Below are 142,053 nucleotides of genomic sequence, written 5' to 3'. Positions count from 1 at the left end.
TGAAGTCTAATTTATTATTTTTTTCTTTTATGGCTTGTAGTTTTTGTGTTCTACCTAAAAAATATATTCTTGCCTAATTTTCTATTATGTAATTTTTTCAACTATGTTATGGTTTTCATATATAATATTTCCAGTTTTTTAATAATTATATGTTATTATTTTTAATCTTTCTAAGTGTATCTATCATCCTTATTTATACTCTCGGTCTGCCTCTTATAATATTTCTGCTTCAAATGGTATGGGTTGCCTAGTTTGTTGATGTTCTTTTCAGGTAGTTTTGTTCCTCAGATGTCTAGTTAGTTTTGCCTGGTGAGCTTATGTTCACCCAGGATTACCCACTACTCTGTCTTGGAATGTGTATGGGTCAGAGCTTAAAGCTAGAGTCAGTCTGAGTGAGTCAGTCCTAGTGAGTCCACTGAGAGGGGGGAGGCAGAGCTCTAGGCTGGAGAGTCCCAGGCCCCCAAATCCACAGTATAACACTCCTGTTAGCTCCAAGTGTCTCCTTTGGTCAGGATTTTTGGGGATTGGCCTTTAGTCTCCTAGGGAGAAGCAGGGCCAGGAGGAAATAGCTCTCTGGATTATCATCTACCAGCCCTTGGGGATGGGTGAGTGATGCCTGAGGCTAGTCAAGCCTCACCTGCTTTCCCCCAAGCTGGGCTTATGCCCTGATGTTACCCCATGGACACCTGTACTGGGGTCTGAGTTATTCCTACCCCTAGTGAAGCAGTAGAAAGCATTTGTTTCAGTTTATGTGCACGGAGAGGGAGGAGAGATTTTAATCACTCTTCTCTAAAGTTCACCATTTTTCACTTGCAAAAACAGACATTTCATATGGTGAAATTGATACACATGGATATAGTTGTTTCTGTTTATGGCAGTGGTAATAAAAATGGAATTCTATTCTACACATTACTCTGTATCTAGCTTTTTTGGCTTAACAATACATCATGGATAACCATCATGATTTATGTCATCTTTTGTTTTTTTATAGCTCCTTATAAGCCTAAATAAAATAGTATTCACCAGTGCTGATAAAAACAGATTTTTGTGTTTTTTTTGTGAGGAAGATCAGCCCTGAGCTAACATCCATGCTAATCCTCCTCTTTTTGCTGAGGAAGACCGGCTCTGAGCTAACATCCATTGCCAATCCTCCTCCATTTTTTTCCCCAAAGCCCCAGTAGATAGTTGTATGTCGTAGGTGGACATCCTTCTAGTTGCTGTATGTGGGACATGGCCTCAGCATGGCCGGAGAAGCAGTGCATTGGTGCGCGCCCAGGATCTGAACCCCGGCCGCCAGTAGCGGAGCGCGTGCACTCAACCACTAAGGCAGAGGGCCGGCCCTTAAAACAGTTTTATAGTGAACTGTGGAGGGACAGGAGACAGGGCTGTGCACAAAAATAAATCTGATGGTGGGATTAGGGCTGAGGAGAGCAGAGGAAAGGAGATTGACATTTCCCAGGGAAACTGACAGGTTAGCCAGTGTCCCAGGTCACATGCATCTTCTTGGAACCTGGCATTTCCTCTGACACCTAAAGGACTTACTATAAAGCACTTACTGCTCACACTATGGCTGCCTGGCTCGCTTTTTTTTGGTATATGGGTGCTTAATCTGGGTTATACCTATCAGCTCTTTGAAGGCTTCATAATTCTGCTCGGCTTCCCCATCCTGCCACTCACCCACACCTTTTCCCTCCTGTGCCTGGCACATAGGCAGCAGCACTTACTGGAGCAAATTGGAAATCCAGCTCTCCTCCCAAAGAGAGCTAGAGCTATGTGGTCAGTCTCTGGCCTCAGATTCTAGTTTGTCTGGATTTCTGAGTCTGCTTGTGAGGTCAGGGAATGCTGCTGGGTAAGGATGGAGTGGACTATCCTGAGATTGAAGCTTGGATCTGAACTATTGGACAGTGTCTGTTTTGCACAAAAGAGAATTGAATTGTAGCTCAGCTGGGAGGTTATTGTGATACCCTGGTGCCCTGCGCCTCCAGGGCACTGGAACCCTGTGGGAGCACATAGCTGGCATTTTTTGCTTGAGATTAGGAAGCCTTTTGCTTCCTCTGTAGAGAGGTTTGAATTCAATGGACTCTTGTGGTATGATGGAGACTTTTTTTTGGTAAAAATAAAACAGAGATTTGGCTCCAGTTGTTACGAGGTAGTGGGCTGACTAGCTTTCTCTCCGGCGTTTGTTGGAAAGCCGGGTTATGAGCATGTGGTCACATTTTTGTCCGACATCATCAAGAGCATAGAGAAGCTGTGATTCCAGCCTCAGAGGAGGGAGCTTTTATCTCGATGTCTCTCCAAAGACCGTCTTTATGCAAGAAATGTCAGAGCCCCATTTCATAGTAAGTTTCTTTTGATGTTTTATTTGGTTGATAAATTCCCTATCATCACTCAAGGGTTGACATCATCTCCAGATAGTAGCGTCCCCAACAGCCTTCCCAGGCCTGGGGGTCACTGATCGGTGGTGGAATGACCAGGCTGAGAGGCAGGTCCCTGTGTTGTATTTCTTCCTGGGCTTCAGTCTGGCTCTCTGAAACGGGCTGATCATCTCCCTGCCCTCTTCCTCATGTTGCAAACGATGCTGGGAGAGATTGAGGGTACAAGTTTGAAAGAGAATTTAAGCCGCTCTTTTATACTCTGCCACATTTTGTTTTCTCTGAGTTGGGTCTTTTGTTAGCATATTCTTTGGGGTAGAACTTGTCTAGGGTTGACTTTGGTTTCTCAATTTGAAGAAGAAATTGGGTAGTGCCCTGTTGCAGGTAGACTGAGGAGGGTCTACTAGGATTGTATATGCAGAATGGTTAAGTGAATGTGTGAATGAACATACAATTGGTTGGATGTGATGAGGAACCTCAGAATGACACAAGAAACATATTCTGAGGACTATTTCTTCCCGAAACTAAGTAGATCTGGGGCTGTGAAGTAGTTAATACCAATGAATAGTTTAAAAATATGGCCACGAAATTTCTTCCTCACCAGCCAAGTCATGAATGCAGGACTTAAACCACATGGGAGAGGTGTCAGTGAGCTAGGGAACATCAGAGGTTTAGGCCAGAGTTAGCAATCAAATTCTTGTGACTTTTACTTAACATTCTCCAGAATGTAGGACAATCTGCAGGCCCAGCTGAAGGGCACATGTACTTGAAGTTTCTGTCACGTTCACTCTTGCTTTAATAAGAGCATTTATCAGTCCAGGGTGTTATACGTTGGTTGATCCATGATTTTGTCTTCACTAAGAACAGTGAATAAGCAAGATTGTCACCCTTGGGAGGTCATAGTGAAGGAGGAGAGCGTTTCTCTGCAAGAATCCAGAGAACTAAGGCCAACGGAAGGAGGTCAGAGGGAGGCAGATTTCATCATAGACATAACCAGCCAACAGTGGAAAAGGCTGCTTTGAAGGGTGAGGTACCCTTGTCTTAGAGGAGATTAGGAATGGGATATGATGTGCTAGGTTCTTTCCAGTTCTCAAATAAAATGCTTTTAGCTTCTGGAGTCTCATCCCCTGGGTAACTAATCTATGAATTGCTGAGACCCTTGTATTTTATCCCCCACCCCCCAGCCCCTTCAAACTACTTGTCCCATTTCCCTCTACAGCTGCAGACCCCTATTAGGACATCTTTCAGCATATCATCTATGAATTCCTCTTCCACGTGGAGAACATGAGAGAGCGGCAGAGAACCAGGATCTATTATACTTTTAAGGAGTGAATCCAGTTGACTGTAGGCTTCTAGAACATGGCTTTCAACTTTAGCAGGTCACAGAATCGCCGGGAGGGCTTGTTAAACACAGATTGTTGGCTCCGTCCCCAAAGTTTTCAATTCCATCCGTCTGAGGCAAGGTCTGAGAATGTGCGTTTCTAACAAGTTCCCAGGTAATGCTGCTACCACTGGCCAAGGCACTACACTTTGAGAACCACTGCCCTCGAGGACAGAGGTCCAAGCCAGCCCATTGTCAGCAAGGCCCAAATCTGGAGGGGGCCAGAGGAGAGGGCCTGATAAATATTGGGACATGTCATCCCCCTGCCGCTTTCTCCTCTCTTATGAAGGCTCACTTGGCCCTGCCTCAGGACCATCCGAAGAAAACTCTGACTCCGACCAATGTGTCCGAGATCCAAAGTCACTTCCTGTAGGAAGCCTTGCATGAACCCCCAGGACTAAATGTCATGGCTCCTTTACTTCTTCATGGTAGTTACCACACAATTCACAGTTTGTACTTGTTAATTTGTGTGATTTCTTAATTCATCTCTCTCTCCCCCAGAGACTGTAAGCTCCACGAGGGCAGGATTTAAGGACAGTGGAAAAGAGGTGAGGTAGTGGGTAGGGGAAGGGTGATGTGTCACCCCCAGGATTGTGGGAGAGAGTAGAAGAATAGGGGCTTTTGTCCCCAAAGAAACGCCTCATGAAGGGAGGAGGGAGAGTATAGAGAGGTTGAGAGTGCAGGAGCTAGAGCCAGCCTGAGTTCAAATCTCAGCTTGGCTACTCACCAGCTGTATGACCTTGGGAAGTTACTTGACCTCTTTGAGCCTCAGTTTCCTCATCTATAGGGAGGGACGAGGGAGGAGGTGGCCTGAGACATTCACAGGACTTTCGGCTTAGGTTTACCCCAGCTCCATCTGGCACCAACCAGTGGTTTGCTTTCTCTATTTTTTCCACCAACTTGGGCATTTCATTTCTCCACAGATTTTAAAACCTGAGTTGGTGTTACTAGCTCTGAGCTACTCGCTAGCTCTAAGCCTCAGCTACTGCACCCATAAAAGAAAGAGCTAAAGCCCCATGGCGGGAGAGACCTGGTTCAAAACCGGGCTCTGCCACTGCTGTGTTCCCATGAGCACGTAACTTAGCTTCCCTAAGGTTCGGCCTCCCTGGGCATAAGGAAGTGGTTTCTACTTCCTGAAGTTGTTGGGAAGCTTCCTGAGTCAATGCGCATGAAGTCCTTAGCACGGTGCCTGGCACACCTGAGGGCTCAATGCACATGAGCTGCCATTGTCATCACTGTCTTCACCATCCTCTCCACTGTTGTCACCATTCCTGTCCCTCGTACCCAAGGTTTCTGTGAGGTCCCAGTGGGACAAAGAACTTCGTAACCATAAAGCACTGTCTGAATGTCAAGGGTGCCAAGTGCCCCAACCCCTGCCCATGAGGCCGCAGTAACATCCTCTTCGTTGGACACAAGGCCGGTGCCCTTCCTTCCACAGGATGCTGGTGCAGGTTCTACCTCTTCCAGTCCTTTGGTGACTCTTGATATTATGACAAATGCATCTTTTGTCCCTTTCTGTTCTCAGGACTCCAACTAACAAACCAAAGAACTGTTACCCAGACCATTGTTTCCGAGGAAGAAAAGAGCCAAACACCCACCCACACCTGCTTTGTGCCAAGAATCTACAGTTGGGTTGCAATCTACAGTTATGTTGTCCTTTTGGAAAAATGAGAGTGAGACCAAGTGAAGAGCCGGCAGAGGTGTTTCAAGTTATCCCAAGGCAAGTGAGTGGGTGGCCTCATGGTGGTCTCACTCCTCCCTGAGCAGGCCCTCCCTGGCCTTTTGCATGAGGTAGCTTCCTGTCCTTCTCTGTAAAATAAGATGAATAAAGAGATACCCAAGTCTCATGATCTCGAAGGGTAGATCCTGGAGTTTAAACCCAACTACTTTACTGATGAGGCCCAGAGAGAGACAAACACTTTCCCAAGGTTACACAGTGATTTGTAACTGGACCAAAACTCACTCCAGTTAGGTCTTTTTGTTTGAAGTTACTGGGCTAATGTCATTTACAGTGTGATTTTTTTTTAAAAAAAGGCACATGCTGTGTTCATCATAGCTTGATAAATTGTAAAAGGCCTCTCTCCCCTGAGTACTCGTTTGCCCTTCTTACTAACCTCAGTGTCTGAATTGATGCTCTGCTGTTGAGGGAGAGAGAGTGTAGTAGAAAGGTTGAGAGTGCAGGAGCTGGAGCCAGCCTGAGTTCAAATCTCAGCTTGGCTACTCACCAGCTGTATGACCTTGGGAAGTTACTTGACCTCTTTGAGCCTCAGTTTCCTCATCTATAAAATGGGATAATATTACTTATGAGTGGTGAATTAATGCCTTGAGTTATTTGTAGCAGTGAATGACAAATATGCTCTCAATAAATACTAGCTATAATTACCTCCAAGTGAGTCGCATAAGTGGAAAAAGGGAAAAATGGGAAGTCAATTGATTAGGGGGTGCATGCTGTCTGAAAAAGAGGCTAAAATGATACAAACAAAGCATAGCTGCAAATGAACAGGGAATCCAGCCATTAGCAGATGCAAATGAATTGTGGATATTTCTGTTATTAAAATGCTGGGAAATCAGGATCCCTAAATTCAGGTAAATGACACAAAAAATGAAGCATCTCTTTTGAAATTGTGTTCTGATGGTGCCTGTGCCAGCTTTCTTGGGACCAGCAACACTTGGTTTACACAGATGCTTTAGATTCTGAGGCGGGAGATCTGGAGAGATCTGTGTGAGTCCCAGAGAGAGAACCGATGGGCTCCCAGGGTAATTGAGTGGTAGAGGAATGCCAGCTTCCAGCATGAAGTAGGTGTGCATGCAGAACGGAACCACTAGATACATCCCAGCCCTCGTGGCAGGCCAGTAGAAATGCCACCAATTTCTACATGAACTCTCAGCCAAGCAGTCTCTTGACAAAAAGCAACGCTGCTTTGAATGACCTTCAAGCTGAGTGCCCTGGGCCAGTCCTGAGGGTTTCTTTCTCCCTTCCGCTCCCATCTCCTGGGCAACAGCAGATAGTGAGCCACGGAAGAAGGAGATGATAGCATAATCTTCTCTGTCATACGACAGACCTGGGGACTTGAAGCAATAAATACCAAAGGGAAACTTATAGCATTTGTTCCCTGTAAGGTTGCTTTAGTGATCCAGAGCAGTGTTGGAACTAGACTTGGGAAGCTGCCCGGGTATCAGAAAGGAAGGCAGGAGTGCATGTGGAATTTGTTAATGAACTGCCTTGAATGCTAGTGGGCAGCTGGGCTTCTGCAGGCTCTCCTTGCAGAGAGCCTGGAACCGGGAGGCATACAGTTCACCCCACTCCAGCATTCAGTAGGCTGAGGCGTGAGGAGGGGTGATGACATGACACAGACTCTGGGGGAGAGGCGGCAGGTGGGGTGGGAAGAAGGTGGGCTCTGGAGTCCGTAAGATCTGAGCCCATGCTTGTCTTTCCATGTCTTGCTGTGTGACCTTGGGCAAGTTACATCACCTCTCTGAATGTCAGCATCCTCATCTATAAACTAGGATTGTATTATCTACCTTGTAATGGTGTGACCAGGATCAAATAATAAAATGCAATTCGGGCTGGGGTCAGCTGGGTGGTTGTAAAGGAAGAAACATTCCACCTGTGTTTCTCCTTCTCACTACTCACACTGAGCCCTCTGGTCACCAAATGTGTGGGTTTCTTTCCCACACCAAGCAATTCTGTGACACCAGCGGAGTATCCTATAATTTAACTCAATTCTAATACTATCTGGAGACAGTGTCAGACTCCACAGGTTAAGGGCTCAGTCCTACAAGACTGCCTCCTCCCTACAGATGCCAATCACAAGTCCAGGTTGTCACTTGTGCTTCTGACTGACCAGCTATAGATCAGAGGTTCCTATCACTCCCTCCTCACATTCGATTAATTTGCTAGAGCAGCTCATAGAACTCAGGAAAACAGTTTACTTACTAGAGTACCAGTTTATTATAAAAGGATAGACTCAGAAACAGCCAGGTGGAAGACACACATAGGGCAAGGTATGTGGGAAGGGGTACGGAGCTTCCATATCCTCTCTGGGTGCACCACTGTCCTAGTATCTCCATGTGTTCACTAACTTGGAAGCTCTCTGAACCCCATCCTTTGGGGGTTTTATGGAGGCTTCATTAGATAGGCATGATTGATTAAATCATTGGACATAGATGACTGATTCAATCTCCAGCCTCTTTCCCTTCCCTGGAGGTGGCAAGGGGTGCTGCAAAGTTCCAACCCTCTAATCACATGCTGGGTTCCCCTGGCAACCAGCCCCTCCTTCATTAACATAAACTCAGGTATGGATGAAAGGAGCTTGTCATGAATAACAAGACGCCCCTTTCACCGTATCACTCTGGAGCTATTTTAGTAACTGGAGCTATTTGAGGACAAAATAATAATATATTATTATTTTATTATATATATTATTATAACAAAAGAGTCTCCCATTGCTCTTAGCACTTAGGAAAGTACAGGAGTTTTAGGAGCTGTGTGCCAGGAACAGGAACAAAGGCCAAATATATATTTCTTATTATAAATCACAATATCACAGAGGTTCTGCCCGTCTGAGCCAGGTGTGGCTAGTCTCCGTTGGGCTCACTCCTGCATCTCAGTTGGCTCCGTGGTTGGTTGGGGGCTGGCTGGCCTAAGATGCTCTGCTGGGATGGCTCGTTTCTGTCCCATTGTGACGTCTCATCGTCCAGCAGGCTAGCTGGGGCTTCTTCCCATGGCAGCAGTGACAAGGGTCCCAAGAGCAGCAAGAGAGAGTAAGCCCCCATGCATAAGCACTTTTCTAGTTTTTTCATTTGCTGTTGTCCAATTGGCCAAAGCAAGTCATTGTCCAGGCCCAGGTCTTTGTGGATGGTAACTACCCAAGGGTATGGATACAGAGATGCAGGTCCATGATTGCAACAATCTACACGTGTACAGTGAGCACGTTACGGGGAGAAGGTGAGTGCCAGGGCTCCACCCTTTCTCCAACCTGGGCTTCTGTGCCATGAACCAAAGTCTGGTGTTCTTATTTTGAAAAGCCTTCTTAGATTCCCAAGTATATATAGTTCCCCACCCTTCTCCCATCACAATGCACTATAATTGCTCTTTAATTGTCATAAGCTCTGCAAGGGCAGGGACCGTGTCCATTTTTTCCACTGTGGTGCTCCTGACATCTGGTACTGAGACTGGCATGCAGTTGGTGCCAAATAAATACTTATTGAATGGACATTTGTATAACTTCTCTTTTGAGAATTACAGAGAGGTGTTTTCTCATGTTTCATAACGGGGCTATATCTGGCAGCCTGATACCCCCACCTGGGCTTCTCAGGGTTAGAATAATCTATTGCCCACTGTCAGTTAGTAAGTGTACATAAAACAAAACAAAACAGCTACGATAATAATAATAGTAATTGCCATTTATTTAGAACTTATAGTTGTCGCTTATTAAGTACTTACTGTATGTCAGGCTCTCTGCATTACTTAATCAGCAACACCCGTCAGGAGTGTTCTCTAAACCTTCTACTAAATTCTACTAAACCTTCAGATTCAATGACCGCCACGGGCCACCCTTGGCCCCAGTCTGCCTGCAAGGCTATGAGACAGGAAACACAGTTTGCCGGCAGGGCCATGCCAAGAGCTCCTTTTCTGAGAGAGTCCTTGCAGTAGTCCACACATGGAGCAGCTCAGATGGGAGGAGACAAGATCTCATTGGGCAGGTGCAGGATTTCCCCCTGGCTTAAAAGTCTCCTGCCCCACAAGAGCCAAATTCTCTTGTAACAACTCCACAGGGACATCTTCCAGAGTCCCTGCCTGGGACAAGACAAGAGTCATCTCACTCAGGGAAGCCCAAAGCTATGGCATCTCATCTAGTGTTTAGACTTCCTCCAACCCAGAAGCAATCTACTAACCAGGGGTCATTTTTATCATCGGAAATGTTGCTCAGTAATATATTTGACCTACTACCCTTATCGGGTAACCAGGGGGAAGAGAACTAGAGAGTTAACATAAGGCCAAATTCTAATGCAGAAAGGGAAAAGGTTATTAATTCTCCCCTATTATATCCCCCATTTTACAGACAAAGACACAGGCTCAGAGCAGTTCAGTAAGCGGCAGAGCAAGGATTAGAACCCAGGTCCCAGGCTGCATTGCTGTTTTCACTGTTAGCTAATCTAGCATAATTAGGAGAACATCTTTTTATAAAAACAGTCAAATCATAAATTACAAAGCAAAATGTGTATTATGTTTAGGTCATGTTCTGCTTTGGACTGTGCCAGCTATTGGAATTTCATTAGCACAGGCTGATGGAGCCTGTCACCTCTTGTCAGTGTCTGTAGAGCAAGCTAACAGAGGAGCCGGCAACAAAGCGAGACGGCTTTACACTCTCAGCCAGGGTTCCCCAACGTTTTTGGTCTTGTACTCCATCAGTAAGATAGTTTTGTAGACACATTTCCCCGTACATGTATTTTAATTATTTTGAGATTTTATACATTTATGATTCTACATATGTGAAATGTCCAAAATAGGCAAATCTATAGAGAAAGAAAGTAGATTAGTGGTTGCCGGGGGCTGCGAGGAGGGGCCAGTGGGGAGTGACTGCTGATAGGTATAGGGTTTCTTTTGGGGGTGCTGAAAATGTTCTGGAATTAGATAGTGGTGATGCTTGCACAACCTTATGAATATACTACAAACCACTGAATTATATACAAACTTCAAAGGGTGAATCTTTTGGTATATGAATTATATCTCAATTTAAAAAAATTAAATACATTTAGTAACATACTAAAATAATGTGTACATTATAACAAATTGCTTTAAAAAGTTATAGGGTGAGTGGTGGCCGGCCTGGTGGCGTAGCGGTTAAGTTTGAGTGCTCTGCTTTGGCAGCCCGGGGTTCGCAGGTTCAGATCCCGGGCGTGGACCCGTGCACTGCTTGTCAAGCCATGCTGTGGCAGCATCCCATATAAAGTAAAGGAGGATGGGCACGGATGTTAGCCCAGGGCCGATCTTTCTCAGCAAAAAAAAAAAAGTTATAGGGTGAGATTTAAAAAGTCATAAATAAAAGTTCTGATATTGTCTTCTCTCACCCCAATAAATTGTCTTGTGCTCTCCCAGTGGACCCACTGCTTTAAGCCACCTCTAAATAGGCTGCGCCTTCAATTATTTGCCATTTATGGCCCTTAGTAAAAGCCCTTTTTGCTTTCACAACTGTTTTGAATTTGAAAATTACTAGTTAATCAACAATAATAATGGTTAACTAACATGCGTTGAGTACCTACCAGGTGCCAAGCACTATTCTAAGTGCTCTGTTCGTAAATACCCCTCTCATTCCTATGTGATTCTGTTATCACTGTTACTCTCCCCGTTTTACAGTTGAGGAAACTGAGGTTCAGGTAAGTTAAGTAACTTTTCCAGAGTCAAAGCTATCACATAGGGCTTCAAACCAACAGCCTGACCTCGAGGCTGCGTTCATTACCTACTGTGTGCTCAGCACTGGGGACACACTGAGTCCCTGCACCCTGGAGCTTATCCTCTAGTGGCAGGGGGCAGTTATCAAGTAACTATAGGACCAGTACTGATATTTGTAAGTTCTCTGAAGAATATATAAAAGCCAAGTTCTGTGTCTCCTCTCTTCCAGAAACTCTTGAGATGAAAGGATTAAGTATGAGCTTTAAATCAAATCTTGTTCATGTAAACAAATAACAAAAAACTCCCACAAATTTTGTTTATGCCTTTGAGCTGTGCCAGAGATTTAGGGATGACAGGTATCCTGCCAAGACCAACTCTGGCAGAATTCACCAACCCTGAGCTATTGGGATTCAGTGGCTAGACGCCCAGCACTACGCCAGTGTTAGAAGGCTAGACTCTTGGCTTACCCTCTTAGAACTGAAAAGGCCTTAAAGAATAAGGAGGCTTCTGGATTTGCTGCAGCACACTAATTGTTAGGCAAATCACATAACATCTGTAAGCTGTTCAGGACATGGTAGAGACTTAATAAAATTGCTATGAATTTTAACCTAGGATATTGAATAGGGATTCTTGAGTTAGCCTTTCTATATATCAATTATACAGTATAACCAATTAAAATTGATGAGGTCTGTATTTATTGACGTGAAAAATTTTTTATAATATGTTATTCTATGGAAAAAAGTAGATTTAAAAAGAGTATTATAGCATGGTTCCATTTGGGTGTTGTTTTTGGTATGTAGTTACCTGGAGAAAAATCTAAGAAAAGATATATACCAAAATGTTAATAGAAGTTATTTCTGTAGGAGTAAAGGTGATTTTCATGTTTAAACTACTTGCCTGTATTTTCTGACTTTTTTTGTGATGAGTGTGCATTGCTTCTATAATTAGAAAAGTAATTTTTACCCAGAGATACTCCCTACCCTGTTTAAATTAGAGAGGGGAAGAGAATGACACCATGATGATCACACTTCTGAAACTTTGGCCTTTGGAAGCTGTCTTGGCCAATTTCCATTTCTATTTGATTTCCTCCCCAAAGCATGACCCTTTTGCAGACCTCATCTTAAGCAGAGGAGGCTGTAGTTGGTGAGAGGCACCACCTGCAGAAAAGGCTCCAGGGAATTCCTTCCAGAATAATGTCCTGCCAGAAAACTTAGGATATTTTATTTGGGATTATGGATCCTTCTGGAAACAGGGGCCTGCACTCTGCCCACGGTCCTCAGTTTCGGGGATTTGGCCTCCCAAGTGGTGAGGACAGGAATGAGGCTGACGAACCCCTGACGCTACCTCCTTTGGGCTCTGCTTTTCTCCAGGTGTCCCAGCCCCTGCTGCTGAAAGGAAAAGAGAAGAAAGGCCCCGGGCTCAGCAGGTGTCCTCCCCACCATGGGGCAGACCTGCCAGCGAGGATGGGTAAGATCTCCCCTAGCTTTCTCTGACTTCATGTGGTCACATGCACCCTGGCCCGCTCAGCCCAATCTCTCTGCAGGGTGTTATGTTGGGGTCTGTTCTATGGGATGACAACCCCAGCCAAGAGCACAGCAGGGACGTGTTGTGGGAAAAGGCAGGGGCCCCTCAGATCTCTCCTCTAATTCTCTGTGCAGGGTAATTCTCAGCTGGGCCAGGTAGGTCTTGACCCAGGGGAGCCCAGAAGATAGTTCATGCAACCCCTCTGGTTAATCCTTTCTTAGATGGTTATGCTGCGAAGTCACTAATGTGTGCTGCAAACAGGAGTGTGGCCTTTTCTCTCTAAGAGAAGCCTTCCTTGGCCAGATTTTACCTTGCCACATAAAAGCAGAAGACAATTCTTATCTCTTAGAGAGAACTTTGCTTCTCCCCTGGATGTTGAAACAAACCTTGGAAAATGTTTATGGCGCAAATTACATTCTCCCGAGTAGCTGGCTCATTTTAAATTAACCTGTGCTGCAGATGACCGGAGCAAAGACTACAGTTGTTCCCTTTTTACAGTTTGAGAAATTGAGGCACAGTGAGGTTTAAACCCAATGGCAAACACAAGGCTAGGATTTATGGATTGCCCTGGGGGCCAGGACTCTCAGAGCTGCACCTCAGTCACTACCATGGCCCAGCCTGTTTGCTTTGTGAAGACTTTCCCCTGGTCAGCCCTTGGGTGACAAATTAGTTCCTAGATAGCATCTGAAACTGGAGAGGGATTGCAAGCTCAAGAAACTGCTTTTCTGTCCAGGTGAGGGGCCTGGGTATGCCCAGCAGGTGGGCAACTTTCCCTCAGTCCCGTAGGACTGGTTTAAAAGTGAGTGCCCTTTTCATTATTTCTGAGAAGGGCTTTGTAAAGTCCAGCCCAGACACATCCTTCATATCTCGCAGGGCTTTGAGAGAATTGCATTCGATCCCGTTTCTAACGCCCAAGTGGGAGCTCAGTCTCATTTGCGGAACCCGAGGCGCCTGTTTGGGTTAAAGTGGAGAATGGAGGCCACTAATTACACAAACCCAAAGACTCCCCTTGGCCCCTGGACCTCTGACGCTTCTTCTTTCTCTTCTCCGTTGCTCAACCAGGGCGAAAAAAGTTTTACCTGCTCTGGGAAATGAAGAGCACCTCCAAACTGGGAGGTTGGTTTGAGATGTCATTACACCTCTCTTGGTCCCCACTGCTTCCTCCCTGTGCCGCTGCCCAGCTTTGCTAGCCCCAGGCAGAATGCCACTGAGAGTTTAAAGCAAGCCTGGCCAGCCTTGGAGAGGTGGCACAAAGCAGCCAGTGTCACAGGCGCCACGTGGCAGTCAGCAGGCTTGGGCACTGGCATTGGGAGATCAATGGCAAACTCTGGGTCAAGGGCTGGTACTTGGGGGTCCAGAGAGAGGAACATAGGCCCTCAGATAAAAGATGGAAACCCAGAAGTTGAAATTGGTTTGACTGCTCAAGTTGCCCTGGGTAACCAGCAGTTCTTGCTCTGTGTCTCCATAAATCCGTGATCTTTACTGTGGATACTGCCATTTAATGAGCAATTTCTCTGCATCAGCCGCTCCACTTTACACGTTCTCCTTTAATTTTCACAAAGGCCCAGCAAATTTGGTATCATTCCCATTTTACAGATGGGGAAACTGAGAGTTAGGAAAGTTAAATTACTTGCCCAAGGTTGCACAGCTGGCCAGTGGCAGATCCAGGACATAAACTCAGGTTTCCCTGACTCTAAACCTGTGCTCTTGCTAGCTCCACGTCAAACTCAAGGCTGAAGGTGAGGCGACTCCAACCACAACTTCCTAAGGACAGTTATATCTTGAGTTGTTCCAAGCTTAGAAATGTTGTGCTCTGGATGTTGAATTCCCACTCTCAATCTAAGGAAGAGCCGAAAATTGTATGGTTCCTTCAGTTTCTTTCTCCTTGGCTCCCTGACTATTGCAAGCCCCAGATGGTAGTTTTCACTGTTGCCTTACTCTTAATTCTCACGAAGGCCTGTAAGTATCTGCAAGCCTTCGTCAGAGCCCTTTCAGCGCGAAGTTTGCTCTCATGGGCGTAGCGGTGTAAGGCCTGTGCTCCCTGGGCCTTGGGCATGTGGAAAGCTTGCCTAGATTGTCCTGGTCACTTGCGCTGTCTATGAGATGCCTTTTCTTGCTTCCCTAGGACCATGATTTCTATGGAGCTTCTTTGATTGGGGGGCCTACTCAGAAGAGGGCACGGCTTTTCAGTTCATGAAAAGCAAACATTTATTGAGCACCTACTCTATGCGAGGCAGGACAAGACGTGCTGAAAAGATGGTCCCTGCCCTTCAGGGAGGATACATGGATTACCCCTGAGTCTTACAGCAGCTGGCTGCACGTCTGTGGGCTGCTATGCAACCTTCTAGAAACCTCAGTGTCTTTCCTTATACAGTGGGATTGCCTTTTGTGCTCTGTCACTCTGGGTTCCATCCCTTCTCACCCACTAAGAGTGGTGGTTGCAAGTCCCAAAAGCAGCAAGAGAGGGCAAGCCCCCAGCACAGCGTTTTTCCAGCCTCTGCTTACATCACATTGCTCTTGTCCTACTGGCCAAAGCAAGTCACACAGCCAATCCCAGAGTCACTGCGGGAGGAGACTATGTGAGAGCACGGGCACAGGGAGGATAACTGCTGTGGCTATTTTTTGCAAACAATTTACTACACCCTCCTTATCCCTTCAGCTGCCGTCATGAAGAAATCCATATGAGCCTTTCTCTTTTTTTTTTTTAATATATTTTTTATTTATTATTATTATTATTATTTTTTGTGAGGAAGATCAGCCCTGAGCTAACATCCATGCTAATCCTCCTCTTTTTTTGCTGAGGAAGACGGGCTCTGTGCTAACATCTATTGCCAATCCTCCTCCTTTTTTTTCCCCCCAAAGCCCCAGTAGATAGTTGTATGTCATAGTTGCACATCCTTCTAGTTGCTGTATGTGGGACGCAGCCTCAGCATGGCCAGAGAAGCGGTGCATCGGTGCGCGCCCGGGATCCGAACCCGGGCCGCCAGTAGCGAGTGCGTGCACTTAACCGCTAAACCGCGGGGCCGGCCCTGAGCCTTTCTCTTGATTGTCAGCAGCTTCCAAAATCTTTGAGGCATGGGAAGTTAAAAAAGGGTTATGAAAGGGCAGGATGCTAACCCACCAAGGATGCTAACTCATCAAGCTGGTCACTGCTTGGTGGCTTGTTCCCTCCTTGCTCATTTGGGAAGCACTGCATCCTGAAATCTTGGGGTCACATGGGCCAATACTTAAGCAGGGATAGACCTTTATGTTCTCGTAGCTCCCCTCCCCTCTCTAGTAGCTCAGCCAGTGCTGTGCTTTTGCTTTCATTATTGATTGACACATCTGTCTTCTCTAGTGGATTGTGGGTTCCCTGAGGGAGGACCCACTGTTGTTTTTCATCTTTGAATCTTCACCTCCTAGCACAGTGCCTAGCACATTTGTAAGCACCTAATAAACGTTGATGTGAATAAATTTGTGAATCGGACATTTCTGAGCTCTGCCGCATTTCATCCAGAGATGAAATCATGTTAGAATTTGCCTGGCTGTTTCAAGGTTACTTATAGTTACTTTTGCTTTCTGAGCATGATTAGTTCTAAGCATCAATATGTCCTGAATGCAAGTTGGTAAGATGCCTTTGTAACACGGCAAGATGCCTTTGTAACACCTTATCTTGTCCTATCTTTCTTTAAGGATACAGCGTCTAAAAAGACATTCCAGCCCCCACTTACTCAACATGAGGTAAGAAACCTAAATGTTCTTTCCATTTCCTTCTGTAACATTTTCTGTAAAAGAGAGAATTGTGTGGCAATTCCTTTTGGGAGTGCTGATCATGGTTTTAGTGAGCCAAAGAGCCCTGCAGTGGATTCTCAAGGTAAGAACTCTAACCTGTTCCTACTGCGCCCAGCACACCCCCACAGGGCAGGTGTTTTCTGAGACAGTCTTTGTTACTAGGCTCACTTCGTAGCCCTTTCTTGGAAGCAAAATGCTAAGTGTCGGAGCTAACATCTTGTATTTAGCCCTCCTGCCTTGGAGCTGCGTGGCATACTGACTGTGGGAGAGACTCTGGGAGAGGGAATGGAAAGGTCTCTCCTTCTCTTGCCTTTTCCAATGTGGAGAATCAGGCATGCCAGGAACTTGGCACCCATCTCTTCTGCACTTGAACATGGACAAGTTTCAGATCTTTCGTATTGACATATCCCATATGGTTCCAAATCAGAGAATTTTCTGTGCTGTTTGTGATGGCCCCCTAACCTCGCTCCCATTCCCCAAGCTGCCACCTTACCGTGCCTTTGAAATTGCTATAGTGTGGATCTGAGGTGGATTGCTTCATGCGAAGGTGGTGAGGTGAAGTCTTTAACAGCCAACTTGCTGGGAGAAAAGTACAATAACTCTTGATTTCCCCTGCATCTGGGTCCATTATCTGGTCCCAGGTGAGGCCCAAGGCTGGGTCTGGATTCATAGCCACCACTGCCCTGCTCCCCATTCCACTGATTGAAAAGCTATATTCTCGTTCTTTTGAAAATAAATAAGAGTCTCCAGCCTCTGAGGACTTATGGCTGAGAAGTGAAGCTCAATATGCAAAAAAGAAAAAAGCTACAGCATAGGGTGACGTGTGCTTTAAAAGCCAGATGAGGGAGGAGTCAACCCCGTCGTGGAGAGAGAATGGAGGTTGGATACAGGAGGCAAGATTTGCAGAGGGTCTTGAAGCAGAAGAAGGAATTTGCAAGGCCAGGAAGGACATTCCACGCAGAGAGAGCAGCAAGTACCAAAGCAGAGCCTGTGACGGGTGGGAAGCCTGGAGAGGCTGACTGGTGTGATGTAGTGGGGAAGGCAGGAGGGGAGGCCGATGGAGTTGGGTGGGGCTGGCATTGGATGTCTGGTTAAGGAACTCTATTGATGGGGCCCCAAAGATCTTTAGGCTGAGGAGTCACGTGATTAAGTTGTGTTCTGTCTGGCAGCAGCAAGGAGCATGAGCCTTGGGCATCCAGGGAACCAGACAGGGGGCAGTGGGGACAAGTGTAGAGAAATCTCCAAAGGGGTTGTGTGTACAAAATGATCCACCACACAGTGGGAAGAAAGTATTACAAGTTGCATTGTTACCAATTTTTTAAGCACCAGTCAACACTGGTAGCCTTGCTTGGTCAGCCTTCAAGACGGTTCCTTGTGTCATCCCGTACCCAGGGTCTCTCAAAATGAGAAGGGCTGTTGGTGGCCCCTTCCTTTGTTTCCCGGGACCATTTTCAGCATATTATGAGGCATTATCATATTATAACTGCCTGGTTGAAGTAGTTTTATGCATCATGTTATTTGTCTTTAAACTGACCCTCACAAAATAAGCAAGTGGCTTAGAAAGATTTCTGCATAGGAACTGTGGATTAAAGCTAATGAACAGGGCCGGCCCTGTGGCTTAGCAGCTGGGCGTGTGCGCTCCACTACTGGCAGCCTGGGTTCAGATCCCGGGTGTGCACCGACGCACCGCTTCTCCGGCCATGCTGAGGCCCCGTCCCACATACAGCAACTAGAAGGATGCGCAACTATGACATACAACTATCTACTGGGGCTTTGGGGGGGAAAAAAAAGGAGGAGGATTGGCAATAGATGTCAGCTCAGAGCCAGTCTTCCTCAGCAAAAAGAGGAGGATTAGCACGGATGTTAGCTCAGGGCTGATCTTCCTCACACACACACACAAAAAAGCTAATGAACAATGAGAAAAGAAGAGTGCTGACAATTTTCCTATCCTTGCTATAAGCTACTCATCAGCCACATCTTGGGATTAAAAGAAAAAAATAAATATCTGATCAGATATAGTAAGTAATCAGCCAAAAAAATTAAAAACAAGCAAGGCTATTTGAATTTTGGTTTTATTTTGTATATTGCTAATGACGAGCTAATCTCTATGTATACAGAGGGCCTTGAGATAATTAGCTAATGATATATTAGCCCACCACATTTTAAAATAGTTTATCCTTTTTATCTCTTTATTTTTTTTACTAAAGTATAGTTTACTGGCAGTCAAATGTATAAATCCTAAGTGTTAGCTCAATAAGTTTGAACACATGTATAAACCTATGTAACCATCACCCAATTCAAGATATAGAACATTTCCATCATTCCCAAAAAACTCCTCATGCCCCTTTCCAATCGCTACTTCCCCATACCCTGTCCTGAGGTTATTATTGTTCTGACTTCTAGCACCATAGCTTAGTTTTCCTGTTTTTGAACCTCATGTAAATTAATCATACACATGTGCTCTTTTGTACCTGGCTTTAATGTTTTTATATTGCTGCATGTATCAAGAGGTCATTCCTATATGATTTTATATATAGAAAATCCTAAGGTATCCACAAACACAAACCCTCAAAAATTGTTAGAACTAATAAACACATTCAGCAAGGTTCCAGTATACAAATCAATATACAAAAATCAATCATACTTCTATATATTTCAATGAACAATCCAAAAATGAAGGTAAGAAGACAATTTCATTTACAATACCACCAGAAAGAACAAACTAATTAGGAATAAGCTTAAAAGAAGTGCAAAACATACTCTGAAAACTACAAAACGTTGTTGAAAGAAATTAAAGAAGATCTAATAAATGGAAAGACATCCTATGTTCATGGATTGGAAGACTTAATATTGTTAAGACAGCAATACCCCCCAAAGTGATCTACAGATTCAACACAATCCCTACCAAAATCCTAGCTGGCTTCTTTGCAGAAATTGACAAGCTAATCCTAAGATTCTTATGGAAATGGAAGGGACTCAGAATAGCCAAAACATCCTGAATAAGGAGAAGAAAGTTGAAGAACTCACATTTTCTGTTTTCAAAACTTAAAAAGCTACAGTAATCAAGACAGTGTGGTACTGGCATAAGGATAGACATATAGATCAATGGAATAGAACTGAGAGTCTAGAAATAAACCCTTACATTTACAGTCATTTGATTTTTGACTAGGATACGAAAACAATTCAATGGGGTAAGAATAGTCTCTTCAACAAGTGGCGCTGGACAATTGGATATCCACATGCAAAAGAATGAAATTGAACCATTACCTCATACCATACACAAAAATTCAAAATGGATCAAAGATCTAAATGCAATAGCTAAACTTATAAAACTCTTAGAGATAAACATAGGTATGAATCTTTGTGACCTTGGATTTGGCAATGGTTTCTTAATATGACACCTGTTATGGGCTGAATTGTGTCCCCCCCCCCCAAATTCATATATTGAAGTCTAAACCCCCAGTACCTCAGAATGTAATCATATTTGGAGATAAGATCTTTAAAGAGGTAATTAAGTTAAAATGAGGTCTTTAGGGTGGGCCCTAATCCAGTCTGACTGGTGTCTTTCTAAGAACAGGAAATTTGGACATACTAAGACAAATCAGGGATGTATGCACACAGAGAGAAGACCATATGAGGAAGGCAGCCATCTGCAGGCCAAGAAGAGAGGCCTCAGAAGAAACCACACCTGCTGACACTTTGATCTTGGACTTCTAGCCTCCAGAATTGTGAGAAAATAAGTTTCTGTTGTTTAAGCCATCCAGTCTGTGGTATTTTGTTATGGTAGCCCTAGTAAACTAATACAACACCAAAAGAACCCAAAAAGTAGAAACGACCAAATGTCCATCAACTGATGAATGGATAAACAAATTGTGGTATAGCCAAACAATGGAATATTATTCATAAACAAAAAAGAGTTGAAGTTCAGATATGTACTACAACATGGATGAATTTTAAAAACATTATGCTAACTGAAAGAAGCCAGTCACCAAAGATCATATAGTGTATGATTCCATTTATATGAAATATCCAGGATAGGCACATCTGTAGATACAGAAAGTAGATTAGTGGTTGCCTAGGGCTGGGGAGCATAGGGGTTTGGGAGGTGACAGCTAATGGGTATAAGGTTTATTTTTGGGATGATGAAAATGTTCTAAAATTGATGGTGGTGATGATCTCACAACTCTGTGATTGTATTAGAAATCACTTCAAATGGGTGAATTATATGGTATATGAATTATATCTCAATAAAACTGTTACCAAAAAAAAAAGCATTCCTTTTTTATAGCTGAGAAGTATGAAGTGTGTATGGATATACTACGATTTGTTTATCCACTCATCTGCTCATGGACATTCGGGTTGTTTCTAGGTTTGGCTATTTCTAATAAAGCACTGTGAACATTTGTGTATGAATCTTTGTATGGACATATGCTTTAATTTCTCTTGGTAAATACCCCGTAATGCAATTTCTGGGTCATGGGTAGGTGTTTATTGAACTTTATTAGAAAAAGCCAGATAGTTCCAGAGTAGTTGTATCATTTTACACTCCCATTCTTCTCATCTGTTTTCGTGTCTGTGTCTTAGGTATGTTTTATAACATACATAATATAAATTTGTACAGATAGTTGTAAATAAATATACATATTATTGTGATACATGATCAAAACATTTTTACTACAGAGATTTCTGAACAAACACGTTCCAGAGCCTGGGGCTAGGAGAGAATTGATATTGCTAAGGACTTTGTACAGTCATGCATCACTTAACAACAGGGATACGGTCTGAGAAATGCGTCGTTAGGTGATTTCGTCATTGTGCAAACATCACAGAGTGTACTTACACAAACCTAGATGTTACAGTCTACCACACACCTAGGCTATGTGGTACTAATCTTATGGGACCACCGTTGTATAGGTGGTCCATTGTTGACCGAAACGTCATTATGAGGCACATGACTGTGTTAGTTTCCTAGGGCTGCAATAACAAATTACCACAAACTTGGTGGTTTAAAATAACAGAATTTGGGCCGGCCCCGTGGCTTAGCGGTTGAGGGCGCGCGCTCCGCTACTGGTGGCCCGGGTTCAGATCCCGGGCGCGCACTGACGCACTGCTTCTCCGGCCATGCTGAGGCAGCATCCCACATACAGCAACTAGAAGGATGTGCAACTATGACACACAACTATCTACTGGGGCTTTGGGGGTAAAAAATAAAAGGAGGAGGATTGGCAATAGATGTTAGCTCAGTGCCGGTCTTCCTCAGCAAAAATAGGAGGATTAGCACAGATGCTAGCTCAGGGCTGATCTTCCTCACACACACAAAAAAAAACAAACAGAATTTTATTATCTCACAGTTCTGTAGGCTGGAAGTCCGAAACCAAGGTGTCAGCAGGGCCATGCTCCCTCCACAGACTCTAGGGAAGAATCCTTGCTTGCCTCTTCCACCTCTGGTGGCTCCAGACGTTCCTTGGTTTGTGGCTGCAGAACCCTTTCTAATCTCTGCCTCCATCTTCACGAGGCATTCTCCCTTTTCTCCCTGTCGTCTCTTCTGCCTCTTATCAGGACAGTCATTGGATTTAGGGCCCACCGGTAATTCAGGATGATCTTGTCTCAAGATCCTTAACTTAATTACATATACAAAGACCTTTTTCTAAACAAGGTCACATTCACAGGTTGTGGGGGTTAGGACATATCTTTTTGGGGGGTACCATTCAACCCACTACAGGCCTGTTCTAGCAGAATGAATGGGGAGGGAGGAGAGGATGGATTTAAGAGAGCTTTAGGTTTGATTTGTTTGTTCTTTTTGTTGTTGTTGTTGCTGAGGAAGATTCGCCCTGAGCTAACATCTGCTGCCAATCCTCCTCTTTTTTTGCTTGAGGAAGATTAGCCCTGAGCTAACATCTGTACTAATATTCCTCTACTTTGTATGTGGGTCACCACCACAGTATGGCTGGTGAGTGTAGGATCTTTACCTGTGAACCTGGGGCGCTGAAGCGGAGCGCGCAGAACTTTAACCACTTGGTCACGGGGCCAGCCCCTGTTTTGTTTGTTCTTGAGACACATTTATAGGTAGACTTGATAGGATTTGGTGACAGATTAGATGTGGGCATTTGGGAGGGGAAAGAGCTCAATCAAGGATGATACCCAGGTTTCCAGCCTCGGCGACAGGGAGATGGTTCTGCTTAGAAGACTCTTCCAAGCCCCTGGCATGGCACACACCCTCATTTTATTTTGGTTTCTGCTCAAATGTCCCATCCTCAGAGAGGCCTTCCCTATCCATACTAACTAAAATGATACTCCTATCCTCTACTTGATCAACCTGGGTTTTAGTTAGGTTCAGATTTGGCTGGTTGTAACGGAAAACCCACAAATAGCAGTTGGGTTAACACATTGGAATTTTATTTTTCTCTCAAGTTCTAGAAATCTGGAGGTAGTCAGTGAGGGGCTGATATGAGGCACCTTGGTGACAGGGACACAAGCTCCTTCTATTTTATTCTGTTGCTTTGTTTTGTGTGGCTGCCATTCCCAAGGTTATCTCTTAATCCCAGATGGCTGCTGGATCTCCAGCCAGTCTGTCTGTATTTCAGCCATCAGGAAGGAGGAAGGAGGGCCAACAAAGAGGAGGGAAAGCCGCACGATGGCTGTGTCTTAAGGAAGGCTCCTGGAGGCTACCATGAGACACTCTCACTCTCTTCTCTTTAGCCAGAACTTGGTCACCTGGCCACATCTAGTTGCAGGGGAGGCTGGATATGTAGTCTTTATTCTTGGGTGTGGGGGGGAGGCGGTGTCTGAATTCAGCTAAAACTTGGAGCATTCGTTAGTTAAGACAAAGGGAAAATGGAAATCTTAGGATGCAGCTGAGTTGGCTACACTCTGCTTTATTTCTCCTCCTAGCACCTGACCTAATGTATGGTTAATTTGTGATTTGTTTACTGTCTGTCTCTGCCCACCACAACGTGGGCAGGGACTCTGTCTTGCTCAGCAGCACATTTCTAGTAACTAGGACGTGCAGGACAGATCAGGTCCTTCACATATATTTGTTGAGTGAATGAATGACGAAGCAGGGAATCGAGAAGAAAGAGTAAGTTTAAGAAGAAAATGACCATGATGGGAGACATACAGTCACGCGTTGCATAACGTCGGGGATACGTTGAGAAATGCGTCCTTAGTCAATTTCACCATTGTGCAAACATCATAGAGTGTACTTATGTAAACCTAGAGGGTAGAGCCTACCATGTACCTAGGCTATATGGTACTAATCTTATGGGACCGCTGTCCTATATGTGGTCCATTGTTGACTGAAACGTCGTTATGCAGCACATGACTGTACTGAGTCTCAGGTGCCTTTGAGATATCTAGGAGTTGATGTTTACAGGCAGTTGGAAAGGTGGGTCTTCAGCTCAGGAGAGAGATGAAGGCCTTGACTGGTGATTCTTTGGGTAGGGCACCCTGGGTTGGACCCACAGAAGACAGTGAGACAGGAAGGCACACTCAGCCAGTTCAGCAGAATCGACCAAGCCAGATCCTCACCCCCACCCCAGTGGGAGGGGCAACTGCTGCCATACCTCCTGTACAGCCCCCTCTGGTCATGGGGATCTGCCTCACTGCACCAGTTGGCTTGATAACGCCCTTTATAAGAGGGCTCTGCAGAGCTAGGGTTCATGTGCCATGCTTTACAAATCTAACCAGGTACAACTCAGTACCCTGGGGGAGATGCTCCATAACGCAGGTCCTTGGACCCGTCTGTGACTCAGGCATCATTGGGCCTGGGTGGAATAAGAGAAATGAAGAGAATATGGTAAAATGAATATTTCACCTTGTTAGGGCAACAGGATGGTCTGCTGCCTAGCTGTTCCTCTCAGTAGCTGTGTGACCTTGGAGAAGTCACTTAACCTCCCTGTGACTCAGTATTCTTATCCACAAATGGGGATATAACTAGTATCTACCTCACTGGGTTGTTCTGAGGGTCAAACAAGTTAATATAAATAAGAATTTAGAAGAATACTTGGTATGTAGTAAGTTCTACCTAAGCACCGGCTATTGTTATTATAAAGCCAAATGTTTTAGTTTAAAATTCAGTTTAAAAAGCAGTCCTTATTTTTACTTCTCTGGGTTACAACATCTTTTCCTTCAGGAGCTTACAGTGGTAGGAGATGGAAATTATAACTTCAAACAATATCCTTTCTTAGCAAAATAAAAAGTCAGTACCTAGTTTTTGTTGGTGTGTTCAATTTGGTGGGCTGTGAAATCTCACAGCCTAGGAACCCTGCCTAAGTGGTGACACGAACTCTCTTACACGAGCATTTCTCTCTCTATTTTGGTGCTAATTTCAGGGGCAGGATCGAGGACGTTTTGTTGGCCCTGTGATGGCGGTTGTATGTGGGCGCTGGGGAGAACTATCCCAGGAAACTCAGGGTAACCAGCAGGGTGATTTGAGATTGCTATGTTCCAACAAGATACCGGCTTCTTTTGGAGAGAGCAGGCCTGAGATAAGGAGCAGAGCTAAAGCCAGGCAGGCCTCAGCAGTCTGGTTAACCCTTCTTCCTCCAGGCCATTATTCTTTAGGCACAGGAAGCTTGTCAGGTCCAGAGGCGATGGAATGAGGATGGGATGTCCAGGAAGTGACCACTGCTGGACTGGGCTTCCCTTAGCTCCCCTGAGGGACCATCAGCCCGAGGGGAATAGAAGCCTTCTTAGGACAGAAGCTGGGAAAGGTGCCTCTGGGCGTCAGGCCCTTTCTGCTTTAGGTAAACAGATCAGGGCTGAGCAAGGGGCAGGCGGTCAGGGGCCTTAATGACACCTGCGAGGATTGGGAGACTTAGGTGAAGCAAGAGAGGGGCCTAGGGTGCAAGATCCAGGTGCCAGATTTAAATCTTGCTCACCTAGGTGCCTCTCTTGCCTCAGCTTAATCCCTGCCCTAATACCTGAGGCCTCCTGCCTGTAAATACCAACTATCAGTTGAAAATTTAAATGCCTACAGGGGCCAGTCAGCAGTGTGTATCAGTGAAGGGTGGGCTGGGTGGGTTGTGGGGCAAGCTGCAGCACCCCTGCCCTGTCTGAAGAGGGCAGTGGGTGCTCAAGTCTAGTGATTGTGGCCACTCATAACATGGGCCCTGTGTGGCTAGACCTTAGGTGCCAGAAACCTGGATTTTAAAGTGAAATCTCCTAATTTTCAAGTGTCGGCTCATGTTTTTAAAACGGTAGGTGGGCCAAGTAAGATATGTTGTAGGCCATGTCTTAGCCTAGTGGTTACCAATTTACAACCTCTGTTATGACATCGTTGGAGGGCAGAACTTTGGGCAAATTAAAGAGGAAAGAAGACAGGCTGAGAATGTGATTTTACAACCCCAGCCACTCCAGGGGCTGGACACCTGTGCCTCTTCACCAGCCCTCTTACGAAGAAAGCAGAACTGTCTGCAGAATTGATGAGAAAGTCACAATGAACTTTCATCCCAGTGTGCTCTGCATCTGCAGAGCCACTAAGATCCTGGAGGAACCACCTTCCGCATCCTTCAAGAGAGACTGCTAAAATATTACAGGTCAATTCATTTCAGAAATTTCCTCCAGATGTTGTTGTGGAAAGCTAGGGTCTAAATCAGTCGTTCTCATTCCTGGTAGCACCTGAGACTCACCTGGGGAACTTTTATTTTATTTATTTATTTTTGTGAGGAAGATCAGCCCTGAGCTAACATCCAATGCCAATCCTCCTCTTTTTGCTGAGGAAGATTGGCCCTGGGCTCACATCTGTGCCCATCTTCCTCTATTTTATATGCGACGCCCCCACAGCATGGCTTGACAAGCAGTGCATTGGTGCGCGCCCGGGATCCGAACCTGTGAACCCCGCGCTGCTACAGGGGAGCGCGTGCACTTAACCACTACGCCACTGGGCGAGCCCCCTGGGGAACTTTTAAAAGGTGATGTTTGGACTGCGCCCCAGACCAATTCAGCCATCATCTCTGGGGCTGGGGACTGGGCATCAGCATTTGTAAAAGCTCTCCAGGTGATTTTTTTATGCAGCCAGGTTGAAAACCACAGATCTAACTAATACAAATGCTGGGTCAGGCTCCCTTCGTGGTGCTTCTTTTCAGAATATGCGGTGCATGACAGGCCCCCCACTGTGTCAGGATTCCACGAAGCTGCTGTGGTTTGGGCACTAGCCTTAATTCTTTTTTCATTTTCTCTTTATCTTTGAGACCTTATACGAGCTCTATAACCTCGACAATCCTCATTGACTGATTAAGTGAGGATAATGATATTTGCCCTTCTAACCTCACTAGCCTGTTATCAGGAGAAATGAGGCAATAAATGAGCAACTGCTCTGTAAACTGTCAACATTGTGCAAACATTGCTGTCACAAGCACGCTCACAGGCGCTGAGGTACAGCTTTGATCCGCTGGAAAGAATTTCTGGAGGAACATTCCTAGTGCCAGGGGTCAGGTGTGAATTCTTACATTCTGACTTAGCCGCAGCTTGCATTCCCTTAGTTCTCTTACTGGCAGGTCTGTTTTGTGAGGTGGGAGTCCAGCACTATCTGATCTCCCCATCTCAAGTTGAACAAGAGGAAGCACAGTAAATGAACAGAGAAACCCAGGGGACTTCAGGGAGAGGGGAGGCCTATCCGGAGGGTGAGAGAATTATGGAACTAGAGTTCCTGTGGTCGAGGTCTTTGCCGCTCTTCCTGAGGGCCAGGGAGTAATCAGCAGGGGGCTTAGCTGGGGTCTAAGAGCTATGTGACAGCAAAAAGAGGCAGCATAACAAAGAAATGCAGAGGCCCGCCCCGTGGCGTAGTGGTTAAGTTCATGCACTCCACTTTGGCAGCCTGGGGTTAGCAAGTTCGAATCCCAGGCATGGACCCACGCACCGCTCATCACGCCATGCTGTGGCAGCATCCCACATACTGGGATGGGCACGGATGTTAGCTCAGAGCTAATCTTCCTCAGCAAAAAGAGGAGGATTGGCAACAGATGTCAGCTGAGGGCCAATCTTCCTCACCAAAATAAATAAATAAATAAATAAAATAAAAAATAGAGAAATGCATGAGGTGATAACTGGCATGATAGAGGCAGGACACAGCCCCAGCTCTGAGCCTAGCAGAGGGCACAGCAGTGTACTATGGGCTCTGGCCTCAGGAAGCTGTCTGATTGGGGCAGATAAGGCCGGCTCCCTCAGAAGATAGTCAACAATTTCAGGCCGACTGTTATGACTCAGTGTTACTTATCTGAGACCCAGGCTGCAGTGAGGTGGTGGGGAAGGATGGACAGAGCAATGGCTGGGCATTAGAACTGGGTCTGAGTCCCAGCTCCAAACTCTACCACAACCTGACACTGGGCAAGATGGCCCATCAGCTACATCTCAGGTTCCTCATCTGTAAAGAAGAGTCTTGGTCTGGATCTAGATGGACTCTGAGCACTGTCTGAGTTTGTCCTGTGGAGGTGCTGAGGTCTGGGAGACTGGGGTGAGTAGTCATGGTCAGGGAAGGCTTTATGGGAGGGTGGGCCAGCTGGGCCTTAGGCGAGAGGGACACTTGGTCAGGCGGAGGTGAATGGAGAAGGCAGGGCAAGCAAGGAAATATGAACAGGGGCTCAAATGGAATGGACTTGGTGGGGGTGAGGACAGTGGCAAGCGGCCTTGCTGTGGCCAAGGGTGGAGGAAGAGATGAATGGGGAAGAGTGGAGTCAGATTACAGAAGGCCTCAGACACCAGGCAGAGATGTTTAAATTGCCTCTATCAGGAAGGAAGGGGCTGTGTCAAGGGATTTGGGGCAGAGTTATGATTGATTAGGCTTCTTTTTAGCAGGAATAATGTGGCCTGGACCTCAGAATGACTTGGATGGTAGGAAGCCAGGAACGAGGGAGGGCAGCTAGAAGACTCTTGTAACATTTCTGGCCTGGGGTGATGAGGCCTGGGGCTTGGCAGGAGGCAGTGGGTCCAGCCTAGAGCTATTTTTCAGGAAATATTGACAGGCCTTGGGGCCTGGCTGCATTCAAGGGGTGGGGAGGAGTGAGTCTCTTTGAGAAGTAGCATTGGCAGCTTTCCTGCCAGCAAACAGAACATCTCAGGGTGGCCTGGACTGGGAGGGTCAACTTCATCCTGGCTCCAGCTAAGAGATCTTAGCTCATTCTGGGCTCATTCTACTTGCGAGTGCCAGGCCCTGCGTTAGGTGTGGGAGACAGAGCAATTAGCAAAGCACAGTTCTTGACCCTCAAGCAGCTTCCAGCCACGTGAGTTTGGCAGAATCACATTTGCAGGACTCAATTGGCACTTGAGAACTACCAAATTGTTCTCATTCACCCATTCTTGCTTTATGGCCATGTAGGAAGTAAAGTGTTTGATGGATGCCAGAAAGCCTGCGTTCCTGGTTTATAATGATACTATCCAGGGGGCAGGTCCAGGTTTTCTGGGGCTTGAACCTTAATTAATTTGGGGGACCCTCTTTGGAAAATAATTCAAAATTACAAATATAAAATTGCTAGGCCCTGTCAGGGCCTCGAATTGGGGGAATGCAAGTGAGAAGCCCCAAAGCTTAAACCTCATCAGTTTCCCAATCTTATAATACCTAGCATTTATTATTTATTCTAAGAAGGTATTTTATTCTTAGTAATCCACGACCACCAACAAGGGGTGGGCATTAGTATCTGTCTTATGGATGAGGAAGCAGGCTGAGAGAGGTGAGTCAAGATGCCACCGCCATTATGCGGGGTGGTTTGGGGGGCAGCTGTGCTTTGGGCTGAGTCATCTGGCCTCAAGGGCCACCTCTGAGGTCCTCTTCAGTAGGTGATGGCAGCAGTCAGGCCCCTGAGGTCCCTGAAGAGGGCTGCCCTGGACCTAAGCCATCTCCCCCTGATTCCACTGTACCTTTCCTAGGCCTGCCCAGGGGCCCCCAGGATCCAGGACTGGGGGTGGGGTGGGGTAGGGGAGGGGTTGGACTCTGGCCAGCTCAGCGCACCACGTGGTGCAGGCTTGGTCCCAGGATGGTGGCTTATTTAGGCAGAAGGGCTACATACAACTGGGAGGACAGCAAACCCCAGGGGTGAGCACCGGCTTTGAAAACACGAAGACCCAAGGTCTAACCTACGACTGGATCTACGACTTCCTGGTTGTACAGTCAGGCAAGATACCTGGCCTCACTGAGTCTCAACTTCCTTACCTGTTGAATCCGGATACTAACCACTTCTTTGTATTCTGAGCTCATTACACGTCATCTTGTAAGGCAGTAAAGCTCCTGGTGGTGTCCAGCACACAGAAGCAATTTCTAAGAACCCAACGTTTGCTATCAGTCCTAGTAGCAGCAGTAACACCTCTGATTCCGCACCGCCCCTTCCCGGTTTTAAAGCTGAACGGTTTTCTAGGGATTCCTTCCAGCCTGGCTAACTTCCTCTGCGGAAGTGAAAAAAGTGGCACCTAGGAGGGGCGCCTAAACTGTCCCCCAGACCCCAGCGAGCCAGGGTGCCCAAGAGCAAGAGGCCCGGGGGATGGGGACAGGCTGGGGCCTGCGGCCCAAGTCGCGGCCAGCGGCGTGCGCCCTCCGGGAGAGCCGCAAGAACCGGTGACTCAGGGGCGGGCGCTGTGGGGTGTCGCTCTTGGTTTAGCAATACAACTCCACAGCCGGAGCTTAGGCCGGTCGGGCCAGAGGGGCCGCAGCACGGGTGGGACGGCGTGGAGTTGGGGGATGCAGCGCCGGTGAAAACCCAGGTGGGGCTCCGCGCTCGGCCCCCTAGGCCCGCGAGAGCTAGCTGGCGCGGGGACCGGGGTGTGAGGACGGCGAGGCCTCCGGGCTCCGGTTTCCGCCGGCACAGGCCCAGCTCGCTTTCCACGCCCGCTTCTGCCAGCCCCCTCCCAGCGTCGCCCCCTCCGCGGAACTCCCGGGGGCGAGCCCTCCTTTCCGAGGAAGGGGACCGCCCGGCCGCGGGCTGCCCCGACCGGCACTAAGCCCTCTCGGGCCGCTCGTCCCGGCCGAGTCGGGCGGTGCCTCCTCCCGCGCCCCGCCTGCGCCCCGCCCGGGCTCGGCGCCGCCACGCGTGACGGTGCGCGTCCGAAAGAGCTTCCCGCCTCCGCGCCGGCTCCCTACGTGGGGGACGTGCAGGGTGATGCCGGACAGAGGGGGATTTCGCAGCGTAGCCCACCCCCTTTCCGGCGCAGGAGGGAGAGGCCGCCGCGCCGCGCTGCAGAGGCGCGCGGCAGCCAATGGGCGCCGAGGAGGTGGGCCGGAGGGCGGCTGTCACCCTCCCGGGGACGGGAGCGCGGAGACAGGGAGCGCGCGAGCCGCCGCCGCGCCCCGGCCTTGGGGGAGGAGCCGAGGGGGAGGAGGAGGAGGAGGAGGAGCGGCCGAGCAGCCGCCGGAGGACCACTGCTCGCCTAAGCTGCGGGAAACCGACGCCGGCCCCACGCCTGCCGCCCGGCGTCCCCGACCGCCAGCATGATCGCCGCGCAGCTCCTGGCCTACTACTTCACCGAGCTGAAGGATGATCAAATCAAAAAGGTGAGCCCCCGCCCGCGCCGCCGCCCGGCGCTCGGGCCGCAGCGTTGCATTTCGGCATCCGCTCGCCGCCGCTGCCTCCATCCTCCCGCGCCCAGCTTCCCCTAGGCCAGCACTGGCTGGACTGCAGGGCGGTGGGGAATGCCTTCGCCTTTTGATTCTCCCCAGGATTGTGTGTGTGTGTATGTGAAGACCCCCGAGACGGGGCTGCTTGCTGCAGTGTCCTTGAAACGGGCCAGGGATGTCAGATGGGCCCCCGGGCCATGCGGGGAGGTGGCCATGTGGAGACTGGTGGGCCGGTCCGCAGGCCCTGTTTGGGAGGGTCCGAGCGCGGTGGGCGGAGAAGTGATCGCAGAGATGCTGGGGAGGTGAGCGCGCAGCAGGCTGGGGTGCTGGCGGGAGGCCAGGCATCCCATATTTGGGGTTCCCGGCGGAGCGCGTCGAGTACCCGGGAGAAGCTGTTACCCCGGATCTCCCAGCTATTTCGGCTGCTCCTTAATCTGGGGTCGGGGTGACCCGCCCGGCTTCCCGGAACGAGGAGGGGCGCGGAGGCCACCGGAAACTTTGCGCGGAGGCCTCAGGTCTGGAGCGGCATGCCTGAATGGAATTTTTTATTCCTTTACGTGACTACTCTCTTGAGCTGTAATTTCCAGGCAGACCAGGAAGCTCAAGTAAGAGACTGGTCTTTTGAGTCGGGCGGTGGCCTTGAGATGTATGCTTATGACATGTGTGTACTTGCACATGGACACATCTCCCTGAGGTGTTGCTGCCTTTGACGTCTCCCCAGCATAAAATACTGCCCGCTGGCAGGTCTTAAAGGTATATCTCTCCCTTACGCCAGCTTTGCCACCATGTTTTTAAGAAGCAGCCTAGAATGTAGGGAAATACGCCCATTTTATCAGAGCCAGGCCTGGCACAGGCCCCTGACCCATCCACACCCGGCATGGGTGACATTGTTGCTGGGGTAAGCTGGGATGGACTAGCAAAGTCAACCTGACTTTGGAGTTCAAACGAGGGAGTGCTACCTACAGGTGAGAAGCAGGAGCGGCAGGCCTGGATTTTCTGCCTGGCAAGCCACAGGATGTTCAGTTTTCATCACATCCACCTAAGACAGCCTCCTCCTCCGGCACAATAGGAAACTGGCCTGCTGAGGGCAGTGACCTTATCAAGGTCACCCAGTGAGTTAGAGGCAGAGGCAGGGCAGACCGGGTCTCCGCCTCCCTCTACTGGGAACTTGACCCGGGGCTCCTCCTGGAAGTCAGCTGAGGAGGAGGTGCTGAGACAAAGGCCCTGGGGATGCTGCTTGGATCCGGGATCCTGCACTGAGTGGGGACCAGAGTAGGGTAGTTAGGAGACAGGCCTGAGAAACTGCCACAGTCCCTCACGGCTATAAGTGACAGTGACTCGGGCATAGTCAAACTGTGGGACTCATGCTCACTCCCATGGAGCACCCTGGAGCTTCCTTCTGGCCACTGAGCTCAGGGAGCTGTCATGCCAACACATGCATTTCCTGAGTTTTCTTCAGTGGTGTTGTGTGTCACTAATGTTCTTCCCATTTCACAGTGGGGAATTTGAGGCATGGATGAGTTCATTGCCTTCTCCCTGCACGTGGTGCCCTCTGTAGCTCAAGACAGCAGACCGCTGTCATCTTACAAGGATGACTTTGTAAGCCTCTAGCATCCACACCCACCACCACCTGTGTGGCCTCCAGGGGCTGAGTTGGGTTGAGGTTTAGACTGCAGTTGGTGGGTAGACACTGTTTATCAGACACGCGGTGTCTGGTGTGGCCCCAGAGCCCTCCACTCCCTGTGGTGGCCTGACTCACCTTCTATCCACCGGGCTCCTGTAGGCATCTGAGTGTGTGACTTCTGAATCAATTGATCCTCATATCCCTCCTCCTCTGAGACTGGAGTTCTGACATTCCCTCGCTGCTCTCCTCTGGCCTCAGAAACTTGCTGGAAGAGGGTCTTAAGGCCAAAGCTTCTGCCAGATAATGTTTCTGGTCAAGGAGATTCTTAAAAACAAGATGGCCTTGCACCTCACTGAGGACTTCTTATGCTGCTTTCTATGGGGGGAGTGTGCGAATTCCTGCCAGGGGATCACCTTGGCCTGCGTGATGGGCTGTGTGGCACTGCCAGCCGTGGGTGTGGTCCCCAGGAAGCTTCCTGGGCCTCCTAAGGACATAGCACGCACTTGTTCTGGTCGCCTAGTCAGCTTTCCCAGCCCCCACCTGAGCAGATGTTGGGGGACTGCATCTGCTCTCCTGGGACTCAGGACTTTAAATTAGAGACCAGCCCTTCCTCCCCACCACTGACCATGAGAAAGGCAGGGTGGGTGTGCAGGACTCCAAGCTTTGTTCTTCCTGCAAGAGCTGGGCCCTACCTGCTACCTGCCAGGGACCCCACCTGCTGGGCCCTACCTGCTACCTGCTGGGGACCCCTCTGTTTAGTGAGGACAGTCCCCTCTAAACCTGCCGGTGTGGACAGCCATGATGATTCAGCCCTTTAGCCCTAGGCGCCTCTGGGGCTCCGGAAACAGCCCTGACATCCCTTACTAACTCTCATCCATCTTCTTGCCCTCTGGCCTGAGGGTTAGAGGAGGGAAGATGAGGATGGTGCTAGGGAAGGTTTTCCAGGGTTGTGCTCAAAAATGATCATAAAAAGGGTATCATTTCTCTCCCCATGGTCTATGAGACATGTTGGTAATTCAACCTCATAAATATATCCTGGGTTGAAACAGGGCAAGTGTCTGCCTTCCTGGCGTGGAGCCCCATTTTCCAGACTGCGTCTGCATAATATTGGTTAATGAGGTGTTGTGAAAGGGTGTCCTGGTGTTAGACTAAAGTAAGCGCAAAACATGTGTTTTCCTTTCACTCTTCTAGTGCTTTTAGGAGGAAGAGGAGGCACGTGTGTGCTTGTAAAAGATTCCATTCATCAGAATCCCAGACATCTGCTAATTTTGCAACTAGAGGCTTGGTCTTTTGACCTCCAACTAACTTTTAACGTATCTCTCATCTCACCAGCTTCTTCCACTCAGTTTAGACATTAAGAGCCTGGAGGAGGGTGAAGGATTGCATAGTGCTCTGTTTGTTTAGGAAAGGAAGATGAGTCCAGCAAAGTCAGAACTTAGTCTCTAAAGAAGGACTATGCTTCCTTTCTCCAGGGTTGTCAGGATGATGAGCAAACACCAGTGGATTTTCTCTGGGTGGGATCCCCATGACCCTAAGTAATTCCCATTAGCAGGTGAACAAACAGGTGTGGTTTGTCCAACAGCCCAAACCCAGGAGTCCTCAAGTCCTGCCCAGGAAGGCAGGGGAAAGTATGCTTAGCAGTTCAAGGGTTACCCAAAGTCTATTTTCTTGGAGCCCATGCATCCCAGCTGCAAAAGCAAACATTTAAAAAATGCCCTTTCCTTATTGCTCAGGAGTGAGAGAGATGAGCATTAGAAAATTATGAAAAATGTCTCATTGATCTGGTGTTATACAGATATCCAGTGAGAACCTCACTGCTTGGTGAATCATTTCATAATCCCTGTCCCCTCTACCTTGGATGTTCCTAGGAGTTCCCCCCCAAGTGAAGCCCCAACACTTGATTTGGTTTGATAATTTGGGACTGTCGTGAGGGAATAAACTGGGGTGGTGGGTGGGTATGAGGGACTTTCACATCTGGCCGAGCCACGTGGTCCTCCCACGCTCCTGCTGTTTTCTGGAGCAGCATGGGCAGCTCTCTCCTAAGAAGACTGATTAGGCGTGACTGGTACTGTCTCCGTGTGTGTCTGCAGTCAGGGATTCCTGCCTGATAGAATTAGCCACTGGAGTCAGCTCTGAGCCTGCCTGAGGAGGCCCTGGAGGAGATACTGGATAAAGAGAGGCAGCCAGGGGCCGGCCCAGTGGCGCAAGCAGTTAAGTGCACACGCTCTGCTGCGGCGGCCCGAGGTTTGCCGGTTTGGATCCCCGGCGCGCACCGACACACCGCTTGGCAAGCCAGGCTGTGGCGGCGTCCCATATAAACCGGAGGAAGATGGGCACGGATGTTAGCCCAGGGCCAATCTTCCTCAGCAAAAAAAGGGGAGGATTGGCAGATGTTAGCAGAGGGCTGATCTTCCCCTCAAAAAAAAAAGAGAGAGAGGCAGCTGAACACCTCCGTGTCCAGGAAGCAGTCGTGGCTAGACTGCTGGCACCTGCTTATTGATTTGAGGCCCTTTAGAATCAAATCCGATCAGGGAACTCAATCATTTCTTCAGAAAATGTTTGAGTCCTTTATAATGTGCAGGGTACTGTGCTAGCCTGGGGTGACAACTATAAACTTGGTGGAAGTGGTCCCTGTTCTCATGGAGCATAAATAATTATTTGCTGTGTTATAAGTGCAAAGCATAGAATGCTATGAGAGCGCATAGGGGCCAGTGGTCAGATCTTGAGTGGGAAATCACTAGTTTAGGAATTACTTAAAGCCAGGCTCTAGATGTACAAATGGGACTATCATACTTAGAAGCTTTGGTATACAGTACAATACTACTCAGCTATAAAAAAAGATGAAATCTTGTCGTGTTCGACAACATGGATGGACCTTGAGGGTATTTTGCTAAGAGAAATAAGTCAGTCGGACCCATCTGATTTTACTCATAAGGAGAAGATAAAAACAACAACAACAAACAAACACATAGATACAGAGATTAGATTGGTGGTTATCAGACAGGGGGAAGGGGGTTGGGAGGAGGGTGAAAGGGGTGATAGGGCACATCTGTACGGTGATGGATGGTAATTAGTCTCTGGGTGGTAGACATGATGTAGTCTACACAGAAATCGAAATATAAGGATGTACACCTTAAATTTATATAATGTTATAAACCAATGTTACCTCAATAAGAAAAAAGTTAAGAAAAAGAAACTTTGTGAGAGAGAGTCAAATGGATAGTTAGCAAAATGTAGTTTTGCTTTCTTTCTTTTTGATGGTTATCTCTGAGCATCCTGAAACACTTGATGGATGTCATATCAGATATCAGTTATGAGTGTGTGTGTCTATACATATGTCTATCTAACAATACACACAGATATACGTACATGCATGTGTGTGTGCACATGCTTTCCTTTGATCTTTCACAAACCACAGTGAGGTTGTCAGGACAGGAAGTATTATCCCTGTGCATTCCAGGGCAGCTCCCTCCCTTCTCAGCTCCTCCGGGGCATCCTGCTGCCTGCCCACCACTGCTGCCTGCTTCTAGCTGCAGATAGAAGGCAGAGATTGTATTCCCCATTTAGAAATAGGGACTGAGGCCCAGAGAGGATAAGTGACTTTCTCAAGGTCTTAAGAAAATCTGGAATGGAATCCAGAGGGCTAGTCTTACTCCCTCTGTTTCTTTCTTCTAGGAGAAAAACCTGTCTTTGTTAATTTTAATGATTTACCTTGGAATCTGTATTTTAATTCTCTCCTGCACAAATCAATACATATGAGTTAATTTTTTATTATGAAATATTTGAGGTGCATAAAAAATATTGAGGTTAACATAACAAACACCTGCGTTTCCACTACTCACCTTGAGAAGTTAACAGACACAATTACAAATACATTACAGACACATCTGAAACCCCTTCTATGCCTGTCTTCAGTCCCATTCGTTTCTCCTTCCAGAGGTGATCTCTGTCCTGAATTTGGTGTATTTCATTTCTGTGCATGTTTTTATACTTTTATTACATATCATGTATCTATAACCAGTATATAGTGTTACTTTATATGATTTTATAGTGTTACTTTATATGGTTTTAACCGTTCTTGTAAATGGTGCTGTACTGTATGTATCCTTCTGCAACTTGCTTTTGTTTAGTTCAACATTCTATATTTGGGATTTTTTCCATGTTGATCTGTATACCTCTACTTCATCAATTTAAACTGCTATATGCTGGGGCCTGCCCGGTGCTTAGTGGTTAAGTTCCCATGCTTCGGCAGCCTGGGGTTCGTGGGTTTGGATCCCTGGTGTGGATCCCTTTATACGTGGCAGGCGTCCCACGTATAAAGTAGAGGAAGGTGGGCACGGATATTAGCCCGGGGCCAATCTTCCTCAGCAAAAAGAGGAGGATTGGCAGCAGATGTTAGCTCAGGGCTAATCTTCCTCACTGAAAAATATAATTAAAAAAAAATAAACTGCTATGTGCTGTTACATTATGGGAATACACCACAATTAATTTATCTATTCTTTTGACAGGCATCTGAGTTTCTAATTTTTCAAGTTACAAACAGTGCCTCACTGATCCTTCTCGTGCACATCTCCTTCAGTACACATGCAAGTTGCCCTAGGCTCTAGACTGTGTATCTAGGGCGGGAATTGCTAGGTGGAGGAGTTGTGTGTATCTTCTCATTTTCAAGATTTTGCCAAATTGCCATCCTCTGTGGTTGTGCCAGTTTACATTCCTGTTAGAAGTTTGGAGAGGTTCCTATTGTTCTGCACCAACCATTGATATAGTCAAAGCTTTAAACATTTTTAATAGATAATTTTTAAAGAGTCTGTTTCTTCTCAGTCACTTCCATTCACATTACAGCATTCGAGCTTAGTTTAAAATTAGCCGTTTCCTAGTTTACCTTATCAAGCAGAGCCCTCGTTGCAAAGTATTACTGAGTGAAGTTGACAGCTCTCGTTGTGAGCAGTGCCAGCCCCGTTGACTGCTGCTGCTGAAACGTTTGCACAGTAACAAGGCGGGGAGTAGATGCAGAGAAAGCCTTATGAAGACTGTCTCTGGCCCCTTGTGCTCTAGCGTGAATCCGTAAAACTTTTCTAGGAATTAAAACACTCATGTGTGCTTTTGCCCACACACCCTCTCTCTTCCTGGGTGGATCCAGCCCGGGCAGGGCTGGCTTATCAGTCCCCTCACCGTGCCCAGCTCTGTTAGAGAAAGTTCAAGCCAGCAGCCTCTCTCAGACTATCTTCCGTAAAAGGAGAGTGTGGCTGTGCCCCCTATAGCAGGGAAAACTGAAATGTGAAGTCTGCAGCCCAGCCCTTTGCAAACGGAAGCCAAGCGAGTGGTCAGTGTGCGAGGCAGAAAAATGTCAGATCTGGTTCATCTGATTCCATGTTTGATCACAGGCTCGCGGACGCTGAGAGCTTGAGGCTACCTTGAGGGAAGGGCACGCTGAATGCCTCTGAGGGGCCTGTTTAATTCCTAACATAGGTCTTATTTTAATTGAAGCCAGCAAGTAATGCCTGTCCCACTGACTGCCAGGTACTGTGCTGAAGTCATTACAGCCCATAACGCGCCTGTGAGGTGGGCACTGTTGTGATCTCCACTGATGGATGAGGACCCTGAGGCTCAGTTAACAGAACGGCCAGCATTCAGACCCTCCAAGTCCGATGGTAGAGCCTCTGCTTTCTTTTTTTTAATTGAGGCATTTCTTTTTTTTTAATGAGATATAATTCATACACCATGACACTCACCATTTTAAAGTGTACAAGTCAGTGGTTTCTAGTACATTCACAAGATTGTGCAACCATCGCCACCATCTAATTCCAGAACATTTTCATCACCCCAAAAGAAACTCCATACCTGTTAAGCAGTCACTCCCCATTCATCCCTCCACCCAGCCCCTGGCATCTACTAATCTGCTTTCTTTTTTTTATGGATTTGCCTCTTCTGGACATTTCATATAAATGGAATTATGCAGTATGGGGGCCTTTGTGTGTGGTTTCCTTCACTTAGCATAGTGTTGTTTTTTTTTTTAATAATTTTTATTTATTTTCCCCCCAAAGCCCCAGTAGATAGTTGTATGTCATAGCTTCACATCCTTCTAGTTGCTGTATGTGGGACGCGGCCTCAGCATGGCTGGAGAAGCGGTGCGTTGGTGCGCGCCTGGGATCTGAACCCCGGGCCGCCAGCAGCGGAGCGCGCGCACCCAATCACTAAGCCACGGGCCCGGCCCTAGCATAGTGTTTTCAAGGTTCCTCCATGCTGTAGCATGTATCAGTGCTTCATTCCTTTTTATTGGTCAATAATATTCAGTTGTATCTGTATACTGCATTATGTTTATGCATTTGTCAGTTGATGGATGTTTGGATTATTTCCACTTTGCGGGTGTTATGAGTAATGCTGCTCTGAACATTTGTGTACACGTTTTTCCTGTGTTGACATATGCTTTCGTGTCTCTTGGGTATGTGTGTGGGAGTGGAATTGCTGGGAGAGTCCCTGTTTTTATCCCCCTTGAGTAAGGCATTGTCTCCATTTAGAAATGAGGAAACTGAGGCTCCAAGTGGTGAAGTGACTTGCCGACGGCCACACAACTCATACGTGGTAGATAGGGACAGGAACACTGCCAGGTCCCCTGACTCAGGAACCCATGTTCTTTCTACCACACCACACCCAACTCTCTCATTTTATCGTTGAGGGAAACATCCAAGGAGGAAAAGAGCTGGGGGAGGGGCAGCGCTGGTGCAGGGCCCTCCAGGTTCCCGACTCCTGTCTCTCTTTCTTCCCCATCCTCCCCAGCACCGGCCCACTGGCTAGTGCCTGCCCATTCCCATTTCCTCACCCCTCCACCCCGCCAGCTGCTCAGTGTTGACCAACACCCTCCACTTGGGAAGGAAATTGGCCTAATAAAGTCATTTACAATGGAATGTTAGAGATTTTTCCCTGTTTTTCAAATTTCTTCCTGTACCCTTTCCATTTGTCCCCCCCATCCTTGTTTGCATTTAAAAGAGGACCCCCAGGGAGGGCAATGCTTAATCTTCAAGAAGACCCCCTAATGCTCCCTCTAATACCCACTCCTAGAGATTGTCCTGGCATTCTCTCCCAGCCTCTGCCTGGCCTTACTGTGAGCCGCTGATTTCCTTGATTGATTGACACATGGGGTTTGCCTTCAGCCATGTTATTCAATCTGTCCTCATTTCTCTGGTGACTCCTCCTGCCTTCCAGGACCCTCTCTGGGTGGTTGGGGTGAGTGGAGTATGAGACCCACGCCACCGTTGTAATAAAGACACCACCTCACCTTTGCAAAGTTTTGTTCCGTTGACAAAATACTTTCATATGCTTTTGTTAAGTCCTTCCAGCAAGCTTGGATGTGGATATTTCTTCCTGCATCTTACATATGGGGCAGGTGAGCTTCAGGAAGTGGAATTGAGTGGACCGGGATAGGGTCACAGGTCTGTCTGACACTAGTGAGCAGCTCTTGCTGTGCATGCAGAACCAGGAGTGTGGTCCAGGGCTTCAGACTTCCAAAGCAGCCATCACCCAAGGCTCCCATAATGGGGATGTGACTGGAGTACTGGAGCTGTGCTGTCCAACACAGTAGCCACCAGCCACATGTGGCTGCTGAGCACTTGAAATGTGGCGAGTCTGATTTGAGAGGTGCTGTTAAGTATAAATACACACAGGATTTTGAAGACTGTATGACAATGAGATATATAAGATAGCTCATTAATAATTTTTAAAATATTGATTACATGTGGGAATAATATTTTGGATATATTGGATTAAATAAAATGTTATTAAAATTAGTTTCACTTGTTTTTTTAAAATGTGGCTACTAGAAAATTTAAAATTGCATATGTGAGGCCGCGTCCCACTTACAGCGACTGGAAGGATGTGCAGCTATGGCATACAACTATCTACTGGGGCTTTGGGGGAAAAAATAAATAAAATTATAAAAAAATAAAAATAAAATTGCATATGTGGCTTGCATTATATTCCAATTGGACAGTGCTCTGCTAGACAGTGAATTTTATGGCTCAGAAGTTTGGACAGAGGCATTCTGCATTTAAAGCAGCGGGTTCCTCTGGGTCCTTGAGCCTCAGTTTCCTCATCTGTAAGACCAGGAGGCTGGTAATCCATTATTTCTAAAGGATCCCTCCAGCTTGAGCAGTGTTGTTAGATGGCCATGAAGCTCACTGGGTCTCAGTTTCCTTATCTGTGAGATGGTATAAATGATTCCTGCCTTACTGTCTGTCCACTTATCCAATTAGAGAATGGATGTGGAAACACTTGGAAAGTATACAGAGCTGTACAAATGCCAGGTGTTATCATTGTTCACCCAGAACACACCTGTAGGCACCTTGAGAGGCACGGTGGGGAGTGCAGCTTTCTGGATAGCGGAGGGTAGGTGGCCAGAGCTCTGAGCTGGGACCGGGATCCTGGGTGCCATTCTGCCTTTGCCACTGTAAGTTTCTGAAAAGCCTGTGTTCTGAGCAATCCACAGAGCAGGAGGGCTCCCATGCCCGCCACACGTGAAGGCGAGAGGGCCGTGTTCATTGTAGCACAGAGGTGAAGTGACTTGCGCAGGGTTATAGAGCGAGTCTGTGTAGCTGAAGGAGGCCTGAGCTCTCTTGATTTCTAGCCAGGTGTGCTCCCCCTACCGCAGTGTTTGCACCCGTGGCGTGAGGGTCTGGTTGTCTCACGGTGAAAGCAAAACTGCCCCTCGGATCCTCTCTTCCCTCTCGTCTGGAGGTACGAGGGACATTGGGGCCTGTGAGTCTGGAGGCTGGCCTTGGCCCAACCCATTGACCACAGACCACGAGGCCCAGAACGAAGCCTGTTGTTCTTGCCCGGCCACATTCCAGGGCCGTGCTGTTCCCCTTGAGGGACCGGGTGCCTCCTTTATTTTTAGCTAGTTCAGTGTGACGGCTTTGTCCTCGTCCTGGGCAAGGGCTTGGTCTCTCTCACCAGCCAGGAGGCCCCTGTTAGTGGGTGCCGAGGTCACCAGGAGGACTTTGAGTGTGACCTCAAGGCCTTACATGGTCCTCCGAGCAAGAGGAGTCTGGGGATAAGGGAAGGAGCACTGAGCGTGGAGTCATAGCTGGTGCTGCCCTGGTTTCTGGGTGCTTGGGGCCTTTCGCTCGACTGCGCGGGTTCAGGTTCCTCCTGTGTAAAATGGGTCCATAACACACATCCTGCAAGTGTGCAGATTGGACTAGGCAGGTGGAAGTGCCCAGCATGCCGCATCTGCGCTTTCTGTTATATCTTGGTTCCCAGAATCGCAATTTCCTCATCAAAAATGGGGATCCCGTTTTCCCCCTGATTTGTTGTGAGTAAACAGAAGTGTTGTATGAGCAATCCCTGGTGCTTAATAGGTGCTTAGTCCACGCTCATTGAAACAGAATTAGCAGTTCAAAGGCACATATCAAATGATAGGTAAGGCACCAAGAGCCATGTCTGACCTTGAAAAAGAGACTGGGGCAGGGAACCTCCCGTGCAGTGATGTAGTGCGCCGAAGGGGTCCTCTCTGCTCTGGTGATGTTCGCACACACATCTTCCGCTCAGGAACCTCTCAGGTGGAAGTTGTTTTCCCAAACACATTTCCTCTGGTGACATTTAGGTATTTGGCAGTCTCTGGGAGACTTGGATAGTGGAGTGAGAATCCTGATTATCTGCAGGGCTCTTGTGTCCCTCTGGGCGTCAGCCGCGAGATGCAGATATTGTAGGAACAAGGTGGGTAGAGATCCCCTGGAACACTCTGTACTCAGGAGAGGCCGTTGGCCCACACAGGTTGCCCTGAGGCTGAAGTGAGGGGCTGGTGCTGGAGAAGGGCTGGGCTGTTCAGGGAAGAGGAGTCTCCAGCTTTATCTAAGCCAGCAAACCCTTCTGAGACTCCTGGGCTGGGCTAGGCATCACCAGAGGCCTTCCCGCCCAGCAGGCAGCCACCCAGCCCAGACACAAAGGGGTAGAAGGCATGGGCCCTGCACCCCTGGCACTCATTGTCTAGCTGGAGGCGCAGGCCATGCACGTGTTGCTGTAGTGCCCAGGAAAGACTCTCACACTGCGCTGGGTCCGCCGGGGCAGATTAATTCCTACACGGTGACACCAAGGGCCAGGAGGATGCTGAGGAGAGCAGCAGCTGGTGTTGGGTGGGGCAGATCATGGCATGCCCTTCGGAGGAGGTGAGTTTGGAGATGGGCTTTGGGAGAAAGAAGGCGCGGGGCATGAAGGGGCCAAACAAGCAGAGTGGACAGCGGATCTGAGAGGAAGAACCGCTGTCAGGGCCCCGGGCTGCCTGAGGACGGCAGGAGGGTCCTGGGAGTGGATGGTTTCTGTGGGGAGCCCACAGGGTCCACACTTTCTCCCCTTGTGGCCAACTCCCTCCCTGTGACCAGCTGCTGAGAGCAGGACAGAAACATAGGTTCCTTGGCTGCCACCCGCAGCAGTGCGGTGGGGCTGGGCAGCCCGAGGAGCCAGGGGCAGACAGGAAGAGGGGTCGGGAGTCTGCTGCGGGGCAGGAGGAGTGGTTGGGCTGGCTCACATCTCAGCGGCGAGTCTCATTGGGCCGGGACCTTGGGGCTTGCTATGGCTTTTGAACTTCCTTCCCGGGATTGTGTGAAAGGGGAAATTAGCAGATCAGATAACTTGTAGCCAGTAGAGGGTAAACGAGGCAAATCACACTAGAGTGGCATGCTTTCTGCAAGGCAAGGGAGTGTGCTGCTTCTGGAGTGGATGGAGCTGCGGCATTAATGCCACCCGTATTCCCACAGCTCCCTGCTCCAGGAAGCCCCCAGCCTGGGCTCTCCCTGGGCTGAGCAAGAGAGGTACAGAGGAATGAGCACAGGAACAGGGATCGGGGAGCTTGGTGTCCACCCCGGTTCTCTCGCTGACCAGGAGCCTCTCTGGGCTCTGATTTTTCCTTGGGGCATTGGAAGGGTTGATACCTGCCCTAGTTCTCTGGACACGATTGTGTAGGCACCAACACGTGAAAGTGCCGTGCAGGGTAGAGTGGGCTTTATAGATCAAAGTCATGTGAACACACCCATGTTGTGGATGGAAAGACTCAGGTGCCTACGGGATGGCAAAGCCAGGGTCAAACGCTGGTGTCTACATTGCCCTGTCTGTGCCCCGTCGTTGAACCAGGCAGGGTCCTGAGGACCCTAGTATGGCTGCTAGCGTGAGTCTTAGAGGCAGTTCCCAGAGGAAATAGGAAGGTGGAGTAAGGTTTGCAAGGAGAAAGTGTTTTTGATATGATTCCATGTTTGTAAAACAAAATTAAAAAAACCAGGCTCTGTGTGTATGAGCGTTTTCTTAGGTGGGAAAAGTGTCCTGGGACACAAGCTCTGTCAGCGGGGCCGTCTCTGGGAAGACGGGGGGAGAGCTTGTACTGTTGACTTTTTTGCATTTGGTGGTGTTTGAATATTTTTTAATAATAAGTGTATATTACTTATTGTTATTATAACTTGCTGTTAGTTTTTTAAAAAACTGGTAAAACAGTGCAAATATTTCGGAGGAATTTTGCCAGAATCTTTCGTTTGCTGTGGTTTCAGGCATATTGCCACCTTCCTTTAGTTTTCTCTTCTACGAAATGGGTCGATGTTTGGTAATTAATGCATTTTTTTAGGTATTCAGGTAAAAGGAGTTAGGGACACATGCTTATGAGTTAGGCAAGGGAGAAAGGGAGATGGCCTCGCTTTTGGTCATTTAGATGGGAGGGTGGGAAATGATACTCGATGCTTACTTTGTTCTTGATGCATTATTAAAATTCTCCCAATAGCTCTCTGAGGTGAAAGTATTATTATCCTTATCTTAAAAGTGAAGAAAGCAAGACTCAGAGAGGTTAAGTAACTTGTCCAAAGTCACACAGCTAATAAATGCAGATCTTGGATTTGAACCCAGCTCTCTTCAACCACAGCCCCGTGTTCTTCCCACCATGTGAGAAAGAATGGAAATGCATAAGGAGAAGCTGAAAATGAGGGATTAGAAGGCCTGGAATCTAGACCCAGCTGCCACTTATAAACCCTGTGACTTTATGTGAGTCATGGGTTTCAATTTCCTATACTTTCCCGCCTACCTTGCTGGGTCGTTCGTGGGAGAAAGGGAACTAACATATTGAGCACCCTGGCACTTGGCATTCATGAGCTCGTTTGATGTCTTTCTATGACATCCAAATGGAATAATGTATGTGAAAGTCCTGTGTATAAATGGCAAAGCCCTCTGCAAATGTGAGCTATTATTAAAATAATATAAATCACCCAGATCTGTTCTGTCCTGAGTCAGTGTAAGAAAGAGAAGTGAATCCGATGTTGCAATCTCTACCCGGCCCTTAAGCAAGAGTCCTTCTTAACCCTTCACTGCCAGCACCCCCATGTCCTTTGCAAGCAAAGTGCCTGGCTTGGAAAGTTCATTTTAAAGGTCTGTGCTGAACACCTTCAGTCCCACCTGTTGGCTCTGCCTCATTCTTGATCCTCATGGGAGAGTGGACTAGACAGGGGGTAAAAATTTTCCATGGCCGTACCCCCTTCCACAGGGGGTCAAAATGCCCTGGTCACCAGTGGTTACAGTGCCTCCTGCCACGACTGGCCTGTTCACTTGGGCTTGTCCAGTCTTGAATTGTTTTTTGTGTGTGTTCTGCTGGGAGCAGGAGGTGGGGCTGGGGTCGGGCACAGAAATGTCTGCGTTCAGCCCAGTGTGGGGCCACTGGGTTCTTTGATTAGCTGGACGGCTTTGGGCCAGGGGGGTTTGGTGAGGCTGTGTTCTCTCTTCTTTTTTAAAAATTATTTTATTGTGGTTGTATTGGTTTATAACATTGTGTAATTTCAGGTGTACATTATTATATATCAGTTTCTGTGTAGACTGCATCATGCTTACCACCAGGAGTCTAGTTTTTATCTGTTGTGTTCTCTCTTCTGACATCTCCTTCTGCCTCTGCTGCCTTCCAGCTCCTGGAGCTGCTGAGAGCTTCCAGGCCCTCTTGGTCTGCCAGAAGGATAATCCGGGACAAGTGTTTGCACAGTATTAGGGCACCAGTGCCCACCCTGTGCAGTGGATCTGGCTCCCACCCTCATGAGAAGGGCTGTTCCCTTCAGGCGATGGTGAAAGATGCCTGGGAGTCTGGATGGGGTTCCTCATCAGCCTCAGCCAAGCAGGACCCAGCTTAGTGTTTGGTGTCTGGGATCCTGGCACCTCCCCATTTCCTTCCCAGCCTGACCAGAGTCCTGCATGCTCATGCCAGACACCATATGCGAGAGTGAGCACTCGGGGGCCTAGGGGTTCCTCTCACAGACTCCTGGGAGCCCCCGTCCTATGACAGACATCCTGTGACAGATGTTCTGGAGGCTGAGGCTCGCAGCTTGAAGCCTCCAGAAGAGGTGCTGTGCTGTGCCCTCCCCGTCACCAAAATTAGGGCTGGGGGTTGAAGGGACAGGAGGGATTCTTTGCACCCCAACGCTTGTCCAGAGCAGTGAAGCAGCAGTGTTTTGGAGGCAGCCTCCCAAGAGTAGGATTGTGGAAGTGTGAGTGTGTGAGAGAGGGAGGGAGGAGAGGAGAAGATCTGGAGATGTGGTGGCGGGGGACAGAAATAGGAAAGTCGAAAGGACCACAGGTGTCGGCCAAACCCCCAAAGACCAGAAGTTGCCTTTTCCAGGACTGCATCCCCCTGCCATCTCTCCCCTCCTGGGCTTCCGGCCCCACTTTCTGTAAGAAATAGCAGCTCTCTTACTGAGTTTCTTGCAGAGTGCAGCCACCCCAAGATCTGGGGCAGGAGTGGTTTTCCTGACACCTTTCCTTCCTCCCTCCCTCCACCACTACCCATTCTCAGCCTCTCTCCCGGGTAGCTGGGGCAGTCCAGCCAGCTGCCAGACAGGGCTGGTCTAAGCGAGGGGAAAGAGGCCCCTGGGTCAGTGAGGTGCTGGCGCTCTGGGCCCCTGGGAGCGTTCTGCAAGTGTCTCTTGAGGTGAGCTCTGCTCCACTGCTTCCTGGGCTGCATAAAGGGCCACAGTCCATACGGTGCGGGTCTGCTGAGCCGTGTACCAGGTGCCTGCCTGGCTGGGCAGCGTGGCAGGTACCTTGTCAGCCCAGCCCCAGCCCCAGGATCTACACTGGTTCCAAGGCCCCTCCTGAGCACCTGAGGACCAGTGGAAAGGGCTCCCCTCAGCTTGTTCTCTTTCACATGAGATCTAGGAGGCCTCAAGTTTGGTTCCAGCTCTGCGCAAGTGGTACCTTCCTTTTGGCCCCAGTTTCCACATCTCTTCTGAGTGGGATTGTACCACGTGATGGTTCATGAACCTGAACCAGAGGAGAAACGCCCTCCCGCCATGGATGCTTAGGGGCCAGGTGGTCTTCTATGTCCCCAGCCTGCCTTCTCGTTTGAGCTTCTAGGCTATATTTGGGTTTGGCTTGGCTGCCCTAAATGTTGGGATTCTTGGATCAGTGTCCCTGTGCTGAGCTGCACCTTGAGTTTGGAGGCAGGATGGCTGTGGAGCTACGGAGAGCCCTGCCTTTTCTAGAAGCTTCTCCCTGTCCAGCTGGAAAACCTCAGCAGCTTTACTTGGAGAGTAAAGAGTAGGGGACCAGCCTTCACCCAGGGATGGGGACGATTGTAGGGAGAACATTTGACTTGCAGGTATGAGACCTGACTCCCCCGGTTGTGTGCTTTGAACTGATCACTTAGCTTCTTGGAGCCTCAGTTTCTGCATCTGTGAAATGGAGATTAAGAATATCTCCCTGACGGGGTCATTTTGAAGGTTAGATGACGTACTGCATGTGACAGCACTTGATATACTGTAAACCACGATATCATCATAAAATGTTATTCCAGCTTCCAGGATTAATTGAATTCCTCTTTTGTGCCAGGCAACCAGTGAGTTCAGAGGTCTGTTTGACATCTTTCCTTTCGCTGGGGAACTCACGCGTTATCAGAGGAGACGGACATGTCAATAGACTGATAATCATGGTGTAGGATGAGGAGTGTAGCAGCCGAAGCACGTCCAACATGCTAGAGTAGCAGTGTGACCATTACTGCACGCTCTTGCCCCTGCTCACCCATTCTCTACCTGGCACACAGCTTCGTCTTTCTGAAACACAAGTCTCAGTGTTGAGTACTCATTGGAGTCATGCCAAGACTTGCTGTGCTTTGGGGTCAAGTCTAAATTTGTTTACGTGGTTTGTAAGGCCCTGCACGATTTAGCTCCTGACCGTCTTTCCAGATGCCTTACTTCTTACACTGGCTGCTCCATCCGTATTGAACTTATTTCTGTTCGTGGCACAAACCACCCTCCTTGTCTTTGGCCTCCGCACATGCTCTTGCTTGTGCCTGGATGCATGCTGATGCTACCCCTCCAGGACGCCTTCTCTGGCCTGCACTCGGTAGACCCCCGTGTGCTCCCATGGCCACTCACGCACACATGTATCATGACTGCCTCTCCCCCACCAGACTGTGGGCACCATGGCCGCAAGGACTGCTGATCTGGTGCTGCCAGCCTTGGGGGTAGAACAGAGCGTGTCTCCTCCTGGGGCCATGCTTCTGGCAATTTCTATTTCAGTTCTCAGTGGTTTCTGATTGCCTTTCTTTGCATTGCTTTATCACGAAGGGGAGAGGAAAAGGTGGTTGTGGTTGGTAAAAGGGGGGGGGCAGGATTGTCTGGCCACAGAGGACACTGGGGGACTCCTGCCAGTGCCCAGATTGTCCATGAGGCAGGAGACAGGCAGGGCCTGGGGGAAACGAGGCATGGAGAGCAGAGTGAAAAGGCTGCCCAGGACCAAAATATGCAGAAATGACCAGGGACTGGGGACTTCGTGTCCTTAAGTCAGGACATTTCCAACCACCCTGAAAAGTGAGCACGAGATGCCATTCTCAGAAGCAAATCAGTGTCAAGGTCTTTTCAGCCTCATTGGCTTGTACATCTGTCTCTCCATCCACTGGGAGCCTTCTGTGTGCAGGGCTGCACGTGAGGCACTGGGAGGTCGGGGTGAATGGAGCAGACACTGCTGGGGTGACAGGTGCAGAAAGCTGTGATCCGGGCTAGGCCATGCCAAGAGATCGGTGCTGAGAGAGGGGTTATCTCCAGCTTGAGGGACTTGGACATCTGCAGGAGGAGGTGGCATTTGACCTGAACCTTGAAGGGTAGGTGAGGTTTGGATAGCTGGGAGGAGAAGGAAGAGCATTTCAGTAAGAAAGCCCTGGCACCTACCAGCAATCTAGAGGTGGTTTGGCCAGAGTTCAGAGAGCATGGAGCCACACCTGCAGAGCCTTGGTGCCTTGGACATGGGGAGGCATTGCAAGGCTTTGAGCAGGGGAGTGAATTGACCACGGTCACTGTTTAAGAAGGCGAATGTGGCAGTGGTGTAGAGGATGGGTTGGAAGGGAGAGAAATTGAAGATGAAAAACCATTGCAGTGAATGAATCAGCAATCAGGAATCCAGGCACATGGTTTTCAGGACTTTCTAAGCCGAGGAGTGGCAATAAGAAAGAATGATGAGACAGAGACTTCCAGTGAACTCCATGAGGACAAGCACCGTGAGGACAGATGTCTAGCCTACAGCCAGGCACATAGTAGGTGCCCAGTAAATACTTTTTGAGAGAATAAATGGGAAGATACTATAAAGGAAGAACAACCGATGACAACCCAGGGGGCCTGAGGTTAGGAGCCTGGGATCCTTGAGAATGGGGAACCCAGGAAGAGGAGCAGGTTGGGTCAGTCCTGTTGAGGCGAGGAGCAGTCTGACTTGGAAGTGTGGGCACGTCGGCCCTGGCACATAGGCATGGGAGCCTGGGCTGTCCCATACTTTCTGGAGTAGTGTGGTTAAAGTCTCTGTGCCTGCTGCCCCATGTTCTAAAGGGTTCCAGCCCTTTGGCCACCATTTCCACCTACCTAGAAGTCATGCCCAAGGAAACCCACCAGTATCACTGTCTCACATTAGTAATAATAGCTGATGTTTATTGAGCACTTTCTGTGTTCTAAGTACTTCTCCGTCTCATTTGATTTTCCAACATTTTGTGAGTTAGGTCCTATTTATCATCTCAGTTTTTCAGTTGAGGAAACTGAAATTCACCCAGCTATTAAGGGATGGGGCTAGGATTTGAACCCCAGGTGACTGGCTCTGGAGCCCTCATTCTTAACTTTTGTGGCACTGCCATCTATGTGAGGATGAGCCAGCCACCTCTCACAGAGGGATGGAATCCTGTGGAGGTTTATAGGTGCCTCTGGCATGTACTTGGGGATCGAAGGGCAGCTTCCATGTAATATTTGAGGGTTGGAAGGGACCTTGGAGATGTCTGATTCATTTTACAGGGGAGGAAATGGGGCTCAGAGCATTTGCAAGCCTGCTCTGAGTGACATGGTTGATGGCACTTGAAGGACCTCCCATTGTGTGATGTGCCAACATGGGTATTCCAGTGCCCGTGGGAGCTGGATTGTCTTAGGCAGGCGGGCATCTCAGCCTGCCCTGTCCTGCCTCAGCCAGACTTGAGCTGAAATGACCTTCCTCAGTCTTGGTCTCACTTTCTTTCCTACTCATCTTTCTCCCAGATTGACAAATATCTCTATACCATGCGGCTCTCTGATGAAACTCTGATGGATATCATGACTCGTTTCAAGAAGGAGATGAAGAATGGCCTCTCTCGGGATTTTAATCCAACAGCCACAGTCAAGATGTTGCCAACATTTGTAAGGTCCATTCCTGATGGTTCAGGTGAGTCTCTCACTTAGAGATTGGGCTCTGAGGGCTGAATGTTCTGTGAAGGCATCCTTCCAACTTTCATTCATTTGTTCATTCCTTCATTCTCTCACTTGTCCACTCATTCATTCATTTACCATTCTATCCATCTGTACTCCCATCTATCCATTCATCTATCCATTCATCATCCATCCATCCATTCATCATCTATCCATCCATCATCCATCCATCCATTCGTCATCTATCCATCCATCATCCATCCATCCACTCATCATCTATCCATCCATCATCCATCCATCCATTCGTCATCTATCCATCCATCGTCCATCCATCCATTGAACATAAGTCTACTGAGAATCTACCATGTGTCAGGCACCGGGGATACCATGGTTGGACAAGACTGACCTGCCCTCATTGGCCTGACTGTCTAGTGGCTTGTGATAAGAAAGTGTAGTATTTATGGATCTTACAGATGCTGTATGAGTTACTCTTATGTCTCCAGAATATGAAAGGCTCCAGCACAAATGAAGAGGTCATTTTAGGAGAATCTCTCCATCAGGGCACCAAGGCCTCCCTTCAGTACCCCAGATAAGTAGCCTAGTGGCCAAGTGGGTCTTGGACTTGGAGGGGAGATTCAAGTCCCCACTTGAACAAAGTTCATAGATGCTAATAGGTAGCCTCTAAAGCAGAGAAATGCCAAAGGTAGGTAGAATTGAAAAAACAAAATTATCCTGTTGGTCTGCATCCCTAATGGGGAGTTGGGGGCTCCTTGAGTATTGTCAGTACCTCTTCCCCAGGGGAGTGGCCTCAGTCCCTGTACTTGGCAGAGTGGAGGCTGGGAGGGCACAGCCTGGCCTGCTCACTGGAGGCTGTTCTGTCCGGCTGACCCACAGTTAGTAGTTTGCGGGGGTGGGTGCTGCCTGCCCCAGCTTGGCACTCACAGGAATCCCACTCTGAACTGTGTTCTGTGCTCCAGGCCGAGGTTCACCTGCTGCATGTGGGAGAGGGAGAGAGATTATGAGGAGCTCGGGTTTCTCTTGGGGTGTGAGTATGCGCCCTGAGAGTGTGGCCCTTACACACTCCCGCTGTTTCTTCCCTGCTCTGGAGGCTCCTTGAAAGCTGTGATTTGGGGCATCTGGCATGCAGCCTGCAAAATGGACGTCAGGAAAACTGCAGCCGTTGCGGCTGATGCTCACGAAAGATGGGCGAGTGCATGGCTTGTTGGAGCTGACAGGCCGCGGTGGGCAAGTCCTCTGTGCCTGCAGCGGCCTCCAGAAGTCCTGCGTGAGATTCGGGCCCTGACGGAGGGCATGTGCTCTGTGTGCTCTGTGGCCGTGCATGGGGTTTACTTCATGCACACACATTGGCTCTTAGATCTCTGATGTCTCTTGACTATTTAAAATCTACTCCACCTCCATAGTTTTGTTTTCCTTGAGGTCTTGGTGCCCAGCACTTTAGGTTTTAAATATCCACTGAAGACATTCTGGCCATTAGGGTGACCAGACTGCGGTGTGCCCTGGGTTATGTCCTGCTGTCTTTGTAGTTCACTCCTGCGTTTTCCCAGGCCTGGTTGGCACCCGCATCCAGGAGCATTTGAGCTTTTCCGGGATTAGCGGAGTTCTGTAGGAGAGGTGTGGCTGTGCCTGCTGCCAGCTGAGAGATGAGGACCGGGAGGGCCCCTGCTCCGGCTTTGCTTGGGAGAGCTCAGAAGGATGCCTCATGCCTGCAGGGCACCTGATCCTGTGTGACTGGCCCAGGGCTGACACATCTGAGGAGGAGATGCCTTCCCTTTCCTCCTGAACCCTGCCCTCAAGCCAGTTCCCCTTCCCGGACCGGATGTGAGCAGGGGGTGCTCTCCCTCACTCTTTTACTAACCGTTTACAGGATTGAGGGTCTCAAAGTGTCATCCACGTACGTTAGTAATCTAGCCATGTGCCCCCATCAGCTACTCTTCAAAACAAGGCCCAGAACTCAGACTCATTCGGGAAAAACAACATTCTGCATCTCCCTCTTAGAGATTCATAACAGACACCAAGATGCTAAAGGCCCTGAGCAGTCCTGCAGGAAAGAAACCTCTTTAACTGGCTGCCTGCCTTTTCCCCAAACCTGTTGGATCCTTTCCCCCCAAGGTCTGCTACCATATTTTATCTATTTTCAGACACTTTGTTGTTTGAATATCTCTGAAATCAGCAATGCATTGTACAATAATTGCGTCTTAAAATTATTACTGGCAACATTTTTTCTTTCTTCATGTTACATAAAATAGTGATGTGTCTCAGTCAGTGGCGTCTTAAGTGTGATGGCATATGTGGTAATACGCCCATGTTGGGAAACACTGTCCTAGGGTTTGTGGAACCGGAGCCAGCAGCCTGGGCCCCGGGCTTCTTTTGAGCCTCTTTTCTGTATTGCAGACGGGGCCAAAGGTTTAGGGCCTCTCGGGAGCACAGAGTAGTGTTGAGAACAGAAGGAGGAGGAGGAGGTGAAATCAAAGCCCTGAACCACAAGGACCCACCCTCCTGTGCGCAGGGCCTGGGTCTGCCCGCCTGCACTCAGTGCCCTTCCCCTACCTACCCCAGCCCTCCTCATGCCGCCATGACTATTTCTTCACTCTGTATTACTTTCCAAGGCTGCCGTAACAAGTACCATAAACTAGGTGGCTTTAAACAGCAAGAATGTACTATCTCACAGTTCTGGAAAATACAAGTCCAAAATCAAGGTGTCAGCAGGGCTGTGCTCCCTCTGAGACTCTGGGTAGACTCCTTCCTTGCCCCTTGTAGCTTCTGGTGGTGGCTGTCAATCCTTGGTTTCGGGGCTTGCAGCTGCACCTCTCCAGTCTCCGCCTCTTCGCGTCACATGGCATTCTCCCTGTGTGTCTCTGTCTTCACGTGGCGTTTTCCTCTTAAGGATACCAGTCAGATTAGGATCCACACTAATGACCTCATCTTAACTTGATTACATCTGCAAAGACCGGATTTCCAAATAAGGTCACAGTTACAGGTACTGAGGGTTAGGACTTTCATATATCTTTCTGGGGGACACAGTGCAACCCATAACATTCCCTATAGCCCTTCTCCCAAGTGGCTGTTCCCAGTAGTCACGGATCGGCTCAGTTCATGTGCCGCGGGACCCACACTCCCTCTGGAATGATCCCTGCAGCCTGCACAGACGTTGACATTGGTGGCAAGGCCTTGGATAACTGACCCCAGTCCAGTCCCTGCCCCTTTGTGACAGCAATGCCTCCACCTCCACCTTCCCTGCACTACTTTATCAGCCAAGAACCAGGAGGTCCCCTGGATCAGAGTGCGGGTCTCTTTCATAGTAAACCATGGTGCTGTTCTCTTTTTGAAACATTAATCACTGCTTCAACTCTGTAATTAGTCAGCGATAGAATTAGTGGTAATCCCAAACCACTGAAGGATAAATTGGACTCTGCGAGGTGGAGAGATGCCCCTACCCTTTAGTGGTGATGTGACTTCCAAGTCAAAGGGAGAAACAAACCTTTCCTTTCCCGCTGACCTTGACCCTGGTGGACCAGACTCAGAGTTTTGAAACTCTACCGATTTTTTGGAAATGTGTCAGCCCATTTTTTTTTTTTTTTAAAGATTTGTTTATTTATTTTTTCCTCCCAAAGCCCCAGTAGATAGTTGTATGTCATAGCTGCACATCCTTCTAGTTGCTGTATGTGGGACGCGGCCTCAGCATGGCCGGAGTAGCGGTGTGTCGGTGCGCACCCAGGATCCGAACCTGGGCCGCCAGCAGCGGAGCACGCGCACCTAACCGCTAAGCCACGGGGCCGGCCCCTGTGTCAGCCCATTTTTATTAATTTTTTCTCCTTTAGACATTTTTTTATGGGGCAGTGATTTTTCTTTAATTGCTCTTCAGTAATCTATACATACATTTTTTTAAACCCTAAAGTGGCTTTTAGCTGCTGCATATCCTTTTTGGAGTAGGAAAGGTATGAATAATAAATAAAAGAAGGAAGATATTGAAGCCTTTTTACTCTGGTGACTTGGCTAAATAGCAGTTCCAGAAGTCTTCATGCCCCGTCCCCAAGGCTGGATAGCTGCCCTCTGTGTCCAGCCTCCCTCAGAAGAGCCGGCTCACTCCCTGTCTCGTTCTGAAACCTCCCCTTTTTTCTCCTTTATCACTAAGAATTGGAAATATTGGAAATATCAGTTGCTGTAAGCTTTTTGAAGGTAAATTGAATGGAATATTTCCTTGTTTCTGTTTCATGGTTCCTAGCATGCTCTTTACTCAAAGGCTAAGTTAAAAAATATTTGATGTGTGGTTTGGTCACAGTTAATTTTTTGGGCCCTAAGTACATATAGTACTACTTTCCAGCCAAAGGAAGTCCCACGCCATTTGGTCTGGTCATGTACCTTACTCTCAGTTTTCTTATCTGGAAAGATGGTTGGATTATCTCGAAAGTTGTCTCCATCTGTGAAATCTGTGTGTCTAGCGTTCTAGTTGGGTTTCTGATGAAGGTGTCGAACTCTCATTGCTAGGTGGATTGCAGACAGGAGGGAATGCCTTTGTGTCTCCTGTACGGAATTTAATTCACTGAGCAGGGCAAAGGCAGGCGTTTCATGAAAGTGGAGTTTTTGTTTGCCTTGTATTCCAGCGCAGGCCTGGATTCAAGAGAAACATCTGTCTCTGTGTTTGTTTTCCATTATTTGCTGGTAATAATGGCTGTCATTAGAAAGTGGAGAGTTGCCAGGGGCCCTTCAGATGTTTTGTTTAATGAGCCTTCTCTAGAAGAGCGGTTCTCCAGGCTTCAGTGGAAATGGGAAAGTTGCAAGTAGGAGTCACCAGTGGTGGGAATGGAAAGTTGAGGCCAGAGATTTGAAGCGGAAGTTGGAGGGAAGCCCACCACTGCAAAAAGAAGCTGAACTTGAAATTAAAGGAAAACAAATAAAATAAAAACCCAGAACACTGGATTAATCTCTGGCTCTGCTGCTTATTATCTGTGCGACCTTGGAGAAGTCACTTAACTTCTCTAAGCCTCCATTTCCTCATCTGTAAAATAGGCGTGATAATTCCTGCCCTACCTGCCTCAAAGGCTGTCAAGAGGATCAAATGAAAGTGCTTTGGAAACTGCAAACCACTGTGAGAGTTACAGTGGGTCATTGTCCTTCTCATCATTACTGTAATTTAATAACTGACTTTGTAAGAATTCTTTGGGAAGGCCCTTTCTACCTGATGCAGCCAGTGAGAGGACTGCCCCCCCACCCCTCCATCATGCCTGAATGTGTAGGTCCAGCCCTGGAGGAAGGATCCAGAGTTTTTCAGTATTCACTGGCATCCCTGTGATGTTGTGGGGGGAGGAGGCAGAAAGAAGGGGAAAGGAAGCAAAGGCAGGCTGTCTTCACCGCCCACCCTGACACCCCACACAATGTGGATGGGCCTACCTCTGGTTCCTCTGCAGTGGGGTTACTGGACACCACAACTCTGAATCGGGGAACCAACCTGAGACAAAGGGGGTTGATAGGTCCCCTTTGTTATGGAGGGCAGTAGATATTTGGGGGACTCATTCCCTAATAAAGAGTATTGAACTTGGGAGCCTTCTGGTTGTACCTGAAAGAAATCTGACTCAAATTTGTATAAGCAAAAAAGGTAGGGGCTGGCCTGGTGGCATAGCAGTTAAGTTCGTGTGCTCTGCTCCAGTGGCCCGGGGTTCACCGGTTTGGATCCTGGGCGTGGACCTACTCACCGCTCATCAGGCCATGCTGAGGCGGCGTCCCACATAGAAAAGGTACAACTCTACAGCTATGATACACAACTATGTACTGGGGCTTTGGGGAGGAAACAGAAAAAGAGGAAGAATGGCAACAGATGTTAGCACAGGGCCAGTCCTCCTCAAAAAAAAAAAAAAATAAAAGACTTGCTCAAGCATGACTTTTGGGGGAAAAAAAGGGAAAGTTCTAGGTTCATATGACTGGGAAGTCTAGTTGTAAGTTGGCTTCTGTATCCAGGACTCACCTGTCTCTTATTTTTTCTGTCTTTGTGATCTTTGTCTTGGCTTCATTCCTAGGCCATGTCTCCCACCTCTTCCTTGTGGTGGCAGAGATGCCCCGGCAGCCCAGGCCGACACCTCACCTCAGATCCTAGTGATCCCAGTGATGGTCTTGGAGAGGGCGATGATTGGCTAACTTGGGTCATGTGCCCATCCTGAACCAATCATGATGGCCAAGGTGGGAGATTCTGGATGCTCATGGATCATGCATTGGTCCCCCTGGAGCTGGAGCAGGGGGTCAGCCTCACCTCCAACCTCATGGACCAAAACCAGAGAGGGTAGTCATCTAAAGAGGTGCTAGACAGCCAACGAAGTTTACCAGAAATTTTGTTGCCCTTACCAGAAGCCATTCCTTGGTGTCTTTTGCCTGGCAGAGAACAGGCCATGCATCTGACCCATGCAGTTCTTACTGAACTAGCAGCAGGCCTTAGTACTGGGGGAGGGAGGTAAGCATATTAAATTGCCCTTGCCTTCAAGTCGCTTATCATCCACCTGAAGCAGATAAGACATACACATAAAAAATACTGAGCATTACAGTATTTGCAAGTATAAGCGTGACTAAGAAAAGGGAGGGGCCCTGGTCTTGCCTTAGGTGTGACCATGAGCAAGTCATTCAGCTGGTTTGGTTGGAGCTTCCTTATCCATAAACTGAGACAGTGAGTTAATATTTGTCCCATGTTTCCTGAGCTGCAAATGTGATTTTCAGAAGAGGTGCCAACTGCCGTTTCTTTTAACAATCACAAACCCACCCTGGAACCAGGGTCACTTCTCCGGGAAGGATCAGGCTGCACTGGACTTGACAATGACTGCTTGTAAACCGCCTTCAGGGAAAGGGCCCCTTCAAATCCGTCAACTCCCACTGGCGGGTGTGTGGAGTATCCAGTATTCAGCGTTGTCCTGACATCTCAAGGACACCTTTTCTGGTCACCTTCTCTGACCCTAACGCCCTGGGACCCCGTTGACCTGTGCTTGTTAGAAAAAGGAGCAGTGGAGAGCTGGGGTGGGCAGACCACAGCAGTAGGCTGGGATGGGGCAGGGCTCTTTGCAGCGCTGCAGAAGTGGGGGCCAGCCCCATGCACCCTGAGGCCAGGTTCCTCCTGGATCTACAGGCAGCTGAGGTCATTTTCACTTATCCTGCATGAAAAACTTCAGGTCTAGGTCCTGCAAAGGTGCTGCCCGACACCTGACCCCTTCCTGCGTGAGGGGCGGAAAGCTCCTACCTGCTGTGTGCTGATGCTGGCACCAAGAAGCAGGAGTTCCCCCGCCAGCACCTGGAACTTGAGCACAAGAACCTGCTTTTACTTTAGGCCTTTGATTCAGTGGAAAATGAGACTTTTGACCAGGCTGGCAACGGAAGAATTTACCATGCTATTTTTTTAAAGTGATGATCAAAAGCCCGTGCAAAACATGAAATAAATGTTTATTTAAACATTAAAACAGTAAATAAATTAATTAAATAAAAATGTTGAAACAAAATTAAAAACACCCATGTTTTCATCCTAGCACAGCATTCGCTTTTGTGCCTATTATCTTCCTACGCACAAGTGGTTTAGAGTTGTTTACCAGCCTTAGTTTTCATTATCTTCACTAAAGCAGAACAAAACCAAAAGCTGCAACGAGTCATGGATGGTGAAGAGCCCCCAAAAGAAATGTAGCCATTCCTGATGTGCTGAAGTCTCACTCTGATGCCATCCTTGGGGATCTTTGTCCCCGAGGTCTGTCCCAGAGGCAGTTTTATGCAGTGGTTATGAATTGGGGCTTTGGATTCAAATTCTGGCTCTGCCACTGCTGGTTGTGTGCTTGGGCAGGTTACTTAACCCCTCCCAGCCTTCCCTTGCTCATCTGTAGAATGAGGATCATGACAGTACCTACTACACAGGGTTGAGAGGGTTAAAAATAGAATGATGCATCTGAAGCAGTTGGTGACTGGAGTGCAGAAAGGCTCACTGAATGTTAGCTGATGTTGAAATGCAGTGCTCTTGATGTTCTTGTAATTCAGCCTCCTGAAGGGAGCCACCTCATGCTGAGTTCAGTTTTTTAATCTGATAGTAGTGTAAGCACTGTGGGGGTTAGCATTCTGATGGAAGCCCAAAGAAAACCCTAAGCTGCTTTGAACAGCCCACAGTCTGGGTCAGAATTTCTTATAACTCTATGGCACCTGCTTCCCAGCATTCTCCCTTGTCTCTTTTCTTTGGACCATAGAAGCAATTTAAAAACAGCAGCATCATGAATATAATTCAGCCATAAAAAGAAATGAGGTACTGATAGCTGCTACAACATGGATGAACCTTGAAAACATGGTAGGCGAAAGAAACCACAAAAGACCACATACTATATGAGTCCTTTGATAGGAAATATCTGGAATAGGAAAACCTGTAGAGATATATGGTAGATTACTGGTTGTTGGTGGATAAGGGGGGTTGGGAGGAAATGGGGAGTGACTGCCAATGGGTAAGGAGTTTCTTTTTGGGGTGATGAAAATTTTCTAAAATTAGATAGTGGTGATAGTTGCACAACTCTGTAAATATACCCAAACCCACTAAACTGTACACTTTAAAATGGGTGAACTAATGATATGTGAATTATTTCTTGATAAAGCTGTTATTAAAAAAAGCAACCAACCAGTGGCATAACTGCTTCGTGATTAAGGAACAGCAAACAGAGGTGCGGTGAATGAATGAATGGGCCACCAGTCCCTGTGATGAAGGGCTACCAAGCATTCATTCAGTGTCCTGAGCGCCAAGGGGAGATGCAAAGAATCCTAAGTTGTGGTCCTTCCCTCGAAGAACTTCCCTCAAGAGAGGATAAACAGTATATTCAGTGTGAGAGTGCTTTGGTTTGTTCATTCATTCCTTTACACCCTCATTAGTTCAAGTATTTGTTGAGCTCTCTTGCTGTATGCCAAACACCATTCTAAGTTCCAGAAATAGAGCAGTGTGTCAGAGCTTACAACTTGGTGGAATCAAATACAAAGATGAGTCAGCTATAATTTATAAAAGAGAATGCTTTATTTTTTTAAAACCAACCATTACTTTAAAAAAATAATAATGAAAAAGCTCAAGGGACCTAGAAGAGCCAAAACAATCTTGAAAAAGAAGAACAAAGTTGGATTCACTTCCCAGTTTCAAAATTTACTACAAAGCAACAGTAGTCAAGACAGTGTTGTACTGGCATAAGGATAGATCAATGGATCAGAATGGAGAGTTCAGTATGTCAATTATGTCTCAATAGAAATGGAAAAAAAAAGGAATTGCAAGTTCAGAAATAAACCCATGAGTTTGTGGTCACTTGGTTTTTGACAAGGGAGCCAAGACTGTTCCATGAGGAAAAGATCAGTCCATTCAGCAAATGATGCTGAGATAACTGGATATCCATCTGCAAAAGAATGAAGGCGGACCTCTACCTCATACTACATGCAAAAGTTAAAATGAATCAAATACCTAAATATAAGAGCTAAAACTATAAAACTCTTAGAAGGAAACATAGGTGGGAATCTTTATGACCTTGGATTTGGCAATGGATTTTTAGATAGGACACCAAAAGCACAAACAGCAAAAGAAAAAATAGATAAATTGTACTTCATCAAAATTACAATCTTTTATGCATCAAAAGTTACCATCTAGAAAGTGAAGGGGCCACCCCCGTGGCATAGTGGTTAAGTGCGCGCTCCGCTTTGGCTGCCTGGGGTTTGCAGGTTCGGATCCTGGGCCGGACTGACGCACCGCTTGTCAAGCCATGCTCTGGCAGCATCCCATATAAAGCAGAGGAAGATGGGTTCAGATGTTAGCCCAGGGCCAATCTTCCTCTGCAAAAAGAGGAGGATTGGCAATGGATGTTAGCTCAGGGCTGGTCTTTCTTACCGAAAAAAAAAGAAAGTGAAAAAACCCACAGAATGAGAGAAAATATTTGCAAGTCATATATCTGATAGGAACTTATATCTAGAACATAAAGAACTCTTGCAACTCAACACTAAAAAGACAAATAACCCAATTTTTAAAATGAGCCAAGGATCTGAATAGACATTTCTCCAAAGAAGGTATATATGCATGGCCAATAAGCACATGAAAAGGTGCTCATTGTCATTAGTCATCAGAGAAATGCAAATCAAATTTTAAAAGATGGGTAATAAAAAGTGTTGAGGATGTGAAGAAGTTGGAACCTTCATGTATTACTGGTGGGAATGTAAAATGATGTAGCTGCTTTGGAAAACAGTGAAACTTTGGAAAAAAGTTAAACATAGGTTACCACTTGACACGGCAATGCTACCTATAGGTATATACCCAAGGGAAATAAAAACATAGGTCCACACAAAAACTCGTGCACAGATATTCATAGCAACATTATTCATAATAGCCAAAAGGTAGAAACAGCTCAAATGTTCATCAGCAGTTGAATGGGTAAATGAAATGAGGTATATCCATGCAGTGGAATATTATTTGGCCATAAAAAGGAATGAAGTACTGATACAGGCTACAGTATGATGAACCTTAAAAATATTTTTCTAGGTGTAAGAAGCTGGTCACAAAAGGCCACGCACTGTATGATTCTATTTATATGAAATGTCCAGAATAGGCAAATCTATGGAGACAGAGTAGATTAATGGTTGCTTAGGGCCATGGGGGATGAGGGACTTGAGAGGTAATAGTTAAGGGTATAGGATTTCTTTTTGAGGTGATGAAAATGTTCTAAAACTGGTTTGTGGTAATGGTTGCATAACTGAATATGCTAAAAACCATTGAATTGTATACTTTATTTTTTTTTTTTTCATTTTTTTTTTAAAGATTTTATTTATTCATTTTTTTCCCCCCAAAGCCCCAGTAGATAGTTGTATGTCATAGGTTCACATCCTTCTAGTTGCTGTACGTGGGACTCGGCCTCGGGTTGGACGGAGAAGTGGTGCCTAGGGGCGTGCCCAGGATCCGAACCCGGGCCGCCAGCATCAGAGCGCACGCATTTAACCGCTAAGCCACAGAGCCGGCCCAAATTGTATACTTTAAATGGGTGAATGGTATGGTGTGTGAATTATATCTCAATTAATGCTGTTACCAAAAAACATAATAATAAAGATGCTTCCCTAGGAAAATGAGATGTCCAGAGCAGACTTGTATTTACTGCTGTAGGGCTGAGCACTTAGTGGACCACTGAGGCTCAGGATGGTGGGGTGGCTGTCACCTCTGGCAGGATATACCTTGGGATAGTGGGAATGTCACCTTAGCAGCAGAAGTCAAATTAACAGATTTTAACTGAGTTTTGGGGAGCATGTTTGGGGATAACTAATGAGAAACAGAGTAAAGAATGTTAGATGGTGGTTTAATGGTTTGGAATCCTACCCATGGCCCCCCGCCCTGGTGCTATATGGTGGTCTCGCATACAGTCCCATCATCTTTCTCTGTCCCACTGAGGCCCACCCCAATTACTGCACACATTGGTCTTGAGGGATGTAACCATATCAAGCCAGTTGACACTTATGTGACCAAGAGGGACTTCTGTTAAAAACATCCCCTGGGTGGAAACAGCTCAAGTGTCCACTGACAAATGAATGGATAAACAAATGTGGTGTGTACATACAGTGGAATATCGTCCTCAAAAAGGAGTGAAATTCTGACACGTGCTACAACATGGTTGAACCTTGAAGACTTGATGTAAAGTGAAATAAGCCAGACACAAAAGGACAAATACTGTAGGATTCCACTTATATGAAATATCTGAATAGGTAAATTCAGAGAGATAGAAATAGAATAGAGGTTACCAGGTACTGAGGGGAGGGGAGATGGGGAGTTATTGCTTAATGGTGATAGAGTTTCTGTTTGAGGTGATGAAAAGTTTTGGAAATAGATAGTGGTGATGGTTGCAGAACATTGTGAATATACTTAATGCCACTGGATCGTATACTTAAAAATGGTTACAGTGGTATATTTTATATTATGTATATTTTACCCCAATTAAAAAAAAATCCCCTGGGGAATAAATGGAGCCCTGGCCTGGTTGTAATCGGTGTCTGAGCTGACTTGGAAGGAACACAAGGCATGGGATGACCTCCGAGGTAGGGTTTCTCTGAGTTTAAATGCTATTTTTATTTTATGGATAGCAGTGTCATTTTTGAAAAAGGAATTAGAGAAACATGGGGTGGGACTTTGTACTTAATCAGTCCTTCCATTCCCATGTTAGGAGTGAGAACGGGGTTGCTTGCAGCTGTCTGCCTGACGACGCCAGGCTGGGAGAGGGTTTCTCTTGTCCCTTCTTCTAGACGGGGAAGTGGTCTCACGAGCCGCTGGCTGAAAGTGCCCTGCGGCGTGGGGAAGCAGGTGGCCGGACCCTGCCCAGAAGCGGCAAAGTGTGTGGCCTTCTTGTGACACTGGAATCTGATGCAATACCTGTTGTCTCCCTGAACAGAAAAGGGCGATTTCATTGCCCTGGATCTTGGTGGGTCTTCCTTTCGAATTCTACGGGTGCAAGTGAATCATGAGAAAAACCAGAATGTTCACATGGAGTCCGAGATGTATGACACCCCAGAGAACATCGTACATGGCAGTGGAAGCCAGGTGGGTCTCCGCTTCCTTCCATCAGCCCCAATGGGCCCGGTGTCAGGCCCTAGGGTACCTGCAGGAACCACACCCCAAAGCACTGGTGTCCTGCACGCCAGGAAGGAGTCCATCATAGGTGCATGTGGAGAAGGACTCCTGGGCAGAAGGGTGTGACAGCCTGAAGAGACCCCACTATCCGGGTTTACTGGTGGGTGGAAGGGAGCTACTGGAATTTTCACAGGGTGAAGGGTGTGAAGAGAGAGGCCCAGCAATTCTGTTGGGTAAGCGCATTCATCTCCTTAGGATCCTGGGGTTGGTTCCCCAGCGTAAGTTTAGCAGACAGAGCCCTGGGTGAAAACACCCCTCTTTCAAGTCATTGTCTTCCTCACCCAGCTCACCAAAGGCCCAGGCCTCATAGGGTATGGCTGTCACCTTGTGGGGCAGCAGGAATTTGAGTGTACAGCCCGAGGGCTATTCAAGGTCTCCTGACTACCTGATTTAATAGCCTCCTACGAGTCCTTGGCACAGAAAACAGACGGGAGGGCCTTGCTTGGGAAATCACTGTCCCCTCCTCTCTCACTCAGTACCTGAGCCCCCTCCCCTTCAAGACACCCCCCACACTGCGAGGGCTGCCTGCCTTTGCTGGCTGAGGGCCATGGCTATGCTCAGGAAGGGCCTGTCCACCCTTGTCCCGCCCGCCTGGTTGCAGTGGGTGGTGGGCCCCTAGCTCACTGAGGACACTGCATCAGGGTTTAGGCAGCCCCTGGTCAGGTATTCAGTCATTTCTGGGTCCTATAAGCCCGTCGTGTGTGGGAGCCACTCCTCACCCTCTCCCGTAGACGTTCTGGCTCCTCTAGTTTGTAGCTCGCCTCCTGAGTCATGGCTGCTGGCCAGGACACATATTCAGAGCTCGCCAAATATTTATTTTAGGGAGGATGTGTTCACGGCAAGGTTCATGACTAAGTTCTCCAGAAAACCCATTTGTTCTGGGCTGGACTTTGAGATAAGACCCAGGAGTCTTCTCCTCTTGACTCCACTTTGTTTCTAAATTAACGTGGGTGGGACCTGGAGCAAGCTCTCTGCCTTTTCTTTTCCCGAGAGAAGAGGGCTAATCCTGGCCTTTAACCTGCTCCTGCAGGTTTGGGTTCAGAGCTTTTTAGACCATGTCACAGTGAGCATCGAAGGTGACACTGTCACTAAAAGAGAGGAACCGTGTTCAGTCAGCCACTGAAACGGGTGCATCACTCATTGGATGGCCCTGCCTGGAGGTTCCCCTGCTTATCCCTGCTTTACTGGGCTGCAGAAACTGGCCCGTTCCCACAGTGTGTGCATGAAGGCTGCCAGCTGGTAGGTCTCCTAGTCCTGCTGGTGGTCGCTGTGCTGCTCTCTTTTGCAGGTGACCAGCAGCCTCAGGTTGGCGTCATGCTCTTTCCAGGCAGAAAGTACTGACCTGTCACTCTATTCCCAGTGGTCCTTGGGTTGAGCCCCTCTGTCTGCTGCCTTTACTGTCCAGACTCTCCCCCTGGGCTGCGGACATTCCTGTGTGCTTGGCCTGACCTGTTAGGAGCGGGGTTTGTGGATGAAAGGGGTTCCCCCCCACAGGCGCACACTCGCTGCATTCACTTCCACAGTGAACAAACACCTCCTTCTTACTGCTGCCCCTGGGACCTCGTCTCTCCCAGCCTCTGACCCCATCTTTTCAGCCCCAGGGTCCCTTTGTTTCCTCCTTTTTCTTCCTCTGCCCCTTTCAAGCAGTCTGCAAAGAAAAGATGATGATGGAGATGATGATGATGATGATGATGATAATGTAGTATTATTATAGCAAATCCATAGTGCTTGTTATGTACAAATCACTGATCTAAGCACTTTGTATAGATTAGCTCACTTAATCATCACAACAACCCTACAGGGTAGGTATTATTATTATTATTCCCATTTTACAGATGAGAAAATTAAGCCTTAGATGTTAACTAACCAGCCCGTTTGGTCACACAGCTCATAAGTGATAGAGCTGGGATTTGAACCCAGGCAGTTTGACTCTAGATGTTACAGTTTTAGCAATGTGGAACATTCTTAGGCTGACTTTTGTCTCTGTCTTTATTGTATTTATTTATATTTTTATTTATTTAAAATTTTTTGATGAGGAGGAAATGTGAGGGCTGTAGGCAAGGAGAAAGGTCCAAGGGATGAGGGAGAGGGTTGGCAGTTGAAGAACAGGGATGAAATAGGAACCTCTCTTCCAGAAGTTTGGTGTGAGGTTAGAAATAAGTATTAGTGGCCCGTTTTTCTGAGATCTCCTATCGATCTGTGGAGTATTCTGGTAAACCAAGGGCTCCATTCTGCCCATGAAGCAACTCAGACTCACAGACTATGAACAGTGCTGAATTCTCGGGGTTGTGATCTCATCTTCTGTAATGTGCAGGAATTTTTAATAGATTTTTAAACCTTTTATTTGAAATACTATTAAACTTACAGAAAAGTTTTAAGATGAGCACAAAGAGCTCCCATATATACCCTTCACCCAGATTCCCCAATTGTGTTAACTGTTTGCTTTATCCTTTTCTCTCTGTCTTCACGTACACACACACACACACACACGCATGCGTGCGCACACACATGCACGCACACAGTATCCCAAAAGTTTCAAGGCAGTTTTAGGCTTTAATAATTTTAGAAGCATAAATGCAACTTTTTAAAATATCACTTATTTAGTTTTGGGAATTTTGAATAGTGTCCACGTTTTTGTTTTAGTCATTGTCTGCCATTTTCAGTCGGAAGGACTGAGTCTGTGTGGCTGGATTTTTAAAATAATGGGCGTGTTGTCAGGAAGAAAAGAAACCCATTTTGTAGACACTAAAATTTTGAGTCCAGAGGGGCGAGGTCACTTCCCTCCCTGGCCGGCACAGACGTGCGCTTGCCCGGGGGTAGTAGCTTCCTGTCTCCTTGAGCAGGCTTGTAGCCCCTGGATTGTGGGCGCGCCACAGACACGGCAGCTGCCTCTTGACAGAACAGGTTAGAGGTTGTGTTTGGCTTGGATCCGGGAGCTGGTTACAGCACGCCGTCCGTGTCTCCGTTTCTGCAACCTGAGTTCTCCCTGCCACTTCCCGCCGGCAGCCTTCTTTCCACCGGCTGTCTTTCCTGGGGGCCACAGGGAGCTTGGAGCCTCCGAGTGGAGATGGCGCGTGGGCTGCGCTGATGGACTTAGTACTGGGTTCATATCACTTGGAAATGTAGGTCGCCGGCGGCTTAGTGGGGCCTCTCCAGGGAAGGTAGTCATGTGTCTCCTTGGTCGGAGTCGCCGGCTGCAGCTATAGCCTGAGTAACAGTGACCCGGGGACAGAGGCTCCTAAATCAAAATTGACAGGTTTTCCTTTACCCTGGTAGGAAAGTCAGATCTTAGAGCTGGGTCAGGGACATCTGGGGAAAGATGGGGATAGGAATAATGACTTCTGGCTCCGTCTCAAGGATACCCCTGCAAGGTAAGCCTTCAGGCAGATGGCCTTGTCTGGGGACATGGGCTGGGGTTGCTTCCTGTGGCTGTGTGGTTTGACCTTGCCAACACTGCCTTCTTCTGGGCTTCAGGAAGCTCCGTAGCTGTGTCAATCCCATACATAGGGGAGGGAGGTCTAGTGTTACGAAAATCATGTGAAAAAGACAGGGGGGTTACCTAGGCTGTGGTATGGTTGCCAAAAGAGCATATATATGCTTTGGTTACATTAATAGAGGTATAGAGCTAAGGAAAAGGGAGGTTCCCAGTTCAACTAAGCTCTCCTCTGGTCAGAACACATATGAAACATTATATTCAGTTCTGGATCCATTTTAGAGATGAGAGAAGGTATTAGAGAGGTCCAAAAAAGGTTGTCTTAGATGTAGTGAGCCTCCTGTGATTGACAGTACTCGTGCAGAGGCTAGGGAAACGTTCTGGGTTCTTTCTAGTGGGTCCTAAGATGTGTATGCATATCCTAGGCAATGTGTTGTGGAGCAGGCAAGCTTAAATTGCAATCCTCTGAGTAAGTTGTGGTGTAGTCACACCATAGAATACTATGCAGCAGCGAGAACGAACTGTCTACAAAGACACACAACAACGTGGGTGACTCTCATACACATAATGTAGAATGAAAGGAGGCAGACACCAAGGAGTGCGCACTGTCGTTCCATTTATGTACAGTAGACAGATGGGCAAAACTAGTCTAGTGTTAGAAGTCAGAGTGGCTGACAATTGCCCTTGTGCGGTTGGGTGGCAGCGGTAGTGACTGCAGAGGGCACGAGGAGGTGTCTGGGTGCTGATAATGTTGCTTCTTGATCTGGGTGCTGGTGACATGGTGGTTGCAGCTTGTGAGAATCCAGTGAACTCTACGCTTAGGCTGTGTGCATTTTTTTGTATGTGCATTATACTTCACTAAAAAGTAAAGCTATGATAGACTGAAGATCGTTAAATCACTCAAGTGGGCTGGAGGTTGCAGAGTTGCCTGTGAGCTTCTGGAATTTACAGAGATAGAGGGAGATAGAGATAGAGAATTGCCTGTGAGCTTCTGGAATTTACGGAGATAGAGATAGAGAAAAGGGGCCAGGTGGCCATTCCACCTGGGTGGCTGGTGGAGGCCTATGTGTCATAGAAGAGTGAGCTGATTTTCTGTTATTTTTAAATTTCCTCAGTACCCAGATAATACATATCAGTGACCACTGAGAGGCCAGTTCTGTTTGAAGAGTTTGAGAGGCTTCCGAAGCTGTGCTGGCCCAGGGACAGGCTCTTTTTACAGGACTCTTCTCTACCGTTCACACACAGTGGCTTTTCAAGCAGGGCCGCCGGCAGCCGTGGGACCGGGCGACCGGGGTGGCCGTGCTCCTTTCTGAGTGCGTGGGAGGGAAACGTTGACATTCTTTCCTGCAATGCTGAGGCCTCCCTCCTGACTGCTCTCCTGTGCTTCCTCCAGCTTTTTGATCATGTCGCCGAATGCCTGGGAGACTTCATGGAGAAAAGAAAAATCAAGGACAAGAAATTACCTGTGGGGTTCACATTTTCCTTCCCTTGTCGGCAATCCAAAATAGATGAGGTAAGGACGTTCCGGGGTTATCGGGCTCCACAGAAGCCCCAGAGGGGAGACGCTAACGAACCCTTTTCTCGACTGCTTTTCCCTTTTGCTTACAGGGGGGCCTGCATGTCTTGCGTTTTTTTAGACACATTTGTAGAAATTAATGTGAGGTCATGATATTGTGTTTATTTTTTCAATTACTTGAGTTATTTATGTATTTTTGGAGACGAATCATGGTATTTGTGACCATCAGGTAGAGAGAAACATTTATTAAACCAAGCAAGTGAAGGAAAAAAGTAGGTTTAGTGACAATGGAGAGAGGTTGGAAAACCCCTTGTCAGAGTTGCACAGTGTGGTGTTTACCTGGAAGCCAGCCTGGTCAGCGAATCTGGTCAGGACCCCACCCCTCTGGTGCCAGGACCCCCACCCCTCTGGTGCCAGGGCCGCCTCTCCAGAGCTTCTGCCAGTCAGTGGCTCCACTCCCAGAGAGGCCCTTGGTTCCCTTTTTGACTTCCAGGTAACTTGTTGCACCTGACTTCTTGTTTGTCATTGGTTCATTCATTCATCCGTCCAGCAAGGATGGACTCAGACGTCCCATGTGACAGTTTTGTACCTCAGAGCGCTGCAGGAATACAAAATAAATAGATGCAACCTTGTTTCTTTTCTACGTGAGGAGACAGAAAAAACCACACACACGCATACACACACAGCCACCTATGAATAAACTCCTTGAAATTGAAACTGGGATAGTTAACATTATTGAGGGTCCATCAGGCGTCAGGCTCTGTTCTAATAGGACTTCACAGCTCACATAATCTTCAAACACCTCCATGAGTGAAATGCTTATGATCCCCACTTTACAGATGAGGAAATTGAGGCTTGGAGGGGTTAGGAACCTACTCAAGTCCACCCAGCCAGGAAGCAGTAGAGCCCGAATTAGCTCTGGGCAGTCTGGCTCCAGAGCGCATGCTCATAACCAGTCTGCTTTTCTGCAGGATAGTAACGTGTGGGCATACGGCACCCTCCATGCTTCTGGGCAGCATCCCTGTACCCATTTTCCAGTAGGGTAAGTGCCCTCTCCTGGGTACTGCTTCATGCTGCTGGAGCCCTTACATGTGTATAATTTGTGCAATCACACAATGTTAGAGCAAGAAGGGTCTTGAGAGTTCAGCAGGCCAAGCCCTTCTTTTCACAGATGGAAAACACGGCCTCCCAAGGTCATAGGGCTTGTTAATGGCACATCCAGCACTAGAATCCCAGGCCCCACCTCCCATTCAGTGGGCGCCACCACCACCACACACACACACATACACGTACATGTCTAAAGGCCTCTGAGGTGTTGCCATCTCATCGTTTCTCCATTCAGGACTGCTGTGGCCAGCCCAGACTCTCTCTCTGGTATCTGGCATTGCCACACCTCCAAGGTGTTCAGATCACTCTGGCCTCCAGGGTGTCTTCCCAAACCTTTCACAAAGCCTGTTGTCAGTAGTTAGTTTCCCTTGGTTTTTGAGAACTGAGATATGACAGTCACGCTCTCTGGGCAGAGACAGTGTGGGACACCCCCCTTCCCACCAGGAGAGGTGGGAGGTGGCCTGGGAGTGAAGGGACTGCTCACCACTGCTCACTCACTCATCAGCAGCTATTGGCCGAGTGCCGTCCCTGGGCTGGGCTAGGCCATGGTGGCCTGCCCCCCCAGAAGGCACAGTCTTCAGGAAAGAAGGCGTTATGGGAGGGAAGGGAATGTCCTCAGGAGCATGAGAACCCTGCAGGGTGGAGCAGATGTGCCTGACAGAGGCGCGTTGTGGGCAGAGAAGGAGCCAAAGGCAGGGCGTCCACCTGCAGGCCTTGACCCCCACCCGGGGAGGGTTTCCTAGGCTGGGCTGCAGTATCTGCCAGGAAGCCAGTGGATCCCAGGCTCTAATTACACATCTAGAGGGCCGGGGCCACTCCTTGGGGGACCTTCAAGATTATCCCAATCTTGACCAGCAGTCTTATTCCACAGATGGACAAAGTGACCCTCAGAGGAGATAGAGGAACTGCCCACAAGGAAGTGGGCAGAGGTGTGGAAATAGGACCAGGTCTCCTGATTTTTAACCCCGCATCCTTTTGACAACACCATGTTCTCTGAGGCTTTCTGGGGCGTGGGGTTGAAGGGGAGAAAGTGCAGCGTCCAGGGGCTTTTGGAATGCCTGGCTGAGCTGCGGGCCCTGCTGAGAAAAGAACCACAATTTCTCCCAAGTGCTCACCCTTCCCGGTGCACCCTACAGGTTGTGTGGCTTTCACAGTGAGCAGGGGCAGCCCATGTGGGCAAGTTCCCCATTCCCGTGTCACCCCAGAGCAGCACCTCTTCCCAACCCTGCCGCATTTGTAGCGACTTTCTCCATTCAGAGAAAAACACTCAAGTATAACAATTATTTTTCTTTTCTGGTATCTTTGATTTTTTTAAAAGAATACAAAAGCAATATGTAAGACTATAGAAATAATATAAAGATGTAAAGCAAAAAGTAAAATTCCTACCCTTCCACATTCCCAAGTGAATAACTATTGGATATCTATCCTTCTTGATGTTTCTCCATTAATATACAAACAGAAATGGATCGTATTATATATATAGTGGAGTCGCTGCTTACAAATGGGAGTTAAGTTCCAAAGTTGGGGAAGAGGCTTAAATCAGATATAGTCAATATTATCCTTAAATCTCTAGAACCTGGCTCTTAGAAGCTCAGTAGCCAAGAATTATCTTAGCATTTTATTTTTCTTCCCAGTTTGGCTCTGACTTTCTTTCCTTGGGGCTATGGAAGTGGAGGTCTGATTTGAAAGTGGGGAAGGGTAATCAGATAATAACAGGATTTCTCTTGTTCTCTTTTTTAATGAAGTCTGGCTGTGTGGTTGACACCAGTTAGATTTGCATGCTGTGTGACACAACTATACTGGCAGCTACTTGCTGAATTCTGGTGTGAGCTGCAGGGTTTTTCCTATGGCAGCCCCCAGAGAAATCCATCATGTGGAGGGATGAACAGGAGATGGGACAGAGTCTGGCTCTGTTCCCTGGTGATCTGGAGCGAGACTCTTGTCCCCTCTGGGCATCTGCTTTATCACTGTGCTTAAGCAGGCTCCCCAGGGACATGGGGGTTCTGAGGCCTCTCAGCCCTCATCAGCCCCATCTGCTCTCCTTTGCAGGCCATCCTGATCACCTGGACAAAGAGATTTAAAGCGAGCGGAGTGGAGGGAGCGGATGTGGTGAAGCTACTTGACAAAGCCATCAAAAAGCGTGGGGTAACTTCTCTCTGGGCCACGCAGCGGTGGGGGAGTGTGGGGGGGAGGCTGTGTTCCAAAACAGACCAAGGCCCTTTCCAGGGGGCAGTAATGCATGGCCTAAGGCATCACATGGGGGTTCTTGAAGGCCCCGGCAGGTGAGAGGTGGGGGTCCACAGTCCAGAGGGTCGGGTGGTTCAAAACAGAGCTCTCCAAAGTGCTGCCCAAAGGAGCCAAGCCCTGGGACAGGGGGTGGCCTCCTGACAGGAGGCCTGGGCTGTGTGGGCAGTGGGCTGGGTCAGGTGCAGCCTGCCGTGGTGGAACAAGGGCAGTCGGCACATGGATGTAGTGGGGTGGTTTGCAGAGAGCTGTGGCTCTGTGAGTGAAATCCTCTCTGAAAAGAATCTTAAGCCAAATAATTAAGGGGACTGTACAGTTTCCACAATTTAATCACTGTGCTCTAATCCAGTTAATTTGAGTACCAGCAGTAAAGAAAGCAGCACCAGCCACAGGAGCAGTGGTGGCTGTGAAAACAGGAGCTCTCTGGCCATGCTCTCTTTAAGGTTGGTGATCTCTGCTCTCATGTGTGAATGGACGGTGACACCCCGTTATCTGTCCCCAGGATTATGAGGCCAACATTGTGGCTGTGGTGAATGACACGGTGGGGACCATGATGACCTGTGGCTATGACGACCAGCAGTGTGAAGTTGGCCTCATCATTGGTAACGTCCACCCCTTTCCTCGTCCTTCCTTCAGCTGGTGTTTCCAGAAGGCACTGCCTCCTTTCTCATGACTTTGTGTGGTCACCGCTTCTGATCTTGCCTCTCTCTCCAAGGCACTGGCACCAATGCTTGCTACATGGAAGAACTGAGGCACATTGACCTGGTGGAAGGCGATGAGGGGAGGATGTGCATCAACACGGAGTGGGGGGCCTTTGGGGACGATGGGTCCCTGGAAGACATCCGCACCGAGTTTGACCGGGAGATAGACCGGGGATCCCTCAACCCCGGAAAACAGCTGTGAGTCCTACTTTTCTTACTAGTCATACATATGACTTAGGGGCCACTTAACAAGAGATTTAGGGTGGGAGATGAAAGGGGCAGAGAGCCAGGTGATCACAAAGGGTAAAGCCTGTCAAATTTGTAATTTCTGTTGCTCCGTCTTTGGATAGATACACGGATGTGGAGTCTGCAGCTTTAAAAGCACGTTTCAAATGATTTTCTTTTTGTTTAGTTACACTATGATTGTGTCCTTGTAAAACATTTTGAAAATTAAAAGCCCAGAGGCATCAGCGTATAGCTGAGGTTGAAAAACATTTCTGTACACTGTGGGCACTAGCATCACTGCTCAGGGTGAGAGGCCACGCAGTGTGCAGGGCGACTGCCCAGCGGGGGAGAGCGAGTATTCCTTCATTCAACATGTATTCTTTGAGCATTTAGTGTGTGCTGAGCTCGGGGCTAGGCTCCGAGGATACAAAGTAGCGCCTTCCCTTCCGGGATTGACATCTAGTTGGGGAGATAAGTCACACATGCAAATACCTGTCATGCAGAGGAGTGGGCGAGAATCATAGGAGTCGTACAGACCTTAGGGAGATCGGAGAATGGAGAAACTTCTCCCATGTCATATATAGGAAGATGGGTCCGAGTTGATAAAGAGCAACAGACTTAGTGGGCAAGTTGGTTTTGGCCTTGGAGAGCTCCTTGCTGCAGAAGGATGAGTGACAGTATTCAGGCCAGCTTGGGTGTTGCTTCATTGGAGCTCCATATTTCCTGAAGTGCATGCTCGTGTTTCTCTGTGATGCTAGCATACTGCTAGCTCTCTCTCATCGACCCAGCCTCCCAGCAGCCTTATCCTGGAGTTGGATTCTGTCAGCCAGCTGAGAGATGTTCACCCATCCTGTTGGCTTCACAGCCTTTATCCTTGTGCCAGAGAGAAACAGGAGTTTGCCGATTGTTTTGAAACCTGTCACCCAAAAGATCTTGATACCCTAGCTGGACGATTGGGCTTTCCACCCAAATTAATAGAATTGCATAAATGGCCAGTCCCCCTCCCCTGGGAGTGGTGGTAGTGAATAAACTAGGTTTCTCAGTGAGAGAATCCCAAGTTCTTAGACCCAGAGTTCAGCATCTTCTTTGCAGCCTGAGATTGGGGCACCAGCTTGGTGATAAAGGGCCCCAGTTCCAAAGCTCTGACAGTCAAAGGTTTTTTCTCCCTGATCACTGACCTAACCCCTAATCCGAAAACCTGAAGCTATTTTCTGTGCCTGTTTATACATTTCACTGGAGATCTGTGGATGTGCTGGATTACAGTGCTGCCTCAGGCACCTCTGTGGCTGTTCTGTAATATCCGCCTTATGCACCATATTATATCTCTAAAGTCCTCAACTTCACATTCCCAAGCACATGTGACCCCAGGGGTTTCAGATGAGAGATTAGGTATCTGTAGTCACTGTCAGTCACTTAATCAGAAGTCACCCTTCTGGGCAGAGCAGGTAGGGCAGTTATCTGTGATAACTGAGCAGATATAGCCCAGGCCCTTGTCTCTATCCTTAGCCCCAGTCTGGGGATACTGCTTGGGTGGAAACCTGGACTTCTCTGCCCTCCATTTTGATTTATTCCTGAATTTCTCTAAAGGGCTAAACTGCATCCCCAGGCTGAACTGTGAACTGGGCTCACAGTTGGCTTGCAATAAACATTTGGATGGCGGACGGATGGATAGATGCGTGGATGGATGGTGAATGGATGGATGGATGGGGGATGGGGATGGATGGATGGATGGTAGCTGGGAGGTCGCTGGCTGGCTGGGAGATCGGTGGGTGGATAAACAGTTGGGTGAAAGTGAAACCTGGGATGAAGGCACTTTTCTCCAGTATGCTTCCTTGCTTACTGATTACCATAAGTCAGGCCTTGTTAAGAACAATTCTAAAGAGATGACAAATTCTTGAGTTGCATCACATATTCCTAGAAATAGGCTGTTGGCCAGAGGGTTTTTTCCAAAGCAAATTTTTGCTGTTCTCTGAGTCTCCTGCCTGAGTTTTTGGGGTCTTCCCTATGTTGTCTTCAATGGAATGCCAAGTTCTTCAAAACCACTTTTTCCTCCTTGGGCTGGGAAAGCTGTTTGCTCCATTTGAGTGATGGGGAAGTTACAATACTGGGATAGGACAAAGCTGGCCCAAGACAATTTGTTCAGCTTTGATCTGGCTTAGGTTTGGGGTTTTCTGCCTTGTTTGAAAGTTTGAGTTTTTCAGAGTGAGCTTCCGGAATGTCTGAGAGGCATCTTTCATCATTTATGGACAAAAATCATCAAGGGTGGTCCAGAGGAGTGTTTTTTCATCCCTGACTGCACATTAGAATTACACAGAGGCCTTAAAAAAACGTACCGCTGCCCAGGCATCCTCCCACCCTACCCACCTCCCCTCCCAATTCCGATTCAGTTGGCCTAGGCTGGGGCCTGGCCTCGGGAGCCTGAAAGCTTCCCAGGTGATTCCAGTTTTTAACCAGGGTTGAAAACGTAGGTGTGTCAGATTTGTGCAAAGGCTCTCAGTGCCCAGGTGGGCGCTAGACGGCTCCACAGCCACTCATTGTTTTGATTGACGTTTGCATTTACTAAGTACCAGTTGTACACAGTTGACAGGAAGGGCATCGTCACCGTAGCTCTGTGGCTCCTACCTTCATTGTGATTGCTGGTTTCGGGACAGCAGGGGAACTGCTCTGAGTGTTCAGGACCCCAGCCTTACCCCAGGGTTAGACAGTCTCTCTCTAAAAGAGATCAGACGTTGACTTCTCTCTACTGCCCTCCCGTTCCAAGCCTTTGGTATTCTGGTCACAGACCTGTCTCTTACTGTAGATTTTGGTGGCACCTTCTTTCATTTTTAATTCTCCTCCTCGCCTTCTGCCTCCTTGGGCCTCTTGCTCTTCTGTTTTCTCTGTTCTGTCTAGAATTTCGAATCCCATTTCCCTGTGATTCCTTATCACATCCTTCAAAATGCAAAGAGATACCCACCCCACAAAACAGCAGCAGCATGGTGGTTTGGCCTGGAGAATTCTTTGGCCTAAATGGTGGTGGAATAACTGCACATCTTTCCGAGTGAGCCCCCAAACACCTTTCCTTACTGTTGTTCTGCCTGCTCATAGAACCTCTTGGCAGCTCTAATCCCAGTCATCGTGGCCACAGCCCTCTCCTCCTTCTCTGTCCCTGGGCTGCCTGTTGGAGCAGACCCTGGCTGCCGAGGGAACTCCCCACTGGTGTGCAAGTCCTTGTTCCCCTTGTCTGAATGTGATCCCCTACCCTGCCCTTCCCAGCCTCCCCAGGCCCCGTGGGTCTCAGCCCCACCTGTGCCCACCGGCAGGCAGGGAGGCTGCAGCACCGTGGTGCTGCCTGCTGGTGTGTGGTTGTAGGCATCTGGCTGCTGAGAGCAGTTGGCATCTGACTTGTTTGGTTTCACCTGAGCAGAAGGGAAGCACATCAGTGGAGAAGGAGCCCTGCCTTCTCCAGGAGGCTCGTGAGAGATGCTGTTTCCTCCGACAGGGGTTCTAGGGACTGAGAAAGGACAGATCCCTGGCCCAGGGCTTCCTTTATCTGGAAGAGGGGATGTCAGTATCTATGTATGTAAAAGAACCATCATGTAGAAAAGGGAACAGATCATTCTGAGTGTCTCTGGAAGGCAGAGTGAGAAGCAATGGGTAGAAAGTGCCAGAAGGCTGATTTTAGCTCATCCTATGGGAAGAGCCTGTCCTATTGTCACATTGCCCACCAAGGCAGGGCAGGCTGCCCAGGGAGGAAGTGAGCTGGTGGTGGACAAGCAGAGGAGGGGTTAGGGATGGGGCTAGGTGGCTGTTAGCATGACAGTATAATAGCTAGTGTTTAATGACACTATCCATGAGAGAGGCAGAACAGCACAGTGGTTAGAGCATAGCCTCCGGGGTTGGATTTAACTGGGTTCAAAGTGTGGATTTTCCACTTATTAGCTCTTTGACCAACGGACAAGTTACGTAACCCCTCTATGCCTCAGTTTCCTCATCTGTGAAATGGAGACAATGATAATGTCTACCTCATAGGGTTGTAATGAGGATGAAATAAGTTACTATAGTCATGTGCCGTGTAGCAATGTTTCTGTCAACGATGGATTGCATGTATGACGATGGTCCCATAAGATTAGTACTATATATCCTAGGCTATACCATCTAGGTTTGTGTTAAGTACTGTAAGGGAGGGAGAAATTTTCTTCGACCTTGTAGGTTCTTCTGGCTGGTCTAAGAATTAAATTGACATGAGACAGATTAATAGGAGGAAAACAAACGAAAGTTTAATAACATGTCTACATGGGAGAAACCCAGGAAAACTGAGTAACTGGCCAAAATGACCAAAGCCCTCACCTTAAGTACCATCCTCAGCTAAAGACAAAAGATGTTGGAGATAGGAAGAGTCAGGGACTTCAAAGGGAAGGAAGGCAATCCACAGGCAGGTGAAAAGGAGCAAACGTTTGGAAAACAAGTGTTTGGCCACACAGAAACAGAAGAACAGAGGGGAGGCCAACAAACAGGCTTTTCTAGGTTCCTCCCTGTCTACTACCTAGTTCATGTTATGCTAAGGTGACAGCTCGCTTCCTGAGATAGGTGTTTTTAATCTGAATTCTTTTAGGCAGTTAAGGGGGAGGTAACAAGAAAAACTTTGAGTGTTTTGTTTCTTAAAAATAATCAGCCTAAAATAATTCTCATGTTAAAGAGACACATTTTGGGCTGGCAAATTTTGTTCCCCTTCAGGGAAATTCTGTTCCCCCACAGAGCACACTCTGTGATGCTCGCATGACGACGAAATCACGTAATGCCGCCTTTCTCAGGACGTACTCCTGTCATTAAGCGACGCCTGACTGTACATGTCAAGTGCTTAGTAAAGTATGAGATGCATAAGAAAGGCCTAGCACTCATTGTTAGCCAGGCACTGTGCACTTTACCTATATTAACCCATATCCTCCGTACAACAACCTTACAGGTGGGTCCTGCCATTATCCCCCTTATATAGGTGAGGAAACTGAGGCCCAGAGGGGTGAGTAGCACAGTAGGTGGCAGAGCCAGGGTTGAGCCAGGGCAGTTTGGCACACCGTGGCTCCTGCCTGCTCTGAGATTCTGGCTCGGGGTTGCGCAGAGGCTGTTCACACAGGTGCTTGGGACAGTGACTGGGCAGCTAGAACTCAGAAGGGTGCTTTCCTGCCAAGGATCCTTGACACAGGGTGTGGCTGGGGCGGTCCTGTCTGGTCCTGTCAGGAGCAGGAACAATGAGGACTGTGTTTCTTGGTGTCTCGTGTTGACAGGCAAGGGAGGGCTGGGTGCTCTGGTCCCAGCAGCATCCCTGGCTCCCGGGCCTGGCTCTGAATGGAACAGATTGTTTTGCTGTGTCACTGCCAGCTCTGGGTGTGCCAGCTGGGCTCCCTCAGAGGAGACACTGGCTGCCAGGATGTGGACCTGCCTCTTGGATCTGTCCTGCTCAGGGCTTCCTCCGGCCCCTGGTCAGCCTGGACTCGGGGGCTGAATGTGGCTCAGATGTGGCATCGAGCCCTGGTTTGTGGCAGCCTCTCCCTTGCAGCATTGGGCTCAAAATGGCTGCTGCAGTTTCAGAGCCCACACCTCACACCGCACCTCCCAGGGGAGGCCAGAGAGCAGATTCCCTCTCTGATTGGCCTGGGGCTGACCATGGCCAGAGCAGTGGGATGAGCCGATTGGCTTTAAGCTCCTCAGAGCCCTGCCCTGGAGTTTAGGGTGAGGTCAGAGGGGGAGGAGTGAGTTTCCCAAAGCAAATTGTTGATCCTTTTGGCTGGAGAAGAAGATGGATGCCAGGAAGGTGACCAGTGACAGTGGTCCCGCTGCATTTCAGCACTGTCATCTACTCAGCCCTCCCTCAGAGAAGGCGTTTACCCCGTCTGAGCTGGGAGATGGAGAGGAGGCATACTGGCCACCTGCCCACGGGTCTTGGCGGTCTCCCCGATAGAGTGATGGAGATGAGAGCCCTTTAAAAAGTACAGCATAATGCTTCGTAAGAGATTGTCATATTCTGCTCATTTCTCTCTGGGGGCCTTCTCATCATCCGCAATCTAAAGCCTAACATTTCCCTACCTCCCCTGCCTGCCCTGCCCTGGGTGCTCTCCTCCTGTTGCCCGCCCTGGGGATAAGCATGGAGTCTGGATCACCCCACCCCTCTGGTCTCCCTGTCTCCTCGTTGTTTAATCACTCAAGTGTGTGGTTTTACCGGCCAGTGAGACTGGGAGCCTGTAGGGGATGAGGCATGCCTTCCTCTCCCTTTGTGTCTATCCAGCTCCTCGCGAGTTGCCCCAGTGGTGGGTACGTACGAAGGACCTGACAGGTGCCCGGTGCCTTTCTCCTGCAGGTTTGAGAAGATGGTCAGCGGCATGTACATGGGGGAGCTGGTTCGACTGATCCTGGTCAAGATGGCCAAGGAGGGCCTCTTATTTGAAGGGCGGATCACTCCGGAGCTGCTCACCAGAGGGAAGTTTAACACCAGTGATGTGACAGCCATTGAAAAGTAGGTGCCGCCCCTCGCGGCTTTCTGGGGGGCCTGGGGCAGAGAAGAGTGACAGGTCTCTCCTTACCGCTTGAGTCCTGGTTTGGTGGGCTTCTCCCCTCTCTCTCTTTTTTTTTTTTGTGAGGAAGATCAGCCCTGAGCTAACATCCATGCCAATCTTCCTCTTTTTTGTTGAGGAAGACCGGCTCTGAGCTAACATCTATTGCCAATCCTCCTCCTTTTTTTCCCCCAAAGCCCCAGTAGATAGTTGTATGTCATAGTTGCACATCTAGGTGCTGTATGTGGGCCGCGGCCTCAGCATGGCCGGACAAGCGGTGCGTCGGTGCACGCCCAGGATCCGAACCTGGGCCGCCAGTAGCGCTAAGCCACGGGGCCAGCCCCTCCCCTCTCTTAGCCGACCCATCCTGGGCTGGTTTCCTTGCAGGCACCTAGTGGCAGGTCGTTAAAGAACGTTCTAGTTAGCAGCAAATGCTTCACGGATGATTTAGTTACAAAAGCAGCCTCTTCTCCTTCACTCCCTCCCTGTTCCCCCCAAGTGAGATTAGAGTCCAGGGAGAGATGATTCTAGTGGTGAACAAGGAGCTGACTGAGCCTGGGTCTGGGCTTGGAATTCCCTCTTGGTATATCAGGACCTTCTCCAGACTGTTCCAGGGAACCTGGTGACCTCAAGGTAATTAGGTGTTCCCTGAAGAAAGGGTCCTGTGGCCAACAGGATGGGGAAATACTCATATTTATCCTCCATTTACACTATTCATTAGCATGTTAAAGAAAACCCAGTTCACTTTGGTTAACTCCTCATTTCCCAAACTTCTTTTGTGCCTGAAACATGCTTTCCCCTGTGCCTCCCCCACATGCATTCTGTCAGCTGTTAACAGCCAGAAGAAATGTTCCCTGGCACAAGTTTGAGAAACATTGATTAAGAGATGAGACAGGACAGATAGACATAGAAGGACAGAGTCCAGCCAGCAACCTGACCACTACCTTTTGACCTCAAGATAAGAAACCCAGACTTCTCTGCCTTGACTGTTATTTGCAGGCCTTCACCCTAAGAGGGAAGAAGGTAAACTTGATCCCCTGGCAGTTTGATGTAGTCAGGTGCCTCCAAGACTAAAGGACTCCTGTCTTGTGGCTGGCTTCCCTGTGCCGCCAGGTTCTCTTCTGTGTAGCCCTGTGAGGCCACCTTCTTAAATACACGGCTAGCTTAGTGCTAGAGATGCCCTTTCGTCTCTGCACGAAGCGGTCATTCCCACTGCCCCTGCTCTGGTCCTGGAGATTCAGATAGAGCCAGTGGCTTTATAGCTCTGGCTCCTGGGAGAAGATGTGCATCAGTGTCTTGGTTAGAGAAGGAGGCTGGTGGAAGTGGAAAGGAGTTTACCTGGACTTACTCTTCTGTCCACGCGCGGGTATTTACCCCAGGATTGCTCTCCTTCAGGAGCATTTGGTACAGAGCTGCAGTAAGCAGGGAGCCACGCCCCTGTGTGGAGCGCGGAGCTTCCAACCACCTCTCTTCTCAAGTCTCCCTGTCAGCTGCTGGGAGGGGAGGGGAGCAGCAGGCTCGTGGTTTGTCTTTAGAGTCACTGGCAAAGTCAGGAAATACCTGCCTTCCTCTTGGCCAGCTTCTGGTGTCGGCTCTTTGGTTACCAAGAAACAAAAACCCATTTGAACTAGCTCAGGATAGCGTGTATATTGTAATAAAGGCTATCTCAGAAAAACCTATAAAAAACATCCTACCAGGGCAGATGTTAGCATTCTCTTTAAAATCAGGAGCCAGACAGTATCACTGGTTTCTATCCAGCATTGTCCTGGAGTCTTAGCCAGTGTTTAAAAGAAAAAAAGAAAAAAATGGAGAAAGAAATTAAAAGCATGAGAACCAAAAAGAAGAGGAAGTAAAACTCATTATTTACAAATGGCAATTGTCTGTATGGACCACTATAGACAAGTGAATAGAGTAACAGGAGAGGTTAGGAAGCTGTCTGGAGATAAGATAGAAAAGTCAATTATTTTTCTATATATTGGCAATAATTAAAATATGTATATGTTAAATAAACCTTCTATTTTAGAATATTTTTAGATTTACAGAAAAATTGCAAAGATAGTATAGGGTGTTCCCACATATCTCTCAGCCAGTTTTCGCCATTGTTAGCACCTTACTATGGTACATTAAGGAAAAAAAAGTTATGTATATTTTTTTAAAAGTCACTATCTACAATAGTAACAAAACTATAAAGTACCTTGGACTGAATCCAACAAAAGATATACAAAGCATTTATGCAGAAAATTAAAATTTGGGGGGCCGGCCTGGTGGTGCAAGTGGTTAAGTGCGTGTGCTCCGCTGCGGTGGCCCGGGGTTCGCTGGTTCGGATCCCGGGTGTGCACTGACACACCGCTTGTCAAGCCATGCTGTGGGGGCGTCCCATATAAAGTAGAGGAAAATGGGCATGGATGTTAGCCCAGGGCCGGTCTTCCTCAGCAAAAAAAGAAAAAAAAAATAGGCGGATTGGCAGATGTTAGCTCAGGGCCGATCTTCCTCACAAAAAAAAAAAAAGAAAATTAAAATTTGACTGGGAAACATCTAGGAACAATGTATAAGCATCCAGGGGCAACTCACAGACCCAAAGAGCAGGAGATTTCCCCGGGCCACCGGAGCACCGAGCCATGGGGTGGAAGCAGCTATTTCTCCAGCTGTTCAGAGACCTTTTGGTTTCGCCTCTCCACTTCTCTCCGTGTGTCTGGCATGTCATAACCTAGATTAGTATAGTTTTTCCTCCTCCTACCTTGTATTGCTTATGGAGGAGAACCCTTCTCACCCTCTTCTCAGGATTTGACTGTCTTAATCCCATGCCATACACACATGGTGAATGGAGTTCACCTTTCCAGAACCTTCGAACCTCAGTACTTTGCACTGCCTGATGTGGTCCTTAACTCACAAGTAATGGCCTCTGACCTCACAGGAATAAGGAAGGCCTCCACAATGCCAAAGAAATCCTGACCCGCCTGGGAGTGGAGCCATCTGATGATGACTGTATTGCGGTCCAGCATGTGTGCACCATTGTCTCGTTTCGCTCTGCCAACCTGGTGGCTGCAACGCTGGGCGCTATCTTGAATCGTCTTCGAGATAACAAGGGCACACCCAGGCTGCGGACCACGGTTGGTGTCGACGGGTCTCTTTACAAGACGCACCCACAGTGAGTCTGCCCTTTGCTATAATTGACACTCAGTACCCTTCTGGACTAAGGACCTTCTCCCAGACTTTTGCAGCCAGTGAAGTTTTTTTGGCAGATAGAACAATACCTAGTTCTCGGCAGAAAGGTCAGAGTTGCCCACTTGGGAAGTATCTGGCCCTCAGCCGATTCTCACTGGTGTGGCTTCTGCACTGCACTGTCATCTCTCCTCATTTCGTAAGTCTTGTTAGAGGTTCTTTAGCTGCCAGGAATACTGGGTGGAATGTGTCTGTATGTTAATTTCTCTTGCTTGTCGGCATTTCATCAGGGACCTTCATCGTTATTATAGCTTGGGTCGTAGGTGCAGTGCTCACATTCCTGTTTTAGAAGCTCCTGTGAAAGTCCCCCAAACCCTCAAACATTACATTTTAAAATGGGCAACTTGTCTACGCTTTGCATCTGAGAGCTAGAGAGATGTACGTTGTCAGTCATCCCCGCTGGTGTTCGGGGCTCCTCACTGTGCTGCCTTCTAGCCTATCGGAGGCCTTAGCTTCAAAAGCCTGTGGCCGCTAAGAACGTGGCTTGTACCTTTTAAAAGGCTGAGCGTGAATTCTAAGTCTTTATAAACTAAGTTTTAATGACTGCCTGTGGCATGATTTTTTGTAAAAGCACCTCAGATTTATCTGCCAATTTCATAATTTTATTTCTTTGTATTCTTAAAGTATTTGTAAAACTCTTGATAATAAACTAGCCACCTTTGGGGGCATGTTTCTTGGCAAATATTTGGACAAGAAAGCTTAGGGATTTGCATCGTCACATTAAAAAATATTTTTTAATTGTGGTAAAATACACATAATATAAGATTTACTATCTTAACCATTTTTGAGTGTACAATTCAGTAGTGTTAAGTATATTCACACTGTTATACAACCATCACGACCAGCCATCTCCAGAACTCTTCATCTGCAACATCACATTTTTAAAAATAACTTTGATTAAATGTTTCTCGTTTCAGAAGTAACATATATTTGGTATAGAAACCTTAGCTAGTTCAAAAAATTACAAAAGAGAATAGTAGTCATTTTTAATCCCACCCCCTGGAGTTGATTACTGTTAATATTTTGGGGTTCTGGTTGCCCTATTTCCTTTGGCAGCAGCTTTCCATATTTACAGCAGACCACAAACTTTGAGAAAGTTCTGTATCTCACTGAGAAAAAGGCCTCTTCTAGCCACTAAAAAGTGTCCAGACTCTTGGGGGCAGGGGGAAAAGGGCCAAGTGAAAATAAGAAAGAGCAATTATTTATTGAGACCTTGCTAAGCACTGGTTATTAATCTAAGCATTTAATGAGCTCAAAGCAAAACACACATAAAACAAACGATATAACCTATACCATGTGCCCCTGGTCCATTCAGTTAACCACATGGTACTCAGTTTCTTCATCTGCAAAACAGACATATTTTAAATAGAGTTGTGGTGAAAATCTAAGGAGCTATTATATGTAAAGCTCTTAACGTTGTTCCAGACACGTGATTCCTCACTACATTGTAGCTGTTAGAATTTAGGAGCAGTAATGTCAGTTGTATCCCCATTCTAGAGAGGAGACCACTGAACCTGAGAGAACTTAACCAGCTTGCCCACAGTCACATCTGAGGTCCACACCCTGGTCTGCCTGACACCAGGCTCTTTCCATCAGCATCTTAGCTCCCACCACATCACTGTTGGCCAGATACCCTCATCCTCCTTGACTCCAAGGTTAAGGAACGGGCCCGAGGTCACCTGATGTGGGAGTGGTGGAGCTCGCCCTTGTCTCCTGATCTGTCTGACTTCCACACACTGGGCGCTTGACCACTACTCTGCATTATCTCCTTGTCGTGGGGGAGGACAAAATCTTTTTCAGTACTCATAGAATAATGAGAATCCTCTTTTTCTGTGTGACTGGGCAATTTCATTTTTCCTTTTTACCTGTCTGCATTTGCTAACTTTTCTACAGTGGATGTGTATGACTCGTGTCATGAGAAAAGAAAGTGTAGAAAATGAAATTAAAGTGTGGGAAAAGAAAGAAGGGGGTACCAGAGGTCCCTGACAGATGGCTCACTCCAGCTGTTGTGGCATGTCCACCCCCAGGTATTCCCGACGTTTCCACAAGACTCTGAGGCGCCTGGTGCCTGACTCCGATGTGCGTTTCCTCCTCTCGGAGAGTGGCAGCGGCAAGGGGGCCGCCATGGTGACCGCAGTGGCCTACCGCCTGGCTGAGCAGCACCGGCAGATAGAGGAGACCCTGGCCCACTTCAGCCTCACCAAGGAAATGCTGCTGGAGGTGAAGAAGAGGATGAGGACCGAGATGGATATGGGGCTGAGGAGGCAGACGCACGACCAGGCCGTAGTCAAGATGCTGCCCTCCTTCGTCCGGAGCACTCCAGATGGGACCGGTGAGGGCCTGTGTGGGGAACTGACGTGCCCCTCCTACTTCTCATACCATGTCACCGTGGGGCTGCAGGGAGATTGGCTTCTCCAAGGGATGCTTGATTTCGGCAAGAGCTGGAAACTCACTCAAACCTCTGTTTTCCACTTTTACCGCTGACTTGCCACCTGTGTGACAGTTGACTTCTCCCAGTCAGGCTTCCGGGGCGAGCGCCGTCTCTAAAACCACAGCCCTGCTCTGAATTAGAAAATGTTCTTAAAAGAACGAAGCTGGGCAAATCCCACAGCCCTGAGATTGCTGTGGGTTCTCTGACAAATACAGGAGACCAGCAGGGTAGACACCCAATGCAGCCTTCCTAGGTCCTGACAGCGTGTGTGTGAGGCAGACAGGGGCCTGGGGTTTTCACACCCGGGCAGATTGGAGACCAGAATCCAACCCTTAATGCTGACCTTGCTGGTCCTCACTGGAGCTGGGTCTGTGGGGACTCAGAAGGGCTTCTTGGCTGTGTCCTCGGAGTAATGAATGTTTGTGATAAGAATGTGTCCTACGTGTAAGGTACTTACTATTGCATTAAATTTTTGCATTTTAAACCACCCTCAAACTTACTGGCTTAAAACAGCAACCGTTTATTATTGCTCATGGGTCTGTGGGTCAGCAATTTATTATTGCTCGTCTGGGCCAGCTCAGCTGATCTCTGCTGGACTCAGCCATGCGTCTGTAGTCGCTAGTGGGCAGCTGGGAGACCTCCATCCGTGTCCAGCAGTTAGCTGTTGGTCAGCGAGGGCGCAGGAGTGCCTGGCCAAGTGCCTCATCCTCCCGCAGGCCACTGGGCTTGTTCACCGGATAGCAGCAGGGTCCACAAAGGAGAGGGAAGACTTCAGAGCCTCTCGGAGGCCTAGGCTGGGACTGGCTCAGCCTTGCTTCTGCCACACTCTGTTGGCCAAAGCAAGTCATAAGGCCAGGCCAGATCCAAGGGGAGGAGAAATAGATTCCATCTTTTGATGGGAAGAACTGCAAAGTCACTTTGCAAAGAAGGCTGCGTACAGGGAGGGGAATGATTGTGGCCATTTTTGCAAACTGTACACACTGACATAAATTATTAATTTTTGTATGAGGTTCTCTAAAATCAGGTCGTTGTTGTCAGGCATTTTAGTAACCCTAGTGAAGTTTGTTTATTGTGACAACTGGTTCATCTGTGGGGCCTTTCGTCCTTCTAGTGTGGCTCAGAGGTTGTGGTGGTCAATGAGTTAGTGCCCACCCGTCTCTGAGCCCGAGCTGTGTGCTGGAGGGAGGGCTTACAGCTTCTCCCCTGTATTTAACATAAGGGATCCCTCCTTGAAAGTCTGGAGTCTCGGGGTTACGGGCTGCCAAGAGGTAAAACTAAGCTACTTTTGACGTTCTTTACGTGCTTGACCACAACAGAGCACGGTGACTTCTTGGCCCTGGATCTTGGAGGAACGAATTTCCGCGTCCTGCTTGTGAAAATCCGTAGTGGGAAAAAGAGAACGGTGGAAATGCACAACAAGATTTATGCCATTCCCATTGAAATCATGCAGGGCACTGGGGAAGAGGTGAGCCGGTTTTGCTTTTATGCCACTGTGGCGCGTGTGTGTCACACACACGACCAGTGGCACTGGTGGTCCCCAAAACCTGCCATGTGGTGCCCGCAGCTGTGCAGTTGTGTCCCTGTGGCCTGAAAGCATCAGATACCTTTAGCCATGCTGGGCTTAGGATGCTCAGGGGGCTGCGAAGATCCTGGGTGGGGGGCCTTGCTCTGCATGTGTCAGGTGTGTGTGCACGTGTGTGTACGTGTACACTCAAAATATGAATCCAGGGAGCACGGGTAATCCCTTTTTTTCTCCTAAAGCTGTTTGACCACATCGTCTCCTGCATCTCTGACTTCCTGGACTACATGGGGATCAAAGGCCCCAGGATGCCCCTGGGCTTCACGTTCTCGTTCCCCTGCAAGCAGACGAGCTTGGACGCGGTGAGTCTCTCTCCTGCGGGCGGCAGACGTCAGGCAGCACTGACTGCCCCGGGGCCAGCGTGGGCTGGCTCTTGAGGCCTCCTCCAGCCTCAGTGTCATCCCTCCATGTCTGGGATGGCTCAGATGTCATAGTGAGTTGACCCAGGCTTTATGTCACACCCTCCAGTTCATCCTAAGTCTCTTCTCTGCTCTTATCATTTAAAGCATTCACCTCTTCTGGGAAGCCTTCTGGTCCTTCAGGCAAAAAGAATCTCACCCTCCTCAGTGTTCCCTGTTCCCTCTAATGTTGCCTGAGTACAGCACTTTTTACATGGTTATTAGTGATTCTGTCTTTCTCTTCTGCCACGGCTGTGCTCCTTGAGCAAGGACCTGTGTTCCTCACATGCCCTTGCACGGTGTCCTATCAGGAGATATGTAATAAATGTTTGTTCAGTAAATGGGATGATACGGGGTCCAATCAGGGCTTGAGCACCTGCTGAGTCCTAAGGCTGGGGACACAGCCGAAGGTTGCAGTTCCTGTCCTCAGCAAGCCTGTCCAGCGGAGGATCCCAGCCTCACGCCAGCAGCTCCAGTGCTGTGCTAAAGGCTGTGGGTGGGGGCGGGGGGGTGTTCCGTGCACAGGGAACAGATTCTGCAGAATTACGGAGGCAAGACCAAGCCTGTTGCGCTAGAAGAGCCGCAGATGCCTCTGTGTATCAGAGGTGGAGGTGTGGCCAGGGAGGAGGCCCTGGAGGTGGCATCACGTCACACAGGGCCTTAGGTCAGGGTTTAAATCGTATGATTGGCAGCACTAGGGAAGCTAGGTAGGGCCCCCTGCCACTGGAAGCCAGTTAATCCAGTCACTGTGCTGACTTGGGGCTTTTTTCTTCTTAAGCCCTTTTATATCTCAGCAGTTAGATCCATATAAACTCATTATTTTGCAGTCTCTAAAGGTCTGGTGCTTTTTTAAAGCAGTTCACTTAATACCGTTGTCATAGTGAGTACACACCCAGCAAGTGTACACCTGCAATCCAGTCAAACCTTAAGTTGACTTTAGATAGTAACAGTGTTACTAAAACCTTGCATTTTTCCACTTATGTTGTTGGCAAACAGTTCTTCAGGAGTGCTAGCTAGTTGGTTATACTAGGGGCAGCACTGTTAACCTTCTATGCCTCAGTTTCTCCGTCTGTGAAGTGGGATTATAAAGCAGGCTGCTGTGAGGATGATGAGGAGGGGCAGGTCTGCCAGGGACAATTCATATTTTGTGGGTTTGTGCCTCGGGTGTTCCAGCATAGTCTGGCTGTAAATTCTTAGCAGATGTTTCTTTGGGAGGGAGGGAGTGAAACTTTGTGTTCTGCCCAGAGGGTTAATTACACAGGACTCTCCTGGGGCCTTTCCTGTTTCAGGGAATCTTGATCACCTGGACGAAGGGTTTTAAGGCAACCGACTGTGTGGGGCAGGATGTAGTGACCTTACTGAGGGATGCCGTCAAAAGGAGAGAGGTATGATTTCTAAGATCTTGACTGTCTTTTCAGGTGATAAAAAATTGTACTTGCTTGTAAAAAATTCAAACAATACAGAAGCATGTGACCTGGGTAATAAAAATCCCCCTGAGCGTCAGCAGTATAACAGAGGTGAACAATTTTGTGTTGTTAAAGGATAGTTTGTTTAAAGGTAAAATCATGAGTCTCCTGCACATGGAAAAAGAGGAAAGCAGCCCCTGGCGGCTGGGCCCAGCCTGGCTCTCCGGCAGGCCTTGTGTTCTCCTGAGGAACACAAACAGTTGTGCGGAGCACAGACATCCTTGCGGCCACTCGGTGACTGTGATGGCATTGAAGGAGAAAGAGCGCTCCCCAGTCACGTCAGAACTCGGCACACACCAGAGAATCGCCCTGCTTCCTGCAGCGTCCAGTCCTGAGCCACGCCCCACTTCTTTGAACCTTCCCTGAAACCAGCAGCACGGCTCCAGTCCTATAATAGGTGCTTTCTGACAGGTTCTGAGACACCCCACGGGGATGTGTTCTCCAGGGTTGTAAGCAGTCACTAAGCCCAGGTCTGTTCGACTCCAGGTGTGTTTCTGGTGGTCTTTGGCTAGAGGACATTGACAAAATATAAAATGAAAAATTCTAAAGAGTTTGTTTAAATTATTAGTTAATGAGGGACTCAATAAGAAGTACAAAAAAAAAAGTTCAAATGTCTCCAGTTCAAAAGAGCAGACAAGTACACAGTCAATCAGGAAGGCTGAAATGAGTGGGTTTGAAAGAGGATTGGTTGCACCTGGAAGAGTATGTTAGACAACAGCTAATAGTTTGTTGAAAAGAAACCTGATGATCCTTTTTTGCTCATTTCACAACTCTTAGTGTTCTTTCAGCTTACTTTCCATGCATTGCCAGCACGTGTATACGCACATTTTTTCCCCTCTCTTTTTTTTTTTCCTCTCCAAAGCACCAGTACTTAGTTGTATATTCTAGTTGTAAATCCTTCTAGTTCTTCTACGTGAGCCGCCACCACAGCATGGCTACTGACAGACGGGTGGTGTGGTTCTACGCCTGGGAACTGAACCCGGGCCGCTGAAGCTGAGCGCACCAAACTTGAACCACTAGGCCATCAGGGCTGGCCCACACATCTTTTTTTAGTGGGAGTCATACCATGTGTACTATATTACAACTCGCCTTTTTCATTTAATGTGAAACAGGCATCTTTTCATGTCACTCCATATAGACCAACCTCATTCTTTTTCTTGGCTCTACAGGATTCCAGTGTTTGCCTGAACCGTGGTTTACATAGCTCCCTTTGATCTACATTTGGGTTGTTTCTCTTTCTGGCTCATGCAAGTGGTGCAGTAAATATCCTTGCATGTACCTTTGTGTACTTGCGTGGCTGTTTCTGAAGGACAGATTCTGAGAAATGGATTGGTATTTCCATTTTGCCGATGGAAAAATGGCGATAACACTTTAGCCTCCCAAGAGAAAGAGCTATTTGGCCGTTGTCTCTTGTCTTTGCTCCATTCAACAGTTCTCTCCGGGCTGCCTCACTAGTACTCAGTACCATCTGTAAAATGGGTAGAATACTTCCCTTCTTTAGATCTCAGACTTCAGATATGTCATTAATAGTGAGTGTTTAGTCAGTGAAGGAGCACTTAATCATCTTTTATAGGCTGGTAAGAAAACTATTTCAGATGATGCACCAGCGGCTTGCTGACTGCAGGGCAGCAGAGCAAACCTGCAGAATTCAAGCCTGCAATGCTGTCCCTGCCCTAAAACTAAAACTGTGACCCTCTCTTTCCAAAGGAATTTGATCTGGACGTGGTGGCTGTGGTCAACGACACGGTCGGCACCATGATGACCTGTGCTTATGAAGAGCCCACCTGTGAGGTCGGACTCATCGTAGGTGGGTGTCCTGGAAGGTCACTTTCTTCAGGGCAGGGCAGGCTGGGTTTTCCTGTTCTGTGGGGCCTTGAGCCAACAGCTCAGCCCTCGTGAGACAGTGTATCTGTCACTACAGTCCCCTTACCCCCTCCAGAGTTTCGTCCTGGACCAAGGCTGCAGAGCTCTCCAGGGGGCTTTCCCCTCTCCAGCACCCACCCCGACAAGGCTTCACATTGATTGTGACTAGAATGGAGCTCTTCAGAAATGAGGCCACAAATGGCTGACACGACTTGGGTGGGCTGGGTGGGAGTACCTAGAGCTGGCCTGGCCACCAGAGCAACTCTTTTTTTTTTTTTTTTTTTTGTGAGGAAGATCAGCCCTGAGCTAACATCTGTGCTAATCCTCCTCTTTTTGCTGAGGAAGACCGGCTCTGAGCTAACATCTATTGCCAATCCTCCTCCTTTTTTTGCCCCCAAAGCCCCAGTAGATAGTTGTGTGTCATAGTTGCACATCCTTCTAGTTGCTGTATGTGGGACGCGGCCTCAGCACGGCCGGAGAAGTGGTGCGTCGGTGCGTGCCCGGGATCCGAACCCCGGGCCGCCAGTAGCTGAGCGCGCGCACTTAACCGCTAAGCCACGGGGCCAGCCCCAGAGCAACTCTATTGGGCTTGTATGGAGGGGCTCTAGGCAGTTGTTGCAGGGCGGGAGCCTGCAGCTGGGAAGAAAGCAGAGCTCACCTCCTCCTGACCGCGGGAAAGAGCCAGAGAGTAGTCTTGGGCGCCATTTTGCCTGTAGCAGCCACTGTTGGTGAGCAGTCCTAGCCCCTGAAGTAGGTTGCAGAGGAGTTATCTGTTGGTATTGCAGGTCGTTCCCTTAGAGTCTCAGCACGTTAGGGGCCTGGGCCTTGAGAGCACATAATTCCTGAAGCGTATTAATTTGGGCTGTGAGAAAACCATTTGTCCAGTTGAGCTCCTCCTTGTATGAGGGGATGCTGAGAAAATGCCCATTTCTTAGCCAACATTTGTAGACTCTACCTGGACAGGGAAGGTAGACCTTTTGCTGAGCGTCTGGGAGATCAGGATAAGGCCCCACAGCAGGCTGCCCTCCTGGTGCCAGGAAGACCTTTTCATTTGTTAAACCACTCTTGGTGCCTGTGGAAATTCAAAAACCTCGGGAGCAGCTCCAGGTGAAAGGTTGCCTGGGGCCTGGCTTTGGAGCTCTTTTCTTCCTTTCTTTGTTTTGCAAAGCTTTCTTTCTCTGCCCCTCCCTCTCTTCTGTTTATGAATGGGCAAAGCTAGAGTGACACAGCACATTCTCCACTTGCAGGCCAGGCCTAGCCTTCCTGCCGCGCGGGAGGTCAAGCCCGCCCAGTTCTGGGCCAACCTATTACTGTTCCTGGCACTGGTCTGGGGCGGGGCTTCCCCACAGCGCTGGCTGCATTCAAAGCCACTTTTTCCTTCCCCCATCAGTTGATCTCTTCGCTCAGAACTCCCATGGACAAGAAGTCTGGTTTACATGTTTTGGCTTTCCTTGTACCCCCCTTCCGTTTCTGGGGCTCCTCTTCTCTCCGTTTTATACTTTGGCTGAAAGAGAGCAAACAAAAAAAACAAAACAAAAATAGTCCAATTACACAGTCAGAAATGTGTGCAAATTCTGCTTTAGTTTCTTTAAATGGGATGAAAACGACCAAAGCCCTTTTGGTCTAGCCTGTAGGGGTGTCCTTGTGTCCCCTAATGATGTTGAAAGTCCGTCTACATCTACATCCCGCCTAGGATGGGTTGATGGTGCTCTAGGGCCTTGCTACCGAAAGTGTGGTCTATGGTGCAGCTGCATCAGCATCCTTGTTAGAAATGCAGAGTTTGGGGCCCTACCCCAGACCTCCTGAATCAGAATCTGCACCTTAACAGGCGGCCCAGGTGATTCAGGTGCATATTAAAATACCTGTGTGAAGGACTCCTTGGTTAGTTGGTTGGTTTTTAAATTTCCAGTCCATTCGCTGAGACAAGGCCAATGAGCACAGGCTTGGATGTCATGGCAATTAAAACTGCTGTGAAAAGTTTAGAATGTGTCTTCTCAATTCCTGTACTTAACTCCTCCTGGATGAGAACAGCACACAGTCTGTGGTCCCGCCGCAGTCCTCTGGGGGCCACAGTTTGAGTAGCCGAGCTCTGGGGAGTTCAAGGAGGAAATCAGAGGCCCCTGGAATCCACTTGTCAGTTTGTGTGTGTAACAGTGTGTGGGTGCACCCGGGGAAATGTTCCTTTCCTCAGGAGAATCATCAGGTTTTCAGAGAGGTCTGTGGTACCAAGATGATGAGGAACCATCACCTTAGAAATGCACCCTTGAAATGCTCAGGACACTGTCCTTCCCTGCACTAGCTGTGGGCTTCATTCTGGAACACATAGGAGAGTTTATTGAGCAGGCATAGTCCATGACCATCTGATTAGAAAAGATAAGTGGGCATCCATGATGTGATAGTAGACAACCCCCCAGTATAATATTTTTATGTATATATGTGTGTGTGTGTGTGTGAAGGAGGTGGGGAGAGAGAGAGAGAGAAAGAGGAGAAATATCCTTCCAATCTGAATATTGCCTAAACTTCCACCACTGAAGATACATCACTTTGTTGTAAGACCATTTTCTATTAAAATAAATATAGCTCTGCCTAGATAGGTAACCACATGAAGCTCTCGGTATTGATGTCTTAGTATAAAGTAAGTTAATCACATGTTGTCTGGCTGGTTTTAACTCCGACTTTCCTTTTATATTTTGAGTTTTTTCCTGGAAAACATTGGGAAAGTGAAGCTATTCCTTAGTTCATTTAAAAAACGTACCCCTATCTGTGGAATCGCAGGGCCCAGCCCTAGTTGCAAGACCCTCCCAAGCGTGGTGGCATGGCCATTCATTCCCCCCCCTTGTGTATTTCAGGGACCGGCAGCAATGCCTGCTACATGGAAGAAATGAGGAACATCGAGATCGTGGAGGGAAATGAGGGGCGAATGTGTATCAACATGGAGTGGGGTGCCTTTGGGGACAACGGGTGTCTGGATGATATCAGAACAAACTATGACAGACTGGTGGATGAATATTCTCTAAATGCTGGGAAACAAAGGTAATTTTGCCTGGTGGAGGAGACACAAAAGGGGTCAGGATGGGGAGGGCATGTGGTTGCATTCTGCCGGTTACAACAGAAGAAGTTTCTAGTAGGAGTGGGGTCTGGACAGAGGCTTGGAGACTGGTTCCTCAGGTTCCCTCCTGACCTTGGCTTTTAGTCCAAGGAGAGCAGAGAACCGGGAGGAGGGGCCCCCAACATGGCATAAGATGGCCCAGGGTTGATGTCCAGGTGCCTCCTCTGGGGACAGGATGGCAGTGGCAACGCTACTTCCCTCAGTGACTGTTTTCATCCTGGAATATTCTGGCCTTCTGCTTGCTCTATGTTTCTTCCCCATTGGACTAATAGAAACTTCTTGATCAGTAGGTTTTGGTCTTGTTTAGTGGAAGTAGTACACGCTTGACCTGCAGTTGTCAAAGGGCAGGGAAAAGTAGGATATGGCCAGTAGGCGTGGGGTTGGGGGTGAGGGGCTTCAGGTCAGGGGTGAGGCAGAGGCCCCGCTCAATTCATCCTCCCACAGTGGACCTCCTGCACCACCTAGTGGTTATTTGGAGCTCTGCAGCTCAAGTCTCGGGGACCCTCCCTGAGATGACAGTGTCCCAGCATGGAGACAAATGACCCCTTGTCTCAAGCTCGCAGGAATCAGGCCATCCTCTGCAATAGCTGGGATGAGTTGGTCCAAGCCGTGTCCCCAGGAGCAGAAAGAAGGACTGGGAAGTACCTCCCAAACATAAGTTGTTCTCCAGCCCCCCTCGAGATGTTTGCCTTCTCCAAATACCACCTATGCTATGTTTACCTAATGTTTTTATTTAAATCAGCTTATATTCTTTACTTAAATTTAATGAGAGAGAAAAAAAGAGAAAACCAGTACTACCATAAATAGATGGCAATCATAAAATGAATGTAGCACAGAACACCGTTATTCACTTCTAGCTACTGTTACCTCCCAAAGGCTCCAAACGAAGGCCCCCTTTGTTAAGAAGGGAGATCAGGAAGGGGTTAAAGCCATCTCAATACCAACTGTGGTCTCCTTGATGGAATGAGAAGGACAGGATGGGAATGGATAATAATAGTGCTATTTCATGTTTTTTCTGTGGATCACCTGAAATCTTCTCAAGTATCCAGATTCCAGTAGACTCTTCCCAGCTTGGGGACACTGGGATTGGGTGTGTGCCATGGAAGCATTTACATCACTTGTCATTTCCTGAGGCCCTTGAGCATGGAGAGGGCAGGAGTTAAAAGCCCCAAGAGCAGGTTGCCCTCAGGAGTACAGCCTGGTGGCCTCCTGACTCCTCCAGCCTGCATGGCTGTATCACTCTGCTGCGTGCTTGACCAGTGCTCTGGGCTTTTGCAGAACCTTCCAGAAATCTGATAGGAACTTTCCCCTTGTTGTCTTCTTGTCCCATTAAGACTCAGCCCAGTTGTTTGCTTATTCTGCAGTTACTTATTGAGCACTTGACTAAGAGCCTGGCACTGTGCTGTGCGAGGCCCTGGGACTCAAAGCTGAACAAGACACCTTCTCCATCCTCTCGAGGCTTTTGCCGCAGGGCCAGTGGGCGGCAGTGAACCCGTGTGCGTTGTGAAGGGGGGGGGAGGGTGTATGGGACCCTGAAAGAGGCAGATAGCACCCCGTCTCGGGGAGGAGGACAGGCCTCCTGGAGAAGTGGTGTTTGAGCTGAGAGCTCCGCCGGGCAAAGGCAGGCAGTTAAGTGAGGAGGGAGATGGTCTAGCAGTTAGACTCGAGTGCTGGTGGTTTCCTTTCTGATCCCGGGGAGGGGTGAGGATCCCTTAGTCCTCCCTGGTCTCACTCTCTGCCTCTGCCGGGGAGCACAGGGCTCGGCATGCGGATTGGTGATGCCCTGGAGGGCCAAGACGCCAGGCTCACTGTGAGCCCAAAGGCTGCACGCAGATGCCCCAGCCCCTACCTTCTGTTTCAGGTTTGAGAAGATGATCAGTGGTATGTACCTGGGTGAAATCGTCCGCAACATCCTGATCGACTTCACCAAGAAGGGATTCCTCTTCCGAGGGCAGATCTCTGAGACGCTGAAGACTCGGGGCATCTTTCAGACCAAGTATCTCTCTCAGATTGAGAGGTGAGTAGGAGGGGCTTCCCTGCAGGGGCCTGTGAGAGGTCGACCTGGCCAGGGGGTCGTGATGGGGGTGGTAGGCACCATAGGGGATATTTTGGCTATTTGTGAGGGCTTTTTCCCCCCTCTGGAGGCCCTGAGCAGTTGCATATTGAAATCATATATGATTTTATTATAAATTACTTTCCTTTTGTTGGTCCTTTATGTTGGGGCATTCTATTGATTTGTTTGAAATTATGTGTATCAGTAGGTTATATGGGCTCCATTTCAGGATAGTAAAGGTGCATCACAGATATTCGTATTGAAGGGGCATTGAGTCTGAGAGAGCCAAGAACCTCTGGTCTAGCCCCACCCTCACTTTATCTGAAAGGCTGCCTGGGATCGCATAGCCTGGCCACCCAGTATGCATGCCCCGCAGCAAGTTGCTTCTGTCTTCCTCCTGTTTTTCTCGTGTGGAGTGAGCATTTCATCTCTGCCTTTGCCATCCTCTACGGCGAGCTCTGAGAGAAGGTGGAAGGTGCTCTGCAAAAGCAAAAATGGTCGTAGCCGGGCCAGGCCCGATGGCCTAGTGGTTAAAGTTCAGTGTGCTCTGCTTCCGCGGCCCAATTTCATTTCCCAGGCACGGAACCACACCACTTATCTGTCAGTGGCCATACTGTGGCAGCGGCTCACATAAAAGAAAAAAAGAGGAAGACTGGCAACAGATGTTAGCTCAGGGCAAATCTTCCTCAGCAAAAAAAAAGTCATGGTAGCAAGATGAACGTTGGCTCTGTTGGAGCCTGCTCACTGCTTTCCCCCGTGCCTGTGTCTGTAACCTGTAACTACCCACCAGAACCAAAGCTGTGAAGTGCTAGCAGCCCCCGAAACAATAGACCCTGGAAGACTTGAGCACGTGGAATGGCAGCATTTCACAGCAACGGGGAGGGGAGGCGCTGTCAGCAAACGGTGCTGTGTGCCCGTTGGTGATCGGGAAACAGGTTCTCGCCTTGTTTCTCTCGTCATTCTAAATTCATCCAAGAGCTAAATGTGAACAATAGGAGCCATAAAAGAATGAGAGGGAAATATCAGTGAATATTTTTCTTGATAACATTTTTTATTGTGGTAAAATATACATGACAGAATTTACCTCTGTAACCATTTTGAAGTGTACAGTTCAGTTTCATTAAGTGCATTCACACTGTCGTGCAACTGTCACCATCATCCATCTTCAGAACGTTTGCATCCTCCCAATCTGAAACTCCGTACCTGTTAAACGCCACCTCTCCATTCCTCCCTCCCCCTTCCCCTGGTGACCACCATCCTACTTTCCCTATCTATGAATTTGACTTCTCTAGACACCTCATGTAAGTGGAATCATATAGTCATCGTCCTTTTGCGACTGGCTTATTTCACTTAGCATAGTGTCTTCAAGCTTCATCCATGTTGGAGCATGTGTCAGATTTTCCTTCCTTTTTAAGGCTATTATTCCGTTGTATGTATATACAACATTTTGTTTATCCATTCATCTGTCCATGGACCCGTGGGTTGCTTCTGCCTTTTGGTTGTTGTGAATAATGCTGCTTGTGAACATCAGTGTGCAAATACATGATCGAGTTCTTGCCTTGAATTCTTTTTTTGTATCTACCCAGAAGTAGAATTGCTGGATCATATAATAATTTTATTTTGAATGTTTTGAGGAACTGCCATACTGTTTTCCACAGTGGCTGCACCATTTTACATTTCCACTAGCAGTACACACAAGGGGTCCAATTTCTCCACATCCTCGCCAATAGTTGTTATTTTCTGCTTTTTTATTGATAGCCATCCTGGTGGGGGTGAAGTGGTGGGAAAGTCTTTTTAAGCATAATAGAAAAGAAAGAAATCATAAAGAAAAAATTGCCAAATTTAGCTACATAGCTTCTATGATTTTAAAAAAATCAATAATCAAACTTAAACAGCAAACTAAGGAAAACATCTGCGTTGTTTATGACAAGATGCAGAGCCGGGCGTTGTGGGCGAGACCTTTGGCAGGTCTGGTCTTGAGACCTGCTCTGCCCCCCTGGCTGTGTGCTTTAAGTGAGTTACTCAATTTCTCCCAGCCTCCGTTTCCTTGTCTTTAAAATGGGAATAATCCTACGTGCAAACGTTGTTTGTTATGAGGAGGAAATGAGGTAATGTATGTAAAGTGGGTGTCACATAGAAGTCCTCATAAAGGCTGGCGGCTCTTACCACTGTCATTGTCATCATCATGGGTCATCAACTTTTTCAATGTAATAAGAATGAGACAAATAGCCCAGGAGAATAAAAGTCTTGATATAATAGGTAGTTCATATGGCCAATGAACAAATGAAAAACAAGGTCATCCTCACTAATAGAGAAGAATGCAGATTAAACCACAATGTCATTATTACCAAATTGTCAAATGTTTTTAAAAGTGATTCTTTCCCCTGGGGACAAGTACAGTGAAATACTGTGCTAGAGAGAGTAAATTGATACAACTGGGCAATAGGTATCAAAAGCCCTTTGACCCAGAAATATATCCTAAGGGAAAAATCAGAGTTGCACACAAAGATTTATAACCGGGAAACTTCATCAGAATGTTACTTTATAGTAGCAGAAAATTGCAAACCACTTAAATTTCTCTAAACTGGCTAAATAAATTATGGTGCGGCCCCAGAATGGAATACTTTGGCAGCCATTTCCAATCCTGTTCTTAGATATGGAGGTGGGAGATTGCTGAGACGTATGAAGGAGGAAAAAAGCCAGAAAGAAGACCACATATAAAGGACGAGCCCGTTTTGCATGTCATAAGAACAAAGACACTGTTTAATGATATCCAGGGAAAATAGATTGGAAGGAAATATATTAACATGTTCATAGCATTTTCCTCCGGTGTTGGGATTGTGGATAGTTTTAATTTTCCAATTTTAATATTTCTAGATTTGCCAGATTTTCTACAATTTAATATGTAATACTTTGGGGATCATTAAAAAAAGACTGTTATTTTGAAGGAGAAAAACCCCATGACCCTATTTGTGAAGGGCAGTGAATTGGGCCGGTCCTCTGGAGTCGGCTCCCAGGCTGTTCTCGTGGCTCCCGCTTCACCTGGCCTCCTGGCTTTTGTCCACCGCAGTGACCGATTAGCGCTGCTCCAGGTCCGGGCCATCCTCCAGCAGCTGGGCCTGAACAGCACCTGTGACGACAGTATCCTCGTCAAGACCGTGTGCGGGGTGGTGTCCAGGAGGGCCGCGCAGCTGTGTGGTGCGGGCATGGCTGCCGTGGTGGATAAGATCCGCGAGAACAGAGGGCTGGACCATCTCAACGTGACTGTCGGGGTGGATGGAACACTCTACAAGCTTCATCCACAGTGAGTGGGGCTTCCAGTTGGGATGGGCAGAGCTTCCTGGACTGGCGAGTTCCCTTGATGGTTATGGGACATCAGGATGTGCTTCCCACCAGGAACATTCCTCACCGGCACACAGTCAACCTGAAGGCTGTGCGGTCAGGGACTGGGGCTTGTCTGGGATGAGGTAATGAGCTGTCTGAAGTTTAACTGGGACCGTTGGGGACCAAGTGAAGGCAGAGAAGTGGCTTCACTTGGCCAGCTCACACCAGTGGTGTGGCGTGTTCCTCTCCCCGCTCCTCCTGGGCCCCTCTTAGGTCAGGCAGGGTCCAGGTGGGGAGCAGGAATGGAGGTAAGGGTGGACGTGGGCTTACCCACCAGCCGGGTTAGCTGCCGCCTGGCCAGGAGGCTGTGTTTGGTAAGTGGAGAGAGGGAGTGAAGGGAAGGGGAGGAGGACAATTGTCTTGTTCATCTGCTAAATCGGTTTGTCCAGAGACTTGGAAGGCAGGGGCAGTTTTGGCCCTGGGCTTCGTAGCAGGGAGGGGGTGGAGAGTGACCTCCTTTGGTCAAGCTTCTGACCCCCCATGCTGGAGGAGGAGATGTGGCCCCGTCTGTTCTTGGATCCACCGCATGTCCCAAAGCTTGGCTCTTTAGGAATAGAGTGGCCATATTGTTTATTGTCTAAACTGGGGTGCTTTTGACAGTACCCCAGAGTGCTACTACTAATTGCACCGGGACCATCCCAGGTAAACCGGGCCATAACGTCACCTACTTAAAAGCAACCTCACCCAGCTCACTGTAGGCATTGCCTGCTTACCTCATGGCCATGGCTTGGGATGGAACCATCTGACTTGCCCCATCGCCACCTGTCTGTCCACCTTCCCAGCTGTCCTCTTCATCACCTGAGGCAGCACACGGCCGTGGTTTAGCACCGGGCTTTACACGCTTGGATTTGATCCTGGCACCACCATTTAGAAGCTGTGCTCAACTGCTTTCTCTCTGCTACGTCTCGTCTTCCTCATAGTATAATAGGCACTGGCAGGATGAAATTACGTATATACAGTGGGAGGCACCTGGCAGGTGTTCAACAAAGGGCAGTCAGCGTTACCTCTAAGAGCCCCATTGCCCTGAGCATCCTCAGCCTGGCCCTGTCTCATTTTCAGCATAAAATGCAAGAACCTAGAGTTACCTCTCAATTAGAGATTATCCTTCATGGAGGGCCTCCCGCTCTTGGCTTCAGGTGCTGGGTGCTGGGCCGTTGAAGGTGCTGAGCTGGGTGTCTCAGAAGGCTGCAGCCAGGAGTGGATGATGTTGGTTCCCATGGAGCCTGCTGCACTGACCCAGCGCTGGACCAGCTGGGGCCCGCCTCAGTGGTCCCTGCCTCGGCCCTAGCACCCTTCTTGATTTTCAGTCCCGTGGAAGCCTCAAGCTTTGAGGATAGGTGTGTGTGAGTGTGTTATAAGCTGTACAGAGTAGCTTCTTTTTGGATTCTCAGTTGTGCCTCCCTACTGAAAATTGTGCTAATGGGATCGGCTGTAAATACACTTTCCTCCCGCCGTTCTCAGGAAGCCGCAGCTGCTTCTAAGCAGCCCCCTGCCATCTTGTGTGCCCTCCTTATTGTTGGGTCTGTTAGCATCTTCAGGTGGGTCCACTGTCTCTTCTCACCGTCCTCTGTTGTCTTTTTTAGCTTCTCCAGAATCATGCACCAAACCGTGAAGGAACTGTCACCGCAGTGTAATGTGTCCTTCCTCCTGTCTGAAGATGGTAGTGGCAAGGGGGCCGCCCTCATCACAGCAGTGGGCGTACGGTTCCGAGAAGAAATGAGCAGCTAAGAGCCCTGGACCCCCAGCCTGCTGCCCTTCCAGCACGTCTCTCTTCCAGCGGCGACCCCCTGTTCTTCCCAGCGAGCTGTGCTGGGAGACGCTGGCGCCAGAGCCCGCCACCGCTGCAGCGGGGAGGAACACAAAAGCCAACTCATGGCGCATAACGTAGGGTACAAAATAGAGTGTGTGCTGTTGATAATATCTCTCACCTCTGGATCCCTCCTCACCTGCCCTCCACTCTGCATGATTTGATTTCAACCTGGTCGTACGTTCCCCACGTGTGAAGTTTAGTGGCGTCCATTTCTAATTTATGCATTCGTCCAACAGTTATTTATTGGCCCAAGATGAAAAGTCACACCATCTGACAGGCCTTATGGGCCTCCGCAGCCTGTCCTTGGGCCGCACTCCCTGTGAAATGTATTATCACCAGCAGACACTGCCGGGACTCCTCCCAGGGGCGCATTAGCCGCTTCTTCTGTCCCAGCACCCCCTGCTGTCAGGTGTCCCAGGGTTCCCGTTGGGACGTGTCAATGCCACTGAATTGTGTGTCCGTGGAACTGGTCATAGCCACATTGTGACAGTCTTGCATTCTGTTATCTTGGGGGGGAGGTGGGCAGTCCTGCGGGAAAGTGTCTTGTCTCCATTTGGGTAAAAGGAACCAACCAACCAACAGTGCCCTCGTTGGAATTTCCCATCGCTTTTGTGAGCCATGTTGTATGACCTAGTAAACTTTGTACCAATTCAAAGACCCAAGTGATGCTTAATGGCTGGGGATGGGGGTGGGGACATCTGGGGATGCGGAGAAAACCAAACCCTGGGGATTTTTGTGGCCTTCTGGGTCAGGGGGGAGTTTGAAATGAAGATTGCGTCCTTCAGCCCCAGGCCTTCTTTTGGGTTTGAGGACTTGCTGCTCTCCCTGCAAAGTGTCCCAGAAGGAGCCTCTCTTCTTGTCTCCCAGCACCTGCCCTGCTGCTTCCTGCTCTAGCCCCAGGGTGCTACCCTGGGGAGAGGCTCCCACAGCCCCCACCCCACCACCTTTAAGAAGGTAAAGGGATGGAGGGCCTCTGTCCTCCAGCAGCTTGGTCTCCTCCCTTGTAGTTGGAACAAAGAAAAAGTCAACTTGGCTTCCAGGGGCTGTCTGGGATTCATGAGAGGACAGTGCGACTTCGGCCATCCCCTCTGTCGTCCCCAAGCAGATCCTGCCCTTTGTCACCTGCTCTGCCAACTCCAAGACAGCAGATGAAGTAGACCCCCTGCCCTAACACAGATGAAGTCTTGCAGCAGCCCAGGGTGGCAGGATTGCTGGACTCTCCCCCTCCTTGATCTTAAATGAACCCCTTCTGTAGGAAATTGGCCCCTATCTGACCCTTTCATCCCTCCCCCACCTCAACTTGGAGTTGGCTGTTCCCCCCATGGCTGCCATTTTGGATTCTCCCCCAGCTCGTCGGTAGATCCCACATCAGTCCGCATTATGGTGCCCTGTCGTTGAGGTGCCCTGTGAGTCTCCCAAGCCATGACTCCAGCTCTGGGTGGCTTCCCCCAGGACGGACTGCATGCTCACTGGGTTTGGTGAGACCAGAGTCCCTTTATTTGGCACTGCTGGTGCCTATGGCACAGGCATCTGTGTGGGAAAGACAGATAACATTAAACTCTTGATGTGCATTTACAGTGGTACATGGTTCCGGGGGGCACAGGGTGTGGACAGTGAGTTGGCAGGTAGGCAGAGATGTGCCCTTGGGGTGGACTGGGCCAGGCTTGGAGCCGTCTGGGAGTCGGCACAGTTGGGTTCTCTGCCTGTCACCTTGCTGAGAGCAGTGAGCTGTGCTGCTGACTTGCAGGAGGCAGTCATGTAAAAGGGCTGGTGTGGTGGTAATAAAAATCATGGCTGCTGTTTATTAAGCACTTAACCTGTGTTTGGCCTGCTAGTTTATAGGCATCACTTCCCTCATCCTCACAGCATTCCTGTGAGATAGTTTTGCCATTGGGAGAGGAAGAAGCTGAGGGTCAGAGTGACTTGTCTGAGGCAACACAGGTGAGGGTCCTTTTGACTCTTAACCACTATCTACACTGGGCTGGATCTGAGTTCTTAGATGCTGAGGCACAGAAGCCTTAGGTTGACTCAGAGGTGATGGGCTTTGCAAAATAAGATGCTTCCCTCCTTGTGTCTTTATCCTGAAAATGAATCAGTGTCGTGGTTGGATTTTGGCCACAGGTGTTTGGTTTACCAACGTTTATGAAAATGTGAGCCAAATTTAACAAGTCTGGAAGTCTCACAAATTTGGACTTCTGGCTTCTCTTTAAAGATTTAGAAGACCTGGCAATAATGGGCTCCCATTACTACATGGCAACATTTGTCCAGAGCTGATCAGCTGCTGTCCCCTTTGGATGCCTATGCCCTCCAGTTTGCCACAGTCCCCACCATTCCCTGTTACCCCAACTGCAAGTGAGTTGCCTTCTATCTTCACATTTGCAGGTACTGGATCCAATTTACTCATTATGTTGTATGCCCTGGGAAGGCATTTGAGCTTGCAACTCCTGGATTAGATACGCGTTAGCTCACACTGTCATCTTTGAGTCTTATTGGATCCCCTGAAGCGCTGTCTGAGAGGGAGGCTGGGTCCTCTTCGAGTCAGCGTCCACTGCAGAATTCCTGGCCCATCTTGTTTTTCCGTTGATGTGCTGAAGGGTGAGACATGGGCCAAACTTTCAGATCTGGTCCTCTCGACTGGCTACTTCTCAAAGAGTGCTAAGCCTCGCCCTGCAGCCAGGCGTAAGGCTTCAAGGTTCAGTAGGCAGCCCATCTTGGGGCCCTCCAGCCTGCCCGTTGGCAGCCTCAGCCACGTCACCGGCCATGAACAAAATCTCTTTAGTGTGACACCTTTTGACCCTCATGGAGAGGGATGGAGTGTGAGTCAACTCCAGCTTATCCTCCTCGGTTGGTGTGACCCATGGGCAGCAACGGAAAGCAAGCCGGAATCCAGAGCGAAACCTGGGGGATGGAGGGTCACCCTGAGCAAGGGGGTGAGGGGACAGTTACAGGAGCTGTCATGTGGCTCCCCCACCTCCAGGAGCCCATCTCCCCTCCAGAAGAAAGTCGCTGCTTTACTCCTAAGAGCTCAGGGCCTCTGGAGAGACACATTCTTAGTGGATTTGATTTTTGGAAACAGCCAGAAGTAATCTGGAAATAAGCCTAGTGACTGAAGTGGGTGATTAAGCTGAATTAGACCATTTGTTATTACAAACACGCGAAGAAACCAAGTACAACTAAAAAGAAACAACAGATTTTCTTGTTTGATTTGTTAATTGGCTTCTAAAGGAGTATTCAAAGAGGAGTCAAAAAATTGGGGCTTCGGCAATGTTGGGTGGAATAAGGATGCTCTTCCAAGGGGACTGCTTTGAAAGAAAATATACACGAAGAACTACTAAGTTTTGGTACATTTGCTTAAAAAATAACTCCTGGGGCCGGCCCGGTGGCGCAAGCAGTTACGTGCGCGCGCTGTGCTTCGCTGGCCCGGGGTTCGTCAGTTCGGATCCTGGGCGCGCACTGACGCACTGCTTGTAGAGCCATGCTGTGGCGGCGTCCCATATAAAGTAGAGGAAGATGGGCACGGATGTTAGCTCAGGGCCAATCTTCCTCAGCAAAAAGAGGAGGATTGGCATCAGATGTTAGCTCAGTGCTGATCTTCCTCACACACAAAAAAAAAAAGTAAAAAAAAAAAAACTCTCTCTATAGCAGCACTGAGGGTCCACACGTGAGGAAGCAGGCAGTGAGTGGAGGAAATGGGCTGGCGGGAAGAGAACGCTGGCCTGTTAGAGAGGAGCAGAAATAAATGAGACCCTGTGTGACAGCAGAGAGAGAAAGAGCTCCCATGTTCCAGAAAAGCAGGCTTGACTGGTTCCTCACCTAGCAGCTCTACGAGATTCCAGTGTGGCTCCAAAATGCCTCCATTATGGGAGCTTAATGGACACTCAGCGTGTCCCAGCCCCAGCTCGCCATCATCCTCCCACGCCCATCCCCAGTCGTCCCCATCGCAGTGCCTGACAGCTGACACCTCCATCCTTCCATTTGTTCAGGCCAAGAATCTGGGAGTCATCCTTGACTCTCGCATGCCACCTCCCCTCCATCAAATCCTGTTGGCTCTACCTTAGCAGTATCCAGACTCTGACCACTTCTCCTTTCAGTTTAAACCCACCATCTCCTGCCTGGATTACTGCCCTAGTCTAACCATCTCCCTGCTTCTCCCTTTGCCCCGCTGTGGTCTAGTTTCAACACAACGGCTGGACTGATTCTTTTAAAAGGGAAGTCAGAGCGTGTGTCTCCCCCGCTCAGAGCCCCACAGGGCTCCTCATGTCAGAGCACCGGCCCAAGTCCTCACCATGACCACAGGGCCCTTGCCTCGGCTGTTCCCTCTGCCTGGAACACTTCCCCAGACAGCTGACGGCCCACTCAATCCTCAGTCTTTGCTCAAAAGACTCCTCAATAAGGTACCCCTGACCATCCTGTAAAACTGCAACACTGTGCCCACTACTTCCCCCGGTGCCTCTGTGCTCCCTTACTCGGCTCTAGTTTTTCTTTTTTCCATAGGACTTATCACCTAACACGCTGTGCGATTCATTTGCTCCTTATGTTTGCTTTCTGTCTGTCTCTCCCCATGAGAGTGTCCGCTCCCTGAGGAAAGGGATCATTGTTCCTGTTCACTGGTGTAACCCAAGTGCCTGGAACAGTGCCAGGCACACAGCCCCGTGGTGAACATTTTCTGAATGAATGAAGATTCCTCCGGAAGCACCAGCCCTCCTTCAGAGCTAGTGTCATCAAACACTGAATGATTCTGAAGTTATTTCAGGAACCTGTAGAGCCCTGGGGTGTTGTTCAGACGCCCAGGGACTGTGTTGTTGGGCAGCAGGAGAGTGACCAGTGCACAGACACAGGGCTGGGGCCCCTCCCTGATGTGACAGTCCCCATCTCTAAGCTCTCACTCCTACAAGCTGCATGCAAGAGACGTGTGTGATGTGGGGATAAGATTACAGGCCTTGGAGACAGCTGGAATCCTGGCTCCATTGCTTGCTATACGAGTTTAGGAGTCTTCCTTTCTGGGGCTCACTTTTCTCATCTGTAAAATGGGGACAACACCTCCCTCCCTCCTATTATCTACTTACCTCTCAGGAAACAAGTGGGGGTTCTGGTACCCATTGAACACTCCAAAAAAAAAAAAAAAAATCATAGTTCTCTCACTTCCTTCTGGCCTGCCCGGGTGGGTGGGATGTCTGAGCAACACAGACCCTAATGGCATTATGAGTGGCCAGGACCCATGGGCGGGGAGGTGATAAAGGCACGAACAAAGAGAGCCAGGGCCAACCTCACCCACATCACTGTCTTGCTGAGGCCAGGACTCGGGGTCCAGCTCTCATGTCTGACCTGGCCCCACCTTCAGGGTTTTCTGAGGCTGAACGGCCTGCTCTGCAGGCAGGACTCCTGGGTGCTGTGATTCTCGCCCGGCCCACCACCTCCCACCTCTCCAGTGCCCCAGAGCAAATGCAGCCCCTCTCTGGGACTCCACCTCCCCAGAAGTACGAGGGCTGGAGAACCAGATGGTGTCTGAGGGAAGAGCGAGATCTCGGCTCCTTCCTCTGGCTGTCTCTGCCAAGGTCACTTCCCAGCTGCCCTGACCGCCCTCCGAGGGCAGGAAACGCACTGTGATCTTCCCAGGGAGCGGCCTGCCTCCCTCCAGCCTTGGCCGCGGGCCTCCGACGGCGTGCTTCATGCTGCTGGGGTTGGTGCATTCACCTTGCCCGAGGACAGTCCTCGGTTCTTCCTCACTGCAGGAAGCTCTTAAAAATGTCCCCCCTCCTTTCCCTGGCTCTTTCCTTCCTTCCTCTCTCTGTCCTTCTGCCTCTCTCTGTCTCCCCCTCCCTCCATCTCTCTGTTCCTCCCTTCTCTTCTCCCCGTCCCAGATGTAGCCCCAGAAGAGAGAGCAGGACAGACAGACGGTGAGAGCTATGGCCTGGGCAATGTGCCAAGGCTTGGAGGAGGAGGTGGGACTCAAGGTAGGCCCGGACCAGAGGGCGGATTGTGCTGTGGGCTCACTGTGAGGACGGCAATCCCGCGTGGGGGTGGGGGCACAGGGGCACAGGCTCAAGCTGTGTAGGGGTCCAGATGGGGCTGAGGGCAGGGCCGGGTGAGGGCTCACCTGTGGTTGAGGCAGCAGTAGATGACGGGGTTGTACATGGTGGAGCTCATGGCCAGCCAGAAGAGCGCCAGGTAGACCTGCTGGATGAACTTGTGGCAGTAGATGTCCTCCTGGAAGCTGCCCAGGGTGAAGTAGAGGTGGTAGGGCAGCCAGCAGATGGCGAACGTCACCACCACCAGCACCATGGTCTTCACGATCTGGTCCGGGAGAGGCGCAGCTCACTCCTCAGCCTGGAGGCCGCACGCCCCAATCCTCCAGATGGCGGGAGCGGGGCACCCCTCATGCCAGCCCGGGAAGCCCTGTGGCCTCAGTGCCCTGGAGCATCTGCTGCCCAGACACTCCTGGGCCCTCCATTCTGGGGCTTTCGCTCAGGCTGGTCCCTCTGCCCACATTGCTGTCCTTCCTTTGAAGTCCTCACTCCTCGAAGCCCAGCTCAGTGGCCACTAAAAGGCATCCCAGATCCTTCACTCAGCAGCTCCCCTCCCTGGAGAGTGGATGAACTCTTAACCCCACCCTTAGAGGAGCCCCTGTGCCAGCCGTGGGGTCCCATGCCCCCCTCTCCCTGGGATCTGTGCCTGCCACAGCCCTTCTATCCATAGGTAGTAAGGCTCCAACCGGGGACCCCAGCCTCTGCCCAGGGGCCAGCTCCCTGACCTTTCCCCCCTCGCGGCCTGGTCTCTGCAGGCACCCTCGAGCATGGCCAGTACCCCATGAGGGGTGGAGGGCAAGCCAAGGATGGCAAATGGAGACCAGCTCTCCATGAGGAGGGACACCAGAAGGTGTCCCATATCCAACTACTACTCCCTGAACCGCCCTGTGAAAGACGCCTAAGAGCAGAGGAGAAGCCGAGACTCTGACCCGATACCTGATACAATCGACCCACTGGTCGCCAATGGGAAAGGGGAACGGAAGAGATAAGCTTTGATGTGGAGAGAATGGAGGGAGTCTGGGGCATAGTATATCAGGACCCTTGGGGGCCCCGAATGGTAGGGAGTTGGGGGGACACTGCCACTTCGGTTGGAAACTGGGGACAGACAATGTAGCTGGACTACACTCCGGTCTCCATGATCTCTGGGGTCTGCAGTTCCAGCCTTTAAGAATTCTCCTCAGATTCTATCTAGGAGCCGCCTGTGGTTCTGTGAGGCTTCTTAAATTCAACATTCTGATTACTCAAAAAGTCTAAGATTTTAGATTCTATCACTCTAAGATTCTTAAAGGTATCCGAAATTCTCTGGGACTTTATGATTCCCTGATTCTCCTAACATTCTGAAAAGTTCCTTTAACTCGGTATTCTGCCAAAGACTAATGTCCGCCCGCCCGGGAAGACTGAATTCAGACTCTGGCCAGACACTTGGGACAAAGGCAAGGTATGGCTGGATCCTGTCCTCCACGGCACCCCCTTGCGGCCCGCCCCCCCGTGCCCACCTTCTTCTTGGCCCGCAGGTGGCGCCGGTTGGCGCAGTGCGCCTGGTGCCCGGGGACCGCTTGTCTCCAGAGCGTGAGGCCGATGATGCTGTAGGCAATGAACATCACCACGAGAGGCAGGAGGTAGATGAGGGCGATCACCACGAGGTGGTACCTGGAGGGAAAGCCAAGGGCCTGGGCACGGGACGGCCCGGAGGTGACTCTGGCATCTACCAGTGCTCAGGCACCCGGATCCCATGGGTGACCTTGAGCCGCCTCTCAAGGCCTTGGTTTGTTTTAAAGAAAAAAATGATAATAAAGGCAACATTGGCTAGCATATGTGCCCAAAGAGGGCTTCCCCTGCCGCAAAAGGGAAACAGCGTTAGCCCTGTGTCCTTCCAGCTGATAAAGTACCAAAAAAGAAAATAAATAGGAATGAAAAAATTTGTAAAAAATTGGTTTACAGTTGAAAATGCCATTAAGCACAAAGGAGGAAGTAAAATTACTTAACCCATCCTCACCACTATTAACAATTGGAAATATTTTCTTCCAGAATCATATGTGTGTATATATATATACACATTTGTAAATATACAAATACACATATGTATTTGATAGATGATGTATATAATTGATATCTGCATCTGTCTGGATAGATAGATTTCCTGGAGTGGATGTGGTTCCATTCTGCACCAACATCCCTATCGCGGAATGCAGCAGTGGAAATGCACCACACTATACATGCTATTGGGTCATCTCCTCCTGCCCATCAGCATTTGGTTGGGCACACGGCTCATGTCAGCAGACACTCTTTCACACCAGCTTTGAGCAAGCAGCCCAGAACACCACTGTTGGTTCCTCATCCAGGTCCCATGGAGGACACCCCAGGCTGTGTTGAGGCCATTTCATTTCCTTTTGGAAAGATGGTGTAAAGGAGATGGGTGCTGCCCATTTGGCTTCTGAGCGATGCTGCAGCTGCTCTCCAACAGGGCCCAGGTGGGAGCATCCTGTGAATGGGCCTGAGACCCCTGGCCCTGTCATGTGACCATTTTCTAGGAAGGCTGAGGTGTCCCAAACCCCCCACCCCCACCCACCATGTGCCAGTCCTGCTGGGCCCCTTTCAAGAGGCTCTGCCACCCAAGGGAGAGGAACAGGTGGCTCCAACAAATGTCTTCCCTAAAGCCTGTGTTTAGAATTCTGCTTGCTTGCTCTTTTGGCAAGCATGCTAATTACAAAATGTGTGGGGGCTCCTAGATGCCCTGATCCTCATCTGGTCCTACTGTGGAGCAGGTGAGTGGGGGGAGGAGCAGCGAGTGCCAGGCCCCTGTCACCTTCCCTTCATTGTGAAGTCACAGAGTGTCTGAGCTAAATAGACCTTGAGGATCAGCAGGGCCACCTGCCTCAGTGTCCAGAGGGGGAAACTGAGGCTCCGAGAGGCACAGGAGGTCTGTGTCATATGACTCAGCGCTGCAGAATTAATCAACACCCAAACGATTTCCTTTCACTGAGGCTCAGCCCAGTGGAGTCAGAAGAACTGCGTTCATGTCCAGCCTCTAACTTAAAGAGTGACCTGGGGCAAGTCAGATCTCTCCCCCAGTCTCAGTTTCCCCACTTGTAAAACGAGGAGGAAATCACTAAGATCCTTCCCCAATACGAGTGACATCTCTCCATTGCCTCGTTCTTTCCTTGGAATGTGGTGCAGGATAGGAATTCACTCTGGGCTAGGGCTAGGCTCCACAGAAGGAAGCGCCAAGGAGCCTTGGGGACCATCTTCTAGGGCCTTCCCAAATCAGGGGTGCCTCCTCTCACAGCCTGCACTGTCTGTTCTGTATTTGGATTTTGGGGGTGTATGTGCATTTTAACCTGGAGAGGGCATCTGTAATTTCATCAGATTCCTACACACGCAGGATGTGAGCCTGTGTGGATGGAGTCCCCAGTCTAGGTCTCAGAAGCTTCCCCACTCAAGAACAAATAATACATTCTCACACGTAAAACCAGGCTTTCCCCAGATCCTCTCAGAATTCTAACACCGAAGTATAGACTTCCCAGCCCACCTCTGACATCCTGTTTTTCCCTGTTGCCTGAGTCAGGGTTGGAACTCACCATCCCCAGAGAGCTGGTGCTTGGAACCCTAAGTTCTTACTGGTCCCCCTCCCAGGGAGAAAAGCTTGTATTAAGGTGGAGAAACACCGCCCCCCAGTGGCCAGTCATGAAATATTCTGCGCTCCACCCTCCCTGAGCCGGAAAGCCGGGTGCTTCCCTACAAGGACACCGCCCTTCGAACAGTGAGTCCGTCTGAGAAGGTGGGGTACAGGGTGGGGGCAGAGACCTCGGCCCTTGAAACTCATCAGTCCCCAGGAACAGGCTTCTCAGAGGAATGGGCCTTCCCCAGCACTGAAGACCGCAGCGCCGCCCCCTTCTGGCCGGTGTTCAGGACAGATGGAGATCAGGTAGGGGTGGACGTTGGGGGAGGTGTTAAAGGAGGCGGGAGTGGGGGCTGTGTTGCCATGGTGACCTGGCGGTCCTCAGCTCCGAGCAGGTACATCCTCATGCTTTGGGGCAGCTGGGCCTTTGTCGGACTAAAGCTGCCACCTCCAGGTTTGGTTTCATTTGTTCTCTATTTAAACTGCCACATCCTGGGTACCACTTCTGTGCCAGGCCCGGTGCTAAAGGCGTCACGTACATTTTCTCTTGTGTGCTCACAACAACCCTCGAGCAAGGTTCTCTTACTAATCCCCATTTGAGAGAGAAGGAACCAAAGGGTCAGAAAGGTTAGGTGACTACAAAGGGTTCGCCACCCAGGAGGGGACAGAGCAGGACTCCTACCTGACTACTGACTCCAAAACCTCAATCAATTCTTTATCCTCTACTAACCAACCACACCATGCTTGCGGATCGCGAAGCCACGCCGTGAGAGCTGGGCAAACTGAGGCCCAGAAAGGGAAAGGACTTACCCAGGGTCACACAGTGGCTGGACCGTGCCTGAGTGCTTCTACCCCCTCTCCCACCTCCCAGGCCTAGGTGCCCATCTCAGCCTGAGGCAGGCCCCAGCTGTCCTCCTGAAAACATCTCAGGCTCTGTCAGCTGCCCTTTCTTTCTGCCTCAATACCCTGACCTTCTGTGGCCTGAGCATTTACAACGCCCTGCCCCAAACACACACACATTCCCAAACACATACCTGTGTGCACACACACTCCCACAAACATACACACACACACAGACACGAGTGGGGGCAGCATGCCTGCACGTGTAGTGTCGCCTGCCCATGTGCACGCATACCTGTCCTCATTTAAGGACACACGCATCCTTATTTAAGTAGCAGAGTGGTGAAGAGCCTGGGCTCTGAAGCAGGACTGCCTGGATTTACATCCTCGCTTCACCACTTACTAGCTGTGTGGTCTTGGGCACATGGCAATTTTTTAGTGCCTCAGTTTCCTCATCCGAAACATGGGAATAATAATAATACATAGCCCGTATTGTTAGGAGAATTAGATGGGTTCATATACGTAAAGTGCTTCGAAGAAGCCTGACACTTAGTAAGTACTAAGTGTTACTTTTAGTAAATACATGTGCTCACACAATCCCCAATACACTCACAGACACATGTGCACACACACACGTGCACACACACAACATGCTCCCCCACTCCCCAAGCCTTACGAAAGGAGCGTCTTGCCGCCGCTGTCTTCAGGCCATGCCACCACACACTTGGTGACGCCCTGGTCCATGGTGATGGTGGAGTAGAAGCACTGGGGGAAGGCGAGCGCCAGGGCCACCAACCAGATGCCAGCAATAACCGCTCTGGTGCCCGGGGCTGAGAGCCGTGGCTGGAAGGGGTGGACGATGGCCATGTACCTGTGAGCAGAGGGCGGTGTGAACGGTGGGCGCCCTCCCGTGGGACCAGCTCCCCACCCCTCTCTCCCCCGCCCCAGGCCCACACCTTCTAGCCCCATTCCCCACACTGCTGCGGGGGACCTGCAGAGAGCCAGCTGGGCTGGTGACCCTCCCACAGCCACCCAGCACGCTGGTGCCCTCAACCCCAGCTCAGGCGCCCACCACACCGCCTCCCTCTGAGCGTGGATGTGCTCTCAGGTGGCACAGGAGAACAGAGTGGCCACACTGGAGGTCCGTCTCCTGGTATTCGCCTGAAGCTCAGCCCTGCCGAGCCCCTCAGCCCCACGCCGCTCCCTCTTCTGTTCAGAAGCCTTGGCAGAGCCCGACAGTCTCCTGGACAAAGCCCAGTGCGGCGCTGCCCACCAGTTTTCTGCAATGGGCACGTGCTTTATATATGTATGCAATGTCCTGTTTGGTAGCCACTAACACACGTGGCTATGAGCATTGGAAGCATGGCTAATATGACTGAGGAACTGAATTTTAAATTTTAATTAATTTAAACGCAAATAGGCACCTATGATTGTGGTTACACTGTTAGACAGTGGAGGCCCAAACCTTTCAACTCGGCCTTCAAGGCCCTCTGCACGTTGCCAATGCACTTCCCAGCTCCTGTGTCACTGCTTCCTGCACCTTCCCTGGCTCACTCTGATCATGGAACAGCCTTGCATGTCTGACCCTCTGAGGGGGCATTTCCTCCCTGTCTGCCTGGAATTCCTCCTTCCTCTCTGGATTCATTAACATCCAAGTGGAAGGCCACCTCCTCGGGCGAGTCAGCCAGGGGCAGGCTGGTCTCCACCACTCCTGCCTCTCTCTGGGGGAACCGTGGGGATTTGAGCTGCCATTTGGCACTCCTGTGTCTTGTGACCGAGTTACCTCGGGGAGGGGCTGTTTTCTCCGTTTTCCACCCCACGAGATGGAGGCTTAGAGAAGTGGAAGAAACAGCTTGCAAGAGGCAGTGCTGGTTTTGAACCCAGGTCGTGTAGTTCCCCTCTGTTCCCAGGACTCCCAAAGCCACTGCGGGGCTGAGGCCTCATGGGTCGAGGGCCCTGACTGAGGAAGGGGAGGTGTGGGCAGCCGCCTGCTTCCCCAAGGTCAAAGGAACCCAAGGGCTCCATCCACCAAAGACGGGGGCCCCACCTCTGCCCCCATATTGCCTCCACTGTGCTGTGACCTGGGGCTTTGGTGTCCTCCTTGGAAGAAGGAGGGTGTGGGGCTAGATGGGGGGGCTCTCCTGTGTCATGGACCTGTTGGCTGCCCAGTGAAGCCCACAGACCCCTCCTCAGAATGAGGTTTTTATATGAGCAAATTATAATACGCAGGATTAATTTTTTTTATTTGTTTATTTATTTTTTTCCCCCAAAGCCCCAGTAGATAGTTGTAAGTCATAGCTCCACATCCTTCTAGTTGCTGTATATGGGAGGCAGCCTCAGCATGGCCGGAGAAGCAGTGCGTCAGTGCGCGCCCGGGATCCGAACCTGGGCCGCCAGTAGCGGAGCGCGCGCACTTAACTGCTAAGCCACGGGGGCCGGCCCATATAATACGCAGGATTATAAAGACAACCAGTTATACTGAAATATAGTTATCTAGATATAAAATAAATTTGGGACATAGTAATATCCGTGCTTCTTTATCAACTCACTAAACAACAAGACCTAGCAGCAGGTCCGGAAACTGTGGTCGTTTTGAAGTAGTCACGAGTGTGGGTGGTACTCTGAGATTCCTGCACAGCCAGAGTGTCCAATTTCTATTGGTGACATAGTCCCAGGCACTGCTGGAGTCCCAGCAAACCAGGGTGTGCCGCCTACATTTGTGATTGTGACTTCCCCCCACACAAGTCCATGACCCCTCGGATTCCTGCCCATAGTCCGTGGTCGCAGGTCCTGCATGTCTGGACTCGATGACTGTTGACCCCCTCTCTCCTCGTCACAGGACCTTCTCCCATGGCTGTGGCCCGGCCCTGGGCCAGTTCTACCCCTCGACCGTCTGGACCCGGGCCGAGTGCCTCAGCAGGACAAGAGGAGTGGGCCATTTTCCTCAAGGTTCTTGGGCACGCCTGTACCCCCACAGCGGATGAGGTGACCAGAGGGTCAACTTGGGGGCTTAGGGACCTTTGCTGTCCTAGGAGGTGGGGTGGGAAAGAGGAGGCTTTTCTTTTCATCCTATCAATGGAGGGGCAGGCCTGGGACTTTGGATTCAGACTGATCTGGATTTGAATCCTGCCTCCACGGCTTTCCAGCAGTAGGGTCTCGAGCAAGCAACCTACGCTCTCTTGGCCCCCGTTTGCTCCTCTGTGAAATGGGATGATAGTAATTTGTGCCATTAGGGTTGTTGTGCAGAGCAAATGAGATGCTTGAGAAGTGTCTGCAGGCAGCAGGGGCTCGGGATTTGAAAGCGTGATTATTCCTATTTATTTATTTCCTTTAAATTTACCAGAAATGGCTTTGGTCCTAGATGACCTCTGGACCTTCCTCCTGGGATTAATCTGAACCTTGGGACAAGGCCAGGACAGTGGGTCGTGGCCTCACGTTTTAGTTAGCCCTCGTCCTGAGCAGGAAGTTCACGCCTCGGGGCCTTGGGCATTAAGTGAGAGGCAACTCTCGGCCTGGGAGCATTTCCACCCTGTCTTGGTGAGAACAGCCCTCCTGCTGCCGCTCACACACTCCAGCCACGCACCCGCTGCAGGCCTGCTGCCGCTGCGTCTTCTGCCTGGAACGTTCTTTCCCCAGAGCCCACGGGACTTGCTGTCTCTTCTCCTTCCTGTCTTTGCCAATCCTGACACCCTACCTAACATCACAACCTGTCCCCACCCCACCACGTACCCCAGCACCTCGGATCCCCTTTCCCCTCCCTAATATTTTTCCAGAGCACTCATGACCTCAAAATACAATGTATAACTTATTTATTCTTGTGTGCATTATTTGAATTCTCACCAGGTCAGACATCTGTACCTGTTTTTTCCCCAAGGCCCAGAACAGTGTCTGTACATAGTAGACACTGAACGCAAGAATGAATGAGGAAATGAAGAAATGAATGGACGAGTCTCCACTGTGACTTCCCTGACCTGAGCACCATCCTCTCTCACCTGGGTTACTATTCAACAGCCTCCTGCCTCCTCCTGGCTCGCACCCTGCCCTCTACAGTCCATCCCCCTCAACCCCCTCCTTTAAAATGGAAGTCCATGAGGCCATGGTTTAGGGACTATTTTTTCCACTGGTGTATATTCCCCAGTGCCTGGAACTGTGGCTGAAACAGAGGAAGCACTCAAATATTTGTTGAGTGAACGAGAAGAAAACCTTAGTGGGACTTGCAGAGTATCCGGGGGTATTAAGGTGCTTTGAGTGGTGGAGGGTGTTGTGATCAGATGAAGGAGATGCTCCTGTGCTGACAGCCAGGGGGTCGGAGTTCCAGGCACCTGGCCCTGCCCCTGACTGGCTGGCTGACCTCGGGCCATCCTGCCCATCTCTAGCCTCGGTTTCCTTGGGTGCAAAATTAGAAGCTTGGTCCAGATGAATGGTTTTCAAACTTTCTTTTGTTTTTAATTAGTAGAAATAAATTTCTCAATTGAAATCTTCAGGGAAACTCCATAGCAAAACAATCAAGAATAGAGAAGTGAGCTGCTGTGGGTGAGGTGGCTGGGGCAGTTAGGTTGGGATGGAGACTGTTGGGGGACAAAAGGGGACCTCGCCCCATTGAACCATCTTGATGAGGAGTCTATGTCTCCGAGGGTCCCTGGTCCCCCACCCCACCTCCCACACATGCCTGGTGTCTTCCTCTGTCTCTTTTTGTTTGCTGTCTGTCTTAGCCACACTCCTCCCAGGGGCACACAGTCCCCTTCCTTGTCGAAACTGGGCCCTGCCTGTCCCAATCAGCTTTAAAAGGACTCAAGATTTGCCCACCTATCACTCCTCCACCCCTCCCAGCCCTCTTCAACAGAGGGTCACTGTCTACAGCCCCTGAGAGCAGCATCGGGAAAATAATTGGCCCCATTGTAATTATATGGTAACTACATGCAATATTAAATTTCCCCCCATATAATCTATCTAGGAATAGGAAAACAATATAAGCAATTTCCTGCAGTAAAAGAAAGACACCACACAGAGATCAACTCCAGAGAAGAACATTCCAGAAGATCCCTAAAACACTGCCACTCTTCCCTTGCAGCCTTGAACAACCATCTAGTGCAGAGTTCTTCCTTGTGTTTAACCTTAACCTTACCTGCTTCAGTTCCACAGCCCCCGTCTTCCAGATGTGTAGTTTTGGATCACGATCAGTTGGGAGGCAATTCCCTGGATTTTACCCTTAATTTGCTGTGTGACTGTGGGCCAGTCACCAGCCCTGCCTGGGCCCCAGCAAAGTGAGACGGCTCCCCTCAGCTTCCCCGCTGCCCCCTCTTACCTGTCGGCGGCGATGGCAGTCATGGAGTAGATGCTGACGAACATGGCCGTGATGGGGAAGAGGTTCTGGAAGTAGCAGAAGGCACGGCCAAAGTACCAGATGTTGTGGCTGGCGTAGACGAAGTTGAAGGTGGCATTGAAGGCGGCCATGCAGAGGTCGGCCAGGGCCAGGTTGACGATGAAGTAGTTGGTGACGGTGCGCATCCTCTGATGGGCCAGGATGATCCAGATGACCGTGGCATTGCCCGTCACAGCCACCAGCACCAGAGCCAGGTAGGCTGTGGCCCACAGTGCCAGCTGCCAGGCGGGCATGGAGAAGGCTGTGATGCCTGTGGTGTTGCTCTCGAGGCCAAATGAGATGTTGGCGTCAGTCACAACGGCACAGGCCCCCATGGCTGCCTCTTGCTCCTCGGCTCCTCCCGGGCCCTGGGGCCCTGCTCAGATGTGCTATAGAAGAGAAATCCTCTTTGGTGCTTGAGTGTGAGGGAGAGAGGGGAGTAGGGGCAGAGCCAGGCACGTCAGGGGAGCCGGGGGTCACTCCCAGGTCTCAAGCAAAGATGAGTTAGGCTGAGCGGACAGCCAGGTCTGGAGCCATTGGCCTTTCAGAGTCCCATGCCCCGGCCAGACTTCACCAATGTCACATGGAAATCTAGAATCCAAGATAGAGTTTCAGAGCAGGAAACATCATTGTAAATCATCAGTCAACCTCTTCACTGCAGAAATGGAAAAAGAGATTCCAGGAGGGGACCAGCCCAGGTCACTCAGTAAGGTGGTGACAGCCAGAAGTCAAACCCAGGTCCCTCCTAACGCTCCTCAGGAAACATTCCAGATCAGATGAGGCACAGCAGCAGTCCGTGGATCCACAGGTCAGCTGCGCAGCAGCCTCCTCTCCAGCCTCGGGGTGCAGGCTGGGCTGCTAGCCCCCGGAGCCACCGCCTTCCCTGCCGCTCTCCAGCGCAGGGCGGGGCAGGGCCTTGGCAGAGGTGCTGCCTGCTCACGGGATGGGGCTCTGGCTCCTGCCCTCCATCCCACCCTCTGCTTGGATGGCCCAGCCTCGTCTCTTGAGAAAAGATTTAGAACTGGCTGTTGAGGCAGGGAGAGACCCAGGGAACCAGGGGGCCGCTGGGGCGGGGCTGGCCCGGAGGGCGCAGTCCTGGCGGGGAGGTGTTTACATTCAGCTGGGAGCTACAGCTACAGAGCTGTTAGGAGCACGCGCCTGCGGGCCAGACAGGGTTTGAATCGGCCTTGGTGACTCCAGGCAAGTCTCTTAACCTTTCTGAGCTTCAGCTCCCCCACCTAAAAAATAGGGACAATACGGTACACATCTCACAGTATACTTGTGAGTTTAAATGAGATAATGTACGTAAAGGCTATTTAGCACAGGGACGGGCACATAAAAATTGTGAGAGGTAGTTGTAGTCCACGGGAGACCCCCCTGCCCCCCAACGGCTCCGGGCTCTGCAGCAGGAAGACAGAACTGAAAGCATTTCCAGCAAGTTCTCAGGTGATGCTGATACTGCTGGTCCAGGGACCTCACTTTGAGAACCACTGTCTTGGGACAAGGACGGGGCTCACTGCCTCTTCCGTGAGCCCCAGACAGCCTGAGGGGCTGCCTGCCGGAGTCTGCTCTTGGTCGTTGACTGTGTACGTGTGTGCCAGGCACCACCTGAAGCTGCCATGCTGTTTCTGAGTGACTGTATGTGCGTGGCCGACATGTGTAAGCACACACACACTTGTGCGCCTGTGCACACCTGGGCACACTTGTGGGTGTGTGGACCCTCCAGGTCGGGCAGGCTCAGAAGGGCAGGCTGTGTCCCTCATTAAAGCCGAGGAAGGCTCTCATTCACCAGCACTGGTGGCCCTGCTGTGCTGCTGAGTGACGTGTGTGCTTGGTCTCCTGGGAATCCAGCCCTGCTCCTCGGGGAGGGGCTGCTCCCTGGGCCCCTACCCCCCTGTGGGGGTGTGTCCTGTGGGGCCTTGGGACTCCTGCCCTCCCAGAGTCGGCTGCAGACACGACTGCTCCAGCCCCTGCCAGGCCGTGGGGCGGAGGCTGTTCCTTCTCTGGAGCGGGCCACCAGCCTCTGTTTGGATGCCTGTCCTCCCTGAAGGGCCTCCGCCTTTGATCTCTTTTGGCAGCTGCAGCAGCCACTCAACATTGGGCTTGTTTGTCTCATGCTCTGCTGGCCAGGGTTTTAGAGGTAGAATGTGTAGAAATGGACACAGCACAAGACAACCTTCTCTTTGCTCTTCTGCCTCCTACTCCCAGGCAGCGGAATTCGTTGAGCTTCAGGTGTGAGCACAGTGCAGGGCTGGGACACCCAAGAGCGTGTCACCGGTCATAGAAGCCCAGAATAGTACACGTTCCTCCCCGCCCAGCATCCCGCCACCACCATTGTATATGTCATGGGGATTATATTGTGGAGCTATTAGATCTAGGAGTTTTTATTTCCCCCTTAAATCATGTGTCCTTGAAGCTTTCCAACTGTGCTCTTGTAGCCTCATGGACGGAGAGGGTGGGGGCCGCCCTGGCAAAGGGGTTGCTGATAGGCCTTGCTGCTCAGAGCTGACCTGCTGAGTCTGTCGCTCGACAATGGTCCTGAAGGCTAGTTTTGATTAAAAGAGAAAAACAATTTTCTAAATTCCTTTAGCTCCTATGGACACATCAGGACTCCAGTTTGCTCCTCGAGGTCCGTGTATGGGAAGGCCCCTCTGCCAGGAAGTGGAGGGGGGAAGGCTGCCCATTGGTCCTGGCTGAATGGGCTGAGCTGATGGCGCGGGTTGGGTACCCCTGGGAAGAGACTCTGATTCAGACTTGAGAGAGCAGGATGTTTATTAAGAGGCGTATTGGGATCCACATCTGGGGAAGGGAGGGAAGGAAGCAGGGGCGGGCGGAGGAGGAAGTTGAGCTGCGCTGATGTTAGACAGCAGCCGTGGACAGGACCCTGATGTTAGACAGCAGCCTTGGACAGCCCCACGGGTCCGGCGCTCTGAACTAGAATGCCCAGTAGAGTTGCCCTTTGTAGGGCAAAGGCGGCCAGGCCTTTACACGTCCACACTGACACTGATGTAGGCTGCCTGAGAAGGGGCGTGACCTCAGACAAGGCTGCTCTCTGCAGCTGAGGCAATGGCTGAAGGCGGTGACAGAGGACCGCCTTCTGCCCCCAGCACTCCCAGCAGCTAGAGGGGCGTGTGGGAGGCACACGAGTGTCCGCCGTGACTGAACAGCGGCCGCCCCCGTTACACAGGGCGTGAGCTGGCGAGTGCTCCTCTTGGTCTGCACTCTTGCGGCCCCTGGGCTGGAGGCCTGGAGACTGGCGATGGGAGGGGAATTGGTTCTCAGGGAGTTTGGGGGAGGAGAAGGTGGGAGCAGCTGCAGGGACGGGGGAAGTGGATGGGAGAGGAAAGGGGGGCTCCAGGAAGCCTTGTGGAGTGGGTGCCCCTTCAACAGGTCTGAGAGATGCCTTTAGAAGTCCCCTCACCGTGTCTCTTGCCTGGAGATGGCGCTGGGCTTGGGCCACTTGGTCACAGCGTCAGTGGGTCACACGCAGCAGTATCATGGGACATTCGTGCTGGAAAGTGCTGTGGGTCATCTGTGAACTGGGCAGGATGAGGACAGCAGGGACAACGCAGCTGGCTTTTTATTCAGCTGGATGAATCGGTTTGAAGGCTCAGCCTCCGTTCTGAGACTATATGCCCGTCTTGCTTTTTGGGTTAAAATGTCCTTTCTCTCGTGAAATAATGGTGATGGCAGATGGGAATTGTTAGCCTGTTTCCTTTGTCTCTACAGTTCCTTACTCAGTGGAATAAAACGTTGGTGAGCGGTGTGGCTCTCTCAATTAGGTTTTTGATATATTGTTGGTCCGTGAAATTCAAAGACCCAGGATCCCCGATCTAGTTCCTCATTTGGAGAGGAGGACGGGGAGCCCCCAAGAGGGGAAGGCTTGCCCCAGGTCCCATTTGCCGGTGAGGTGGGCCACATCCCTGATCTCGTGCCTCTGTCCTGCACAGCCTTTGCTGGTCTGTCGGCCTCCTCTCTCTGGAGGCCCATCGAAGCCACCTCCCTGGTCACCTCCCTGTCACATGGGTGGGGAGAATCTTAGGGCCTGGATTGTCCAGTGTCTAGGAGAGTGGCCAGCACATCGTAGGTGCCCTGTAAATGTTGGTTGAATAAAAATGATGAATAAAATTTAAAATATGACTCAGGGGTGAGGGATGGGGAATCTTATATCTAATAATATGTATGTATATATCTATATCCCTATCTAACATATATAGATATAGATAAGAAAGCCTTAAACTAATGGGACTAGCCCTGATGATGGGATTTTAGGTAGCTTTGAGTGGCAGGGCAGTATAATGCCTGGCACATCAGCACATAGTAGATGCTCGATAAATGTCAGATGAATAAATGAATAACACATGATAAAGTTTAAAATATTTCCATGTCAGGGGTTGGGGGGGTAGCATTCTTATTTTCACAGGATCTAAATCTTAAACTAAACATGTCTGCATAGGTCAGGCAGGGCTTCTGGAGGACATCAGAGTCTCCAGAGCATTCCAGGGTTTATTCCTCATGGATAGCCCCCCTTTGTCTATAAACCAGAGGGTCCCAGGCTGGCCCCTTTAGGAGATGAGCTCTGTGCCCCCTGCCCCCTGGCCTGAGCATCAGTGGCCTGGAATCTGAGCCTTCAGCTCGGAGAGGGAGAGCTGGCCTTTGCCAAGAGCATGGGCTGCAGCTGACACCTTTTTTAAACACTATGAGTGTGCTGGGGCGGCACTCGCCCTGAAAGCCTGAAGTTTATCTAGCTGGAGGAGAGAGGCTGCGAGTGTTTACATCTGCTGTGGTCCTGGTGTACACAGACCTCAGAAGCTCTTAACACACGACGGGTTCATTTCCCAACATCAGGCTCCAGCAAAATCTGCCCATCTATGGCCAGCGGAGGAGGAAGTGGGCAAGGCTTATCCTAAGAGGGGGCACCCCAACACCCTCTTGCTGGTGAGATAACAGGGCTCATCCCTGAGGCAGCCTGGGTCCTGCAGACAGAAGGGACTTGGTGTCTGCCCAGGGTGTCGGCAGATGTGGTAGCAGGTGCCGTGGTGTGGAGGAGGCGAGGAGAGGGGGTTGACAAAGGGTCAGAGCCTCTGCTGAGGCCCAGCCCTGGGCCTGCGGTGGGTCTCTCAATGGGGCAGGTGCTCCGATGATCAGCCTAGAGTCGGGAGAAAGGGTCACGTCTCTACCTTCGTGAAGCTCCCAGCCAAGCTGGGGAACCAGGTCCCGGCACAGCGGAAAGAACTCACCATACTCATCTGTCAAATGGGTGACACCGTGAGCTTCAAGCCTCAGAGAAGGGAGGGAGAGGCGTTTGGTGGTGCAGGGAATAAGGGGGCTGCCACTTGAGTGGCTCTTGGAAGTGATGGAGGAGGGGACATGGGAATGAGCCCGACCCTGCAGGAAAGGTCAGACCAGCCTGGCTGGAGCCAGAGTTCCTGCAGGAAAGGAACTGACTGGAGATGTAGCAAGTATAAATCTCGGTTCACAAACTCATGGGCGCAGGAAATGTCCTATTTCCTCATTCTCTAAAAATCAACTTAATCTTGACTCCGAGGCCCCATCTTGTTGAGCTGGCAGGGAAATCCCACCTTATTACTCCTGGGCCCCCCTGCCTACCCTCCGGGGCTGTCTGTAGTGCCAAGGACTCTGCGATGGGGCCTTTACATGTCACTAGTCCACACAGGCCACTGCAGTGGTACCTCGTCTCCCTGTTTCTGCAAGACCCTTGAAGTCAGGGGACTATGGTTTCTGGATCTGGGAGCTGTGGGCTCAGCTGGGGATCCGGTCCTGGAGACCCATCTTTCCAGAGTCCTCTGCCCCCATCATGGCCATTCCTCCCAGGGCCCTGCCAAGGAGCAGGACTGAATACTCACTACGCCTGGCCGCACAGTCCTCTCTCCTCCCCACCCTCTCAAGGAAGTCCTGCTTCTGCAAAACCTCAGCCTCTTCCAAACCCCACCGTCCTCCATGCTCTTTCACGCTACCTCTGATAAGGCTCAGAACACTAGCAACCAAGAAAACCATTCTGCTTTCCCAAAGGGCATGGAGACCTTTCATCCTCAGATCTTCCTAGGAAGTGAAAAAAATATTGGCCTTCCATCCTTCAAGTGTGGCAAAGAAAGGTAGGAAAAACCAAAGCTAAGGGTCCATATTAAAATGAGCGAGATATCCATCTCCTGCTCCAGAGATGAGGCTGGCAAGGGAGAGTGGAGTCTGACGGCGAGAGTCTTGCATGTGCTTTCTGGGACACCTTGTCTGAAGTCACCCTACTGGTCCTTCAACAACCCCTCAAGTGCTGCCTCCTTGAGGATACACCAGCATGTGCTCTTTGGGCCACATGGCCTTCTTCTTTTTTTTTTTTTTGTGAGGAAGACTGGCCCTGAGCTAACATCAGTGCCCATCTTCCTTTTTTTTTTTTTAAAGATTTTATTTATTTTATTTTTTCCCCCCAAAGCCCCAGTAGATAGTTGTATGTCATAGCTGCACATCCTTCTAGTTGCTCTATGTGGGACTCGGCCTCAGGATGGACGGAGAAGTGGTGCCTCGATGTGCACCCGGGATCCGAACCCGGGCCACCAGCATTGCAGCGCGCGCACTTAACCACCAAGCCACAGGGCCGGCCCATGTGCCCATCTTCCTTTATTTTGTATGTGGGACGCCTGCCACAGCATGGCTTGATGAGTGGTGCATAGGTCCACGTCCAGGATCTGAACGTGCGAACCCCAGGCCGCTGAAGTGGAGCGTGCAAACTTAACTGCTACGTCACTAGGCCGGCCCCCACATGGCCTTCTTAACCATTGATCTTGACCCTGAGATGGTCCACCTGAGGTCATTTACAAAATATGTTTTCCCCACCCACCTCCTAGTAGGGGAGCAGAGCCTGACCCCGTTACAGGCTTGGCTCTGCTGGAAATCACAGCTGACTGGCTCTCGTGATATCAGCTTGGGTACTCAAGTCTAGTTCCACTGAAATGACATCATGAGGCTGGGGATTGTGAAGCCCACCTGACCAATGCACAACAGGGATGGATAATGTGCCTTCAACTCATGTTGGAATCCCATCTAGTCCTTGTCATACCGTGTCATAAAAAAATTTTTAATTGGCCAAATATGTGCCTGGATCCATATGCCCTTCTTTTATTTTTATTTATTTTTTATTTTTTGCTTCAGGAAGATTGTCCCTGAGCTAACATCTGTGCCAATCTTCGTCTGTTTTATATGTGGGATGCCACCACAGCCTGGCTTGATGAGCGGCATATAGATCTGCACCCGGGACCCGAACTCACAAACACTGGGCCGCTGAAGCAGAGGGAGCGAACTTAACCACTATGCCATGGGGCTGGCCCCTCCATATACCCTTCTGTCCATCCCTACCAGGTCCAGGTCACTATTATCATCAGATCTCCTGCAACAGCCTCCTCACTACATCTGTATTATCTGGCTGCCTCCATTCCATCCTCTGCCACAGTGATCCTTCCACAGAAATCTGACCATGCACTTCCTGCTTGAAACCCTTCAATGACTCCCTGTCCCTCTCAGGGTTAAGAGGAAAATAGCCCCACTTCTTTACCAGGTGTGACTGCCAGCTGTCCCTCAGGACCACTTTCCTCTTCTTATTTTTAGCAGCAGAACCTCCCTGAGTGTTAGCTGTCATCTGGCTGCCCAGCTAATGACTACATTTCCAAGCCTCCCTTCCAAGCTGGATGTGGTCACAAACAAATGATCATGCATTGCTCTTGATGCTTGCTGGAGAATGTCACTTTCTGTCTCTTGAAATTCTCTCCTTGACGCTGGCCTGCCCAGGAGACTGAGCTCTGCCAGTGAGCGCACCTGTTTCAGTACAATCCAGCACCTGTCATCTCTGTGGTCACAGTAGTAGCTGTGCGCCAACCATGTGCCTGGTGATTGAACAAGTCATAGAACCTCTTTGTGCCTCATCTTCCTCATCTGTAAAATGGGGCTAGTTGTACTACCTCATAGGATCGTTGATTAAATTAGTCGATGCATGCAAAGTGCTTAGAACAGTCCCTGCCACATGGGGCTAAATTAGTGTTTGCTGTTGTTATTTTATTATAGCCCCATTTCACAGGTGGGAATATATGCTCAGAAAGGTTAAATAACTTGTCCAAGGTCACACAGGTGAGGGAGCCAACAGTCAAAGCCTGCTCTCTCTGACTCTAGAGCCCATACCCTTTCTTGTCTTACCAGGGGCTCCTCTGGGATGACAAGTTTCTCCCGAATGTCCCAAGGGTGGGGTGTCTTCCCACAGACACTATTTATTAATCCCTTTAGGGCCCAGATGGAATGCTGCCTCCCCCTAGAAGTCTGCCAGGGTACCTGTTCTCTGCTCCTCACTGGCACTTGGCAGGCCCTTCTGGAGAACACCAGAGCTGCCACTTGTTTCTTCTCTGGAGGGCAGAGAATGTCAGTCTTGGCCACAGGCACAGTCTTAGCCCTCCAGAGATGCCGAGTCCTGATAAGGACCCCATGCCCAGGCAAGGCTCTCACTCGAGGTCAGACAGCCAGGACTAGCAGAGCTGTGCCTGGAGCTCAAGCCTCCAGACTCCCTGTCCAGTGCCCTTTCCTCTGCTCAGGGCTTCCTCCATGACATGAGCACTTTGCAGAGACAGCTGCTCATTCAAAGGAGACCCTTACTCACTGTTGGGCTGAGCATGGGGCTCCCCTGTGTCTTACTCATTTCCGACCTCCCACCTCCATCCCTGTCAGGTGTGCCAACTACCACCTGAGTGCCTGTAATACATAGATGATGCCACTAGAGGGCGACCTTACTGCTTTAATCCTTGGACCACAAGGCTTTTAAGCAGCCTCTTGATCAGATGATGATGATGATGAAGATGAGGACAACACGATGATGATGATGACCACAGCCAGGGCTACTATCTATTGAGCCAAACTGCCTTGTAATAAGCACACATCATCTCTAATCAGCAGGTCTTCCCACGCACACCCCTTTCACCTGCCGTTTTCTGCATCTCGGAAAATGGATCACATCCACCTAGTTACCCAGGCCTGAAACCTGGGCATCACCATCAGCTTTTTTCTCTCTCACTCCCTCCCCACTATCACCTACTCCTGTTTATTCTACATCCTAAATCTTAACCCACCCACTTCTCTCCATTCCCACTGTTTGTCTGTCCCCTCCAATTCCCCATTCAATTTAAAGATTTTATTTATTTATTTTTCCCCCCAAAGCCCCAGTAGATAGTTGTATGTCATAGCTGCACATCCTTCTAGTTGCTGTACGTGGGACTCGGCCTCAGGATGGACAGAGAAGCGGTACGTCGGTGCGCGCCCGGGATCCGAACCCGGGCCACCAGCATCGGAGCGTGCGCACTTAACCACCAAGCCACGGGGCCAGCCCATCCCCATTCAATTTACAGAGAGCCTCAAGCCTTGGTGTAGACCAGTGGTTCCCAAATTTTGCTGCACATTAGAATCACCTGGGACTTTGAAAACTCCTGATGCCACATCACCCCTCAGACCAATTAAGTCAGGGTGTTTGGGGCTGGGAGCCAAGCACCAGTGCTTTTTAAAGATCTCCAGGTGGGGTGCCAGTTTGCAACCAAGTTTAGGAAATACTCTTCCCTGTTCTGAGACCACCTCACACCCTTTCACCTGGAGGACGTCCACTTAATCTGGCAGGCCTCCTGTAACATTGCTGCCTCCTGGAAGCCTTCCTGGACCACACACAGATCCATGCAACTGCTCCTCCCCCATCTCCACACTTACCACACTATGTTGTTACTGCTTTTCCAAATGTCTGCCTCCCCCCCTCACCACCCACTTCTTCACTGAGTGAAAAGACTGTGCTCCGTGTTTTGTGGAAACATGAATGGAACAAATCTTTGCAACAACACGAGAGGTAAACTTCATTATTCTTATGATTTTGAATTTTGCCCCAGGTTTTTATTTTGAAGTTTATCTGTTTACAGTGTTTGAAGCGTAAAGAAATACCTTTTCTCTTCAAATGTGGATGTAGATATAAAGACGTCTGTTCTTAATACTCTAGAAGCCAATTTGTGCTTGTGTGTATGTGTGTGAGGAAGATTAGCCCTGAGCTAATATCTGTTGCCAATCCTCCTCTTTTTGCCAAGGAAGATTGGCCCTGGGCTAACATCCCTGCCTATCTTCTTCTATTTTTTTTTTTTTATTTGTGAGGAAGATCAGCCCTGAGCTAACATCCATGCCAACCCTACTCTTTTTGCTGAGGAAGACCGGCCCTGAGCTAACATCTATTGCCAATCCTCCTCCTTTTTTTCTCCTTTTTCTCCCCAAAGCCCCAGTAGATAGTTGTATGTCATAGTTGCACATCCTTTCTGGTTGCTGTATGTGGGACGCTGCCTCAGCATGGCTGGACAAGCGGTGCATTAGTGCGCGCTGGGGATCCGAACCTGGCCCGCCAGTAGTGGAGCGAGCGCACTTAACGCTAAGCCACGGGGCTGGCCCTCTTCTTCTATTTTATATGTGGGACACTGCCACACCGTGGCTTGATAAGCGGTGTGTAGGTCTGCGCCCACGATCCGGACCCGCTAGCCCCAGGCCACTGAAGCAGAGCACGCTAACTTAACCACCGTGCCACTGGGCCAGCCCCTCGAAGCCAATTTTTACCTGTTTTCTGTTTGAAATTCCCAAGCTGTGGCTCATATATCTGCCCAGGGACCTTGAAACTATGGAAAATACCCCAAATGCTTGTGGTTTATGGAAAAATGAAACCAAAACCACAATTTTAACCAAGAAGTGAAACCAGGGTGCTGATATATGGAGTGAATCTGCAAGTGCCTGTGGCTGGGGGTCCTGCCTACGCTGGGGAAGAGGATGAGAGTGGACACCTGTCCATCCCGGGAAGCTGAAGCCCAGCCTTGTCCCCTACTATCGTGACAAGTCAATGACCCATTTTACAAAGGAAGAAAGCCAGACCTACAGGCTAAATGCATCGCCCAAGATCCTACTACGAATAAGCAGGAGAGGCAAGATGCAAACGCAGCCCTGCCTGACTACCCATATTCTTTCCACTATATCAGGACGGGTCAAATTCCCAGATCTGCTCTCCCTTCCCTCTTTAAAGTTTTCTAAAATTTAATTTCATCAAAGTAATATATTTATATAGTTTAAGAAGTCAACAAACACAGGGGCTGGCCGGGTGGCATAGTGGTTGAGTTTGTGCACTCCACTTTGGCAGCCCGGCCCAGAGTTCACGAGTTAGGATCTGGGGCGCGGACCCATGCATCACTCGTCAAGCTGTGCTGTGGTGGTGTCCCACATGCAAAGCGGAGGAAGATGGGCACAGATGTTGCCTCGGGGCTAATCTTCCTCAGCAAAAAATAGGAAGCAATCTTCCTCACCAAAAAAAAACACAAATACCATAAAGCTTATAACAGTAGAAAGTAGTCCCCTGTAATCCTTCCCTAATTCCAATTCCTGTCTCCCAGAGGCAACTGATTTCAATTCTTTTAGCTATTTTTCTGGAATTTATGTCCATATGTCCTAATAACATATCACTACTATTTCTTGATTTGTAAGTTTAAGTTATCATCCACTTACTTTTTTCGAGTGGGGGGATATATTTGGCTGATCTTTTATTCTAATTTCTTAAATTGAACGAAGTGATACCTTTTCAGTCTCTCATTTTAAATAAAAAAGAATTTAAGGCTGTAATGTTTCTTTTGAGTACAGCCTTACCTTAACTCATAGGTTTTAGATGTATTCTTTACTTCATTACTTCTAGAAAATCTGTTATTTTAATTGTAATTTTCTCATTGATCTAGGACTTCTCTTAGAAGAATGTTTTGGGGCCGGCCGTGTGGCTTAGCAGTTAAGTGCACGCGCTCCGCTGCTGGTGGCTCGGGTTCGGATCCCTGGCGTGCACCGACGCACCGATTCTCCGGGCATGCTGAGGCTGTGTCCCACATACAGCAACTAGAAGGATGTGCAGCTATGACACACAACTATCTACACTGGGGCTTTGGGGGAAAAAAAATAAATAAAATTATATTAAAAAAAGAATGTTTCATAATTTTCACATAGTTGGAATTTTGGGGTCAAGTTTTTTCTTGTTGATTTCTAGTTTTATTGGCCTATGATCAGCATATGTTACTCGTTAAATCTCTGCTTTTCAGAATTTATTGAAGTTTTCACTGTGACCAAGTACCTGACTAATTTTAGAAAACTTTCCAGGGATATATGAAAAGGATGTATATTCATTATTTCTGATGTTAAAAATTCTAAACATAACTATTACATTGAACTTGTTGATTATATTACCCAGATTATATTACTCTGCAGATTAGATTATGTATTGCTTACTTGATCTATCAAGTTTTGAAAAAAGTATATTGAAAGGTCCAACTATGTCTTAAATTTGTCTATAGGTCTAAGAATTTTTACCTTATGTCCTTGGCTGTTATGTTATTTGGTGTATAAAGGTTTTTAGCTTTTCCCCAGATCTTTAAGTCACATAATATACTATTTCATGCTTTTGGTCTGTATGTCACATTGATATCCATGCTGTGACTCAATTTCTTTTTTTTGCATTTGCTTTTTATCTCTTTGCTCATTCTTTTATTTTCAATTATTCCTTTTCACTTTTTTTGGGTACATTTCACATTAACAACATATAGCTAGATTTTTTTTTTTTAATGCAACTGACAATCACTATTTTTTGCTAGGAGCATGAACCCATTCACATGTGACATTATAACTGAAATGCTTTCATTCTTTCCGTCAATTCTACCCTTATGCTTTATTTTGTGCAGTGTGGTCCTTTTTATCTTTTTCTTTTTTCTTTTGCTTCTTGGTCAAATTCTAGAATATCTGCTATGGTATTTCTAATAGCCATAATTAAACCTTTAGTTCTCTATTAATACTTAAAGATTAAATAACTACATCCACTGTAATAAGACGTTTTACCTACCCTCTCCTTTGCAGGATAATGAAAACTTCCAGAAAGCTTTGTCTTCCCCCTCTCCACCCAAGCTGCTGGGTTTTGCAGAGATCACTTAACTTGTTTAGTCTGACCTATTCTTAAGTATAGATCTTCTATTCCACTAGTTCACACTAGAAAATTTATTTGAAAAACCATATCCAGTCATGTTATCATCATCCATTTAGATTTAACTATATCTATTGCTCACCACTGTGTTCTTTCTCTCTTTCTCCCATCTTGAGATCTCTGTTCTGATTTAAATTGTCATTTGGTTAGACTACTTCCTGGAGGATTCTACTCATGGATGATAGGTACAAGGAAAGTATTCTCTCTGAGATCTTGCATGTCCAAAAATACATTTCTTTTATCTTTCAAGTGAATGACATCTTGGCAGGATTACTATTTTTTTTATTTTTTATTTTTTGTGAGGAGATCAGCCCTGTGCTAACATCTGCCAATCCTCTTTTTTTGCTGAGGAAGACTGGCCCTGGGCTAACATCCATGCCCATCTTACTCCACTTTATATGGGACGCTGCCACAGCATGGCCTGACAAGCAGTGCATTGGTGTGCGCCAGGGATCCAAACCCCGGGCCGCTGCAGCGGAGTGCGTGTACATAACCACTACGCCACCAGGCTGGCCCCTCAATAATCTATTGATGTTTCCCTATCTTCTAGAATCAAGAGCTAAAAATGGAAAACCTAGTGTTTGTCTGAGATGCTTTTCTTTAAGGAACCTGCTCTTTCTGCTAGAAGATTGTAGCTTTTGCTCTTTTCTCTGTGGAATTCATGAATTTACCAATTTATGCCATGTGTATAAAAGTGTATGCATTTTAAGTATGGTACTGGGTGAGTCTTTTCAGTTTTGCTTTTTTTTTTTTTGTGAGGAAGATCAGCCCTGAGCTAACATCCATGCTAATCCTCCTCTTTTTGCTGAGGAAGACTGGCTCTGAGCTAACATCTATAGCCACTCCTCCTCCTCCCCCCCACCCCAAAGCCCCAGTAGATAGTTGTATGTCATAGCTGCACATCCTGCTAGTTGCTGTATGTGGGACACGGCCTCAGCATGGCCGGAGAAGCGGTGTGTCAGTGTGCACCTGGGATCCGAACCCAGGCCGCTAGTAGCGGTGTGCGTGCACTTAACCACTAAGCTACTGGGCCGGCCCAAGTCCTTCAGTTTGAAAACTCAAGTTTTTCTTCACTATGGGGAACTTTTCCCCTATGATTTCTTTAATTATTCCTTATATTACTTAGGAATACTTTCAGGTGCAAGTAACAGAAAATTTGAGTAAAGAATGACTTAAGTACGTACTTATTTTTCTCACTTAACAAGAAGGTTATTGGTAGGCAGTTGCTGGCTTTGGTTCAGTTGCTCAACAATGTCAGGGTTTGGGTTGGCATCTCGTCAAGTCTTTTGGCCTTTCCTTTTGGTCACAGGATGACTGCCGCAGCTCCAGGCACCATGTTTGTATTCAAGGTAGGAAGAAGGGAGAAAAAAGCGCGACACCAATTGCATATGCATTTTATATCAGAAAAAACAAAAGTCTTCCTGGACGCTTATGTTTCATGAGCCAGAACTGTGCCATATAGCAAGGGAAGCTGGTAATAAGGGTATTCCAGCCTCCATAGTGGGGTCAGAGAAGGAAGGAGGAGGTTGGGAATGGGGTTGAGTTGGTCAGCCTACAGCATCTGCTACGTTTCTTCATCTTGGTTCTGGCCTCTATATCTTTTATCTTTCTCTTCTGATTTCCACCTCTTGGTGTTTTTGCTCTGTACTGTGAGATCTTTCTCTCACTTTATCTATTGGACCACTGATTATTCTCGTCTCTATTGAATTGTTATATTTGAAAGTCATACTTTTTAGTTTGCAAGAATCTTTTTGCGTGTGTTCCGACGACATCTTCTTGAGAGTTCCCATAACCTTTTTTAACCTCTTTGAACTCCTCTTGTGTCTTCCTTGCTCGTTCTAATTTACATGTTCACCTAGGGCTTCCTCCCTCATGTTACTGTGTCCTTTTAAGCCGGTGTGATTTTTCTTTACCTGCTCATAGTTTTTTCCCCTTGGTCCCCACGGAGGTCAGGCTGTCAGTATGATTAGAGGAGGGCCAAACCAGTAAGTGATAGACGACACAGCAGTTTCTGTTCTCCTCGGCCTTTGGTGAGGGAAGGGTCTGGCAAACAATCACTCCCTCACCCCTCTCTATCCTAGGTGTCTCCAGATGCTCACTGGCCAGCTGGGGTCCACCAGTCCACCAGTGCAGATCCCCGCTGGTCTACAGTGGTCAGCTCGGTGGGTCAGACCCCCCAAGGACCACACATAGCCTGGAGGTAGAAGCATCCCCTCCCTGAGAAGAGTTAGGGTTCCACTGGTAGACTCACCTCAGGGACCAGAAATTCTCCTCTACCTGATGTTGAGGGGAGGATGTGCCTTTTCTCCCACCACTGGTCCTTTAGCTCCAGCTCAGGACAGTGGAGCCCGAAATCTGTCCTTGCCCTTGGAGATGTCGGGGCTCATTGCGGCCTCAGGTGCTCCCTCCAGGCTTCCTGGTTACGTTACCCAGAGAGAGTGAGCTGGCAGGGGGAGGGGGCAATCTGCTCAATCGAGGAAATTTCAAGACTCACTCGAGACAAGTTGATAAAGATTTTGCTTTTCCTTAATATCTGGATACTTTCTGTACAAATAAATGTTCTATATCCAGGTACGACTTACCTGCTTGCTAAACCAGTCTTCTCTGGAGATGTTCTGTCAGTCGTTTGACTTAGATTGTGGTTCCAAACAGTGGGTTATGACTAGCATTAGCACAAAAGGGATAGTATAGAAAATCTAAGAATGCGTTGCTTGCTGAGGGTGAGTTTGTTTCATGCACCTTTTGCTCAGTTGTGTGTTTTGTACGTACATTGAGTTATATAACGTAAAATACATTTCTGGGTAATTGAACTGTATGAGCCATGCTGAATTAGAGAATGTTCCAGGGGCAGCTGATTTGGCTTTATGAGTCAAGTTTGAGGAGAATTAGATTCTTTACTAAAAGAATTCCCCGACTCCCTCCACCCCCAGCAGACTTTAATTACCAGGTACCCCGCAGCATTTATGATACGCTAGAAGTACACAGTAGCCTAAACCCACACTGGCCTTCCCCAGCCCCCTGCTTGACCCTCCAGAGCCCAGACCAGCCTGGTTTCTCTGTGGTCACTGTGAAATGCTCAGGGCTATTTGCTCGGACAGAGAGAGGAAACATAACTCCAGCGTTTGGAGGGAAGCTTGAGGAGGGGGAGTAGGGGGTGGGTGGAAACTAGCCCCAGGTTCTAGTCCATGCAGCGATCCTAAGGGCCATGGGACTGTGGGCACACTCTCTGAGACTAAGGCTCCTCGTGAGTAAAACAAGAAGAATTCTCCCTGCCTTGTTTCCCACACAAAGCCATTCTGATGACCCACGGGAGAGAAAAAAACAAGTTCGGTCCACACATGTTTGTAACAGAAAATGGTATTTTGCTAATGGAAGGCCTTTTGTTTCCTCAGAGAGGGATGTGGGTAGCAAGACTGAAAGTAGGTGTTGCAGCCCAGCGGATTTGCTCGGCAAACAGGAAAGAGGAAGTTGAAATGGCCTGAGGGAAACTGTAGGAAGTAGGAGAGAGGAGTGAGAAAGTCTGGGATAAGAGAACCCACCCACCTTTTTACCAAACCAAAAGTGGGTTCTCCTCCTGGAGAGATACAATCAGACTCCGGATCAGAAGTAGTTGTCACACAAAGTAGGACTTATTTGCAGCAAATAGGAGGCCACGCAGTGTCATTTCCAAAGTCGTGGGGTCCCCAAGAAAGGAAAGCAGGGACCTTTTATTTCCGAAGGGGAATAGATATTCAAAAGGGACTGGTGGGCATTCGCTTGCTCAGGCTCAGTTGGAAAACCTGCTTCAACGTACCCTTGCTGGTTACGGTAATGAGGCCTAAGCTCCTCCCAGAGAGGAGATAGTAGTATTAAAAATGAGGCAAAGGTCATGGGCATAGCTCTGTGGTGGGGCTTAGTCTGGTTCAGTGTGGTTGGTGATTGCATCTCTTAAACAGTTAAATGCTTCCCAACCCACCTTTGAGTTCCTTGGGGCAATTTGTGGGTGACAACCCCTCCTGGTGACCCAAGTTTTTCATCCAATGCCCGGGTGACCGGATGTCGTGGAAGTCTGGGGAAGGACAGAACTCTGTAGTCTGAAATGGCGCTGCAAGCAGACTCAGCCCACACGGCCGAGGGGACAGCTGACTTGTGGCTTCCACGTTTAATGAGCAGCTACATGTGCCCGCCACCCCGCCAGGCACCCAGATACTGTGGCGCTAAGATGGTCCTTGCCTCATGGTGCCGACAATCAGTGGGGCGGGGGACAATATCAAAATAGATCTGGGAGTGGGGAGTGCTCTAATATGTGGGGAAAGCTCTTTCTACACTGTACCTGGTGACATCTACACTTAAGGCTGCTGGGAGTCCCATAGCAACCAGCACATGGCAGCACTCTGGCTTGTTAACTTTCCTGGGGGAGACCAGCAGATCCATGTACGTTTTCTGAGTGTAAAAGCCTTCCATTCCTTCTTTAATAGCTATAAGATCAAGTCCAGACCCTACTTCTGTGTCCCCTGGACCCTATTATTGGCACCCTCAGACTGCCCTGGGATCCCGGCCAGCTCCTCTGAGCCTCTGGGGAGGCTCCCCTCCCCCAGCAACACCCAGCCTTCCGGGAGCAGCTGCCCTGCCCTCCCGAGTGACAGGTGGAGCTACTGCTGCAGCCCCAAGGCCTGGGTAGCCTGCCACTCCCAGTGAGTCACACGGGCCCTGCCCAACACCCCATCAGCCAGCCTTCCCAGGCTGCTTTCCCAGAATGCCCCGCTGAGCCCCAACGAGGCCAGCCCGTACTGTGGCTGGCTCCGAGACCCTTCATTTGTCAAACTCTGTGAGACCATTCTGGACTGTCCTCAGCTAGACGGCCCCTCTGTGGGGAGAAGAGGTGGGAATGGTGTTTCCTCAGCCTGTCAGCCCCAGGCATTGCCCACTTAAACAGATCTATTACTTAACTGGAAAATGTTCAAAGGATAAAAACAGAAAATTTATAGAACAACAAATGGCTAATCTACTCGACTTCACTCATCATTTGCATTTGCCAATGGAAGCAGGTTTTCCAACTGAGCCTGCGCAAGCAAATGTAAATTAAAACAAGAGAACATTTTCATTTTTAAAAAACATTTTATTGTGCAATATAGCACACATGTAGAAAAGGACACAAAACGTAAATATCCAACCCTGGGCAAGACAGCCATTCATGAGGGGTTGGACCAATGACGTCACAGATCCTCCCAGCTCCTGCACTCCCTGAGTCACCACTGTCACTCTCAGTTCACTGCTAATTCCCTCCGTGGCCTGGGGAAAACATCCTAACCTCTCTCTTATCTCATTCACAATTGGGCATACAAACACCTACCCAACCTGCCTCACAGCATTGATAGTAGCTGCAAAAAGTTTTGAAGGAGAAAATCAGCCAGAGGACAAACATCTTAGGAGGGGGGATGCCCGGCACAGGGCCAGGCCTGGGCTATGAGGAGAAGGAAGTGGTTCTGGTGGTCTCTGAGGTCTTGCCTCATGTCCAGTGGTTCTTGGCGCATCCCCTGGGCGACTGGACAGAGGGGTGTCAGCTGTGAGCAGATTCAACTCCCAGTTACGTAGCACCTGCTTTGTTTTAGGTACAGGGCTTGATAATTTCATTTAGTTACCCCGAAGGTTTCCATTTCACAGGTGGCATTGGTGTCCTGAGAGGGTAACCAAGGTTCCCAGTGTCCTCATTCAGAGCTGAGGGGGCTGACTCACTCCCCATATTCTGCCTCTGAATCAAATGTTTTTCACAATCCTGTGCTGCTTCAGGGAGCTCAGCTCACCTCAACGTGTCCCATTGGTCCCACTTCTATCCCAAGGGATCCCTTGGAATGAGTTTCTCCCTTTCCCTCTGACAGCCTTCAGATAGCCACAGACACTGTCCTATCCCGAGTCTTCCCTTCCCACTTCTCTGACTTTTCCTCTGAGGGCACAGGTCTGAGGCCCCTCACCACCAGCTACTCCCCTCTGAACATCTGGGAAATGGAGGGAAGGCTGGAAAGAAGTAGGGTGACCAACTCGTCCTGGTTTTTCCCAGGACTTTTCCAGTTTTAGCACCAAAAGTCCTGCATCCCAGGAAACCCCTCAGTCCCAGGCAAACTGTTGTGGTTTCTAGGGACTGTCCCGGTTTTAAAACTGAATGTACCATGTGCCATGAGCCACCCTCAGCTGTGGGCAAACCAGGATGATTGATCATCCTAGAAAGAAGGGACAAGGGAAAGGAAACAGCTTGTTGGGGCATCCATTTTTTCCCCTGAGGGATCCAGAGGGCAAGAGATTGGGAAGGAAGAGGCCCCTGTGCCGTCAGTGTCCCAGGGTAGGAGCGGGGAGAGGATTCCTCCCAGTTGTCCTGGGAACCAAGTGTGAGGCAGGGCCTGGCTGGCGTCCGCATGTCTGGAGCCCAGGCTCATGTCTGCAGTCAGTCAGGGCTTCTGGGAGAGCTGCAGGTGATGCACTGAACAGGCCAAGTGTCACACATCTTCAGGAACATGTGGCCTCAGGGCCCTGTCACCTGCTGAGGAATGAAAAAGTCCCAAAGGCTGTGCAGACACACCTGGGGCCCAAGCTGGGAAGCCAAGTTGTGTAGGAAAGGACTGGACATCTGCTGGTTTCCCGTTTCAGGAGAACTCCCTGCTACCTTCTTCTCAAAACAGAGCGCCTCTTTCATACAGGTGAGACCTCACACCCTACACATGGAGGGGCAGTAAATTTTAGGAAAAAGCTTTGATCACATTGAACTTACCATTGAATATCCTGCTCCATTCTCCACCTCCTCCCAGTCATATCATGTAATAGGCCTTCTGGTTCACATAGCCCCTCCTCACCTGGAGCCCAGAACCCCAATTTTGAATCACCCCCTGGGCTGCCCCTAACTCATGCATCCATCCATCACGCTGAGGCAGTATGCATTCAGGGCCTGTCCCCTCCCAAAGAGGCTTATGAGGCACAGTAGACAGAATCCTAGTGGGCTCTGCCAGCTCCTGACCCTACTCCCAGCCCTGGGACCCCAGCCTGGACTGACCATTCCCTCTAGGACCCACCCACCTGCCAGATCTAGGAGGCTCCAGCTTGGTGCTCTGGGCTCTGGCCAGGGCCACTCTCTTAGTAGTCCCCAGATGCCCTCTTCTAAAGGCTGACAATATTTCCTCCATAGGCTCTACTCCCCTGTGACACCACCCCTCTGTTCCGCCACCCATCACTGGGGACGGAGGCCCGGAAAGCCTTGCTGAAGTCTCAGAACTAGAAGAACCCAACTTATGCCCAACCCCATCCCCAAACAGACGGACAAGCCTCAGTGTATGAAGAGCAGTTCCCATGACACTCAATGCCCTTCCACATCACTTTCAATGGCTGCGCTGGGCTCCTTGGCATGGCTGTGCCATCATTCATAATAGTCCTCTGTGACTGGTCAGTTAGGTTATTAACATATCTCCCCCCACACCCATGGCTGTTCCTAGCATATCTGCTCTACCTGGCTGATCAGCACCCTTGCAGCAGGGGACAGTGGGAAGGAGGGCCTGGGCTGACCTCTGTGGGAGGAAACATGTGCAACTGGTCCAGGATCATGTGTCAAGAAGGAGGAGATGGGGAGGGCCAGAGCACAGTGGGCCTCTAGGACAGGTGATTTGGTCCCACCTGCCCAGGAAGGACCCTGAGGCTTTGAAGGCCTCAGTCCTGGGGGTAAAGGCTGCAAGGAGTGGTGTCTAGCAGCCAAGGGTAGTAAGGAGGCTGTGCAATGCAAGGATGGGGTTCTGGGGCAGTCAGCCTTCTGTGGGGGCAGCAATGGGGAGTGGGGAGAGGGGGTCAGAAGGAGCAAGCCTTTTAGAGGCAGCTCTTCAAGGGATTTACAAAATGGGAAACTGCCGGAATGACCCGGGCAGCTCTGAGCAGCGAGCATGTGGCTTTCCTTAGAGGCTTCTGTCCAGAACCCTCTTGGGCCCCAAAGTCACCAATTTGTGTCCCTCACCTGGGACACAAAGTGTCCCAAAGCACATTCCGAGGGATACTAGTTCTTTGAGATGTTGATGGCTGGTGTCCGGGGAAAATAGAGTTGTGCAGTCACATATAGTTGAGAAAGGCTGCATATGCCCTCTTTCCTCCTGGAGATACACTATCTGCATTCTCACCTCAAAGGCTCTGAAGAAGTCCTGCAGCACTTCTAGACTCATTTGGTAGATCCTTTTTGACAAAACACTTAAAATCTCAAGGAACTACTACCTTGCAGTAACCTACAATAACTCTATGTAAAGTTTCAACTCTAACTGGTACTAAACTCTTAATTGGGCTGAGTGTACTGTTCCTAGTTGCTTTTTAAGCCACAAAGTTAAATCATTTCATTCTAGTGCAGCTGGGGCCACGACTGCATTAGAGTAGAAGGCACATTGTTTGCTGGGTCACAGAGCACCTGAACTTCCCAGTGGAGAAAAGTCAGTTTCCTTCTCTGAACTTCAGTTTCCTCCTTTGCAAAGTGGGATTCATCACATCAAATTCCATGGGTTGTGAGGAATTAAGAGGGAATTATGTGAAAGCCCATAGCTTAGTGCCTGATGCTAAATAAATAACCGGGAGAGAATAAATGGAGATCTTTGAGAGGTAGACGGCCTGGGAAGGAGGAGAAGTGGCCTAAATGTGAGCAGGGAGATGGCACCGAAAGGAGTCAAGGAAAGCCTGAAGGACAACTGAAGTCTCTTCTTAGGAATAAATATATAGACTCAAAGTGCAGTACTTTGGGGAAAGAATTAGAGGAAGAGGAAAAAAGAAGGGCATGGATATTTGAATTCATGTTTTTAAAAATTTTCAGCTCTAAGAATGTACTGGTTAGCTTTTGCCACATAACAAGCCACCTCAGAATTTAGCACCTTGAAATAACAGTCATGTATCAGTTCATGATTCTCTAGGTTGGTACATTTGGGCTGGGCTCAGGTAGTCATGCCCGGACTCATTCATGTAGACAGAGTCAGCTGTTGGGGTGATGGGCTAATGGTCTAAGATAGTTTCACTCACATGTTGGTAGTTGGTGGCTGTCAGCCAGGAACCTTGGTTCTGCCTCCGGTGGTCTCTCCAGCAGACTAGCTCAGACTTGTTCTCATGTAGCAGCATTCCAAGAGGGGCCAAAGCAGGGGCTGCAAGGCCCCTGGATTCCTAGGCTTGGAACTCAAACAACCTCACTTCTGTCACATTCTATTGGTAAAAGCAAGTCAGAAGGCCAGCATGGATTCAAGAGGTGGAGAAACAGATTCTACCTCTTGTTGGAGAAGCTGCAAAGAATTCCTGGCCATTTAAATTCTCCCACATAGAGGCTAACTCTTGTGTGTTTGGCCTGGGAGGCTGTTTGGTGGGTTGGGAAGATTTCCACCTGTGCACACCCATGTGAGCGGTTTCCTACACCTGCCTGGGAGTGTACACTTCCCTGCATTGTCTGTACTTGCCTTCTCCATTTCTTCCCCTTCCTTTCTCTCCTCCATCCACTCCAATCAGGCTTTCATTCCCATTGCCCCATTGACAGAGCTCTCATCAAAGTCACCAATGACCCGCATCTTGCAAAGCCAATGGTCAGTTCTCTGTTCTGCCCCCACTTGACCTCTCAGGACATAGTAGAAGCCTCAGAGTGTTAAGGAATGTTCCCGGGACACTAAATCCTGTTCCACATCTCTTCTAACTTCTGGAAGCCCTGTCTTCTCCACACATCCCTGTCACCTCACTGCCCTTGTTTTCCTTCTCCTTCATTGCTATACTGCCTGTTTTCTTTGCTGCCTCTCTTCCTCTCAATGTTGGAGGCCCCAGGGTCTGTCTGTGTCTCTCTTCTCTTCTCTGGCTACATTTTCTCCCTAGATGATCTCACATAGGTCCAGGGTTTAAATTGATCTGATGACTCAAATTTATATCATTCAACCCAAACCTCACTTCTGAGTTCCCTGGACAACTCCACCTAGATTTTGAAAAGATATTTCAAAAAATTAAATGGCCAAACAAAGTAATTGATTGTGGACCCACTCTCCCCCAGCCCCCTCTCTTTCTGATCTTCCTCACCTCCGTAAATGACAGGAACATCTACCCGTTGCTCAAAGCAAAAACATTTGGGATGATCCTTGATTTCTCTTTTCCTCACATTCCACATCCAATCTGTCCATAAGTCCTGTTGGCTCTGTCTCCAAGATATATCCCCAATGCAACCACCAGTCAACATTTCCAGCGCTGTACCCCTAGTCCAAGCCACAACCCTCTTGCTCTGAGACTGCTGCTATGGCTTCCTAACCAGCCTTCCTCCCCACCAGCCCCGGCCCCCACCTGTCCATCTTCTGTGCAGCAGCCTTCTAAAGCAGAAATCAGACTCTGTATCAAGTCCCCGCTTGAAACTACCAGTGGCCCTCACTGAAACTGGACATAAATCTAAACTGTTTACCAAAGCTAGGAGGCTTCTTCCTATGTCTCTGACCTTGCCTTCTTCTACCTCCCGCCATCCCTTGCATGAGTCACACAGACTCGCTAAGCTTTTCCTCTCTCTTGGCGTTTGCACTTACTGCTTCTTCCACTTGGAAGCTCTTCTCCCACATCTTTAGCACATATCAGGACCTGAAATTACCCTTTTCATGTGTTTGTTCTCATATGTGTTGCGTGTCCCCACAACTCCCTACTACTGCCCAATAGAAGAGACTAGAAGCTCTTGTCTATCTGGTTTACAGTCATATCCCCAGAGCCTGGGGCAGGACCTGGCTCACAGGAGAAGCTCAGTGTACATGTGCTGACTGATTTGCCTTTGAGGACTATAGCTAAGACTGTTGGAGCTAGAGGAGAAACAGTCCAACCTCACGGTTTCACAGATGGGGAAAGAGAGGCACAGACAGGGTTGCTTGCTCAGTGGCATGAATGCAAACTTATGCAAGCCAAGTGGGTCATACCCAGTTCTGAGCTTCTTTTTCATAAACACTTGCAGCCTCTAAAGGTGAGGGTTAGTTACTTCCCTCTACAATCTCCCTGCCAGGTATCATGAAAACAGATCTCAGAACAAATTCTGCTGCGCATACAAATACCGATAAAACAAACATTAGCAAGTAGCCACAAAACCAGTTCATACACTCTGTTCTGTAAAGGCAGAGAAGGCCCAGCTCTCTGTCCTTCTAGGGGCTCTACCACCTTGCAAGGAAGATACAATGTTCTAGAGGCAGGATTCAGTTAGACTGATGGTCAGATCAGGCAACCAGAACACCTGGGGACACGGGACCCCTCAAGGATTTAGCCCAGTGCATCATCCCTAAGTGAGAGCCTTTCACTCTCAACAAGGAATGAGTGGTGTCCCTCAACCATTTCAGCCCATCTACATATTTTGAATACCACTAATTTCACCAAAGGAGAGCTCATTTCTAATACCTGTTATGCTAACTAGTAAGCCAGGAATTTCACTGATGCATTCATTACGGCACTCTCTATGCTACTCAGTAAAGCTTCAGGGGTGGATTGAGACATGGGGAGCTGCAGAGGTGTGCTGAGCTGGTTGCATGTGACTGTGCATATCTCTTCCTAGCTCCCAGGTTCATTGACTTCAGGTTGGTAACTTGAAATCAGAGATGGCGGAAATATTTACACTACGGAAGTAGGTAACAAGGTCCCCCCCATCCCCCACCACCAGAGAGCTAGTTATTAAACATTTACCAGCACACCACTGTAGCTGAGTCACCTCCGAGTGTAGCCTTTCTGATAAAGTGCTGGCTGACCACCTCACCCTCATGACTGCTTCTAGACTGGTGGTGCTCAATCCTGGCTGCACTTTAGAAATTACCTGGGACCTTTAAATAATATTGATTCCCAGGTCTCTTGTTGGTGGAGATTCTGACTCGACTGGGGTAGGGCTTTGGTATTAGGATACATTTAAAGCTCACTAGGTGGTTTAAACTGCAGCCAGGGCCACACTTACACCTGTGTGTCACACTATCTGTGCCACATATGCTAACGGTCTCACAAAAGTTAATGGCAAATCAGGATCAGCACCAGGCCTGCTGACCCCCAGCCCAGAGCTGCTGGCAGAAGGAGGGGCAAGTTGAAAATAGGTTGTCACTTCTTCTGAGGTCTCAGTGTTTGCAAATGTGGCTGAGGGGCAGCTCACAGTGCTTGGGGTCAGGTTGGGGTGGGGAGGGACAGCAAAGGAGCTCAGGAGCCCAGGAAAGGCTGTGCTGGCCCCAAAGAGCGCCAGGCTCCCCTGCAGGCGTGTCAGCCTCATCCCTCAGGGCATCTCACAGGGGCTGAGCGGGAGCTGAGAGGGGCCCTTAGATGCCTGTGTGTCCCTAGGGAAGATCTGAAAGAGGAGAGAAGGTGCAGCTCACTAGAGAGGCCGGAACTGGGCCAGGGGCAACTGGAAATAAAGCCTGAGTGGGGAAGGAGGGTAGGAGGCTGACCCTCAGGAAGGGGGAGACTGACAGCCCCTCAGAGGGCAAGCCCTCCAGGGGATGGAGACCAGCACCTCAAAGAGTGGGCGTAAGGCTAGCTCTGCAGGGCTCGGTGAGGGAAGCTAGTCCCCCAAAGAGGGGTAAAGAGTTAGTTTCTTCCTCCTCAAAGGACAGAAAGGACAACTGTTAAGACTGGTAAGATGTCTTCTTAGCCCATGGTTATTCATTGAGGTAACCTGCTGCAGTCCCTGGTTCCACGGCTCTACCCAGCACAAACACCCTTGCGGGGCTGGCTCCTCTTGTCCCAGGAAACTGGCTTCCTTTGACCACTCTGGGCCAGGCATTGCTTCCCTCCTCACCCCCAACCTTACTTTACTCCATCTAGGGCAGAGCCCTGGGGGCTGCAGCCGGCCTGGTCCCTGTCATAGTGTGTCTGTCTCTCTCCTGGAGTGTGTATACAGGAGGCTTGGGTGTCCAGGGCAGGGGACTTGGACAAGGGTGCCATTCCTGCAGTCACCACCAGGGACCCCACTCAGCACTGCCTTGAGCTCATGACCTCTGGGCCACACATTTAATTACCAAGTGCCACAAACACTGATTGCCTGGCTCCGAAGCTCCAGGCTGAGCTAGTCCTGGGAGGCATGGAAAGAGCAGTGAGTCAAGCTGAGGCCATCTAGTGTGGGGACAGACTCACAGCCATGCAGGCAGCTCTGACCCCAGGCAGAGAAAAGGCCAGGAGGAAAAAGGCCAGGCTGGGTCAGACCTGAGCTAGGTGTGTGCAAGGGAGG

At 49.1% G+C, this 142,053-nt stretch overlaps 2 protein-coding genes across 2 annotated transcripts; one reads left to right on the top strand and one right to left on the bottom strand.

The window, feature by feature from the left end:
- The first annotated feature begins 30,755 nt into the window (after positions 1-30,755).
- Positions 30,756-100,632, top strand: HK1 (hexokinase 1). The gene is made up of 18 exons (XM_004427039.3): positions 30,756-30,920; positions 50,115-50,277; positions 62,669-62,817; positions 67,734-67,853; positions 71,013-71,108; positions 71,710-71,809; positions 71,923-72,106; positions 78,468-78,623; positions 81,575-81,808; positions 83,910-84,214; positions 85,630-85,778; positions 86,075-86,194; positions 87,580-87,675; positions 89,464-89,563; positions 92,469-92,652; positions 94,590-94,745; positions 97,852-98,085; positions 99,749-100,632. Exons 1-18 carry the CDS (start codon positions 30,858-30,860, stop codon positions 99,891-99,893), a joined length of 2,754 nt encoding a protein of 917 aa, XP_004427096.1. The 5' UTR covers positions 30,756-30,857; the 3' UTR covers positions 99,894-100,632.
- Positions 100,633-102,302: 1,670 nt separating this feature from the next.
- On the bottom strand, positions 102,303-116,318 carry TACR2 (tachykinin receptor 2). The gene is made up of 5 exons (XM_004427038.3): positions 115,766-116,318; positions 111,137-111,331; positions 107,498-107,651; positions 106,073-106,269; positions 102,303-102,873 (listed from the first exon to the last, which is right to left on the bottom strand). The coding sequence occupies exons 1-5, from the start codon at positions 116,155-116,157 to the stop codon at positions 102,663-102,665; spliced, it is 1,149 nt and encodes a 382-aa protein (XP_004427095.1). The 5' UTR covers positions 116,158-116,318; the 3' UTR covers positions 102,303-102,662.
- Between the last annotated feature and the right edge of the window lie 25,735 nt (positions 116,319-142,053).

This window comes from Ceratotherium simum, chromosome 6 (genome assembly GCF_057802395.1).
Source record: "Ceratotherium simum simum isolate JZ-2026a chromosome 6, ASM5780239v1, whole genome shotgun sequence".
Classification (NCBI taxonomy): Eukaryota; Metazoa; Chordata; class Mammalia; order Perissodactyla; family Rhinocerotidae; genus Ceratotherium; species Ceratotherium simum.
The sequence above is the reverse complement of the archived record's forward strand: the minus strand, read 5'-3'. Positions and strand labels throughout refer to the sequence as shown.

What these genes read in the sequence shown, in the direction of transcription:
- HK1 (XM_004427039.3), top strand. Translation starts at nt 30,858, where the DNA reads ATGATCGCCGCGCAGCTCCTGGCCTACTACTTCACCGAGCTGAAGGAT. An exon ending in GATGTGACAGCCATTGAAAA is followed by an intron (nt 78,624 to 81,574) that starts GTAGGTGCCGCC and finishes CTGACCTCACAG; the next exon opens with GAATAAGGAAGGCCTCCACA. An exon ending in CTAAATGCTGGGAAACAAAG is followed by an intron (nt 92,653 to 94,589) that starts GTAATTTTGCCT and finishes CTTCTGTTTCAG; the next exon opens with GTTTGAGAAGATGATCAGTG.
- TACR2 (XM_004427038.3), bottom strand. Translation starts at nt 116,157, where the DNA reads ATGGGGGCCTGTGCCGTTGTGACTGACGCCAACATCTCATTTGGCCTC. An exon ending in GGCGGCAAGACGCTCCTTTC is followed by an intron (nt 107,652 to 111,136) that starts GTAAGGCTTGGG and finishes CTTTCCCTCCAG; the next exon opens with GTACCACCTCGTGGTGATCG. An exon ending in ACCTGCGGGCCAAGAAGAAG is followed by an intron (nt 106,270 to 107,497) that starts GTGGGCACGGGG and finishes CTCCCGGACCAG; the next exon opens with ATCGTGAAGACCATGGTGCT.